Genomic DNA, 144179 nt, shown 5'->3' on the forward strand with positions numbered 1-144179 from the left:
CCATCCATAAATAAATGTACAATAGAACTACCCCTATGTATTCTAAAGAGGCCAAAGTGGATATCTTTCCAGTAGCCAGAGCGGTTGGGGAGGAGACATTTACCTATATCAAATTATTTGGGAGCATTACTTCACTACATGTTCTCCCATATTATGTCCCCAAAAAATTATTGGCTAGAGAAATAGCCTACTGAACACCAGGAGAAGGTGGATTAAGCAAAGGACCAAAAGAGTAGAAGAAGGCCATTTTGCCTACATTTCTATTACATTGTGGTGCATTTGTGTTACATGATTTTAGACATGTAGGAAAAGAAGCAAAGATCATTAATTATTTGAAAGTAGCTACATTTCCAGGAAGGAAGTATGACTCAGACGACACTGTTAATAATTTTAGTACTATGGTGAAAGTAAAACCATTCACCCATGAAGGGGACCTATTTGGCATGCGATCCCCAATGGAACGTTTTGTGGCTTAAAGCCAACATTTTGGTCAAAAAATGTAAATCCAATGTAAATAATTTGCATTTTGTGGGCACGAAGCACAAAGTTGTAAATGAGTCATAGGGTTGTTCGCCCTTAATTTTGTAATGTAATGTCGGCTTTAGAGATCTACCCATGATCCGTGGACTATGGGATTGTATAAATAGAGTGAGGCTCTAATTTGTAAAAACATTAAGGGAAGTAGTGATCTAAGAATGAAGAATTGAGTCTTATCTGAAGAGTAGAGTGGAGTATTTGGGTCGTAGAGTAGGAGAAGGCTCTGCAGTTGTGTGCAAAGAGGCCTAGTAGTCCACAGCTAAGTGCATAGGGTGAGTCGAGTCTGTAACTATTGGAAGCATCAATAAAGAGAAGTTTTACCTCAATTATGTGTATTTATTTCCTATTTTATGCATTGAATGTATTGGGTAAAAATTGTATTTCTATTGTTTATATGATGCACGAACATATGTATATGTGTTGATTAAATGAATACATGATAGAATATTCGATTACATGAAGATATTAACAATTGAAAGAAGATAAGTAAGATATGTGGTGTAACTTGGGGAAACAGCACAAATCATTGCCCTAGCAACGCAAAAGCCTCTCAGCCCCTAGTTAGGGCTACGCGAAAGGCGATCCTAACATATCGTGAACGTATCATAGGTCATAATAGTGTGTGAAGTGACTTGCGTGAAGGTAGGCATAGTTGGACTAAACCGACACCTTAAACATCTCAAGGGTGTGGAAACTTGGTTCCATTATCCCCCCATACTACTTTGGGTAATGCTTTAGTCTGCGCACCACGGGTTGATGCTGAAAGGGCCAATAGTGTAGGGATTTGTTCAACTAATTAACTCTGAACCTAGGTCAGGCCCCAACAAGCCAACAACTGGTTCTATTGATAGGACCAGAATATGCATAGATATTTTTGATGTTGTGTCATTGGAATCGGACTAAGAAGGAAATTGAATGTTGGTTAGATAGGACAATGCATGAGTTCGCGACGCATGAGAATGGGAATCCATGACTAATAGAAGAAGATTGGTTAGACTACTACCTATACACAGAGATCCATGAAATATTCTTCACATATTTCTCTATTGAGTTATATGAGTGGATCACGAATCTAGCAGATAGCAAAGGAAGGTGGAAGTTCAAAGGTCCTATTGTGTGGACCCAAGAGTTGGTGCATAGATTGGAAGCATCGGAAGATAAGATTGTGCATGTTGTTGATCACTGGCTTGATCGGATTATAGGAGGATTCATTACTGAGTTCGTAGTAGACACCTAAGTCAGCTATAGCAAGGCAGAGTGACGCTTTCTCAAAGGACCATGAGGTAAGTGCATAGAGTCTCTCAATACTTGGATTAAAATTCTATTGTGTGAAAATTGGATTATGTAGTTACATTTATGTTCGGGGCTACGTGCAGTGGAAAAGACTACAGAATTGAAGGGAGCAAGCGACCAAAGAATATCCATTGATTTCACCTCTGTGAGGGCACGAGAAAGAGTTCATGAAGCACAATCCATTTGATAAGTCATAGAATTCTGTGCATACCACCCACACTGCCACCATCTTCACCGCCATCACCTCCATCTTCACCCGTACCGCCTCCACCACCACTGTGTTTCAATATGGAAAGAAAAATAAAGTTTCCTATAATCAAGGGATTGGGAAATGAGGATCCGGACCAATTCTGGTTTGTGGTAAGAGCCGTATGGGAAGCATAGGGGGTTACAAATGATAAGATAAAGAAAGTGACACTAGTTAGCGCCCTACAGGATTGTGTGCTAACTTGGCATATTAAGCACTCTAATGATAATCCAAATGCGGGAATCGTCAATATCCAAATTGCATTAAATAAGGAATTTAGAAAGATGAAGCCAGAAGCATAGTCAATTATTGGATTCAAAGAGATCATAATGCTACCAAGCAAGACACCTTGGGAGCTAGATCAGAAGCTAAAGTGTATGATTCTTGAAGCTAATAGGAATCTCACAGATGGAAAATACCGTGAATGGTTTGTAGTGCCGCTAATGCCACTTTTGAGGAGTGCATTGTCGTATCAAAAGTTAACGACTCAGGTAGAGGCCTTAGATATCAAAATGAGGCTTCATGAAACCTGAATGCAAGATTGTAACTTTGGAGTTAAATAGATCCATGCACAGTTGAAAAACTTATGCCTTGAGATGCAAAGTGGGAAACAGGATAGGACAGCTTGAGAGAAGTGAAAGAAGAGTTGTGGTGTGTAAAATGCAAGGGTCAAGGTCATGATAAGGACCACTGCTTGGTGTTCACAAATTACCTCATGGGAGGAGGACTAATGCTGTTAAGATCAAAAGCGCAAGTAGGACTTAGCATGGCACCTACTTTGTGGTGCTCAATTTCTCAAATTGGTGGAAAGCATGCTACAGAAAATTGTCATTTTTTATAGAAGTACACGTAGAATTCCCAACAATTGTTTTGTAATTTCTACAGGTCGGTGGGACACGATGAGAGCACTTGTAGAATATATGAGCTAATGATGGATAGAACTCCCACCTACAAATTTCAGGTTGAAATGCAGCCCCTAGACGATAATGAAAGAATGGTGCGAGAAGGATTTCAAGGGTGCTGACAGCCGATATGCTACAATTGCAGAGGACCAAGACATTATTCCCGTAAATGTATGAACCCAACACATCCATCGTGTCTGTATTGTACCTTTTTTATCATGAGATAGAAGATTTTCCTATGTTGATAGCTCGGATACACGATAAGGGAGCACTACCACCTCCCCCAACTCAAAACTTGCAGATGATGAGGTCTGAGCCACGTGATGAAGATACAAATGTGAAAATTGTGCTCTCAGGTGGAATTGCAATGGGGGATGGCAAACGAAAACAACCGGAAGATAGTACTTGGTTTTGCAAAGCTCCAGCGAAAGAAGCGGAGTTTTATTTGGAGCACGCTCGATAAACCTTTATGGAAGCTAGGAAAAGCTTCGTTGTTTCCTCCACTTCAGGAATCAAAGATAGATGAGAGTCGAAGATGGACCCGTCTATGCTTACAACATTCCTGGAAACATGCATGAAGTTGTTGCATGATAGTAAGGCTATAAAATTATTGAAATAACTCATTAACAGATGCAATGGGACTGCACCAACAGAAGCATGTGTAGTTTGGAAGATTGGAAAGTGTAAGATGAGGACAAGGAGAGAAAATAGGTTAACTGTACAAATTGGAGAATATGATATGGCCCAAGTAATTCTAGATTTAAGATCGGATGCGAACATTTTGTCAAAGTAGACATGGGAGTGCATGGGTAGACCTACGCTGCAATGGCCTCCTCTTCAGTTGCAAATGGCGAACCAACAAAAGATAATACCCATGGGAAGATTGCAGAGAATTATTGTGGATATTAAAGGAGCGAGAGCACTAGAAGACTTTGAAGTGATATAGATTGTCGATGACAACAATCCCTACCCCGCGCTATTAGGAATTGATTGGGCCACTTACATGAACAGGGTGATTAATTTGAAGAAGCGCAAGATGATTTTTGGGAAGAAGTCTTTATGTGTAGTTATACCCTTGGACCATACTGAAGGATCACGCTACGAAGCTAGTGTGTGACTACAAAAGTGATGATGACTTGTACTGCATCTACAAAATAACCACATGAGAGCAAAACTGGGTAAATCCCACTGCAAATGGATTGATCTCATGGGAACGTGAGAGCTCATGTACTTCAGATTTGGATGAGGAGATAAAGTGATGGCAGAATCAGTTACACGAAGCAACCACGCTGAACTACAATATGATGACAAGATCACTGCGCTACGTATCGAAAGAAGAAGAGACCTACCTACTTATGATTGGTTAAGTGAGGTAAATATATTCTTGGATAAGTTTGAAAGGGAGGTGCCAGAGAAGCAATGCTTCCAAGCCTTGAACTGGGTACTGTACAATATGCCCATGAGGTGGTGAGGTGTGCACAAAGGGAGCTTTGATGACTGGTGAGAATGTAGGAGGATGATGCACACATAGTTTGGAAAGCATAGAGTGGGATTGGCAGATGAGTACTGTTGGGCTAATTTATTGACTAAATTAACACAAGTATTTAATTATCAATCCGGGTTTGTAAAACTTGGAGGCAAATCCACTGTATATGGACATCCGATATAATCAAGTTTAGAAGATAAAATTTGAAGATTTAAAGAAGTACATATTACAAATATAAACCTATTTTAACAATTTCTAATTCACTTATGTAATATATGAGGGAAGAGGCTCCTAACTTAGGAAAACCAGGTTGTTCTTCCCTACAATACTACATTCATGAAGATAAATCTAAGAGCACTAATTAATAATGGTTTATGATGCAGAAGATGTAGAAGAAGATGCTCCTAACTAAGGAGTTCCATATTGTCCTTCTTCACAATCCTACTATATAACAATCACCATTGCTTCAAACCAGAAATGCATAAATAAATTCAAATAAGAAAAGGAGAATGAAATTCAGTTTTAGTTCAAGATCAAATAGAAGGAGAATTTAACTTAAATTCTTGTGTGTCCCTTCATATGTAGATTAGAATTAAACCAATATTCATTCAGCAATCATCACACATCTAAATACATTTGAAACAAAAACTAGTCTATGAAAACTATGAAAATTAAACCAGGAAGTGTACTTAGCTTGGTGTGGGGGCCCTCCACCCTTGCCTTGGACACTTGAATAAATATAAGCTAAAACAACTTTAGTAGATCAACCAAGCATGAACAAAAAATTGGGATGAAACAGGTTCTTCAAATTAGCTCCCAACTCAAATTATACAACAGTTACATACAAATTCCATTACAAAAGCCATCAAAGTCTTGGCTTTAAATAGAGGTTTAGTGAAACAAACTGATCTATATTATCTCTAACACTCATATCTACTCATATCCACATATCTAAGTCGAACTCATCCAATCCATCCCAAGAAATATGGTCAATCCCATAAAATCTCAAAACTTCCCTATTTCCTAGGGATTTTCTGGTGACTAGTCATGTTTGACCAGCCTTGACCGGGCCTAATAAAGCTTGTTCTGGCCGAACCAAGTGGAGTTAGCTTAGTCCTAGTTCCCAAGCTGTCCATCCATGCATCAAACTCGAGCCCAAGTGTCTTGCAAATAGGTCATCCACATAGCTATTACGGGAATTTCTGATTCAGTCCAAAATTGCACTTGAAACTCAATTTTCATAAAAACTTCTAGAAATTGCAAAATTAAAATTAAACACCTGAATATGCATAAAATACATCAAAATGAGATGGATGTGATGGAAAATGGATGGAAAATATAAGAATTAAGTAGGTTTCCCTATGCAAAAATAGACCAAAACTGAGGCCCAACAAGTACAATGGGCAGGATGGTATGTGCACAGGATGGTCCATGCGTAGGATGGTGGGATGTCACCACAGAGGCCCTTCAATAGTTCGTGGAGGAAAACTATATGGTTTTGGGGCTGTCCAATCATAGATATAGGAGTTGTAGGTGTGCACTCCTTAGGCAGGTACTCTATCGTCTAGCCTCACAGTGGGCACCATCGCGCCTGAGGAAATGTTGCGTGTCCGCATTACCAACACTATAGTGCTGCCATAGGGGGCATTGGTTACAAAAAATGAGGTTGATAGGTGTATGGTTAGTGTGCTGAAGGGAGTTGTGATAAAAATGGATGTGCTCCCTTAGGAGAAGCATAATGGTTCGTAGGATGGAGTGACTAGAGAATCATGGGCTAGGGAGGGTGGCGTACTCCAGGTGATGAGCAAGAAATGAATTAATATTGAAAAATTAAGCCTACAGCATGACAAGGTCGTGACACAGAACAAACATCTTGTGCAAATAGTCAATGAGGCTTGCCAAATGGTCCCTGAGTTGGCAATCCCAACAGAAGCACCAACGAAGGTGCACATTCAGAGAGTAGCAGTAGGGGTGTGCAAGGCAAAAGACCATATGGACAAGGTTCAGCTAGATCTGAACCTTCAGATATCTGAGTTGCAATTTAAGGCATAGCCTTCAACTCCGCCTAAGGTGAAAGAGTAGTGCACCAGTGCCATTACAGAAGGAATAGCAGAGATCAACAACGTAGTGAAGGACTGCACCAAAATATTTGAAGAGTCATTCGAGGTCCTCATCACTCTGTAGGAGGACCCAAACATATAGTGCTTAGAAACAAAGCCATGTGAGCTACAACAATAGTATGATGAAATAAAAGGGACTGCGCAAATGGTGGCCCTTACAAAGAGGCTCGTGCATATGTAGTAGGAAAAAGCGCTCAAGGAGGTGGTAGATGCTATGTGACATAAGGAAGTTGTCTTGAAGGCATGTGTACAACCATGGATCGATGAGGCATTCATCATTACCACCTCAGTTGAAGGAAAGCTCGAACAGATGCAGGTAACGCAGGAACAAGTGTAGGGCAGCAGTTCAGCTACAGTGGTTTCTAGACAACGTGTACAAGAAGTACAACAGGTAGCTGCTCGATCTTGTAGCAGTCCAGGCAGTGTTGAGTGGTCTCTCCGTGAAAATATCTACACTGACAGAGTGACTCGAGGGTGAGTCATGATGTTTGTGTTGGGGTCCTATTGGACGTGGGATCCCCTGAGGAAGGTTTTGGGGCTTAAAGCCCAGATTTTGGTCAAACAATGTATTTTCGATGTAAAGACTCCACATTTTGTGGGTTTGGAGTGCAAAGTTTTAAATGAGTCATAGGGTTGTCCACCCTTAATTTTGTAATGTAATGTTGGATTTAGATATCTACCCATGGTCCACGACCATGGGATTGTATAAATTGAGCGAGGCTCTAAGTTGTAAAAACATCAAGGGAAGTAGTGAGCTAAGAATGAATAATTGAGTCTTATCTGAAGAGTAGATTCGAGTCTTTGGGTCATAGAGTAGTAGAAGGCTCTATAACTAAGTGCGTAGAGGCCTAGTAGTCCACAGCTAAGTGCGTGGACCCTCGTAGCTGAGTGCGTAGGGTGAGTTGATTCTGTAACTGTTGGAAGCATTAATAAAGAGAATTTTTACCTCAATTTTGTGTATTTATTTCCTATTTTATCCATTCATTGTATTGGGTATAAATTGCATTTCTACTATTTATATGATATGTGAACATATGTATCTATGTTGATTAAGTGAATACATGATAGAATATTTGATTACAAAAAGCTACTGACAATTTTAAGAAGATAAGTAAGATATGCGGTGTAACTTGCGGAAATAGCGCAGATCGCTGCCCTAGTAGCGTGAAAGCCTCTGAGACCCTGGTTAGGGCTGCACGAGAGGCAATCCTAACAGATAATGAAGGTATCACAGGTTAGAATAGTGCGTGAAGTGACCTACATGAAGGTAGGCACAGTTGGAAGAAACTAACACCTTATACATCTCAAGCGTGCGGAAACTTGGTTCAAGCATCACCGCATACTGCTTCAGGTGAGACTTCAGTTTCTACATTGGGAGCTGATGCCGAAAGGGCCAGTAGTGTAGGGATTTGTTTGGCTATTTAACTCTAAACCTAGGTTAGGACCTAATAAGCGAACAATACCCCATTTTACACCAGATGATCTTATAGCTTTCCATGTGTATAGGGAGAAAATATTATTGAAGGTCCCATTGGACCTATTGTAGATAGAACCAATAAGGGAGCCAACTCCCAGCATAATATTGGATTACAGCTCCAAGTAAAACTCCAAGTAAAACTCTGAAGAAGAAACCCAAGGGAGATCTACAAATGATTCATAGCACTCAGAGAAACAATCTCAAAATGGAGGAGGACATACAAATAATGAGTCTAAAAAGAATACAACTGGAACTACAGAGGAAACAGTCAAGAAAAGTTTAGCAAAGAAACAAGTAGAAATTGTCTCTGCATCAATTCAGTTAGGAAAGAGCCCAATTATTGACTTCGAACAAGAGTGGGAATAATTCAACAAGAATATTCACAAGGATCCAAACCATGAGCAGAAATCTTAGATACAGACTCCTAAGGAAACCTGACACAAGTCAAATATGGAAACGATAAAGGAAGGAGTTAAGGACACTCAGAAATTTGAAATCATTCCTCTTACAACTAGTTTAGAAATTGTTTTGAGAGTTAAAGAAATACCTCTGCTAGATGTATTTTATAGTCCCACCCACAAAGTTGTAGTCAAGAGACAAAGGAAAAAAATAAATTTGGACATTGTAACTGTTACAACTTCCAAAAATGAACCAATGGACATCGTTTGGAAGGACTCACACATGGACCCATATGAAAATATCATAAAATTGTCACAATACAGAGGATCATATGCCATAGAAACTATTGAAAAATCAACAGAGGTCCAACTGCCACTTAAGGAAAAAGAATGAAGAATTCTATTGTTAAAACAACAACTAGCTTAGGAAAAATCCAATCAACGAGTAGAATTACAAGTAGCCTAGCTCTAGTAGGAATTTGAACAAATGAGAATACAACATCAGGCCAGCCTAGCAGAAAGATATGTGCAAACACAAGCTATAAAAGATAAGTTTAAGGATAATCCACAAATCAATGAGTTCATAAATGAAGCGTTTAGTCTTAACTCCTGACTAATGCAGTAGAAGGAAGTACTTTACCAAAATATTTCGTAGGTAAGTCGTTACTGTGAAACCAAAGATAAGATAACAAACCAAGTAGTTGACATGAGACTTGAGTATGATGAAATCCTTAAAAGGATTGTTGACTTTATCACCTAGCAAGAATCATAGGATGGGAGAAAGGTTGATTTGCAAAGGCTAGAGGTATCTCACAATGACATCCTTTTCACAGATTAGATTATTGGTTGAAGTAATCCAAAAGGGAAACATCGATAGCAGCAACAACAACAAACAACATAATTGAAGCCATCAACGAAAATCTTCATGGTGCGATGGTTAAGAATGTGTACTAGGATTTCTTCTAAATGTCAAACAGTTATAGCAGCAATGGAGGCAGGCAGCACAGGAAAAGGGGGAGGTGATTAGACAGCTAAGCAAGATGATTTGGGAAGCATACTAGAAGTTTTTGGTGAAACCATACTGTCAATGGATGACTTTGAGATACTTAAAAACCTCAACACAAAATATGGTGACAGCGCTAACAAACGCTATAATTGTTGTGCAGTTAAAATATGTCATTGACCAACCGACTTAGCTCAAACCTATGACAGATTTTTGCGATCTTAGAGATCAAGTGCAGAGGAGTTAGTCATTTAGTTTATTTTTATTTTATTTTTATTTTCACATAATCTTACGAAGGTCATTTAAACCTTCTTATCTATTCTTTGTAATAATCTATTTTAGGACCTATAGTTTAGTATTTAAACGCCTCTCATACATTTAGAGAGGGGTCCATAAATTTTATCAAAAACATTCTCCGAAAAATTTCACTTCTGTAATTTTGAGGAGGTTCGGATGGAATGAATGGAACATGATCTATTTTATTGCAAATATCTAGCATGGTCTACTAAAATGCAGTTTTGTACTCTTAGAATGTGTTGGATTGATTGAGACTAGATTAATGTTACTACAACACATGATCAGGACTCGTCATATATGGTACTTATTTGATGATCTTGTTTTATTTATGTATCAGACAATACTTCTTTAAATTATTTTATGTGTGAAAGTCTGAATTACAGCTTAGCATTATTTCACTTTTGTATGACCTTGGCTTTGATTTTATTTTGAATACATAAACGATTTTACATGCAATATATCTTTCACAAACGTTTTGTCTAACTATTTATCCAAAATTATTACTGTTAAACTATTTCACTTCTTATTGCAGTTGAATGATCTATATTACCAAATGTTGTAGGAAATCATTGTAGATCACCTATTGTATTTAATTCCCGGTTATATTTATAGCTAAATAGTGTTAAACTAGGATATATGCATGTGTTTATTAGTTATATTAGATTACACTTAGCTCATCCATTCTCCCGTTACATCATATATCACCCCACCAACACTATCAAAATTGTTTATGGGAGATTGGTCCCATTTTCCCTAGTCTAAGCCACTACACAAAATAGAAAAGGAGCTGATAACGAAGGTCTGGATCAGGTGGATCCCCCCCATGTTTTCGTACAAATTTTCGAGACTCCAACGTATGGGAATCTTGGGTGAGATATTATCTGAGCTTTGTGGAGAAAAATCAATACTTCCATTAGATGCATCATTTTCTATAAATAGTCTCCCTATATCAAAACGCATGTCATGATTCAGGCCTTCCTTGGAGCCTAGGTGGCCCATTCCATTCGATGGTTCCATTTATAATTATAGGGGTGGGTCCTTGACACCTTCCTGACCCATAATTGTTATGGTTATATATTCTCTTATGTCTATTCCAACTTCCAGACTTTCTTCCTATTTTGGATCTCTTAACACCACTCATGTGTAGCCACCCTCCTCCCACATCTACCCAAGCAAATGTCCATCTCGGCTAAACATCTGACGAGAGGAAACTATGATATGATTCAAAATCCTAAGTCATGTTAAGGAAGTGGAACTGATAGAAACACACCATACCAACATTCAACATTAAGATCAAGACCCTAAGGAACCAATCCAACAATTCACGCAACTTGCCCCTGGGTCCCACCCAAATTTTGGACAACTTGACCTATATATACTCTTAGGCTATGGGCATTCCAACATCCAGGGAACTAGGGACACTCCCATAGGCCTGTGTGCCAGTTTCCATGGACTCCTTTTCTCATTTATGTGCCAGCATCCCCAGAAATTAAGCTATTATTTCAAGTCTAAATTCCAGGTTACTGCCCATAATTGCATGACAATTTCAAAACAGTAAGATGACATGAAAACAAAAAAAATACTAATGCAATTACTTTAATAATACCTTGACTAGAAATCTACTATCCTTGATAGGAATTTCGTAAAACATATCATGAATATGTAATCTACAGGTGTAAATAACAAATTTCAGCATAGGGGTCTCATACTTATCTAAGATTCACCATGAAGCATTGATGACTCGACACATTAAATTTCATTCCATCCATTAGGTCATATATACATTATTAATTCATTTACAAGTAGAAATATGATGAGAGCCATACATAGCTATTGCCATAGACATATACATAACCAACATAATCTGGAAATAAATATCAATGAAATCATAGCCATATAAACCACATATAATCCAATATAATACTCATAGAAAAACAAGGATAAGTAACATCATGTTAATGATACAAAATCAAAATCTAGGATGGGAATTCCACATTCCACCCAGCTGTAGAATGGTTAAGCCAAATCTTTCTTCAACCGTTCACCCCATGCCATATTCCAAGCATGAATGTGGGATCTCATAGAACACATCAATCAAAACTCATCAAGGGCATCCAGAGGCCATCCACCTCAACCCATCAACAATGATTCCACCTTACGGTCAGACATCACAAAACCATTATCATATCGGCCTCTATCCAAGCCTTCCAAGGCTCTAGAACATTTTTCCACCCAATGCTCTAGGGCTAGTAACTCAGCCCACAATGTTCACTAGGCTCTATAGCGTTTTTCCAAGCAAGGATCCAAGACTAGTAACTCAACCCACCAAGGGCTCTAGATCATTTTTCCAACCAGGGCTACAAAAATGGTAACTCAACCCAAGATGTTACGGGGCTTCAAATCATTTGTCCAACGAAGGATCCAGGACTAATAACTCAACCCAACCTAAGGAAACATGAGAACCAACCAAAAAAAAATAATTAAATAAACCCACAATCACGAAGGCTCTCTAGAAAATGGCAAGGCTAGGAAATCCACTATCAATCCCATTGATCCTCCATGCCAATGGAAAATCATAACCAATAAACCACATGCATATGCCATGCATGACAAAACTAGCAAGGAAAATATACATGAAACTTAGTACCAGCAAGAAAATCTCATTGTAGTTGTTGATCCAGATTCCTTCTTATGCTTTCCTACTCTTCCTTTGCCTTCTTTCTCCAATAATCCAAGTATTCGACACTTTGGAAGAGTGCTTGAAGAACACTCAATGTATCCAAGAGTATGAGAGAGATAAAATAGAAGAGAGCTCCACCAAAACCTATCGAAATCTTACCAACTAATCCTCAGAAGCCTTTTTATCATTGAGGCCTCTATTATCTTCGATTTCCATTATTTTCCTTCATTTTCCTCCTCACATGCAACCTATGACCTTTCACCTTCCTTTTCTCTTAATTTCCTTTATTTCATAAATAAAATTCTAATTAATGCCTCATGCCTTTGCAAAACCTTTTTCCATTTCCTTTTCCAATTTTGTTTAGCCATAATAAACCAAATGAACACCTTCTAGGATTTTTTACCTACCATAAATCTTTGAATGCGTGCCCCATCCATTGGGGCTTCACTCAGTGAACCTCCGACATATCACATGTGTTCATGACATACTAAATAATACCCTTAATTGGACAAAAAAATGGAAAATACATCTAAATATCACATTATTTAACCCCTTACCAATACGAACCCAATACACCTTCCCATTCAGAGAAGAACCCTACTTTCACTAGATATTATATGTATCCATTTTCTCATTAACCATTTTTACTCCCGTTTATATTTTGTCATTATGTTTGCACTTCACTTTTTTACCTACCAATATAAAAACCCTTTACCCTGTATTATATACTCAATTTATTATGTCATTTTTTCCTCAATATATATCCCCCAATATGAATTCTTGTGATGTGGTATTGCTCCCCCAGTGAAAACCCTGTGGTCCCATCATCCTGGCCTTATATATATTCTTACAGGAGTTTTTAACTAGGGCTGTTACAAAACCATCCTCCTTGGGTGGACACCATCTTGGGTGTTCAATGACACATATAACCAACAAGACTGTTGAAAATGAAAACATACGTCCCATGGAGATTTATAATAGAGCTTGTTGCAATACTTACAATGACATCCTGCTAAAACATGACAATCATACAGTTTACTAGAGCTTTATAACACAACTCATTACGTTATTTACACTAGAAACCACATATACTTAAGCAAATTTTCCTCAACCAATAAATAACCATATTGTATATGGATCTTTATAAATGAAACGCGATACAATATTTACAATACAACGCATATATACACATATGCACATTTTCTCAACCATAAAATAAAATGATAGGATGCCTACATCTCCAACAACGGAATTAAGAGTCTCACACCTCCATGCTCAAGGTAATACAATGATTCACCTCCTTCCTAGGTGATCCAGTTGGCTTCAGACACACACAAAAGTCCAAGAGGAATCAAAAAGGGTCAAAAATCAAAGTGTTTGGATTGTGCTCGAACTAGGTTCATGTTGAAGATCTTGTCGTCGTGATCGTGATGGTCTGATGGTTCGTCAAATCGATTCTGTATGCGAAATTTAGAGGTAGCCAAAGTTTAGGGTCGACTGGGTGACTTGGCAAGCTTAAGGAAGACACAATTTCGTAGAAACCTAGCCACCAGATTCTGCCCAAGTTCTAGGCAAAATCGTCGCCTCATTAAAACGTCTCCTATGGTTAAATGTTGGAAATTCAAAAATATGGCTATTAAAAATAAAACAAAAAAATAATATGTAAATGAGGTGGTGGGCCACCTCCCTCACCACCCCACACCTCTCCATATAAACATACACTAATTTCCATCACATTTTTTTTAGATTCCAGCGGGGATTGATCTTTCCCTACCGACGTGGGTTGGCCCCATAATACTACCACAACAACCAAACACTAAAATTGTAATGTGCCACTGAATACTAGCAGCCCCATTAAACTAGTTTCTGAAGAGGGTACAGGGTGGGCTACCCAATTGAGACCTGATCCCCCCACAAAAACACATGATGATTTAAAAAAATTGTAATATTTTAAAATGAGAGGGCCAGGGATTAACCACCCGACCCCTCCTCAACTAATGGCTATTATTACCATTACACCAAATGGTTTTTTTGTAAACTTTATCAAGAATTTCATATAAACCCAACATTTTCCTAGTGCGCCCAAGAATGGAGGAGCAAGACCATGCACAAAAATCGAGGTGATAATTTTTAATTAATTTATTGCAAGTGGAACCATGAGTTAGTGAAATTCCTAGAAGGGTGAAATTTTTGTAGTGTCCAAACTGGAAAAGTTTTATGTCAATCTTACACCTCTCAACGACACAAACTTGATGGTGCAATTAGAATTTTGAGCTGAGCAACAAAATTGCAGAGGACCTGGAGGAGAGAATTTTTAAGGAATCTAGGGAGAATCTAAAAGATTCCTTATGCCCCAGATTTCCACTTTCTGAGAATGCATAAATCTTACAATCAATTTTGCACTATTCAATGCCACAAATCTAATGGTGCATTCCTGTTTTCCATTTTCTCATTTCAATTTCCAGACACTTTTTGAAGTGGAGTTCAGGTGTTAGCACTCAACGTGCAAGAAGTCATTCCATTAGATTCAACGCTGCGAGATGGATGGTATGAACAACTTCAATAGTTTGACATTCTCTTCTTCAGATGGCCCCTGGATGTGTTTTCATGTACTTCTATTGCTATGCATTGTGCTACATAGATCCCTGTGTGATGTTTGATGTGGGATATTGTTTCTTACTCATTTTCATGGTTCCTACTTGATGTGATGCGGAAACATTTTTTATGTACTTGTTGTCACAATTAGTCATCTTTTATTTGAGATTTCCTTTTTTGTATGTTGATGGGATACTCATTTGTCACCATGTATATTTGAATTGAGGTCTTGTTTATGCCATGTAGGTGGGATTCTCATTATCATCATGGATGAGTTAAGGTCATATTGAGAGGAGTCCTTTTTGATTGACAGTTCCTATAGTGGAACATCTCAAGGAGCCACTCCCACGTGGGGGAATTTTTATTGTATGATAGTGATGTCACCTCTTATGTACATCATCACTATTGACAACACTTAATGGAGTGGCCTACATCATCTTGACAATGGGGCCTAGAGATGTAGTCCCTCCTGGATGAACTCCGCTATCAACGACTTATGTTTTCATGTGCTGATGATTGTCATGTTCCTCTTATTTACAACATGCATATGTATTCATTGATATTGTTTCAAAAATCATAGTTAACACATCACAGAAGTAAAAGGTCTTCAAAGGGTCCTTCGTCACACTCAAACTTGGATAACCAGGAAGTCCAGAATCCACTCTAAAATCAAACCTACATCCAATGTCCAAAACTACAATTTAGCACCACTTATCCTTTTAGCGAACAGTTATCGACTCACTGTTCCATAGTGCACTCCTAATGTTCATCTAATTTGATCTAGCATTGCTAATGAACAAAAGAAGTCCATCCGTGATCTTCCCTTCTCTACTACATAGTCCCTCAGGAAATATTTTCCAGCCCTTCCATGTAGTCACTCCCTTCCAAGTTCTGCTAGCACCCACATCCCCAGAAGTCCATCCCTTGGAAAGGTTTCCTCATATCAGAAGATACAAAAGCCAAGGTATATCCATTCCTTAAAAATGTCATACAAGTCATAGCATGCTCATGGAAATCAATGGAAACTATTGGGTACTAGTGTCCCACAATGGCGCTACTCCTGAATAGTTTACCTGCATATCATTGTAAGTTCAAATTCCTTTTCCTCTTGCAAATTTTTGCAATCATTTCAACCACCTAACTAGGCATTTCCATGTTTCTTGTAACAAGCACATAACTTCCATTATATTTAAAATAAATTGAAATATATTCACATCATACGTCATTGGTAGCTCATCAATAAGGTACAATTTCAATTTTTTTCAATTCCTTTCACAACAAGTCAAAATAGCATATTTGACCAAATAATCATGTTTAAACATATCACATGAGGTTAGCTCAAAATAAAACCATCATAGCTCAAAACATAAATCATATGTAACCATCATAAACTAGAATCATAGATGACATGTAATCATCATAGGCCATAATCATAAATCACATGGATAATAAAACGGAAACAATATCTCGATACTTATCCTTTAATCGATCATTAGCTTCTACCTTTGTCCTTATTCTATATAGAAACTGGATCATTTTCCACACCAGAAAAACACCCGGTGTCGTTTCCTCAACCATATGCACATAAACATAGTTTTCATAACATACATATAACCACACATGACATACAACACCATGCAATACATGCACCTACACTTGACACACAACAAAAGACATGTGCCCACACCTGGTGTACACCACCACACAATACATACACCTACACCCAGTGTACAACAAAACACAACAAAATAAATGTCATGATAACTCACTACATATTTCATAGACATAGTATCGTATGCCATCAACACAACATGTATGACATACACACAATACAACACGTACACCCATACCATGTGTACAACATGTGCATAATACCACCTGTACACTTCACCACCTACAAAATGTGTGTAAAAACATCACATGTACACGACATCACTTGCACAACGTGTACACAATGCCACATGTAAATTGCACCACCTATATAACACGTTCACATTACCACAAGCACTACATGTACATGACATCAAATGTACACAACATCACATGCACGACATGTACACAAGACCACATGTACAACATGTACATGACACCACATGATCATATCACCACTTGTACAATCATGCAAACAACACCATATGTAGATAACACCATATGTACAACATGCAAACAACAATATATGTACATAGCACTCCATATACATCATATACATAGCACGCTATGTACACAACACTGAATATCCATGATGCACATAGTACAATATGTACACAGTATTGCATATCCAACATGTACATAGAACCGTATACACCCAGCACTACATATGTGACATTCTCACAACACTATCTATACCACACTGTACATAAAATTGTATAAACAACATGTACACACACCATATATACACAACACCATATGCACAAAACATCATAGATGCAACATGTACAACATATGCAACATATGCACAACACCTCCAAAACCACACTCTCTCTACCATGCAAACTTACTTCCAGTATCTTATCCGTGCTTGCCCCAGCATGCTGCAAGAACATTTTTTTCATTCCACTAACGTATCCTTCAATGTCACCTGTCATATCATAGACATAAGCAAGATACAAGCATATATTATCAATTCATATCCTCACAACAATGACCTCATATATTTCTCATGATTACACTTCCCACTCGATTCCCCATAAGACCAGGAACCTCTTCATGTCATTCTCCTGTATAGGCAATCATTCCTTTGCAAGAATGATCCCTGACAACCCTATTGGAATGTGACATAGATACATGGATACATACCTACATATATATACACATTATAATGAATAATCATGATTCGGTCCGACAATGATATGCATACGTACACATACATACATATAGGCATCAACATAATGATCTAGTCAGACAACGATATGCATACACACATATATACATATAAGCATAAGCATTAAACAATCGTGATCCATGATGACCCTATTAAACATGAGATACATACATACATGTATACATATATAAACATCAACATCATCATAAAAATAACATAATTACCAGATAACGTGAAGTTTAGCTTAAGAGAACTCACTTTATCTATGCACACCATGCATAACACTGAGAACAATCATTCCCGAAATAGACAATGCATCTAAAGCCTTAGATCCATTTACTTCACCTTTATTTTTACCTTTATCATGAATATATTGCCACTTTCCATTTACATCAATGGACCAAACCAATCCAATTGATTGTCATATTATTAACTTTCACTATGTGTACCCACACATTGATCTTCTTTTGTGTATTACATTACCTCTTTGGAACCATATAGCTCTCCCCAAGCTCCATCAACTTTCCTCTTTCCCAAACAATTCCTAAGACTCAACACATAAAAGGAAATCATAATAAACAAGCGAGAAGAAGACCATGAAAATCAATATCAATATGACACCACAAACAAAGTGACAAGGCCTTGCACCAGACATAAATATATCTCAAATCAAGCTCAACAAATCGAAAAAGAACAAAATCACAAGAATAAAAAAAAACACCATGACTCACTTCCCAAGGTTCCCAAAGTCTCATAGGAAAAGCTTGTAGAGCTGTAACTAGGGTCTCTCACACCGCTAATTATCCCACATTAATAAGTCAATCCGGGAACGTTTTGTTATTGCAAGGAGTAACTCAATTTGAGGTTGTTTGTTCGAGTAATGCTCGGTAGTATAGTGTCCTAATGGTCTGAAAGGAAACAGATGCTAAGCTGTAACGAAACTAACCCAAAAGATAAAATCACGCAAGGTAGTTGATCAGTCAAGGGTATGGAAACAATAACCTATCCCTTTAGAAACTGATAAAGAAAGGAAATCAGAGCATGGACTTATAGGTCTAGGGCTAAGCAGCGTCTTGCTGAGGCTCTCGACAGCCTTAGGCCTGCTTTCACACTAAAACAACAAAGGCAGGTAAATCAAGCAGCGAAAAGTAAAATGGAACAGCAGTCTGGAAATGGAACAACAGTAAGGAAATGGAACAGCAAGAATAAATGGAATAGCAATAATAAATGGAACAGCAATAATGGAACAACAATAATCAACCATATGTACATGTTCTCTACTACTATAGCAATCTGAGAATAATGGATGATACGACTATGTTCCTGAACGAAGTAATATTGCTTTCAAGTCTTACAAATACTATTTCACATGGATCTGATAGCAATACATTCATACCAACATTCTGCTACAGAAATAGCTGAAAGATGTAATTCGAATAGATCCACTTTATACAATGCAGAGACATGAGATAAAAGAACTCATTCAGATGTCTGTTATAACGAAACATAGCATATCATATAGAAGATGTATCAGATTATTGAAATAATGGAAATAAACAAACCACACAGTATAATAGTACAAAAGCAAGTGTCCTTCGGAGCTGGGCCCTTGGCTACCAATGGAACACTGCCTGAGGTTACTCCAGATGCAGAGACGAAATGAACACCATGTCTTTTATATTAATTGCATCAAAAAAAGTATAACAATCTCAGGTCTCAGAGAGACTCAATAATTACAGTTGGTTCTGGAATTGAAAATTACAAAGACAGTCCTCCCCCGTTCAATGGCGTGGTGCCTTTATATAACAGAAATGACGGAGGTATCTAGATAATCAAAAGATAACTTAAAGCAGCGATCCCTCAGGATCATGGATCCTGAGGGATTCGCTAATCGTTCGATTCTTCTCTTTCCCTTCTTGCATTCTCCGTCTCAATATCCCGCCATCTTTCTTTGGGATATTCGGCTCTAATTTTACTTGATCTTGTCCGCATCTGGTTCCCTGTTGGCGGGATAGTAGTTATTTTCCCTTTGCTTCTTGCTTTCAATCGCCGATCCTTTATTTTCGCGTCTTCCTGCATCGAAAACGTCAATCATTAGCACTTAAGCTTCCTTTATCGATTGTTGCACATTTTATCAAAACCCTTTATCTTCTTTAAACTCATAATGCAGAAAAGGTTACAACTATTATTGAAAAACCACTAGATTGCTAGTCAAAAGCATACCTTCCAGGTGCTCCACACACCCCCCTGCTTACCCTGTTTCATGGCCTCATGAAAACATTGTAGTTGAGATGCAAGGCGGTGAGAGAATAGGCCGGAGAAGGGATCTCGTGAGGAGGCCGGCAACCATGATGAGCAACTAGATGGTCAAAGAACTGGTCTATTTGATCTGCAGGCATCTCATATAAGGCCTGATATCCGGGTGCAGGGTGCCAAATAATTGGACTGCGAAATCGATACCCTAACCAGGATGGCCCTGCTTGTAGAATCTGTTCCCCATAAAGGTTCAACCGGCTGGCAGCCAGCTCAAAATTCTCATATTTGAATGGTTCCCTGAGATGGATGCTTGGACTAGAAGTCTGGTATCGAAATTTTGCAGCATCGAGGGCAAGATCTTTAATAGTCAGGAAATATTCCAGACCGTTTCGGATCAAGTCTTCGTGCATGGGCCCTATTATCTCAATGACTCCTGGGGTCCTTATGAGACTCCTATTCTTTCTCCATAGCGTCACTGGGTCTCTAGGTTCAGCTCGTATCCACAAGTCTAGGCTATTTTCTTGTCTCTGAAAGGTGTTATAAGCTCTGAGCCATTTCACCTGATTAACCCCAAATGAGATGAAGGCTTGGAATTGTACATCACCAACAAAAGGGCCAGGATTTAAATCAGTTTCCTGGTCTAGCACAAGATTGTGTAGGTAAAACTCGCATAACAACCTCTGAACTCTAACTCCATAGTGCTTCCAACAGTCTATAAAATCATTAACAGTGTTGATGTGGATAGGTGCTCCTGCCCTAACGACTTTTATTTTTAATCTCAAATATCGTTCAAGCAAAAATAAAGCATAATTTTTAGCAGGGGCCCTACAAGTCAAAACATCATTATATAAGGAACACATGGTGTCCATATGCTTAACAACACTATCTAATCGATGAGTTACCTTAGCAACCTTTTCCTGCTCCTTCTGCCATCCTTCAAAGGCCTGGGTCTCGGACTGACTGATGTCTCGAAGTTGCTGTTGGAGCTCTTCGTATCTTTCCTTGGGGACTGTCTGTTCTTGCAATTTCTCGGCTTCCTGCTGGGCTTCCTTCATCATTTTATGCAAGGTTCTGGTTTTTGGGTCCTTCTTCCACACAGCCGTAGAGGCTGGGAGTTTAACCTGGACCTTCTTATTACGTTTCTTTGAGTTTCAGACCCGAATTACGCCCGAGGGTGGTGCTTCTTTTTGGACTTCTTTGTTTTATGTTTCCTTCTTAATGCGAACGAAGGGTTGCTGTGGTCTTCCTGCCATCGGAGCCTCTTGCTGTTCCATTGGAACATCCATTCGTTCTTCAAGGCCAGATGGAACAACAGTCTGTCCCTCTGCACTATTTGGAACAACAGGTTGTTCCTCCATATCATTTGGAACAACACCCTGTTCCTAATTATTATTTTGAACAACAGACTGTTCCTCGGCAGTAGGTCTCCTGATGGGGTTTCGTCCATCAAAGCGAATTCTTGTCCTTGGGGTTCTTGCTACCGTGGTCCTCTTCCTTTTCCCTGCAGTCTTTTGTATCCTCAGACTGGCTTTCAGCATTCGAATTTGCTGCCAGAGTCTGGCTATAGTGCCCAGCAACCTCTACTGCGTCTTTCTCAATTTCACAATTTCCCTTGTTTCGGCAGAGGGTTTGGTTTTCAGGCTTGCGTCTTCTATGATATCTTCCGGCATCCTGGGGACAGATTGTCCCCGATTGTTATCTTCCATTTCATTATCATGGCCAGGCAAGTTTTCTCCCCCTGCCTCTTCTGCATGCATTTCCTCGGGTAATTCTCTTTCTGTGGGACCGTCAGGGACACCTCCTGTGCTGGAGTCCTGGCCATATTCTCCCATATTGGCCAGAACTGCTGCCAATTCCTCCTCACTCGGAGGGTCTTGCAATGGGCTACCCCCTAGCTGTGCGATTTCTTCTTCCTGATTGCCCTGTTTGGTGGCCTCTTCTCCCTCAGAGGGTTCATGTCCTTTTTCAATTTCTCCTTCCGGCTGGTTAGTCTCGGCCTCCGATTACTTAGCATTTCCTTCGGAGGGTCTTCCCTCTGATTCTGCAGGTTCATCCGCAATTTCAATTGGCTGGGCCATTGTTCCCTAAATTCTTTCCGACCTTCCTCGTATCCGGGCCAGCCGAGCTGACTTCCTTGGCCTCTCAAGTTGGTCGGGAGTATCAGTAGGTTCTGCGGGTTTCTCTAGTTGCTCTGGCGTATCGGGAGGTTGCTTCCGTTTTGAAGCGGCATGTCTCTCTGCTGCTGACTTCTTGCGTTTCTCTAATCGTTCCGGTGTGCCAGAGGATTGTTCAGGTTTTGGGGGTGGTACATCCGCTCCCCCTTCGACTATTGCGACCAATTCCTCCCAAGAGCTTTGCTGTTGAGTGAGACCGTGGCTCACTATCAACCGAATCAGCCCATGGTGGCTAACGACTATTTCTATGTGCTGGGCCTTTTTCAGGCTTTGTGCCGCGCCATGCAGTAACGAATTTAAAAGTGCAGGGAGATTTACAGAACATTTTCCTTTTAAAACAGCTAAGAGTTTCAGATGACGAGGTCTTACCATGTCTTTTCTCCCTTCGCAGGTGATATAGCTTTGTACTGTCTTCGCTAGCTCGGTCCAGGGTTCCCCTAGTGCTGCCGGCATAACTCCTTTCCCTTTGACTGTCAAGCTTTAGCCTTCGTCCTGGAAAGTTTCCATAAATTTTTGTAATCTCTCCTTCTTCGGACCCCATTTGGGTCCAACAGCTGGTAATCCTGAGACTTCCGCGATGATATCCTCTGTAACCTCTATCCGCTTTCCTCCTACTACGGAGTAGTTTTCCTGCAAATTCTGCAGGAATTCCAATGCTACTGCTTCGTTTGATTCTTGCAAGCAGTTGAAGTAATTCAACCATCCTGCATTTTCCAAGATTTTGCGAGCAGCATCAGAGACTGTGAGCTTGTGAGGTTCGCTCCAGACCGTCCTTCCGCCCATGATTCAACTCAGAAATGGAACAACAACTGTTTGCGGTATTTACGATGCAAAAAGGATGATCGATGCCAATTTAGGAAAGGACTACACAGGGCATGCAACAAAAAGAAGAGATCGTGGACGGCAGTCTCCGTGAGATGGAAGCATCATACCGTTAAATCATGCCATTTCCTTGTACATTATTTTTCCCGAATGGTATGCAGCCACGTAATCCATGGAGTAATGAGGTTACTTCCCCCCCCGCGATCTGATAGGCTGCACATAGCCGTCAAAGAGAGGAGCAGCAGCTAGTCGGGAGTGCAATCATCAAGTACATCATATGAAAGTATGCCATGTTGTAAAAGAACAATGAAATGCCGAAACCGAGGCAAAAAGGTGGATCGCGTTTTATATAAGCCTGCGTGATATAATGAGGAACCGGGGGATTGGACGTCTGTCAACTGTACGAAGTCTCCAGTAGTCATTGTCCATTCCATTGCCATGCTTGGTGGTAATGTTCATGCGATAAATATATCGGGGTGTGACATATGGTACATGCGAAGGATATAAGAGACAGAAAGATTTTAATATCATACCTGTTGGCGTAAATATTACGACTTCGATGCCATTAACAGAGCTCTGCTACCAATAGGTGTTCATAACCTTGGCAGAGTTGTTTATCTCACCCTCCGGAACCATGATCCTTTGTGTATATTTTGAAGAGTGCTTTGTCAAAATGTAGGCCATTATGTTGGCTTGGTGACCAGATAGTCATAATGCCATTCACAAGGTAGGCGCAAAACGTGGTCAGGCCGGCTCGCGATGAGACCTCCTGTTCCAAGATTTGCTTGTTAATTTATTTTTGGACCACATCCCTGGTGTGGTGGCCATTATTGGAATGCCACTTCACTTCCACCCTTATGATCATGGTAGGCCGGCTCGGAATGAGACCTCCTATCCTGCATTTGACAACTTTCATATTTTGTTTTTGTTTTCTTTTGCACAACATCTCTCTTGTTTATTTTCACATCAGGGTGGTTCCGCACTCCTTAAGAGCGGGGAATGGTGGAAGAAGTCTTACGATCCCAACAGATAGATATAAATCATTCGTTCTTACTCCAAAGTAGTGATCAAAAAAGATTTTAGGGAAATAAAGATCACCAATAACAATGGTACCGGTAAATGACAATGACAGTGAAGATTAAAAGTTCACGTCCCTCCTCCTGTTCTTTTATACATACTGGCTTCATAGTGATAGCGATTTATGATGTGCTGATTTCGGTATCTCATGTTTTATGTTCACGTCATAAGTTCATTGCTTTATCTAAAAGATTGAGGAAACCATGATCACAAAGAATCCTCCATAAGGACGAAAACATGACAATGGCATTCATAGGATACCATTTCTTTGAGAGGAGCCACTGAAAATCGCAAATGTTGTTCCTTTTGAGAAAGGAACAGCAAAGTCACTCAAATGTTATTCCTTTTGACAAGGAACAAAAGACATGCTCAAGTTCTGTTCCTTTTCGCAAAGGAACAGCAAAACATCCAAGTGTTGTTCCTTTTCTCAAAGGAACAGCAAAACACACAGGTGCTGTTCCTTTTCGCAAAGGAACAGCAAGACACAAGTGCTGTTCCTTTTCGCAAAGGAACAGCAAAACACGTAAGTGCTGTTGCTTTTCGCAAAGGAACAGTAAAACACACAAGTGTTGTTCCTTTTCGTAAAGGAACAGCAAGACACACAAGTGCTGTTCCTTTTCGCAAAGGAACAACAAGACACATAAGTGTTGTTCCTTTTCACAAAGGAACAGAAAAACACACAAATGTTGTTCCTTTTCGCAAAGGAACAACAAAACACACCAATGCTGTTCCTTTTCGCAAAGGAACAGCAAGAACACGCAAGTGCTGTTCCTTTTCGCAAAGGAACAACAAAAACACACCAGTGCTGTTCCTTTTCGCAAAGGAACAGCAAAAACACACCAGTGTTGTTCCTTTTCGCAAAGGAACAGCAAAAACACACCAATGCTGTTCCTTTTCACAAAGGAACAGCAAGAACACACAAATGTTGTTCCGTTTCGCAAAGGAACAACAAAACACACAAATGTTGTTCCTTTTCGCAAAGGAACATCAAGACACACCAATGTTGTTCCTTTTCACAAAGGAACAGCAAGAACACGCAAGTGCTATTCCTTTTCGCAAAGGAACAACAAAAACACACCAGTGTTGTTCCTTTTCGCAAAGGAACAACAAAAACACACCAATGCTATTCCTTTTCGCAAAGGAACAGCAAGAACACACCAATGCTGTTCCTTTTCGCAAAGGAACAACAAGAACACTTGGAAAAAAAATTAAGGAAACATATATACAAGATGCTATGTACAAGTTATAAAATGAATTTCTTAAGCTATAGGTGAGGAAGATTGTGCTTCCTCTCCTAAAATTTTCATATCAGTATCTTGTCGTAGCTGTTGACAGAAGGATTCCCGAGTGAGTGGCTTTCGATAAAGGCAAACCCGGTGGCCATTTACTTTGAATTCATATCCAGAACCATCAATTGTGACCAAGGTAAGGGTCCCATTCTTGTGTACCTTCTGGATTTCGTATGGTCCTAGCCATCAAGTCTGGAGTTTCCCCGGGAAATCCTGAAACCGAGAGTCGTATAACAGAGCCCAGTCTCCTTCATGAAATACTTTATTCTTGATCACTGCAACGTGCCATTTAGCCCGCTGCTGTTGAATCAATGTTGTATTCTGTAATGCAGAGAGCCTGATTTCGTCTAATTCATTAATCTTCTGTAATCGGTTGATTTGTGCCTCACTCAGATCTAGGCCGACTTCCTGTGCAGTTCGTAGCATTTGGATTTCGAATTCTATGGGGAAAATTGGCTGCTTTCCAAACACTAATTGATAGGGTGAATAGCCTGTAGTGCTTCTCCATGTGGTTCTGTAGGCCCACAGTGCCTCAGGTAGTCGAGCGGCCCAATCTCGCCGATGCGATGCAATGGTTTTTGTTAAAATTGATTCTATTACCTTATTACTACTTTCTACTTTCCCATTTGCCTGCGGATGGTATGGGGTAGTAATCTTATGTTGGACATGGTAATTGTTAAGTGTTGCAGCTGATTTATTTCCAACAAATTGTGGTCCACCATCGGTGATTAATTCTCTCGGAAGTCCTTAACGTACAAACAAATGGAACAAGAATTGTATCACAGAGTCTTCTGTAGCCCTAGGTAATGATTCGGCCTCGACCCATTTAGTAACATAGTCTGTTGCCACCAGAATGTATGTCCTCTGATTTGATGATGGATTGATGGGCCCAACGAAGTCCAGAGCCCATCGTTCGAATGGCTCAATGACCAATTGTGGTCTCAGAGGCATTTCATCGGCTTGGCCAGGTTTTCCTACTCGCTGGCAGCTGTCACAGGCTTGTGCAAACTTTTTCGCATCCTTGAAGATTGTAGGCCAATAGTATCCGGTCTGCAATACTTTATGTGTTGTTCTTTTTTCAGCAAAATGTCCCCCACATGGCCCGTCATGGCAAGCTTTTAGAATGTCGAAGATTTCGTCTTCTCGAATACACCTTCTGATTTGCATGTCTGCCCCTGTATGGAACAAATGTCCTCCAATCCATGAAAAGCGAGTGCTTTTCTAAAAAATCTACTTGCGTTCCTGAGGGGTTAAGTTTTTTGGTAACTTACCGACTGCGAGGTAATTGGCGACATCGGCATACCAGGGTGTTCGAACAGCAACATCAAAAAGGTGCTCGTCAGGGAATTGATCGTCTACTGCTGTTGTTTCGACTGCTTTCGGCATCCGTGAGAGGAAATCAGCTACAGGGTCTCCTTGCCAGGTCGATCCTTAATTGTGATGTCGAACTCCTGCAATAAGATCAACCACCTGGTTATTCTAGCATTCGTAACAGGTTTATTTTCCAAATATTTGATAGCAGAATGATCTGTATATAACACAACAGGATAGCCTGTAATATAATGTCTAAATTTGTTAACAGCATGTATTACAGCCAGGAATTCCTTTTCAGTAACAGTATAATTAAGTTTGGTAGAGGATAAATTTTTGCTGATATAGTAAATAGCATATGGCTTCTTATCCTCTTCTTGTCCCAGGACTGCACCAATTGCTGTGTCCGAGGCATCAGTTGAGATTTGAAATGGCAAATTCCAGTTGGGTCCTCGAAGGACTGGAGCTGTTGATAACAGGTTCTTCAATTCCTTAAAAGCCTGGTCGCATTTTTCTGTCCACAAGAAATCAACATTTCCAGTCAAAGCATATAGAGGTGCAACAATATGTGAGTAATGTTCTATAAATCGTCTGTAATACCCAGAAAATCGAAGGAAACTGCGTACCTCTGTTTGAGTAGTGGGAGTAGGGATGAGGAAAAGAATCTGAATTTTAGCCGGGTCTACCTGGATACCAGCTGCTGAGATGTAGTGCCCTAGAATGAGCCCTTCTGTCATCATCATGTAACACCTTTCGTGACTCAGGCAAAGTCTGGTAGCGATACAACGTTGTAGGACTTTCTCCAGGGTATCCAGAGCTGGGTCAAAATCATCTCCATATGGTGTAAAGTCGTCCATATACACCTCAAGTCCGTCATTTATGAGGTCTGCAAAGATGCTGAGAACAGCTCTTTGAAATGTAGCAGGGGCATTGCATAGGCCGACAGGTAGTACTCGATAGGAAAATGTTCCCCAAGGGCAAGTAAAGGTAGTTTTATCCTGATCTTCAGGGGCGATTTGGATTTGGTTATATCCGCTGAAGCCATCCAGGAAAGAGAAAAATTTCTTCCCTGCTAAAGTGTCCAGTACTTGATCTATAAATGGGAGGGGAAAGTGATCCTTCTGTGTGGCCTTATTTAACTCCCTGTAATCCACGCAGATCCTCCATTTCCCATTTTTCTTGGGTACCACCACTAAGGGAGAGACCCACTTACTGTCGGAGATGGGGTAAATAAAATTAACATCTAAAAGATTTTGAAGTTTGGCTTTTACTATTTCTTTTAGATGGGGGTTGAGTCTTCTTTGCGGCTGGCGAACAGGTCTTGCATCCTTCTCTATATAGATGTGGTGGGTGCATAATTGAGGATCAATCCCCTTCATGTCAGGGTAATCCCACGCAAATTCTCCCTTATATTTTTGTAACAGACTAACAAGCTTCATTTCTTGATCTGGTGTCAAGTTGACGTTAATATTTAGAGTCTTACCAGGTTCGATTTCCACTACTTTACTATTGGCAACAATAGTTACTGGTATTGTTTGGTCATGTGGATCTTTTAAGGGGTCTTCTTCTAGCTCAATATCAAATGCTGCCTCTATCATAAAACACTGTGTGTGAGAGCTAGATTCGGTTTGACTGATGAAGTTATTGATAGCATCATCTTCTATCCGATCTTTAAAATCTAAAGCCTTCTGTACAGTTAATGGGGCTCTGATATTGTTAGTAAGGTATGACACAGGATACTGATTGGTTTTGATCATTGGTAGGCTTGGCTATGCTGGAGGATATAGAACGAGATTTTTAACATCTGGTCCTTTAGTTATAGTCATGTTTCCCTACCGGCAACCAATGTAGGCATCGGCAGTAGCAAGCCAAGGTCTTCCTAATATTAGCGGATGTCCATCTAGTCGGGTTTTTGGATTAATTACCAAGAAATCGGTTGGATACTCCCAGGAATCTACGGAAACCATGACATCATATAGAGTACCTTCGGGTCGAACTACAGATCGATCTGCCAATTCTAACAAGGTAGAAGTAGGTTCTACCGATGAGATGCCAATCTTTTGGCAGGTGGAAGTTGTCAAAATATTGATTGCAGCTCCCAAGTCGACTAAAGCATTAGGCAGGGTTTGACCATAGATTTAGACAGTTACAATTGGGTTCTCGGGATCTTCGTATTTGATAGGTGTCTCTTTTCCTGATAACAGGTCGGATAAAGTTCCAACTACTTGGACTCTAGGGTTAGTAGTTATATTCCTCCTTGATTTTTTTATGCACAGTTCTTTTATAGTCTTTGCGTATATGGGAATATCTTGAATGGCCTGGAGGAATGGAATTTTTATATACAGGTTTTGTAACTCTCCCAGAATGTCGAAGTCTGGATGTTGCACTGGTCGCGGTATGACTAATCGTTCCGGGAAAGGAGGAGAGGATGTATTTGTTTGTTGATGGGTCTGTTCCTTATTTACATCCTTTTGTTGTAGCGGTTGTTCTATTGGTAACTGATCTTCAATGTGACCTATTTTGTCTCCCTCTGTTTCTATGATATGTCCAGATCGTAACTGAAGGTCATTACACTCCCTTAAGTCAAGTCCAGTTTCTGATGTGTCTATGATTTGGATGGAGTGGACTGGTCGATTATTAGGATTAGGGTTGGGTTGGGCTGGGAGTTGTGGCCTTAAATTAGACTGGGGGTTTTGTTGTAAGGCTAGCAGAGTTGGTTGAGGGAGTGGAATAGTTCCTGTTGACTGATATGTCGATCTTGGCCAATTGGTCTGCCAGGGTGAACCTTGTGATGTGGGGGGAATCCATTGCGGAGGGTATGAATTGTTCTGCCAATATGGTGGGGTGTAGGGAAAATTTGGCCATCCGAATTGGTTTGCCTGATTCATCCATGGATTTGGAGAAGGAAATGGCTGTGATGACCAATTCCGGACTGGGGGTGTAGATTGGTTTTGCCACATACCATATTGCTGAGCATTGTATTGTGGAGGTTGAAAAGAAGAAGCTGAATCCGAAAACATACCTGATTGCCTCGGTTGCCATTGGCGACGTTGGTTAACAAAGTATGCTGGTTCTGATTCTTCTTCTGCTTCTTTGTATACAACCTTCAATCCAGGAAGTGAGGGGCAACTTTCAGTAAGGTGGTCTTTCGTACAGATAGCACAAGCTTGAACTGTATCTAGCGAACATTCTTTGTGGCTGTGTTTTTTTCTGCCTCGGGGGCAAAAAATTTCCAGATTTTTCTCTGCCTCCATTTGCTTTTGTTTAGCCTGCACAATATCAAGCTGAGTAGTTAATGTCCCTAGGATATCAGTTTTAAAATTTTCTAGTAAATTCCCAAGTTCTACCCGTGTTACCCCTTCTGTCGATATTTTCTTATCTCTAACAAACCTATCATATTCTTTTGGTTTTATCCTTGTGCTACCCCTTGAACTCCTAATACATAAATTAATGATATCAGCAAAATTCTCTTGGTAAATATCTCCTTTTCCCATGATATTCAACGTTTCGATCCACTGTTCTTTCATACCTCTAATTAATGCAGTTTTCAACACATTGTCAGGCAGAGGTAATGATGCATAAGGGGATCTCCGTAAGTTATACTGGAAGAGTTCTACATATTCCTCTAGAGTTTCATTTGGTCTGGCCGTCATTTGGAAGATTTCATCTTTCAGTTCCCTTGACCTACAGTAATCCTGATATTTCTTGAGAAAGGACTCTTTCATTTGCTCCCAATTGTTTATGACTCCACCGCCTAGACCCATAAACCATCTCAGAGCTAATCCCTTCAAGGTAGAGGGAAACAACTTTAATTTTTGAGGATCAGTGGTGTAATCATACCCTCTACATAACAAATCGAATTCAAATAAGAATGCATCAGGGTCCTCTGATGTGATTCCGTGAAACGTTGGGATGTGTTGAAGAGGAATTGCCTTCATGGGGGCATTCGTAGCATAATCTACTATAGGATATTGCAATGTAGAAGTTTGGGTATTTGGCTGATTCTGCGCCATGGGATCGAAGATGTGCCAGTAACCTTCCGGGATTTCTAGGAGGGTGTTCCTAGGTTGAGAAGCGGCGGCCTTAGCAGGGGCTGTCTTGATGACACTTCCTTTATCAGGGATTTCTATCTGAAGGAATGGGGTGCTTTCAGTATTAATTCTGGCTGCGCTTCCCCTATCTGGGATGTTTAACGGCTGGATTATCCTGGAAGGAGAATTTGGTTCCTCTATTTCCCCTGTTTCCCCCTCTCCTTCACAAAGGTTGCTTAAGTTCCCTTCTTGCAGCCGTTCAGACACAGGATTTTCAATTTCTTGGAAGTCTTGTTCAACATTCTGACTCTGCACCTCAGCGTATGCTCCAGATGGTGATGCTGTAGCCTGAAGGGAATTGGTAGGCTGCTTAGAATAAGTCTTTCTGAGGCCTACTGACGGCTGAGATTCTGTTTTCTTGTAGATTTCGTCTATGAAGGTCGTTCGGCCAAGGGTCATAGGTCCTTTGGCTTTCTCAGGTTTGGCTGGGGTTTTGGTATTCTTTTCTAACTTTTTCTGCTTAGTCATGCACTCTAAGAACTACTAAATCCTATCAACCAACAATTCTACTAAGAGAGCGGACGGTGGAGCAGGGCTTTTACGTGCTCCGTACGTAGGTTCTTACCTTCCATTTTTAAAATCCAACTCCCCCCTAGCAGATTTGTGCACTACTCTATAAAGGGCAAATGGCTATTACTCCTCCCCGGCAACAACGCCAAAATGTAGAGCTGTAACTAGGGTCTCTCACACCGCTAATTATCCCACATTAATAAGTCAATCTGGGAACGTTTTGTTATTGCAAGGAGTAACTCAATCCGAGGCTGTTTGTCCGAGTATTGATCGGTAGTATAGTGTCCTAATGGTCTGAAAGGGAACAGATGCTAATCTGTAACGAAACTAACCCAAAAGATAAAATCACGCAAGGCAGTTGATCAGTCAAGGGTATGGAAACAATAACCTATCCCTTTAGAAATTGATAAAGAAAGGAAATTAGAGCATGGACTTATAGGTCTAGGGCTAAGCAGCGTCTTGCTGAGGCTCTCGACAGCCTTAGGCCTGCTCTCACACTAAAACAACAAAGGCAGGTAAATCAAGCAGCGGAAAGTAAAATGGAATAGCAGTGTGGAAATGGAACAATAGTAAGGAAATGGAACAGCAAGAATAAATGGAACAACAATAATAAATGGAACAACAATAATGGAACAGCAATAATCAACCATATGTACACGTTCTCTACTACTACAACAATATGAGAATAATGGATGATACGACTATGTTCCTGAACGAAGTAATATTGATTTCAAGTCTTACAAATACTATTTCACATGGATCTGATAGCAATACATTCATACCAACATTCCGCTACAGAAATAGCTGAAATATGTAATTCGAATAGATCCACTTTATACAATGCAGAGACATGAGATAAAAGAACTCATTCAGATGTCAGTTATAACGAAACATAGCATATCATATAGAAGATGTATCAGATTACTGAAATAATGGAAATAAACAAACCACACAGTATAATAGTACAAAAGCAAGTGTCCTTCGGAGTTGGGCCCTTGGCTACCAATGGAACACTGCCTGAGGTTACTCCAGATGCAGAGATGAAATGAACACCAAGTCTTTTATATTAATTGCATCAACAAAAGTATAACAATGTCAGGTCTCTGAGAGACTCAATAATTACAGTTGGTTCTGGAATTTACAAAGACAGTCCTCCCCCGTTCAATGGCGTGGTGCCTTTATATAACAGAAATGACGGAGGTATCTAGATAATCAAAAGATAACTTAAAGCAGCGACCCCTCGGGATCAAGGATCCTGAGGGATTCGCTAATCGTTCGATTCTTCTCTTTCCCTTCTTGCGTTCTCCGTCTCAATATCCCGCCTTCTTTCCTTGGGCTATTCGGCTCTAATTTTACTTGATCTTGTCTGCATCCGGTTCCCTGTTGGCGGGATAGTAGTTATTTTCCCTTTGCTTCTTGCTTTCAATCGTCGATCCTTTGTTTTCGCGTCTTCCTGTATAGAAAACGTCAATCATTAGCACTTAAGCTTCCTTTATCAATTGTTGCACATTTTATCAAAACCCTTTATCTTCTTTAAACTCATAATGCAGAAAAGGTTACAACTATTATTGAAAAACCACTAGATTGCTAGTCAAAAGCATACCTTCCAGGTGCTCCACAAATCTCAACCTGAGTCTTCTTCAATATTTCATGGAAGTCTCTTGCCATGTGATCCATTGCATCATACTACCATAAACACATAATTGTCTGTGCATGAATAAACATAACAATACACCAGTTACCTTTCCTTATTGTGCCAATACATTGCTTGCAATTGAACACATCCATGACATCCCTCAAGGGACTCCAATTCCCTTGAGAGATCTACCTATAGCTAGAAATTAGATAATAAACCTGTCAAGTACATGTCCATAAAGATAGCACATATCCACACAATTTTAGACAAATAGGGTTAACAAGACTTCATTTATGTAAAGCACTCATTCATTTGGAATTAGGGTTTCCAACAAAGCCAAAAGAATTCTTTCCCAATTCCTTTATTTTACCTTTTTACCTTGTTGCAATCGAGGCTTACTATGTGTTGTCACATCACCCAACTATTAGTTATATAGACACATCAACTATTACCTTGTCATGCTAATAACAAGCATGTTTCCTACAACTTCTCATGCATGTCAACCACATTTTGTGAATATCAAGACAACCTGTATATTAATTTGAAATAAACCTTTATCAATACTAACAATCGTGTGATAATCCCTATCAACTCATAGTCATTAGACATAATGCTACAACTGTCACCTTCTTGCACTTGAGTACATGTAAGTTGTCTCAACACATATGTGTTAGTACAATCATCTTAAAACATCATTTGAACACATTACTCATATTATGAAATTTATCAAACATTCAACCAACTTTCAAACACGCCATGTTAAATAGATCAACTAGACGACATAATCAAATAGTCAAGCACCATATATACGACATAAGAAAACTCATACCTTAATGTATCTCAGGGGAGCTATCATATTTGCACAATAAATATGGTTAGCATGATATAAATTCACGAGATATCAACTCAAACATAAATAAGTTCATCATATCCATAATTATCACTGGCTAATATGTCCACATCATAAGCTCATAAAAAATTGTCATTCATATATAATAATCACATTTGCATAGTCAATATAGATTAGTATGACATAATATCACAACCTATAAACTCATACGTGAATTTCGTAACCCCAACCATTTTCATAGACCAATCCAAATTAGTATGATACATATAACATCAAGATCTTAATTTAGTAACCCTAATCATAATGTTACTAGCATATAACAACAATAAGCTATATATCATGCTCACCAACAACATATAACCTAATGGTCAAGTTAAATTAACATAGGACAACAATAACAATGCACACAACCACATGTTACTATCATTCATGACTATCTATGTTTTGAAACCAGCTCAAGAAAAGATAGAAAAGATAGATCAACGCCTTAGAATTCAGCCTCTTCGAGGGGGAAACCTCCTTTACATTACATAAATGAACAATTCTTGGATGATACAAATGAAAAGACCTCCTTTCTATATATAAGAGTCTAAGGGGTCATAACATAGTCATAGCCGACATAACAATAATAATGTAAAGGGCACCATAATAACAATAATGGGCTTCTATGGGGCACAATAGTAACAATATGGGTACTACATGGGTACATCAATATAATATGTGGGTTATACTAATACAATAATGGGTTACACTAGTAGTATAGGGGCCTAACATGCTCCTCTCCTTCAAAAAGCGTTATCCTCAACACTTGAGTAGTTCTTGGTGCTTCTATATAAAATTCTTGTCCTCCCATGTGGAATCTTTAGCAGGTAAGTTCTTCCACTTGATGAGATACTCTGAAATTGATCGATTTCATAGCTATCGGGTTCTTGTTTCTGTGACTTCTCTAGGTTATAATATGATTTTTCCTTCCTCTTCAATTTCTGGAAATATTGTTTGAATTGGGATCTTTTGCAACAATAAGTGGCCATACTTCTTCATCCTTCTTCTGTTCATCCCTTGCTTCGTTTATCCAATCTGGTTGGATAATATAAATAGCATGAAACAATGCTTCCACATCCTCATCCTTGAAGAGTCTTCCCATTCGGTAAGGTCGCCATTTTTTAAGTGCATGTAGTATTGCCAACATTTCCTTCTCATAAATAGCTTGCTTGAGATGTAGCAGTAAAAATACCCAATCACCTACATCAAAACAGTTTTCACTACAATGTTTATCTACCTGTTGTTTCGTTTGATTTTGCACCGAAGTGGCGTTATCCTTTAAAAGTTAGAGAACTTGTTGTTGATGCTCGATGTGATCTTTCACTACTTGAACCTTTTTCTTCTTGATATGTCCTTCTATATCTAGAGTTTGAGTGGTAATTTCTTCCAATCCTTTACAAGATATGGTCGGATTCATTTCTTGATGCTCGATGTGATCTTTCACTTCTTGAACATTTTTCTTCTTGATATGTCCTTCTATCTTGATAGTTTGAGGAGTGGTAATTTTGAACAATGAATTACAAGATATGGTTGGATTCATTTCTTCTTTCTCGATGTGATCTTTCACTTCTTGCACATTTTTCTTCTTGATATGTCCTTCTATCTTGAGAGTTTGAGGAGTGGTAATTCTTGCCAATGCTTTACAAGATATGGTCTGATTCATTTCTTCTTTCTCTGGGGTGCGGTCCTGGCGTATATCTTCTTGTTTTGATGTTTCTTGATCCTTTTCTTCCTCCTCTTCATATTCTATGTAAAATAATTTCTTCTCAGCACACTTATGACCTTTAGTGCATTTTCTATCACAATTGTAACAAAGCCCTTTTTTTATTTTTTCTTCCAATTGTTGTGGTCTAACCCTTGTAGGTTGTGGAAGGCTAAGAGAACAACACTTCCATATTTATAGTTGTGAGGGGTACGCTTCCTAGTTTCCATAATTTTTCTTTCCACTATGTCACAAAGCCCTATTAATTTCCAATTGTTGCGGTGTTTCTCTAAATAAGGTGTTGCTCTTTGTATCCTCATAATGTGCTATCATTTCCTCCGTGAAAATTGACCACGTAACAAGTTGTGTACGAGAGCAAAGCCCTTCGTACCATGAAAATTGATCTGCTTATAAATATGAAGATGCAATACATACCTTTTGTAACAGTTGTACACCATGTAGATCAAAATATTTCTCCATCTGAAGTATCCAATTTACCAGATCCTTGCCATCAAACTTTCTCATCTTGCTTTTTCTTGATTTTAGGAGCTCGACCTTGAAATGACTGTAACTCTGTACTTTCAAATCTTTAAGTTCTGAAATAGCGAGCTGTAGTATCCCTCCGTGTCCTCTTTCCAATGCCACAAGTCTGACCCAAATTGGATTCTCCAAGGAAGAGTTATGTGAAATCTCCCACAGTGACTTGCATATAGACTAGTTCAGTAGAGAAAACTTATATGACATGCCACGAGCCACTGTTTCGACCTTTGGATCTGAAACATACATAAAAGGAACTACAATCCGTCCTCTTTCTGTACCTTCTTACGAAATTTCAATCCGATCCCTAGAGAGAAAGTTATGACGATTTTCCCCAGGTCACCTGTTTTGAATGTAATTCAGGAGTCTACAAAAAGCTTTGAAATTCGAACCCAAGGTTCAGCGTGATTTCTTCTCAAATGGATTTTTTTTTTACTTCTGAAATGTCACAGAAAAAACATTATAGCGAAAATGCCACGATGACCTATTTGGAGCAGCGAAACCTAGAATCCAAAGCTCTGATACCAAATGTTATGAAACCAGCTCAAAAAAGATAGAAAAGATAGATCAATGCCTTAGAATTCAACCTCTTCAAGGGGGCAACCTCCTTTACATTACATAAACGAACAATTCTTCGATCATACAAATGAAAAGACCTCCTTTCTATATAGGAGTCTAAGGGGTCATAACATAATCAGAGCCGACATAACAATAATAATGTAAGGGCACAATAATAACAATAATGGGCTTCTATGGGGCACAATAGTAACAATATGGGTACTACATGGGTACGTCAATATAATAAGTGGGTTATACTAATACAATAATGGGTTACACTAATAGTATAGGGGCCTAACAATCTAACACGTGCATACGATTGCACTAACAACTATTATTTATAATGTATATAACATCAATAGATATGTAGATAAACATAACGTATATAACCCTAATGCATATAACAATCCTTAACCTACATACCTACATGCCCAACATACAAACTTGTATGGCAACATTCTCTTACGTTGAGGTCCAATGATGTAACTTCACTTTAATGACCTGCATCTCTTGCTCTATCTCACCCAACACATTAGAATCATAACATACCAATAGCATCATGATGACCTAATTTCATATAATGACCTAATGCACAACAGCCTTAGCCATGAAAATGCATGCATAACAACATGTAGAAACCTACGTGCATAAAAAATGCATATACAACCATATACTCATGACAACACATCCCACAAGACCACCATTAACCTTCACATGGAGACATCACTACAACAATGAAAAACAACATGAAAATGAACAAGCACTATAGGTTTTAACCCAATATAGAAATTACCTGCATACGAATTCTAAAACACAGAAAATAAAAAACGCAAGAGCATAACACATAAAACACATATACACAGAGATTTTACCTTGCATCCCAAGACCAGCACTACCAGCTTGATCTTTCATTATGTTCCTTTCAATGCTACAATACATATTTATACATGCCGAAGCATCCAATACCATGGACTAAAAACCATTTCATCCAAAACCATGGATCGAAAACCACCAGATCCAAAACCATGTGCGAAAAACATGCACAAAACCATAGGTATGTCTGCCCAACCTAACATACCCTAGACCACATAGAGTGGGGTTACCTACACCCCACAAACCCCTTGTAACTCCCCCCACTACATGATCAGTGCAACGAAGGGGGGGCTCTGGCCCCCTTCTAACCCCCGGTTTGTTGTGTGTGGAGCATGATTGTTCATAGGTCTTTGTTTCAGTTGGATGTATACCCCAGGAAGTTTTGTACACCCCTCCACACGGGGGGGTGCGAGGGGGACTTGTAAAATAGATGTAAAATTACCTTGTAAAAGTATAGTAATTTCTAGTCAATCTGGGTCGTTCATTAGGCGGATGATATGAGGGTAGAACTTATGTTTAGTTTAGGGTTTTTTGCCCTAGAAGGAAACCCCTATCTTTGTATGAGGGCATTGTATTTGAGGCTGTGTGATAGATGTGTATTCTATGAGTGAGAAACAGAGAGGTGAGACAGTGATAGAAAACAGAGGATATTACAGCGGATTTGCTGTAGGTTGTGTCTCTTCATTTTGCTGGATAATAGAAAGGAAGGACTGGCTGTTCGGGGTGGACGTAGCCCAAACTGGGTGAACCACATATATCTGTGTCTCTCTCGTTTTGTGTCTTTTCTTTGTTTATATTTCTGTAATATTTTATGTGTTCCATTTCTCCGTAATATATAATTTTCTAACACGGTTAACTATGTGGCCTAGTCGTGGAAAGAATATAACACAAAATTCTTCCACTTGTTGTTTTCTTTCCACAGGGGGCCACAAGAGATCTTAGTCATTTATCTAGCCCTGCAATGCCCATTTTTTCTCTACATCAAGAGAACTTCTCAAAGCTCACAGATTTTTCAATCCATCTGTAGTATTCTTCAAAGTGTCCACCTTTACCAGCAACACCTTTTTTTCTTCTATCATATCCCTCACAAAGTGATACTAAACATCCATGTTCTTTGTCTTTGAATGATATGTAGGATTCTTTGCCAAGAAAATTGCACTTTAGCTATCAAAGTCTATCCTTGTAGCTCCCTGTACTAACCCCATACTTGAACACAATCTCTCCAACCAAATTGCTTCCTTGCTTGCATGAGTGGCTGCCATGTATTCTTCCTTTGTAGTTGATAGTGCCACTATAGATTTTTTCTTACTCATCCAATTGAATGCACCTCCAAATAGGTTAAACACATACCCACTTGTAGATCTTCTTTGATCCAGATCTCGAACACAGTCTGCATCAACAAAGCCACGAATGTCCAACACTTTGTGCAATCCTGGTCTTCCTTGGTAGCAAAACCCACAATCACTAGTGCCACACAAATACCTGAAAACACACTTCACTATTGTCCAGTGCTCCTTCCGTGGTTTTGACATAAACCTTCTCAATACTCTCACTACATGTGTAATGTCTTGTCTAGTACAGACCATCGCATACATCAGGCTACTGACTACACTTACATATGGAACATGAGACATGTCCTCTTCCTCTTCTTGTGCCTTGGGACACTGTTCAACAAATAACTTTACACCTATAGGAATATTAAACCTTGATAGTATTGTCTCGACATACCTCCTCTGGTTTAACCAAAGCTTCCTCCTTTCCCTACCTCTTTTAATTTCCATGCCCAAAATATAGTCTGCAGCACCAAGATCTTTCATGTTGAATTTGGAGGACAATTGGGTCTTCAAATCCTGGATAATTTCTTTATTATTTCCAACCAAAAAGATATCATCCACATACAAGACCAGATAAATAACACAGTCACCAATTAATTTAAAATACACACAGTGATTTGCTTTGCTTCTGGTGAAGCCAAGTCCCCATATAAATGTATCAAATTTCTGATACCACATCCTTGGTGACTGTTTTAACTCATACATAGACTTCTTTAACTTGAATACCAGTTCCTTCTTACCCTTCCCTGCAAAGCCTTCATGTTGCTTCATGTATATCTCCTCTTCCAGATCCCCCCGGAAGAAATGTTGTCTTCACATCCATCTATTCTACCTCAAAATCAAAAGAAGCGGCAACAAATAAAAGTAATCTAATAGAAGTTACCTTGTCAATAGGAGAAAAAATATCAACAAAAGCAATTCCTGACACTTGGGAATAACCTTTCTCTACGAACCGAGCTTTCTATTTCTTCACCTTTCCTTTTGCATTTGTCTTGTTCTTGAACACCCATTTGCTGCCAATGGGTTTCCTTCTAGACGACAACTCCACTAGATCCCAAGCCTTGTTTTTGTGCAAAGATGACTTTTCATCATCCATGGCCTCTTTCCAGAGTTTTCCATCCTTTGAATCTACCACTTCCTTCATAGTTCTGGGATCATCATCAAAAATAGATAAAGAAAAATTTGAACAGAATGTAGATGGACTATACCTTTCTAGTTGCCTTCTTTCTTGAATTGATCTTCTCACACCCAGAGTTTGTGGCTCTTCATCTTTCGATTCCTCCTCTGTTATAGAGTTTGATTCTTACTCATTTAACCCAAACTCTATCTTCTCACGTTCCTTAGGTTAGATGTCATGTTTAATAACAACTTTCACCTCTATAAACACCACATCTCAGTTGTACACAACCTTCCTTGTTACTGGGTTCCAAAGCATATAACCATTTAAACCATCCTTATACCCAATAAAGATGCACTTTTCTGATTTACTATCCAACTTGGTTATTTTCTCCTTTGGAACATGTACATATGCATCACATCCAAATAAATTCAGATGAAAGAGAGGGTTTCTTACCAGTCCATACCTCTTGTGGAGTCTTATCCCCCAACGTTGATGAAGGTGATATGTTGACCAGGTAACATGTTGTCTGCACTGCCTCTACCCAGAATTCCTATCCTACCCCCACACCACTGAGCATGCTTCTTTCCCTTTCCATCAACGTCTTGTTCATTCTATTTGCAACTCCATTTCTCTCAGGTGTGTATGGAGTAGTCTTATGCCATGTTATACCACACTTATTATAGAATTCTTCAAATTCCTTACTGCAAAACTCTCCATCATTATCTGTCCTCAACACCGTTATCTTCTTCTCTGTTTGGTTTTCCCCCAGACCCTTAAATTCTTTAAACCTATCAAACACTTCGGATTTATTCTTAAGGAAATATATCGATATATTCCTTGTGAAGTCATCTATAAATGATACGAAGTACAAAAACTTACACAGTGATGGAACCTTCACAGGTCCAAACACATCATTGTGCAAAATTTCTAACATATGTTTCGCCCTCTTACTGCCAGAGGGGAAACTCACCCAATTCTACTTCTCATATAAAAAAAATTCATAGAAATAAAAATCCAAAGAGCTATTACTCATACCTTCTACCATAGCTTTACCATGAAGTATTCGAAGGTCCTTCTTGATGCCACAACATGGTCTTCTCTCTGGAGACCACTAGATTTTCTACTCCACTTTCAAGAACCACAGAATCGTTGCACCCATCAACAATAGTTCTACCTTGTAGCTTGTAAAATGTTCCAATTCAAACTCCCCACATCAATATGAGTGCTCCCCGAACCATCATGTAGGTATCCTACTTGAACACTATTTTTACACCTGCATCATCTAGCTTGCTTATAGAAATCAGATTTCTGGCCAATGCAGGAATATGTAGAACACGCGGAAGAGTTCTAACCCTTCCACCTTGCAACTTCTACTTTACTTTTCCATTACCAATGATTCTAGCCTTCCTATCTGTTGTGGCCAGCGAGACCCCCCCTAGTTCATTTAAGTGTCAACCAAGATACTTGAATGAACGGGGACCCTGTTATAGACATTTTTGTGCCTTACAGCATTGAGCATGAAATGTCCATAATCCAAGGGATCCAAAGTCCCTAAATGAGTTGTTCCTACCCCTAAAGGAACAAGGTCAACCAATGACAGCTTCTCCAAGAAGTTCTCCACCAAAAACCACTCAGAAATGGTCAAATCAGGATCAATTCAATAGCTCCACTAGCTGTCTGCGCTGAAATGCAAAGTCTACACTGGCTACTTGCATTGCAATGCAGGTAGAAGCACTACCAGGGTGCGCTGAGCGGGAAATGACAAATGGAAAGTTCATTCAATGAGGTGGAAAGACCCTGGAAGCTTCCAGAATCTTCCTCAATGAAACTTGCCTCAAGGAATTCGACTAGTGATGAGTAAGAGGTTCTCAACCTCCAAGTGGAAGCAAGAACTGACAGAGAGAAGCCACAAGTCAAAACATGATCTGACTCATCCTCTCTCCTCACATCTATATATGGATCTCTCACCCAGAGGTTCAGGGGGCTGGAATTTTGTACTTTGCAGAGAATTGCTGTTGGTTTGAGATTGAGATTAGTACATTGGGTGATCTATGCTTTGTTGGAGGAGAGGAAGGGATTCTTTTGCTGGGAGGTAGATGCTGGATCGGGACTCACTTGGTTGTATCTCCTCTTGAACCTTGTTTATCGTATCAATAAAGCTACTTGATTTTCTCCTATATGCTTGTATTTCAATGATGTTTTGTTATATTTGCATATTTAGTTTATATATGATCCTAAACTAGTTATGAATGTGAATCTATATCTTTCGTATAGTCTTCTTGTCTTGTGATCTTGCAGGAACCGTGTGAAGCTGGACCAGTGAAAGAGCAGGCAGCGGGAAGCGAACGAAAGAGAGAGAGTGATTGGATTAACAAACTAGCGGAAGACACCAGTTAGTTACATCCTTCTTTCTCTATTTGCATCTCATAAAGAAGAATACTTAAATAGCTTTCCTTGTTTGTTGCTAAGGCACTATCACCTCTTAGAGTGGGATAGGGGCATTCCGAATTGGATACTTTTCCCAACAACAAATTGGCGACTCCGCTGGGGAGAGTATCTTGTTAGTTTATTTTTGTTTCTATTTCTATTCATTTCATAAACTCAAGAGTGCTGAATCGAACTGCATTTGCTATTTACAAATGCAAAGTAGAGATCAGCTACTCTAGCCCTCTCACTGGGCCTGTTTATGATCTAAGAAGCTAATCCACAAGTGCTCTAACAACCCTTTTGTTGTGGGGAAAAGTATCCGATGCGGATGACACTAACCCTTTCTAAAGGTGACAGTCTTTAGCAACAACTGAATGATAAAGTTTTCATGTTCCACTTTATGAAAGCACAGAGAGAATAGAAAGAGGGTCAACCAACCTGGTGTCTTGCGCTTAGTCGATCCTTGTCCTTCTCTCTTTGTATCCTGCTCCCAGCTCTTTTGCTCTCCAAGCCGATCCAGCTACACACAGAACCTGCACAACAAAAGAGAGCAAACTACAAGATACAAGCAATCATAATTGAAGCATGGATTAGGTTGCATCAAATATACATGTAAACACAAAGCATCTATGTAAAACAAGTATATAGGAGAACATGCAAACTTTATTGATAGAAAGTAACAGGGTTCCAGAGGAAGTTACAACCAATGATGTTGGCTCCAATCCAGCAGCACCTCCTCGGCAGCAAGAACTCTCCTCTTCACCTCTAGTAAAACAATCACCCAATAATCCTGGCGGTATACCAACAGCACCTCCTTGCTTATACAAAATTCCAGCCTCCATAGACCTCATAGAAGAGCTCTATATATAGGAGAGAAGAGGAAAGGATGAGTCAGCTTGAGACTGACATGAAGCTGCCTTGTGTCCTCTCCATCTTCAGTTAATCTTCAGTTCCTGTCTCCACTTGGAGATCCTTGCTTACACATGGTGATCAAGTACCTCTTACTCATCACAGGGCGAATCTCATGACCCAAGTGTCAGTTTGGAAGCTTCCTGGGCAATTGACACCTTGCAGGATGACTGTGCCACTTGGCCAATCTCGCCCAGCGCAGGTAGCCTTCATTGTTTTTGACTTCCAGCACAGGTACAGAGTGGGACAGTTGCAATACAGCGCAGAAGCTCAGTTAAGCAGCTGACATGATCCAAAATAAGCCTGTTCTGAAGTGTTTTCAGGTGGAGAACTGATTGGAAGTGCTGTTGATTGATGACCTTGTTCTTTTAGGGGTAAGAACAACATGTTTAGGGACTGAGGATCCCTGTAATTATCGGCATTCCCTGCTCCTTGACGTGAGGCACAAAAATGTCTATAACAGTTGCCCCCTAAAGTATGAGGCCGTTAATCGGGTGAAATGCTTTAGCTAGAGGGTCCGAAGTTCGTTCCAGTGCTGAGGAGAGTGCCCTGTAATACAATACAATACAATACATTATCTTTCATTCAATTTCATGGTCTGGCTGAGGCGGGCATTCCCATGCTCAGCTTTTATAAATACATTTTGATACATATGACAGACGATCGTCTGATGACAGACTGATAATCTTCTGCTGAAATTACCATCCTTTGATAGGATGATCATCTGCTGCAATGATGTACATGGCAAATGTTTTTATATTTCCTGAATATATATCGTAGCCCGGATGGATGAAACTAGATCCGGGGTCTTCAAACTCGTTCGATCTTCACTCTAAGTACAAGTCGATCCATGTGAGAATTTCGTTGAAGTCGAACACGGAAAGACATCGCTTGATTACCGGTCAATAATGAAAACCGTTAACAAGCGCGAGAGGAATCACCATTAATGACAATGACCCTCAAGGTACTGCAGTACAATTCACGTGGCGTGAATAAAGGACTTGGCGTCGAACGCTACGCAAAATCTTCTGGTCGAAGGTCATTGATGTATACCTGTCGCCGGAAGTGAGAAACTTGCCATTGAGGCATGCAAGCTTCAAAGTACTGATGGGGGTGTTCCTAGATCAACTTCTTGGATAATGAGCTGATGTCGACAAGAAGCAATCCGTCAAAGGAGGGCCTTAATGAATCCCACATCAATGACACGGAACGGAGCTAATGATTTAGTGGAGGTGGAAACAAACTGTGACATATGATTCAGGGTGGCGATCATGAAATGGATGAAGGATAATGTATGGCAGTGGATGGGACACGGTTGACACTTTCTGAATGACCCCTCTTGAACATATAACGACACTGATGCGATGGATCGGTAGCATTACCCCAAATGGATGGTGTGGCGAGGACCATGGTGATGAGACCGGTTAATGAAACAACCCAACCCGATGTGGTACGGAGGAAAAGTGTCATGTTCAAGAGTGACTTGCTACCTCTAAACTTTGATGTTCTCCCAATTTTTCCCCAGTCATTTCTGACCAGTACCTCTTTATTTTTGTCAAGCTTGAGGAGGATAACATATGCTTGTTCTATAACCTGCCCTTCGGGCAAGCCCATCGCTAAGATTTAACGAGCCTAGCGATAGGGAAACTCGTTCTCGTCTAAAGACAAGTTTGTCGCTATTTAATCATTTTAACGAGTCTAACGACAAAGAAAACTCGGTCCTTTTCATTTTTTAGAGAGTCTGAAAAGGTACAGAAAGTTAACTCCATAATTCCTTTTTCGTCAGCATATCCCTTAAGTCCGAAAAAGTATAAAACCATACAGAAGGGATGGCTGTTCGGTACTTTTAACGAGCCGAACCAGACAAGCGCTCGATCCTTTTGTGCAATAATCCCTCAGGTCCAAAAAGATTAAAATTTAGAGGAGGGATAGCGTTCCGGTCCTTTAACGAGCTGGAAGGCCAAAACTCGGCAAACTTTTCATATTTTACGAGTCAGTGAAAAGAGCTGAAAGAAGACTCGTCTTTTGAGGAACGAGTGATAAACAAGGATAGCTACAGATTCCAGGTACAGTTTGGAATTTTCCAATCACGGCAGTGTCACGAGGATGGCTAGGTGAAATCACTCTTCGCAGCTGTTTCTCAAAAGAGGTAAACACACAAATGGAAGTGAATGCTCGGCCAAAATGAACGATGGAGGTGATGGATGACAACACGATCAAGGTTTTTATGGCTGATGAATTTACGATCTCAAAAGGTTATTTACCGGTTCATTTTTTCCATGAGCTTGAACTCTGGGGGAAACTTTTGCTCACACTTTTCTATTTTTTAACGAGCATGGATTCAGGCCTAAAACTGCTCGGATTTGCGTTTATTTTTTAACGAGCATGAACTATATGCTAAAACTGCTCGATATACCAGTCATATGAAGAACGCCTCTCGTAAGGACCAATTTTTATAGAGCTTATGCCTTATCACAGCTATGCTCTTATTTTGGCAAATTTTACTTTTGCCCCACAGGCTTTCTTTATGCAAGTTTGGAAACGGCTAATCCTACGAGTTTAACGGGTTAGACCTACAGGTTTAAAGGGAGGACCTAAAAATTTAAAAAAATAAATAGTCGTCCCTTGCTTGCATTCCAAAAGGTTGCATGCCCCCAGGTATAGGATAGAATTTCGAGGCTGCCCCTCCTCTCTTCTACTTTTGCTTTTCTTTGGGTGTTCACAGTTACTTGTCATCTTGCCAATCTAATGCTAACGATACTAGTCTTCTCGTTATTTTAAGGGGTCTTACGCAGTACTCAGACTTCCTGTCGGCCCACTTTTAACAAACAGCTATTTGTGACAATAGAAGAACACTACTCAAAGACAAAGCATTGGTATTATTGAGGGAGGCTTGCCTCTTTCTTATTATCCGAAGAGTGGTTCTATTCGCTGCCGCAAATCAATCTCTTCCTTCGGCGGTGTCTATCATTGGGTTGTCAAAGATGGTTACCCTCTATCACAACAATACGGTCCTCTTCTTTCTTGACTGCCCCTGCTTATCCTTCAAAAACACATGTTTCGATGGGCGAGGCTTGAATTCAAAGATGTGGACTACTTGTCGTAATAAAGGAATTCCTACTTGGGCCTTGCCCAATTTTTTAGACAAAGGTGACTGCTTCCCAGACACATAACTTTAACAAAAGATTATTATTCCAGAACAACCCCACTTCCTACGGACGGGGTACGGACTAGTCATATTCTTCTGCGGAAATTCTTCCTTATACCCGGAGTTTCTTCTGCCCGAAGCAGACCAGGGTGCATGCCCCCTGGGTCCTAGTCTTGCTTTCTGAATTACTCGCATTCATCGAGAAGTAGGACCGGGGGTGGAGGCGTATCTTGAGTAAATAGACCATTTAGGATTGGTATCTGACTATTTGCTATGCGAGATCCCGGAAATGAAAGTTGGTCTACGAGCTTGACCATCCTTCCTTCGTGTGGAAAACACATTACTCTAAAGAGTGAGGAGACTATCGCTCCCATGCAATAAATATAGTCACGTCCAAGGAGTAGGTTATAATCCAAGGGTCCTTGAACGACCAACAAGTTCATCTCAACAGTCTTCCCCTTCAATGTAACAGGTACATTGGGGAGGATCCCTAATGGTCGACTGGTTCCTTTATCAAAACCTGAGAGATTTCTCAACTCAGGTAAAAGCGCTGGGGAACCCAGTGCTTTCCAAGCAATAGAGGAAAGGATACTCACAGACGCCCCTTCATCAATAATAGTACCAGCCATGATCATTCTATAGATCTGGACAATGATTCTGAATGGTATACTGGCTGGTAACCGGGGTCTGCCTAGTTGATTCCAATCAAAGGATACAACCAGGTTGCTTGGTGGTGGGACCGAATATACGGCCGGATATGACCCTGATGTTGTTCCTTCCTGCGAAAAAGGAATGGGCGCATTGCCCTGACGCTCATCAGAGTCAGCGCTGATATAAAGAACTTGGATGGTGTCATCCTTGTTCTCTTCAGCTAGGGTGTCGCATGAAGATGACTCTTCAGCGACGGTGTCATTTGAAGACGGATCTTCAATGACGGAGTCATTAGACGATAGAACCTCTGAAGGAAGAACCGGGTCAACTGCCGTTTCGACCTTTAGACTTTCGTCTGGTCTGGATTCGGTAGGTTCATTGTCAATGACCGACACTTCAGCTGACCACTTGAGAGGGCCAACTGGATTTACAACTGTCGAGGGATTAGGCGCGAGTTTTTGATATCCAGGCGGAAGTCGCAACGGTGACACCGGGCGATCTTCCAAAACTCTCTTGGCCTCATCTAAGAATGGACATTTGTGGATGGCATGACCACCTTCACACAATAGATAGGGTGATCTTGGTCCCCTTCTTCGTCCTTCACTCTCGCTAGTTGACGGAATGCAATCAACTTGACAACCAGAGGTTGATGCTACCGGATCGTGCAACCTTGGGGACCAGTCCTTCAGTATCCGGGGAATACAAGGACAATCACGATGGAAATGGATCCCTTTGCAAATGACACATGGCGATTTAGGCCCGGTCGGTGCCGTGTGTGGGTTTTTGTCAGTTTTCTTCTGCTTGCCCCCAGTCGCCTTCGCCAGAGGCTCCTTCTGCTTCTTTCCTTTCTTCTTCTTTTCCTTCTTCTCCTTGGGAGGCTGACTTTTGCCGGCTCTACCTTGCGAAGATGAAGGATCAGAGGAAGTATCACAAGAAGTGGAAGGCTGGTGGGTAGTTCTAGATTGTTCTGACTGTTGATTCGATTGCTCAGGATTAGTGGCGATTTGGACTACATTAGTTGAAAAGAGCCAAACAGGAAGGCCAATTGTCAATCCTGGAAGTGACAATGTGGCCATATGAGGCGCACCAACATCTCCCCAAGAGAAGAAGGGATTTGGACTTCCGCCAAGGTTACTTCCTTGGTTGGTGGGCTCCATACTTTTCAACTGAAAGATCAACGTGGGAATAATAGGTGATTATGTTCCGCTTTAAGATAAATTTTATTTACGACGCTTTTAGACACAAACTTGCTTTTTCATGTTTTAAGAGTCGAGAAAAAGCTAAAGATGACTCTAGTCGCCTTCGATGTATTAACGAGCCCGAAGTGACAAATGCTCGGTTGGACTTTTTCAGTTATAGAGTTTGAAAAAGGCCAAAAGAAACTGCTCTGGAGATCTAGGCAGAGGGTGTGCCAAACCTTTTGCGAAACCACAGAATACGTTTTACGGTACGGGTGGTCGATCTTTGTGAATGCTGTGTTCACTGCATCGCGATCAGTAGGGCGGCCGACACGGTTTCCTAAGGATAAAGGATAAAAGCCTATAGGGGTCTCCCAATATACTCGACGGTACGCGGGAGCTCAAGTCCGTGTTAGTGCCACCGACTCTCAGGAGGAATCACCCACCTTCGTAGAGATCGACAGTCACTATGTTTAACGACGCCGGAACACGTCTCTACCTAGACCTCTAGATGTTTGTGTTAAATTCCAAAGCGTTGTTATGTAAATTGAATTTATTTTAATGTTGATCTTTCTTAACAGTTTGCCTTTCAGGTTCGCCACGAGATGTATATACAACTTCCTATATGCAATCTAAGAATGAGAAGCAAAATCTTTTCAGTCTTTCAACTTTGAAAACCTTAATCTACTTGAGGAAAGAGTAAGACACAACTTTTTCCACAGATCAAAGAACACACACTAAAATGCACATTTTCCTAAATCATCAAGCATACAGTCAAATGCAAAATGCACAATGCATGTATTTCTTTTCGTTTTCCTTAATGTTGATGCTAACAAAAGGAAACTGTTGTGCGATTTTTGGATCAACTTTTCAAGTAAAAATAAACAAGCTTGTCCACAATCAAAATGACACCTTATGATAGACTTGTTTAAAATACAAGAAATGTATAGATTCAAACCATAAAGTGAAAAGCAAACAAACTCAAACAGCCATGAACAGTAATAAAACTAACTCATAAGATCATAAAGACACTTTTACAATTCAGGATCTAAGAGGTCATAGCTACTGGTTCGCTTTTCACAATGGGAAACTGGAACTGAAACAAGAAATACTGAAAGAACATTCACAGTTTCATCACACAACTGAGGTGGAATAATGACAAGGAGAAGTGGTCTACAGCAAATATAATGACCAGCAAGCAATCAGCAAGCAAAACAGTGAAAACAGGGCCAAGACACTGAGGAAGAGCTGAGCTAGACTAAGGCTGACTGGACCAGCGCAGGTGCTAGTTCACCAGTCTGACTCTCAGCGCAGTTCCCGAAGGGACTACCTGCGCTGTAATGCAGACTGCCTGTGGACAGCCTGCACTGACTTACGAGAGTTACGTCTGCTAAGAATTCCGGGTCATAAAAAGCTCAAAAATGCACTGTTTTTGCTGAAATAAAAAGCTATAGGTCAAGTACAGGCTAAGGGATGATCAAGAGGATAAAGATCTATCACAAAGAGTAAAGATTCATCTGTAGATTAGCTCTTTAAATCTTGAATTTGCTCAGCAAAGGAGCAAGAGTAGCAGGCCCTCTACTTCGCTTTTGATATAGTCAAAAGCTTTTCGATTTGGTACTCTGTTCTTCAAGAGATGAATAGCAAAATACTACAAACAACAACAAGATACTAGGCTTCCCCAGTGGAGTCGCCAGTTTGTTGTGGGGAAAAGTATCCGATGCGGATGACACTAACCCTTTCTAAAGGTGACAGTCTTTAGCAACAACTGAATGATAAAGTTTTCATGTTCCACTTTATGAAAGCACAGAGAGAATAGAAAGAGGGTCAACCAACCTGGTGTCTTGCGCTTAGTCGATCCTTGTCCTTCTCTCTTTGTATCCTGCTCCCAGCTCTTTTGCTCTCCAAGCCGATCCAGCTACACACAGAACCTGCACAACAAAAGAGAGCAAACTACAAGATACAAGCAATCATAATTGAAGCATGGATTAGGTTGCATCAAATATACATGTAAACACAAAGCATCTATGTAAAACAAGTATATAGGAGAACATGCAAACTTTATTGATAGAAAGTAACAGGGTTCCAGAGGAAGTTACAACCAATGATGTTGGCTCCAATCCAGCAGCACCTCCTCGGCAGCAAGAACTCTCCTCTTCACCTCTAGTAAAACAATCACCCAATAATCCTGGCGGTATACCAACAGCACCTCCTTGCTTATACAAAATTCCAGCCTCCATAGACCTCATAGAAGAGCTCTATATATAGGAGAGAAGAGGAAAGGATGAGTCAGCTTGAGACTGACATGAAGCTGCCTTGTGTCCTCTCCATCTTCAGTTAATCTTCAGTTCCTGTGTCCACTTGGAGATCCTTGCTTACACATGGTGATCAAGTACCTCTTACTCATCACAGGGCGAATCTCATGACCCAAGTGTCAGTTTGGAAGCTTCCTGGGCAATTGACACCTTGCAGGATGACTGTGCCACTTGGCCAATCTCGCCCAGCGCAGGTAGCCTTCATTGTTTTTGACTTCCAGCGCAGGTACAGAGTGGGACAGTTGCAATACAGCGCAGAAGCTTAGTTAAGCAGCTGACATGATCCAAAATAAGCCTGTTCTGAAGTGTTTTCAGGTGGAGAACTGATTGGAAGTGCTGTTGATTGATGACCTTGTTCTTTTAGGGGTAAGAACAACATGTTTAGGGACTGAGGATCCCTGTAATTATCGACATTCCCTGCTCCTTGTTGTGGGGAAAAGTATCCGATGCGGATGACACTAACCCTTTCTAAAGGTGACAGTCTTTAGCAACAACTGAATGATAAAGTTTTCATGTTCCACTTTATGAAAGCACAGAGAGAATGGAAAGAGGATCAACCAACCTGGTGTCTTGCGCTTAGTCGATCCTTGTCCTTCTCGCTTTGTATTCTGTTCCCAGCCCTTTGCTCTCCAAGCCGATCCAGCTACACACAGAATCTGCACAACAAAAGAGAGCAAACTACGAGATACAAGCAATCATAATTGAAGCATGGATTAGGTTGCATCAAATATACATGTAAACACAAAAGCATCTATGTAAAACAAGTATATAGGAGAACATGCAAACTTTATTGATAGAAAGTAACAGGGTTCCAGAGGAAGTTACAACCAATGATGTTGGCTCCAATCCAGCAGCACCTCCTCGGCAGCAAGAACTCTCTTTTTCACCTCTAGTAAAACAATCACCCAATAATCCTGGCAGTATACCAACAGCACCTCCTTGCTTATACAAAATTCCAGCCTCCCTAGACCTCATAGAAGAGCTCTATATATAGGAGGGAAGAGGAAAGGATGAGTCAGCTGGAGGCTGGCATATAGCTGACTAGTGTCCTCTCCATCTTCAGTTAATCTTCAGTTCCTGTGTCCACTTGGAGATCCTTGCTTACACATGGTGATCAAGTACCTCTTACTCATCACAGGGCGAATCTCATGACCCAAGTGTCAGTTTGGAAGCTTCCTGGGCAAATGACACCTTGCAGGATGACTGTGCCACTTGGCCAATCTCGCCCAGCGCAGGTAGCCTTCATTGTTTTTGACTTCCAGCGCAGGTACAGAGTGGGACAGTTGCAATACAGCGCAGAAGCTCAGTTAAGCAGCTGACATGATCCAAAATAAGCCTGTTCTGAAGTGTTTTCAGGTGGAGAACTGATTGGAAGTGCTGTTGATTGATGACCTTGTTCTTTTAGGGGTAAGAACAACATGTTTAGGGACTGAGGATCCCTGTAATTATCGACATTCCCTGCTCCTTGACGCGAGGCACAAAAATGTCTATAACACTCCTTGACGTGAGGCACAAAAATGTCTATAACACCTTTGTGATAGATCTTAGTCCTCCTATAAATCATCCTCCTAATTGTACCTAATTGATAGCTTTTATCCGGCCAAAAATGGTAGAAAAAACTGCAAACCATAACCCAAAACCCAGAAACAACTCTCGTTTCTGCTTCAGCGCAGACTTTGTGAAGAGGTTATGCACTTCAACGCAGGTCCTGTGAAGGCTACCTGCGCTGAATGTCAAAACATTTGTGTTGGGAGTGCGCTGATGAGTCTTTGCCTTGTGCAGTTGTGGTTCCCTGCTTCCTTTTGCTCAGTTTCATATCTGTTTTTTGCAGCCTATTATCAGTCAGTGTACCTATCTGAAACCCCTTTTCTTTGCCTCAATTCCACCTCGGTTATATAAAGAAATTGTATTTGTTCTTTGTGTATTTGTTACATCATTTGCAGTTTCCCATTACAAAAGTAAACTAGTCATACTGTCGCCCCTAGATCTAGACCTGTCGTAAGTGTCTTTTTGATCTTAGGAGTGAGTTTGTTTGCTGTTCACAGTTGATTTAGCTTTTACTTTTGTCTTTTGGTTTGAATTTATGCATTTCAAAGTGTCGAAACAAGTAAATCATAAGGTGTCGTAATCGTCTTTTTGATTTAGAAAAATGGTGACTCCACTGGCGAGCGAATAGATTGTTTGTTTGTCTATATTTGTTTGATTTATAAACTTACAGACAGAGCCTGAAGTCAAGCCAGCTATCCTTCGAACTACATTTGCTATGAAAGTGCAAAGTAGATCAATGTTGCTTCAGTCTATCTCCGTGTTTTGTTTATGAACTGAACAATTGATTTAAAAACTCTCTAATTGCCCTTGTGGTGGCTCTAGTAACCTCCTTAGATCTACCCCTGTGATTTATTTACTGATTATCAATTGCTCGGCCTAAATCCCTGAACTATGCTACAAACTGTGATAAAAAACTGGATCAAAAGTCTCGCACTGTACCATCGTGCCCTCTCTTTAAGGATATTAGTATGCACCGCACTTCCCTTGTGTTGTAGGTGGGATTCAAACTGGAATCCCTGTGTAATAGGTGCGCTGGTCAGAGAAGGCTAATTTTTCCTCCAGACTTTGGTTTTTCTTCACTCTTTTCAGCTCTATTCGGGAGTGTTGCTATTTTTAGTTAGTATACCTCTCTTGGAAACCCCCTTCCTTGCCATTATTTTGCCTCCATTGTGCAAAGAACTGTAAATGTTTTTATGTATTGTAAACCATTTTCAATTCTCTTTTACAAAGAAATAACGTAATTTAACTATTGTTTCTTGATTTGGAAGTGTTGCAAGTGTCATTTTCAGACGTAGAAGACAATCCGATTGTTCTTGATAGTCGGTTACACTATTACTCTTGTATTTGATTTGAATTAGTAGTTTTTCAATTGTTGAAAGCAAGTTTTCCATTCCAAATCACAAAGTTTTGTCATTGTCTTCATTTGTCTTGAAAAGAAGCTTGTTAGTAATGTCACTTTGAAAAATAATTCAGATTTGCGCTTAGCTTTCTTTTTATCATTCACACATTAAGAAGGCTGAAAACAAATACATGCATGTGCATTTGCATTTAGACTGTTTTTTGGTTTGATTTAGGATAGTGCATATAGTGTGTGCTCTCTGCTCTATGTTGAAATAATATCATCTCTATTTCTTTAGTAGCTAGGATTTTCATTGCAAAAAGAAGATTAAACGAATGTTTATCATCTTACATTTCATTTTAAGAATTGTATATCTACATCATGCGGTGAACCTGAAAGGAAAATTTCTTAAACAAGATCAACTGTAAAATAAATTTAATGAATCTAAAAATTCTTTGGAACCTAACGCACAACATTTAGAAGTCTAGGTTAGAGACGTATTCCGGCATCGTAAAGCCTGGTAACTATTGTTTTCATTGCTGGTTGGGTGATTCCTCCACTTTGAGACGACAAGTTCCAGTACAGACTTGTGCTCCCACGTACCGTCGAGTATATATTGGGAGACCACAATAGGCTATATCCTTTATCCATAGGAAGTTGTGTCTGTCGCCCTATCAATAACAATGCACTGAACACAACATTCGGGAAGATTGACTACCATACCGTAAAAAGTATTATACAGTTTTGCAATTGGTTTGATAATCCCTCTATCTAGATTTCCAGAGTAGTCTCTTTCATACCTTTTCAGACTCCTTAAAGGAAAAGGTCCATCTGAGAACTTGTCACTTCAAGCTCATTAAAAATCGAAGGCGACTAGAGTCATCTTTTGTTTTTTCTCAACTCTTAAAAATTGAAAAAAAAAATTGTGTCAAAGCGTCTAAAATTCATTTAATTCGGAAACATATTTCCCCTTGAATTTTAGTTGATCGAGTAATCTGCAATCGTGGAAGAAAGTCAATTGAAACCTCATCGTTTGAAGAGGCTTATGAGTCAACCATCTTTGTCTCTAGAATCAAAACTGTTACAAACAAAGCGAACTCATTTAACCAGTTCAAAATCCCCTGGTAAAGTTGGAACAAGTGTTCCAACACCATTGGAGACTTCGGTTACTCCAAGCATTTCTGGTATCCCTACCTTTATAGAAGAAGATCTGTAGCCACCAAAGGACAGTAGAGTTGATCCTAGTGTGAAGGTAAACACTTGTATTACTAAACCAACTCCATCTACAGCTGATTCAGAAGGTGTTATTCCCCAAACATCTATCACTGCAGAATCTATACCTTCTTTGACATCGGAAATATTTTACGGACTTAACGGTCTACCTCTTCCACCTGGTCTGATTGCTAAATAAGAGATTGTGGAGGATCCTCAATGTAGCACTCCATCGCAATTTGGAGTCGGGATCACCCTATATCCTTCTTCATCAAAAATTAGTCTATCGTTATCAGAAGCTCATGTAGAATCAATAGGAAATCTTTTGGATAGACTAGAAATGTCTGAACTACCATCGACATCTAGGACTGTGTCATCTAACACAGCGACGACAGAACTTCCTTCTGTCACTCCAACAATGTTCGCGGCATACCATCTGTCCCAACTAGCTCTCAATTGCTAGATGGGGCCCACTCAAGGGCTATTTTGATAGTTTGCTCCATTCCCGTTTGTTCATCCGGAGTAATATCCAAGAGCTCTTATGTTGAGTCTCAGCAAATTGATCCTTCACGGTGTCAATTTGGGCAGTTTGGTCCTCAAGGGCAAATCATTCCTTTGAGTACCAGATTACCACTGTATGGGGGGCAATATACCCTTTCATTGTCTCCTCTGGGAGAACAACCATATGAGAGTTCACAACAAAATTCAGGTTATGCTGGAATTACATCTAGCAGTTGGGTGCCAATACTGCCTCAACAACCAAGAGTTGTATACTCGATGCAACAATGTCTACCTATGTCAAATATACCAACTACATCAGCTATTGTGATGGTGTCGCAAGTTCAAGTGTTGCCTATTGTATGCTAATATCATGTTGTAATGCAACAACCTCTTATCCCTGCGATTCAACCACAATCGCCAACTAATGGAATGACACAGGCCCAAACGGGTACAATTACCCCTCATCTTGGTTAAACAGCTAGTATTGGACAAAAACACATGGCTTCACAACCATGGCTGGTGCAATATCAACAAACACAATTCCAACAAGTTTACCAAGGATCTGAGCAACAAATCTTTGCAAATAATGGGCAGCCGTATATTCAAAACGGTCAAAATCAACCATTCTATAATGGTTATGCCCATCAACCTTACCAAAGTTACCAGCATCAAATGCATTATGCTGGTATGCAAGGACCAACTGCTCAGGAAATTCCATCTTATCCTAGGTATGCTTCGCCAAACCTGAATCAACAGTTACCCTTCGTGGTGACTTTAGAGTTACCGGATCTAAATCAGCTAACGAACAATCCAATTGCTTACACCCCTTGGTGGCCAGCGATTCTGCATAAAATTCCATCAGATATTCTTAAATTTAATTGAAATCCGAGTGAAGACCTGTTGAATCATGTGATGACCTTTCATCTGTGGTGTTCATCAAACACCCTAAACGATGATTTGATTAGGCTTCACCTTTTTCAGAGAACGTTAACTCGTCCGACAACAAAATGGTATATTGAATTACCTAGAGCTTCGTTTGATAACTTCAGTACCCTAGCCACAACCTTTTTAACCCATTTTCAGTTACCTATAAGGTACGAAACGGGAACATAAATTCTTACCAATTTCAAGAAAATGACGGCCACTCACATATCCGATCATATTCATGAGTGGTGACATCGTCGTAGAATGGTAAAAACGTACATTCCTTATCAGCTTTTAGTTGAATGGTTTATTAAGTCATTATTACCTTCCATTACAGACGATGTGGCAAAAGGAGGATTCGTCCCTGAAGAGCAAGTTATTGCTCGTGCACAATATTTGGACTTGATTTATACTCAGTCTGGCACACTCTACGATAAAATCCCTGACGCTCCCAGAACGTAATTTTTAGTTCCTCCTCCTCCTAAATCGAACAATGACTCTCATGTCGGCGATGGCGTGATTGGTACGAAAGACACGAAATCAAAAAAGGCTACATCTAAAAAGGACCGTAAGATTTCTAGTCAAAATGCAAAAGAAGAACTTTTCGCCTCAGAAGTAAATGTCGTCTCAACAGACAAAGGCAAAGAAACAAAGAAACCACGAAGCAAGAAGAAAAACAAAGGGAAGAAGAAGAAATAGGAGGAATCATCACCTGAAAAATCTTCTGCAAACCCTTCTGGAGATAAGAAACCAAATCGTCCATGCCTTATATGTGATGTGGATCATTGGGTAAGATATTGTCCATATAAAGCTGAGCTTAAAAAATTCTTCAAGAATTTGAAAACCTCGGCAGTATTAACTGATCCATTTCCAAATGCAGGAACAAATCTAGTTTCCATTGAAAATGCTTCCTCATCCCAAGTGTTGATGTTGTCGGTTTTGAAACAATAAAATGATTCTTTGATAACGACAAGGAATAAATATTACAGGAATCCATAGCTGTCGAACAACAAGGATAAAGATCAACCTAGTAGTTCAACAACAACTTCGACAGAAGTTGCGCCGCCCATCATTCTAGAGCTAACAATAAAACCGCCAAAAGGAGTAGTACACAAGTCGACATTTAATCCTCATTCCAAAGTAGCACAACATTATAATATAGTGTAAGATCTGACCCAATCACCATCTGCTATGTCGACACTTGGGGTACTGCAAAATTGCCCCTCCAAAAAGCAGGCTTTATTATCAGAAATAGGTGGGATTGACCCAAAGGACTCTAATCTTGTGTCCTGTAATAAAAAAGGATATGATCCTCAGTTACCAACTCAACTAGCTTTCCTCATTAAAGTGAAATCCCTCAACAAAACTGTTCATCGAACAATTATTGATGAGGGGGCATCCACATGTATTATGTCGAAGAGTTGCTGGAAAACTTTAGGATCTCCAACCTTGTTGCGATCTTCGACGACATTAAAATCATTTGATGGATGAACATATACACCATATGGGATTTTAAGTAACTTGCAAGTTGAACTGGGGGGAAAAACAGTAGAAATAGATGTTGAAGTAATCGACGGAAACCTCGATTACAACATCCTATTGGGAAGGCCCTGGATATATGCTATGGTTGTGGTTGTGTCAACCTACTTCAGGAAGATTGCATTTCCCTTTCAAGGGGGAATTACAATCGTCGACCAACAAACATTTCTCCCCAATAGTTCCCAAGTTACGGGAAGGATTCTGATGATCCATGGAAGCCCCCATTCGCTTCAAAATATCGGAGTAGGCCTAATAAAAGACCCTATATTAATGGGGACTTTTTCCCTCCCACCTCCAATCAATCTGGCGGAAGTGGAGACGGTAGGAACCTACAATATGATATCTTCTATTCAAAAGATCTCAGAAAATGATATTAGCATGGATCCTCTACAGGTGTTGCCTCCAAGCCAAATAGAAATATTGTAGCAATCAATGTTTTTGGCATGGGAGGAAAACCCAAATAAACACTCATCAAGCGTTTGGATAGATAAGTCTAAGGAATATGGCACCCCTTAAGATCCTTGGTCCCAAGTACATTACACAGACGAAGGAATTGTTCAGTCAATGATAATTGACGGGGCACCATGGGAAGATTACCACCATCATTCCCATCTTCTGGATTGTCAAGAAGATACTCCTGATGACCTTCATCATCCTTCAATTTTTGATTTCCTATCAAATACTGTAAACAAGATGGATTCTAAGTGAAACTTGTCCAATTTCGAAGAGACTATCGCCATAAATATCTCGACCAAAATAGATGTTGTAGAGAATATTTATGTTGGCAAATGTTGTTCTCCTTTAGAACTAGAAATATACAAAGTTCTTTTTCGTGAATTCAGAGATGTCTTTGCTTAGTCATATGATGAAATTCCAGGCATTGACTCGAGTATAGTTGAACATGAAATAAAGATGTATCCAGATGTCAAACCAGTACGAAAAGGGCTATGTCGGGTGCACCCCAAGAAAGTTGCTGCCATCAAGGCAGAAGTTGAAAAAATTCTCCATGTTGGTTTTATTTACCCGGTTCCTCTAACCGATTGGGTATCGAACATTGTTCCTGTAATGAAAAAACAAGGAATGATTAGAGTGTGCATCGATTATAGGGATGTAAATCAAACTTGTCCAAAAGACAACTACCCTACACCCTTTATTGACCAGATAATTGATGAATGTGCCGGATATGAAATCTTTTCATTTATGGATGGATTCTTCGGGTATAATCAAATAAATATCCGCCCACAGGACCAGTCAAAGACTGCATTTATTTGTATGTGAGGCACATTTGCATATCGCAAGTTACCCTTTGGTTTAAAGAACATAGGGGTAACATTTCAGAGGGCAATGAATTATGCCTTCCATGACATCAAAAACATTGTTCAACCATATCTCGACGATCTTCTGGCTCATTCGCGAAAGCGGACCGATCATCTGTAGCATTTGAGAGCAATATTTCTACGTTGTCGACACTACAAGATACAACTCAATCCACAGAAATGTGTGTTCTATGTCAGTGCGGGTCGTTTTCTTGGCTTTGTAGTCTCAAAGGATGGGATTCGTCTCAACCCATGTAAAGTTCAAGCAATCATAAATTTGCCTCCACCTTCAAATTTGCTTCAGATTTAGAAACTCCAAGGGAAAGCAAACTTTCTGAGGAGGTTCATTCCAAATTATGCCGAACTTGCTAAAGGTTATACACATCTATTGAAAAAAGAAGTACCCTTCATCTGGAATCAGGTCGCGCAAGCTTCCTTTGATGCTTTAAAGGAATTCCTAGTAAAAGCATCATTAATGTACGCTCCTGATTATCAAAAAGACTTTAACCCATATTTGGCTACAGTAGATACAACCATCGCAATGGTTTTAGTTCAAGAAGACAATGGAATTAAGCATCCTATATATTATTTGAGTAGAAACTTAAATGATACAAAAAGCAAGTATTCCTATGTTGAAAAGCTATCTCTCGCAGATGTTCAAGTGATACAGAGATTTCGACACAATGTCCTCTTTTGAAATACTACCATTTTGTCATATTGCAACCCCATGACTTATATATTGTCATGACAATTGCTGGGGGGAAAATATTCAAAATGGATAGAAATTCTTCAAGAGTTTGATCTGGAATTTGTAAAATCCAAATCGAAGAAATCCTGGTTTTCGTGGAATTACTGTGCGATCTCCCATCATCATCCAACGATGAAGCATCCGAAGAAACCATCGTGGATGAATCTTTCTTTCTAATATCTTCAAGAAATCAGTGGTATGGAGATATAATCATCTATCTCCAAACCCAAAAATATAGGTCTAATACCTCTCGCTTGGAACAAAGACGTATTCGATACCAATCAAAATACTACACGATCGTCGGTGATAGGCTTTACCATCATGGTGTCGATACAGTTTTGAGGAGGTGCCTCACACATGAGGAGGCCGAAAAAGTCCTGAATGATTGCCATTTAGGCACGTGTGGGGGGCATCAATCTGATTACACTACGGTACAAAAAAATTTACGAGCAGGATACTTCTGGCCAACAATGTTCAAAGATTGCATAACCGCGGTCAGAAGTTGCCATGCGTGTCAAATTTTCGATAGCAAAACCAGAAGACCACCTACACCCCTACAATCAATAGTTTGTGTTGGGCCATTCGCCAAATGGGGCATAGCTTTCATGACATGTAAACCCACTTCGACCGGGGGGCATGGGTATATCATAGTCGCGGTAGACTATTTTACCAAATGGGTCGAGGCGATGCCTACATTAAACAACACCGGTGAAACAACTACCATTTTTGTTATAGACATTTTTGTGCCTTACAGCATGAAGCATGAAATGTACATAATCTAAGGGATCCAAAGTCCCTAAACATGTTGTTCCTACCCCTAGAGGAACAAGGTCAGCAAACCACAGCACTGAATAGCAGTTCTCCACCTGAAAACACTCAAAAACAAGCTAATTCTGGATCATGTCAACTGCTCCACTGAGCATCTGCGCTGAATGTCAACTGCTCCACTGTCTACCTACGCTGAATGTAAACTGCAAAGAAGGCTACCTGTGCTGGGCGAGTTGGGACATGTGGCACAGTCATTCCTCAAGGTGTCAATGCCCAGGAAGCTTCCAAAATGACACTTGGATCAGAGAATTCGACTGGTGATGAGTAAGAGGGTCTAGATCTCCAAGTGGAAGCAAGAACCTCCAAGTGGACTCAAGAACTGAAGAATAATTGAAGTGGGAGAGGACACTAGTCAGCTCTCAAGCTGACTCAACCTTTCTCCAAAACCCTATATATAGATCTCTCTCATGAGGTCTAGGGAGGCTGTAATTTTGGGAATGCAAGGAAGTGTTGTTGGTTTGAGTTTAGAACTATTGGGTGATTTTCTTTGAAGGAGGTGAAGAGGATATTTCTTTCTGCTGGGAGGTGAATCTGGATTGGGCCTTTTATGGTTGTATCACTTCCTGAACTTTACTTCTTCCATTAATAAAGCATTTGAGGTTCTTCTATATGCATGTGTCTCAATGGTGTATTGTTATACTTGTGTATTTGATTTATTCTTGTTATCACTGAAAATGCAGTTGTCAAAAATTTTTAACATATCTAAAAGGCAGGGTGTTTTCGCAACGCATAAACTTGTTAACAGTTTCGCAGCGCCATATATTTTAGTGATTTCGTAGCGAAAACACTGACATTACAGTGGCTGCGCTGCGAAATTGGGAAATGACAGATATTTAAGGGAAGGACTTTGCACCCTTGAATGCAGTGCGAGCCTCGGCTTGTTGCATCTGATGTATCCTAGCTTGAGAACACCATCTTACTGTTATTGAAGTTGGAGCCCGAGTTAAATCCAGTTTGGCATTATTTTAATATTCAGAACCATAAATTTGGTGACAAGTGGGAAAGTCCCTCATTATACATTTCTGCAATCGTGCTCTAATTTGGTTCTTAATGTAATGGGGGCGATATTGCTTTTATTGCCATGATAAAGCGATTTATTGAAAGTTCGAAATGGTGAGGTATATATGGTGCCTTTCGCCGACTTGGTGAGATACGAATATTGGGGATGCTGAGGTCAAGATTTCGATCTTTGCCTCAAGCTTTCTATGCACATTTAAATGCCTCCTACAGAAAAGCAAGAGGATGGAAAGTCGAAGTTTCTACACTGATGATTGAATGACAGCGGTGTGCACACATGGCAAGCATCAGAGCATGGTTTTGAACACGTTTTTCTAAGGTGTTGGCGTGGCTTCGTGATTGAAGTCTGTTATATTGGGGATGGAGGGCGCAGGAGACAGTGACGAGAAGAGGCAGGACGTCCTTCCCCTCATTCTCTGTTAATTTAATAGTTTTGTTGAAAATCTTTTCAGATTGTGTCAGATCTAGTTTCCATGCACCGAATTGTGAGCTATGCTATCCTTTAACACATATAACGTTGGCCCTGGAAAGTCGCGGGATTAGAACAAAAGAAAAGATGCAGGGTTTTATTAGACTTTCGCGCCAATACAGGCTTTCTAGTCATTGGATTCCTCTGATTATTTTGGCAATTTTGATCAGTGGTTTGTCTGATGCCAAGCATCCGCAACTGAAGAACGTGCAGGTTTCTCTGCGGGCTAAATGGTCGGGCGCTTCCCTTCATCAGGCTTCCACATCTCCAGAAGATTGTTTTCAAGAGATTCTGAAACATGAAAGTTACGTTTTAAGTGGATCATTGGAGTTTTTCTTCCAATTATCACTTGTTTTTCGTTCAGCTTCTCCAAAACTTGTACTTTACAGGCAGCCGGCCTAGGACTTCTTATCATCTTTTTCCCTGTCGCACGAAGAAAGCATGAACAGTGGAAATGCTTCTGACATTTACAAGAAAGATTTGGATCGTTGGTCAGTGAGCAGGAACTCAAATGCTCCCAAGGGAAAATGTTGTTGGGTTGATGTAGGTTCTATCATTTTATTTGATATTTCAGAGTTATCTGATTGGTTTAGCACTGCGACAACATTGTCACAAGATTCAACAGAAGAACCTGACATTTCTGAAACTGATCACATTTATCCAGAATCAAATAGAAAGAGTCCTGGAGCTGTTTTGTATGGAGTTCTTGGGGTAAATTACTTCTCGAATTTTCACTTGGCATTAGTTGAGGCATCTAGAAAAGGAAAAGTTCAATATGTTGATCGGCCCATCCTACCCTCTGGCTGTGAATCAGAGGCCGAGTACTGCACTACAGTAGGCACAGGGAGCCTGTTGAATTTGGCTGGCTATGGTGTATAACTTGCTTTGAAGAACATGGAGTACAAAGCCATTGATGATAGCGAAAGTGAAGAAAGGTTGTATAATCAATACTGAGCGCAATCATAGAGAACAACTTTGGAAAAAGGGTGTTGTGAGAGCCTCTCGAATGACTTCTTGGAAAGTATCCTGGACATGTGGCGGTACTGAAAGAGGATCCAGAATGTATTATATGTTCATATTTTTTACATCTTTCTGCTGTTGTGTGCAGTTATCATCAGGTGTTTTGGTCTGTCTACAACATACAAGAATGACTTTGTGAATGCAACCCCGGTCAGCAGTATCCTCTGTATCGTTATACCATGGCAGAGATAGAAAACTTGTTTTGTGTGGAAGATGAAAATTTGCTGAACGAGACAGCATTTTGAAGGATAGAAAGGTTCGAAGCTCAATTGGTTTTAGGTTCAACAGAATCCCAATTGTCAGCCAGAGAGGGAATAGTTTGCTAGATAAAGAGTGTAAAGTTGGGTGGCTAAACTTCATACATGTTTTCATATCTGTGAAGCAAACTGAGATCTCACAGAACCAATTTTCCAGTTTCAACACTTTAGTTTCTAACTAGATGCAACTTAGATGTTTGATGTGCGGTTGTGAGCAGTATTCAATATCATTTTGTGCACTCGGACTCCAAAGATTTATGCTAAGATAGTTTGATTAGATATTGGATGGTTCTCATAAAGATCACCATGGTTGGTAGCTTAGAACAGAGTGCTTCATAATTTTCTTATGATTGCTTAATTTATTTGTGATCATTCCAACAGCATTAGCTGGGGTATTTGACATTTCGAAGATGGCCCCCGGTTGCAATAATGTTAATACAGTGTTATTGGTTCAGTCAACTTCTCAGGTTGCAGAAATCCGATTTGAGGTTACACCACAGCATCAAAACAATAAAAGAGCTCATAGTGACTCAAATCATAGTCAAAGTGACAAGAGGAAACACATGTAAATTTGTTTTCTTTCTATTGAAAGTTGCAGCTTTAGAGGTGGTATGAAGGATTTCTGAAGCAAAATTTCCAGTAGTATGGAGGGATAGTCCAAGGACTGTGACTTGTCTACAGATTCTCAAGCAAATCATTTATCAGCTCAAGATTCATTTGCTATGAAACAAATAGAGGTTATCTACAGCATTTTCGTAGCGCGCTACGAAACTGCTGTAGGTGATGATTTAAAGCGCAGGGCAGCTAGTGTGATACTGTGAGCAGCTAGTTTGACACGGTGAGCGGGAGTTGAAGAAGAGGAACAGCTGTCTATCAAATACCACCTACAGCACATCAGAAACCTATCAGAAACCTAGCATCATTCCATACCTGGAGTTATTAAAAGATTCGGGAACATGCTGCTATACTTTAGGAAAATGTTGGGAGACAGAGACCGTGGATGTAGGGTGATTATCTTAACTAATGAATAGGCGGTCTATATAGCTAGCATTCGAGACCAGCTTGCTCGGTGAATGTTCCCTCAACCATCTCAGCCTAACAGAAAGAGGACAGCTGTCACAGCATTCAAGAAAGCATCAAGTCTACGAGGAGAAAAGAATTATTGTTTTAGTTTGATTAGGATTGTGTTTAATTATAGTGCAGCATGTTTGTAATTAATGCAGCAGTTAAAGACATGTAGGAGTAGTTAATAGAGCTTCGAGCTCATTCTAGGAAAGGGGGAATGTTTTCCTATATAAGGTAAAAGCTAGGATGTAATAGGGGTTGGACTGTATATACAAAAACAGAGTTTTTTTTGAGCATATGTAAAGACTGTTACAGTAATGGTAAAACAGGTTGTTTCTTCTCAAGATTCTCAATGGATCACTGTGTTCAAGTGTGATGATGGTTTAGTTTCTTAATGTTCTTTTTACAGCCTTGTTATAGCACAATCCCTCAGAATTCATATTATATGCTCTGAATTCCTGTGTGTTTGGCAAGCTGTGGGTTTTGGTGAAGCATGTTTGAACATCACTCAGAATTCATTTTTAATGCTCTGACTTCCTGTATGTTTAGCAAGCTTTGATTTAGGTAAATTATGTTTGAACATCTGATGATGCAAAGAGCCTTGACTTCCATGAGATGACTGTGATTTTGTTTATTAACTGTGAGAGACTCCATAGCCCAATGAAGACTAATTTGATGTATGTCCAGCCAGCTATATTTTTATAAATGTGTGAAGAGTTAGCCCTCTGTTGTTGTGATTAATTTTCTATCAAAAGCCTGTGAGAGAGCCCTCTCTGATTAGGAAGGCTAATTCCTAGTCTAAAGTCTGGTCTGAAACAGTTACATGAAGCCTTGCTTGGTTGCAGCCCCTAGTACTGGTTTTGTGATAACAATTCTAATCCTTGAATCAATTATGAATGTATGCTTCTTGTAGTTTCCCTCTCTTGCTATTTTGCAGGATCTTGGTGTAGCTGGGCCAGTGAAAGAGAAAGGAACTGGGATCAAGCAGGAAGGAGAGAAGATTGGATCAACCATTAGCAAAAGACATCGGTTAGTGGATCTCTTTCTCCCCTATTTTACTTTCATAAAGAAGAAATCTTAGATAGCTTTACTTCGATTGTTGCTGAGGTACTATCACCCTTAGAGTGGGATAGGGTCATTCTGTATTGGATACTTTTCCCAACAACAAATTGGCAACTCCACTGGGGATCGTATCTTGTTGGTTGTTTGTGTTTTTGCTATTCATTTCCTAAACACAGGGAGTACCGAATCGAACTGCATTTGGATCTTTCAAATGCAAAGTAGAGGGCAGCTACTCTAGCTCAGTTTCTGGGCATGTTTATGATTTGAAGAACTGATCCACAAGGACTCTGAACAGCTCTTAGTGATAGCTTTTCATCCTCCTAAACATCCTTTTTCATCCTTTAGTGTGTACTTGGTTGATAGCTTCTAATTTGGCCAAAAACTGTGAATTTTTGAGCAATATGTAACCTGGAAACTGAGAAAAACGAAAGTTTATCTCTTCATTGCAGGCACTGTGAAGCCAGTCTGCATTTCATCGCAGGTCCCGAAGGGGATACCTGCGCTGAATGTCAAACTGACAGTGTACTACCTGCGCTGAACCAGTTTTGCCTTGTGCAACTTGGGTTCCCTGCTGTTTATTGCCCTGTTTTCACCCTTTTTTTTGCAGCCTGTTATCAGTCAATGTGCCTATCTGAAACCAACATTCCTTGCCACTATTCCGCCTCAGTTGTATAAATAAACTGTATTTGTTCTTTGTGTATTTCTTATATCATTTGCAGTTTCCCATAACGAACAGTGAACTAGTCTTACTGTGACCTCTTAGATCTAGACCTGTGATAAGTGTCGTTTTGATCTTAAGAGTTAGTTTGTTTGCTGTTCATAGCTGATTGAGCTTTTGCTTTCGTCATATGGTTTGAATTTATGTATTTCTAGTGTTGAAACAAGTAAAACTTAAGGTGTCTTTTGATTTTGGACAAAGCTTTTCTGCTTTCACTTGAAATTGAATTCAAAATTATACAACAGCTTTCTTTTTGTAATACATCAACATTAAGAAAGAGAAAAGAAATACCTGCATTGTGCATTTTGCATTTGATAAGTTTGCATGATTTAGGGAAAAAGTGCATTAGTGTGTGCTCTTTGATTTGTGTGAAAAGATGATGTCTTTCTTTTCCCTCAGTAGTTAGGATTTTCAAAGTTAAAAGATTTGAAAAGCTTGCTTCTCATCTTAGACTGCATTTAGGAATTTGTATCATACATCTCGTGGTGAACCTTGAAAGGCAAACTTTAAAAAGATCAACTTAAAATATATTTAATGAACATAACAACGCTTTAAAACATAACACAAACACATAAAGGTCTAAGCTAGAGACGTTTTCCGGCGTCGTTAAACGTAGTGACTGTCGATCTCAAGGAAGGTGGGTGATTCCTCCTAAGAGTCGGTAGCACTAATACGGACTTGTGCTCCCACGTACCGTCGCGTATATATTGGGAGACCCCTATAGGCATATATATTTTATCCTTAGGAATCCGTGTCGGCCACCCTACTGATCGCAATGCAGTGAACACAGCATTCACGAAGATCGACCACCCGTACCGTAAAACGTATTCTGTGGTTTTGCGAAAGGTTTGGCACACCCTCTGCCTAGATCTCCAGAGCAGTTTCTTTTGGCCTTTTTCAAACTCTATAACTGAAAAAGCCCATCCGAGAATTTGTTACTTCGGGCTCGTTAAAACATCGAAGGAGACTAGAGTCATCTTTAGCTTTTTCTCGACTCTTAAAAAGTGAAAAAGCAAGTTGTGTCTAAAAGCGTCTAATAAAATTCATTCAATTCGGAAACACAAATTTCCCCTTTTAATATTTTGGTTGATCGAGTAATCCGCAATCGTGGAAGAAAGTCAATTGAAACCCCGTCATTCGCGGAGGCTTACGAGTCAACCGTCTTTGTCTCCAGAATCGAAAACAGTACGGACAAAGCGGACTCGTTTAACCGGTTCAAAATCTCCTATAAAAGTTAGAACAAGTGTTCCAACTAAATCTGAGGTTCCGGTTACTCCAAACATTTCTGGAAACCCTGCCTCTATAGAAGAAGTTCAACAGCCACAGAAGGATAGTAATATTGATCCTAGTCTGGGGGAAAATACTTGTGTAAATGAACCAGTTCCATCTGTAACCGGTCCAGAGAGTTTTTTTCCTCAAACAACTGTCACTGTCGAAACAACCACTTCTTCGGCACCAGAAATATTTTACAGACCTGACGGTCTTCCTCTTCCACCGGGTTTGATTGCGATAGAGTAAATTGCAGACGATCCGCAAGCAAGTACTCCAACTCATTTTGGAGCGGGGTCACTCTATTTCCTTCATCAGAGGTTAATCCACCACAAGTGGAAGTTCCTGTAGAATCACTAGGCAATCTATTGGATAGACTTAAAATGTCTGAACAACCGTCATCATCTAGGACTTTGTCAAATGAAACAGCGACAGCAAAAGCCCCTGCCGTCACTCCGACAATGTTTGCCGGCATACCAGTTGTCCCAACTATCTCACAACAGCTAGAAGGAGTCCACCAAGGGACTATTTTGACAGTATGGTCTGTTCCAGTTTGTTCATCCAGAGTAATACCTGCCAACTCTTATGTTGAGACTCACCAAATTGATCCATTTGGAGGTCAATTTGGGCAATCCAGTCCCTAAGGACAATCAATCCCCTTGAGTTCCGAATGGCTACCGTATGGGGGGCAGTATGCCCTTTCATTACCCCCTCCGGGAAGGTACCCATACGTGAGTTCACAACAGTATTCAGGTTATACTGGAATTGCATCAAGTAGTTGGGTACCTATGCTACCTCAACAACCAAGGGTTGTATATTCTATGCAACAATGTGTACCTATGACAAAGATCCCAACCACACCGGCTATTGTAACAGTGTCACAAGTTCAAGCGATGCCTATTGCATGTCAACCTCAGATTTCTCAGGTTGTAATGCAACAGCCCCTTGACCGTGGGTCACAACCACAATCGCCAACTAGTGGGGCGACACAAGTCCAAGCGGGTACAATTACACCACACCTAGGTCCAACGGTTAGCATAGCACAACAAAACATGGCTTCACAACCACGGTTAGTGAAATACCAACAACCACAATTCCAGCAGGTGTACCAAGGTTCTGAGCAGCATATCTTTGCGAACAGTGGACAACCGTATATCAAAAACAGTCAAAACCAACCACTTTACAGTGGTCAAGTCCATCAACCGTATCAGTCATACCAACATCAATTACATTATCCTGGTATGCAAAGACCCACTACTCAAGCGATTCCATCGTACCCTGGTTATGCTTCGCCTAACTTGAATCAACAGTTACCATTCGTGGCGACTTTAGAGTTACTCGATTTACACCGGTTAACCAACGATCCGATTGCTTATGCCCCTTGGTGGCCAGCGATTCCTCATAAACTTCCATCTGACATTCCTAAATTCAATGGAAATCCAGGTGAAGATCCATCGAATCACGTGATGAATTTTCATCTGTGGTGTTTGTCAAACACCCTAAACAAAGATTCTATAAGGCTTCACCTTTTTCATAGGACATTGACAGGTCTAGCGGCTAAATGGTATATTGAATTGCCAAGAGCCTCGTTCGACAATTTTAGTTCCCTAGCCATGACTTTCTTAACCCATTTTCAATTACCGATAAGGTATGAAACGGGAACAGAAATATTAACCAACTTCAAGTAGACAACTGCCACCCATATATCTGATCATATACATGAGAAGGGTCGTCGTCGTAGGATGGTGAAAACATACGTTCCCGATTAGTTGTTAGCTGAATGGTTTATAAAGTCGTTACTTCCTGCTATAACGGAAGATGTGGCAAAGGGGGGAGTCATAACAGAGGAGCAAGTTATCGCTCGTGCACAGTATTTGGACTTGGTTTATACTCAGTCCGGCACGCTCTACGACAAAATACCTGACGCTCCTAGACCAGAATTTTCAATTCCTCCTCCTCCTAAATCCAATAGTGACTCTCATGCAAAATGAAAAAGGAGAGATTCTTGCTTCGGAAGTAAATGTCGTATCAATAGATAAGGGCAAAGAAACCAATCAACCAGGAAGCAAGAAGAATCAAAACAGAGGGAAGAAGAAAGAACAAAGAGAATCATCTCCTAAAATATCTTCTTCAAACTCTCCTAGGAAAGGAAAACCAAAAAGTCCATGTTTTATATGTGACGAGGATCATTGGACAGCAGACTGTCCATACAAAGCTGAGCTAAAAATATTCTTAAAGAATTCACAAACCCCAGCTGTGTTAACTGATCCGTTTCCGAATCCAGGACAAAATCTGGTTGATAATGGAAGTACTTCCCCGTGCCAGGTGCTAATGTTGTCGACCTCCAAGCAACAGAATGATGCTTTGATTTCGACAAGGAACAAAGATTACGGAAATCCGAAGTTGTCGAACAGCGAAGGAAAAGATCAACCAAGCAGTTCGACGAGAACTTCGACAGAAGTTGTGCAACCATTTATTACGGGAAGCATTCCAATGATCCACGGAAGGAATCATTCTCTCCAAAATATTGGAGTAATTTTCCTAAAAGACCCCACTTTGATGGGTACTTTGGCCCTACCGCCTCCGAGTAATCTAACGGAAATGGCCATAGTGGAATACGAAACCTTCTATTTCTAATGGATATAAAACTTCGAGGATAGTTCCTATCTCATGTCAACCTCGTTAAAAAATGAAAAAAAGAGTCGAGGATAGTTCCTATCTCTTGTCAACCTCGTTAAAAAATGAAATAAAGAGTCAAGAGGATAGTTCTTTACTGTTTCAACCTCATTAAAAAATGAAACGACCCCCTGGAGTCCAGGGGGCATATGCCTCGTTTGCATTATTATGCTGGGGGCACGCAAAATTATCCGAGGAATTTTAGCACATAGTTCATGCTCGTTAAAAAATAAACATAAGATCGAGCAGTTTTAGCATAAAGTTCATGCTCGTTAAAAAATAAATGCAAGATTCGAGCAGTTTTAGCATAAAGTTCATGCTCGTTAAAAAATAAACGCAAGATCCGAGCAGTTTTAACGCGGTCTTCATGCTCGTTAAAAAATAAATAAAAGCAGTGAGCAATGCTTCCCCCAGAGTTTAAGCTCATTTTTAAATAAAAAATGAACCTACCCCGGTAAACAACCTCTGTGATCGTAAATTTATCAGCCATAAAAGCCTTGGTCGTGTTTGCACCTGCCACCTCCACCGTCATTTGGCCGATCGTTCACCCCCATATGATTGTTTACCCATTTTGAGGAACAGCTGCGAAGGGTGATTTCACCTAGCCATCCTTGTGACACTCCCGTGATTGGAAAATTCCAACCTATACCTGGAATCTGCTGCTATCCCTGTTTATCACTCGTTCCTCAAAAGACGAGTCTTCTTTGAGCTCTTTTCAACTGACTCGTAAAATATGAAAAGTTTGCCGAGTTTTGGCCTTCCAGCTCGTTAAAGTGACCGGAAGAGCTATCCCTCCTCTAGATTTTAATCTTTTTGGACCTGAGGGATTATTGCACAAAAAGGTCGAGCGCTTGTTTTATTCGGCTCGTTAAAGTTATCGAAAACTCATCCCTTCTGTATTGTTTTATACTTTTTTGGACTTAAGGGATTAGATGACGAAAAAGGAATTTTGGAGTTAACTTTCTGTACCTTTTCAGACTCTCTAAAAATGAAAAGGACCGAGTTTTCCTTGTCGTTAGACTTGTTAAAATGATTAAATAGCGACAAACTTGTCTTTAGACGACAACGAGTTTCCCTATCGCTAGGCTCGTTAAAACATAGCGATAGGCTTGCCCAAAGGGCAGGTTATAGAACAAGCATATGTTATCCTCCTCAAGCTTAACAAAAATAAATAGGTACTGGTCAGAAATGACTGGGGAAAAATTGGGAGAACCTCAAAGCTTTAATGGTAGCAAGTCGCTCTTGAACATGACACTTTTCCTCCGTATCACATCGGGTTGGGTTGTTTCATTCACCAGTCTCATCACCATGGTCTCGCCAAACCATCCATATTTGGGGTAATGCTACCAATCCATCGCATCAGTGTCATTATATGTTCAAGAGATGTTGTTCAGAAAGAGTCAACCGTGTCCCATCCACTGCCATACATTATCTTTCATCCATCCATGACCGCGCCCCTCAATCATATGTCACAGATTGTTTTCACCTCCATTAAAATCATTAGCTCCGTTCCGTGTCACTGATGTGGGATTCATTAAGGCCCTCCTTTGACGGATCACTTCTTGTCGACTTCAGCTCATTATCCAAGAAGTTGGTTTAGGAACACCCCCCTCAGTACTTTGAAGCTTGCATGCCTCAATGGCAAGTTTCTCACTTCCGGCGACAGGTATACATCAATGACCTTCGACCGAAAGATTTTGCGTGGTGTTTGACGCCAAGTCCTATATTCACAACACGTGAATTGTACTGCAGTACCTTGAGGGTCATTATCATTATCGGTGATTCCTCTCGCGCTTGTTAACGGTTTACATCATTGACCGGTAATCAAGCGATGTCTTTCCATGTTCGACTTCAGCGCAATTCTCACATGGATCGACTTGTACTTAGAGTGAAGATCGAACGAGTTTGAAGACCCCAGATCTAGTTTCATCCATCTGGGCTGCGATATATATTCAGGAAATATAAAGACATTTGACATGTACATCATTACAACAGATGATCATCCTACTCAAAGGATGATAATTTCAGCAGAGAATTATCAGTCTACCATCAGACGATCGTCTGTTCTATGTACCAAAATGAATTTATAAAGTTGAGCATGGGAATGCCCACCTCAGCTAGATCATGAAAGCAGAATGAAAAATAATGTATTGTATTGTATTTTATTACAGGTCACCTCTCAGCGATTGAATGAACTTCGGATCCTCCTGATAAAGCATTTCACTCGATAAACGACCTCATACTTTAGGGGGAAACTGTTATAGACATTTTTGTGCCTTACAGCATGAAGCATGAAATGTCCATAATATAAGGGATCCAAAGTCCCTAAACATGTTGTTCCTACCCCTAGAGGAACAAGGACAGCAAACCACAGCACTGAATAGCATTTCTCCACCTGAAAACACTAAAAAACAAGCCAATTCTGGATCATGTCAACTGCTCCACTGAGCATCTGCGCTGAATGTCAACTGCTCCACTGTCTACCTGCGCTGAATGTCAACTGCAAAGAAGGCTACCTGCGCTGGGCGAGTTGGGACATGTGGCACAGTCATTCCTCAAGGTGTCAATGCCCAGGAAGCTTCCAAAATGACACTTGGATCAGGGAATTCGACTGGTGATGAGTAAGAGGGTCTAGATCTCCAAGTGGAAGCAAGAACCTCTAAGTGGACTCAATAACTGAAGAATAACTGAAGTGGGAGAGGACACTAGTCAGCTCTCAAGCTGACTCATCCTTTCTCCAAAACCCTATATATAGATCTCTCTCATGAGGTCTAGGGAGGCTGGAATTTTGGGAATGCAAGGAAGTGTTGTTGGTTTGAGTTTAGAACTATTGGGTGATTTGCTTTGAAGGAGGTGAAGAGGAAATTTTTTTCTGTTGGGAGGTGATGCTGGATTGGGCCTTTTATGGTTGTATCACTTCTTGAACTTTACTTCTTCCATTAATAAAGCATTTGAGGTTCTTCTATATGCATGTGTCTCAATGGTGTATTGTTATACTTGTGTATTTGATTTATTCTATTCCTTGAATCAATTATGAATGTATGCTTCTTGTAGTTTCCCTCTCTTGCTATTTTGCAGGATCTTGGTGTAGCTGGGCCAGTGAAAGAGCAAGGAACTGGGAGCAAGCAGCAAGGAGAGAGGATTGGATCAACCATTAGCGAAAGACATCGGTTAGTGGATCTCTTTCTCCCGTATTTTACTTTCATAAAGAAGAAATCTTAGATAGCTTTACTTCGATTGTTGCTGAGGTACTATCACCCTTAGAGTGGGATAGGGTCATTCCGTATTGGATACTTTTCCCAACAACAATTTTCTTTTTCAATCATGTAGTCACCAGATTCGGCGTTCCACAGGCCATAATCACAGATCATGGTTCGCATTTTCGCAATCACATGATGGTTGAATTGGTTACCAAATTGGGGTTGTCCCACGAAATCTCTACTCCATATTACCCGCAGGCCAATGGACAAGTTGAAGCAATCAACAAGATCCTGAAGTGGATGCTGCAAAGGATGATTAGAGTCCACAAAAGGAGTTGGCACATGATCTTGTACTCAGCCTTGTGGGCATACCAAACATCGATAAGGAATGTAACAGGGTTTACACCCTTTCAACTGGTGTATGGCCTAGAAGTAATCTTACCAGTTCAGTGTGAAATCTTGTCCCTCAAACTCGCAGTCGATCTTCTCCCCGGAACTTCAGAAGAGGAGGCTCATTTCTTGGAACTAATCCAATTGGATGAAACCCATCGTGATGCCGATTTGGCTAAGGAAGCCCATAAGAAATGAGTCAAGGCGTAGTTCGACAAGAATGTGAAACCCAGTGTCTTCTTAGAAGGTGACTTGGTCTTACTTTACGACCAGGAATCCGATAAATTGGGAGCAGGCAAATTCAAATCCTTATGGATGGGCCCCTATATGGTTAAACTTGTATTAGCAAAAGGAGCCTATGATTTAGTGGACTATGATGGAATTCCACTGGCGCAACCCCATAATGGGTTGTATCTTAAGTGTTACTACGCATGATGTAGTGTAGTAACCCTTGTTCTTTTGTTAAATTTTTGTTTTTTCTAAGGGTAATTGTTTTTGTCAGGTAATCCATATTTTACATTTGTTGCAAATGTCAAACATATTGGAATCATTTTTTGGATATGCCGACAGAGCGAGTTGTAGTTCGCGGAACCTATCTTCTGTGGCTTGGGCCATTTTTGATCCAAGCGGCGAGTTAGTATGTTTCAGAGGGGTATTTATTGGTTGGTCAAAAAATAACATCATTGAATATAGTGCGTTGATAGAACTCCTCTCTGATTCCATCACACATGGCATACGCCGACTTGTCGTAAGGCTAGACTCACAACTCATCATCCTACAACTCACTGGTATCTATTCCGTCTGAAATCCAGCTATCTATCGCATGTTCCTAATGGTCAAGATTTTGGAAAGTAAGTTTTATTTTATTCAATTTCAGCATATTTCTAGAAACTTAAACACATTAATAGACTCATTGGCAAATTATGTGTTAGATAGACATTTGCAACATTTATAAAAGAAGCATTTCATCAATATTTGCATCAGGATCATATAACTTAACCAAAATAAAACTCCGGAAATCATATATCTATATCTATATATATATATATATATATATATATATATATATATATATAATTGTTTGTGGTTTACACATAATGTTCTGTAACCAAGAAAAAATTGGTCAGGTGACCCAAAACTCAAAATGTTGGGGGGCACCTGTTGTGGCTAGCAACAACCCCCCCCCCCCCTTTTTCATTTAAGTGCTGTCCAAAATACTAAATGAATGGGGACCCTTAGTTACAATTCTGGAAAAGCAAGAGTTTTCTTTCTTCAAAATAAGGTTACCATCGTAAGCTTAGGAAGGTCTTTTGAATATTTTAAAACCTAAGTCTATGATAAGAAAAAATCTTTAAAGTCGCGTTGCAAAAAAGATAGGAAGTGCTTCCATTTGAGTATAATCCCGGTATGTACAAGACCCTCGTGCAAAGAAATATATCGCATCACAATAAAGTAATACTCATAATGGAAAAACTTCAAGATTTACCGATCTGCGATAACACTTATCGCAAGATCGCATATCGCAGAAAATAAGCTGACAAGATTTGGCAAGCATAAAACTTCTGCGATCTGCGATGTTGAGATCGTTGCGATGTTATATTCGTGTGTTTGCGTGATCTTCAATGGTGCGATTTTCGATGGCACGATATGCGATGTTACGTAAGCAAATCATAAAATCACTTCATCACAAATCCTTTGGGCACGCTATTTAAGAAAAGCCACTTACCAGAATCTGACTCAAGATCATGCGCTTTTAATGATAGTAAAGGGATTAGTTGTTAGCTATTAAATGAAATGTAGACGCGTGCTTTTGTAAAGAATTACTTCATGTAAGGTGGCATATTTGATATATCTACTGCATTTAAAAATCTCCCATCACCTTTCTTGATCAGTCCTTTCCATTTCACTTGTGAGCTGCAGGAACGGAGAGCGAAAGATGATACACAGCCATACGCAGGAAGAAATGGGAAAGAAAAATAGAGATCAGGGCTCTGAGGCTAAGGAAAAGATGAAGGAAATGGCGCCTTTGTATGCAGACACAGCCTGTAACAAAGATGCAGGGATATCGACGTGGGAAAGCATGTACAGATTACCTGAAGAAGAGAATCCCAAAATAATGAAGGTTACTGCTGTCGTGGGCTCACAACGCTCTTCCGAAGCATCCTTAGAAGAGCTAGCATGCTCATTTCTTCATCGGATAGCAGCAAGGCCAAAAATTCTACCATATACGGATATGATCAAGTGGATACTTGACAATGCAAACATGGACAACAGACAATTCATGATTCAAGGGCAAGGACTCATCGGATCATTCGCTGCACAAGATTTAAAGCTCATGTATCATCTTCCTGAACCGTAGGCGACTTACAATGCACAATTCATTAAAAAATTTGTGGCGAAGAACCCAGACCTATCAGAGACCACCAAAGATTGGTCCAGAAAAGAGGAACCGCTCAAGAAAGACAAAAATGGTATGTACAGCACTGGTTCCCTCACCTCTCTGTCTTGTTTTGCTGCGTCCATGCTTTGTAGATTATTTGGGATGCCAGATATCAATAATTTTTCGTCTGAATGGTTTCCATTAATTTATGCTGCCACACATGCCGATATTATGGATTGGGCCAAGATCTTTTCTGATAATCTATACACGGCTATTATCAATTACCGGTCTAACAGATCCTTGTCCCAAAGGATCTATCCTCCTTTTTATCTATCCACATATGTTATGGATTCTATTTTTTTTGTGTCTAAATTTCCCATTATGGGTTGGAAATGGACTACCCAGGACCCATTACCTATTCATGTTTATCAAAAGGTACTGTGGGATTCTCAGTTCATCCCACATTTCTACAAGATTTGTCATGGGCTTATCCTACCCTTGTATAGGATGATGTATGATGAAGACCCCCCGAGGTGCTCACCCGAGGCACAGATAGATATCATCCCCATCGCAAGATGGTTCGAGGAAGAATGGTTCACCTATATTAGAGTATTTGGAAGCACTGTCTCTCCTCATGCCCTACCCTTGTATATTCCTGACAAATTGTTGGCTCAAGAAATTGCTTATCAAACCTGTTCAGAAGGCGGCCTGACAAAAGACCTAAAAGACAAAAAGAAGGCCATATGGCCTCAGTTTCCTGTAGCTTGTGGGGCCTTTTCATTTTTCAATGTAGGTCACGCATTCACCGAAGTGGAGAATATGACGTGTCTACAATTATTTAAATTCCCGGCAAGGCCATTTGACCCTAATGAAGTTGCTCAATATTTCGCAACGAATGTCAAAATAAAAGTATTCATTGGAAAGAAAGATTTATTTGATGATTTATTTCAGAATAAACGCTCACTCCAAGAAATTTTGCAGGAAACTCAGTCAAAATTGTCCCCAGATGACCTCCAAAAATTCATGGTATACAGAGAAAGAAGACTGGCTAGTATTACTTTAGAAAAGCTGCGACTGCCTGCCAGAGAACCGACTCCAAGCGTTAGCCTCAATGGGAACTCAAGCACTTCCAGATCTAAATCTAACACTCCGCAAGGAGTAACTGAACATTCTAAAGGGTCTGGAAGTGACCAAGGAAAGAACAAAGAGGCGGCTAAAGACACGGCTTAGTCAAGTGAAATGTCGCAACAGCAGGTTATCGCCTCTCCATCAAGAGATGTCCCCCATCTCGTCATTAAAACGCCACCCGTCACAACAAAATTAGACAAAGAATGGGAAACCTTCAATGAGTTGATCAATCTTGAAGGGCAAGCCCCAAGAACGCCTGTGAACAATACACAGGTAGCACAATAATTTTTTTTGACCATAGTCAGCAGTGTCACAGAAACGGAGCACATTCCTATCGCTCCACCTTCTAAGCTTCTACTTAATGTAGAAGAAATTCCTCCACTCGATGTATTCTATATTCCCCAACATAAAGCAATTGTAAGAAGGCAGAGAAAGAAAAGAAAACTAGAAAATACATTGTCACAAGATGCTGAACAATTGGACGTCTTATGGAAAGACCCCAACAATAACCCAACTGAAAATCTCACTAAGTTGTCTCAGATCGCAGGAGCATATGCTTCTGCAATTATTGACAAGGCATTGGAAGTTCAACAACTGTTGAAAGAACATGAAGATCAAATACAGCTACTACAATGACAATTGCAACAAGCCAATGCTAATATTGAAGCTAACAAACAGCTTGAGAAGTTGCAGGAAGACTTTCAACAGATGCAGATAGGCTATCAAAGAAGTCTAGATGAGAAAGGAAAACAATTACAAATTTTCCAAGAAATGCATAAAGATGATCCTAAGCTTACATAATTTATTTCCGAGTCTATTGGCTTAAATGAACAACTACAGTAGCAACAGGAAGAGTTTGGACGTAAGATATCATAGTGGAGTCATTATTGTGAACTGAGCGATAAAATCACCAATCAAGTGGTAGATTTGCGGAGTGACTATGATCAGAGTGACAAACGGGTGACGGAGTTTTTGTCTTGGCAGGATGAAGATGAAGGGAAAAGAGTAAGTGCACCCAGAATAAATGAGAATCATAAAGAATTGCTCTTTAATAAATGGGACGATCATATTAGAGAGATGGAACAAGCAGCGGAGACAGCGGTCACACAAGCAAGCATTCTTATCGACTGCGTAAATGAAAATTTGCACAGAGAAAATTTAATCGAAGAGACCACCCCGGGGTATCTGCCAAATAAACTACGATTGGAAGTAGAATGGAAGAAGAAGGCAGAGGTGAAGGGAAAAGCGATCCAATCATTAAACAGGTTAAATTGGGAGTGTTACTGGGCATACTTGGTCAAGCCACATAGTCAATGGATGACTGTGAAATGCATCATAAACGCGGCCGAAAAATTAGTGCCAGCTCTCATAGATTCGATTTTCGCAGCCCAGCTCAAAGTAGAAGTCAGTCAGCCGACTCTCCTCAAGCCCATGATGAACACTTGCAGCTTTAAGGATCAGATTGAGAAATAGTCTTATTTAGAATGTTGTTTTTTCTTTAAAATTAGATTAGAAAAAGGACGCTCATTTGAAAACCGCATCCTAAATTTTGTAAACAAACTATTATTAGAATTAGGAAGTAGTATTTTAACCCTTCTCATGCATTTAGAGAAGGGTCTAGAAATTTGTCAAAAACTTGTCCTCAGAACATGCTCTTCTGCACCCTCAAAGGAGGTTTTGATGAATGAATGGATCGAGATTTATTAATGTTTGCATTCGATGTCTGCTATTGATGTTGCACTTTTGTACTCTTAGTAGATGTTAGAATAAGTAGAGATAAATCATTGTTGCTTGAAGCTTATGAGTAGAATCAGTCATAAATGGTACTTTTATCTCTTGACCATTTCTTCTTATATTCTGAAAGTGATATACAGTTTTAGTTTTTTATATGTTATTGCATGAATGTGTGAGTTACGATTTGGAACTTTTGTACGGTGGAGCCATTTATTTATGTCTGATATATGAATAACTTATTATGTGATATGTTGTTCACAACTATTTTGCCTAACTTTTTATGCAAAGTAGTTCATCTTAATTGATTTCTTTTCTTATGATAGCTGAATGATCTTTATTACCAGTTACTGTCTGAAATATTTTTAGATCGCATAATAGAAGAAATACACCCCGGGTTAGCATATATTAGATGTGTTGTTTTTCATTAGATTACAATAGCATAGATTTAGTTTAAAAGTTTGAATTAGATTAGCCTCAAAGAATTCTTAGATCAGAAACATCCAACTCTGCACACACACACACACACCCTTAGATTGGGAAACTGGTCCAATTATCCCCAATCAGACCCGCTATACCAAACGAATAAGGAGCTGCCAACCAAGGTCTGGACCGGGTGGGTATCCCCCTTGTTATCGACCTGATTTTCGGGGCTTCAACATATTTGGCGCTAGAAGGAGGGCCTGAACATAGTGTCTGTTGGAATGGTTTTCAGTTGTAACATTTGAATCAGGATGGCTGCTCACAAACTTCCCATTTGGAGTTGCATCCATGTTCGTGCCTCTTCCAACACTCCACCTGAAGTGGTAAGGCTCTTGGCTCAGGCAAAATTCAATGGTAAGAATAACTCTTCTGCTTTTCATCATGCCCTTCAATTTATTCAAAATATCTCAAGTTCAAACATTCAAAGAATTGATGAAGGCGTTTTATGCAGAATTTTTACTCTTACATTCACAGCGGAAGCTAGAAAATGGTGTAGAACCCTCCTAGTTGCCTCAATTCATAGCTGGGACCAATTCGTCAAGACTTTCATTTGTAAATTTGATCGTTATGACTATGACCAGGTATATGATGAAATTGATTATCCACGGAAACAAGATGAATCTGTTAGGGATTTTAATATGCGATTTCATCTTAGTTGTCTAAAGTATGATCTTGAAAGTGAACTCATAGATGAAGAATCTTCAGATTATGTTGAGCATTCCCTGCCTCCTATGTTTGATCCAGCAGAAATTAGTCCAAGATTTGTCTCATTTTCTTCTAACATGAATGAGAATTCTGATTTGAGTATACAAATTAGTCATGATGAAGAAGGTTCCCAAAGCCTAGGAGACATGCATGCTCTAATGCAAGAAGACAAAAGCTAGGATGTTGGAGGAAAGTCTTCCTTGGAACCAAGAGATGACTTTGATGCAAGGTCAGATAATATCATTGCAAGTCAACAAATGCAGATGCAAAGGTTAGAAAAGCAAACTAATTCTCTTTCGAAAAGTATCAGTACACAAAGGTATAATCTAAAGCCCGATGTCTATGATGAATCTGATGAACAAATATTTTTTCACGATGATATTTTCAAATGCATTGTTCCAGAATCACATTTTTCTCTTTATCCTGATGTTTTTAGTGATGATAATTTTCCCCCTCTCAGTATTAAAGATATCTCAAAAAGTACAGAGGATTACTCAAATGAGTCGTCATTAGGTTTTCAAGATAAGAAGACAGCTTTAGAACATCCTTTGATCATTTTCAAACAAGAACCACTTGACCTTCCTTGTCTGAAAATATTGGATAAAAAAGAGAAATCTAGAGAAATATGTAAAGTCATTTACGATAGCTACTTTGATGATGATGATGTTGATTTATCCCAAGTAACTCAACAAAGCTCAGATAATGAGAGATATTTTAATTCAAGAATCATATTAGTCAATCCTCATTTCAAAGTAAAGGATCATTTGCATGATTTTACTATCCAAGACAATACCCCGATCTATGATTCATATCATGAGGAAACCCCCATGCCTGTTCACAATCATAACTTGTCTTCTGATTCACAAGACGGAATTCGAAATCGCTCGGATCCCATAATTCTGGCCAGTTCTTGTGAGAAAGAAGACATTTCAATTCAATCCCAGTTGTGCTATAACATTAGCTGTAAAGATAATCATTACATTCTTTCTCACTTGCACTCATCTTGTACAAAATCGGATTGTGTTTTAAATTTTCAGACTTTTGGTAGATTACCATGGTATATTGAGCACCTTATCGAAGAACATTCAAAAGATGTGATACCATTTTGGAAAACTAGATTGTGTCAAGGAAGTATAGAACTTTTTCAATTCCAAGATCAATCAATATCAGACTTCCTTAAAAAACTTCTATGTCCTCCAAGACATCATCACCAAAAAAAATTATTTTAGGAAACTTGCCAGCAATTCGCGTTAATTGATAAATCTCTTTCCAAAAATTTCCATCTATTCTTCATTAATTTATTTAGTGATTTATATGTGGAAACTTTCCTGTTACAACAAATTGCTAAAATCTTGACTTTAACGCATAATGGATTACATGCCATTAAAACTGAAAAATCATATTTGCAACCTGGCTTATCATCTTTCCTATTACACGATCAACAATCCATAACAGAAATTCATCCCGATTTTTATGATCCAATAGGTATCCAATTGGACAGAAGATTTCATAAGAGAGAAATTTCAATCAGAATTCCCACTGAAGTTGCACTTTCTTACCCCACATCCAATGTTAAGAGTCCAAGAAAAGCTTTGTTCTCAACGCCAATGTTTAAAAGGTACATACGTGTAGGAATAAAAATGAAAAGATGGTTTCACTGGAAATATCATTTCACCTAGTTAATTGTTCTGTGTATAGTTAGAATAGGAGTAGGAGTAATTTAGCTAGGTTATTAGGTTGATAATTTACTTTTAATAGTTGGTAGGCAAAATAAGAGAAGAGATTATCCCTATTATGTACATAATCTTAGGGAATGTCAACCTCTCATTTCTTTAATCTTTTTCTTCCCTAATAAAATTTTTTGTGGTCAGCAGCATTTGACATTTACTAAAGACACCATTTCTCTATCAGATTTTGAACTTTTGCTTGTATAAATAGCAAAAAAAGAAAAAATTTAGAAACTTGACCTTTATTATTATTTTTTTTTTCTCGGCAAAACTAAATCTATTAAGAGAAATCAATATACAAACAGGAAAGGCACAAGACCGTCAGACCGGAAATGATAGATACATCAACCTCGGTCCCGGAAGAGAGATACAATCACAGAGCTACAAGAAAGACAAGAGACCGATAGACCGGAAATGATAAATTCATCAACCTTGGTCTCGGAAGGAAGAATAACTCTGCTACACCTGAAGATTCGATAGCAAATACAAACTGTCAGGCTGTTACCCCAGCGGGACAGTGATTACACCACAATGTTTTTTCCCTTTCTTTTTGTTAACTTTTGTCCAGCCCTCAGGAGGAGTATGGGCAAGTACAACTTGGAGACTGGAGTTCTCTAGCATTGGGGACTCCTTCTCTGAATCCGAGGAGGAAGTCTCATGGGGACGCTTCTGCAAGTTTGCTGAGACATGGGTGTGCTCCATAATGTTCGAGGGCTGAACCATCGTCTGCGGCATCTGATCTGGTTCTGACTGGTTTTCCTCCTTTTCCATACTTGGAACCTTCTCCATACTAGGGGGGCTGGAGCTTCTGGTTGGCGGCGGTGGGCAGGGGGCCCAACGCTTAGGCTTAGTTTGAGCAAAGAGGCCCTTTTTTGCTCTTGCTGACAGTGAAGGGCAAGAGATATGTAGGTGCCCTGTTTGGTTACAATGACGGCATCTGAAGGCAGTGTTCTCGTACTCTATATACTGGGTCCAGATAGCGTCCTTGATCTTGAGATTGATGTACTCTGGCAATCCCTTACTTAAATCAATCTCCACACAAACTCTGGCATATGTATAGAGACCCTGCCTCTCTCTCTCGTAGTCTCCCTTCCAAAAGCTACCCAGGGCATTGCCTATTTGCCTGTATACTTCTGTACGCCACAGGTGAACTGGGAGATTTGGAAGCCTGATCCATACCGGAGCCTTGGTGATGACTGCTGAAGCTGGGTCAAAGTCGGGAAACCAAGGAGTTAGGAAGAGACCAGCTGAACCCATGAACCAAGGGCCTTCGTCTAGGGCATTGTAGCAATGCTCTAGGTCATCGAACAACACTATGAAATACCCTTTAGCACAGAAATAAACCTTACAACGATCCGTCCAGTTATCTTTGATCCAGTCATAAAGATCCTGTGAGCGCGGCCAGAGCCCATTGAATCTACAGATGATGGCTTTTTCAGCAAATTTCTGGGTTTCGTCTTCAAGCTCAGGGTAGGAGACTTCAACTGATGGGATCTCCTCCATTTTGTCAACCAAAAAGGGCTTGGGTGAAGTCTGTATTGGTGGCTCTGACTTTTCAGCCTGCTTGCCATGGACTGCATCTTTGTACGAGAAAGCCTTAGCTGAGGAAGGCTCCCCCCCAGCTCCTCCTCTAAGACGGAGGGAAAGGATAATAGTTGCGTCTTTCTCAATGCCGTAAAAAGAAATAGGAAAGGGATCCTCAAGATGTTTACCTTGGTAAAGAAGCCGTTGGTCTGCCAAAGGGATTCCCACTTTGAAGTCCAAAGCATGCTTGAGATGCCGCACTGGATCCGCCGGGCAAACCCATAGAAGCATAGTTTTCCCTGAAAGGAGCCTGATTTGGATCTGGAAAGCTGCGGATGATTCTGCAGGCCTTTTTCCCCAACTGATCTGAGGAGCGGGAAGGCCGATGCCTTGATAGAGTTTCAGATCTGCTGTAGAGGGATCTGTGGATTCTCTGTACAAACACTGCGTCAGCGTGTAAGAGGACCCGATCTGCACCGCCGAGGGTTGAGGAATCCTTGAAAATCGTGGATCCAGATCCATGTTCCCTCCCCAAACCTGATCTTCGACCCTGTCATTTGAGATCAATCCTTGCTCGCGTGATCGGATCGTTTTCTTGCTAGGATGGGGCGTGGACATCAAGCACCTCTGTTCTCCATAGATGCAGACGGATCTGCCAGGCCTCTGCAATGCGTTTGCAGAGGGGAGCGCATTAGAACGAGTCTGGGCGATAATCGGTTGTTTTAGAATGTGATCCCCTGGATGAGAGGCTGGTACTGCCGTGCGGTGTACGATCTGCGTCCAGAAGAATGGGTAGCCCGGCGAAATCTTGCTGTGTGCTGAATCCTGTTTGATCGTCTCCTCAGCGAATCCGTCCCAAAGCGAGAGGGAAGATTCAGTCCTGGCGTGACCAGCATGCAAGCCTCTGGCCGTTCGGGAGCATGGCAGACCTACGGGAGCTGCGGCTGCGCTGTCTGCTGAAACCCTAGTGCTGAAAATCGCCATCCGTTCTCCTTTTCGGAACTTAGTAATCGAGCCCTCAAACGTTAAAAAAATAATAACTTGACCTTTATTATTAATAGATATAGTTAAAAACTTTAAACCAGATATGATAGTTTCAACTTCCAAAAATTTGACGAAAGCAATCTTAGTAAATAAATTGTTTTATATCAGTTCAATGAAAGGTATCAATAACAAAATAAGGATTCCCTGTAGAAACAGTCATTTCCAAAAAACTCTATTATTGTCATGCAAAGCTTTCTTAAGGAAAGCAATGATATCCTCCCTGTTATAGAAAATTGCAGCATTCAGAGAGACAATCCAAGAAACACTATATCTCAAAGAATAAGAGGTCTCATCACGAGCCGGCTTATCATAATCACAGATATTATAAACTTTGCTGACTTTGCCATTACTGTCCACCAAAACAGGGCAACGACTTAAGATTATTGAAATCCCAAGACAAGGGGTCTCATCACGAGCCAACTTGTTCAGCAAAAGTGTAAATCAAGTGAATGATTGTGTCATAATTTGGCTACCAAACCAAGAAATTTTTCTTTAAGAATAAAAAAGGAAAAAGTGTCAATCTGGGTCTTTCTTTGGAAGTTGTAGATCACCTTAAACAGGATAAAGGATCATTACTGGCTAATAGCTAACCCTATCGAGGCTATGGACGCCTGCCGGCAACAGAGGCTCTACCTGTGACAAAGGAGCATATTTAAAAAGCTTCTACACAGGGAAGACTTTATTTTACCTTTACAAGACCAAGTAATGGCTGATGTAAATGCAAGGACAAGCTGGGGAAACAAACAATTAAAATAGAAAGAAGTTGAAACAAAATATAATTTACAGCTTGGAGTATAATATGCTTTATCCTTTTATAATCAAGTTTAATTTTTTGAATTTTTTTTTTTTTTGTTATTTCGAAAGTTTAGAAAATTCAATAGAAAATGCAGAGATAACTGGTTCTCCCAAGTGAATCGCCAATTTTTGTGGCTAGCAACAACCCCCCCCCCCCCCCCCCTTTTTCATTTAAGTGTTGTCCAAAATACTAAATGAATGGGGACCCTTAGTTAAAATTTTGGAAAAGCAAGAGTTTCCTTTCTTCAAAATAAGGTTACCATCGTAAGCTTAGGAAGGTCTTTTGAATATTTTAAAACCTAAGTCTATGATAAGAAAAAATCTTTAAAGCCGCGTTGCAAAAAAGATAGGAAGTGCTTCCATTTGAGTATAATCCCGGTATGTACAAGACCCTCATGCTAAGCAATATATCGCATCGCAATAAAGTAATACTCATAACGGAAAAACTTCAAGATTTACCGATCTGCGATAACACCGATCGCATATCGCAAAAAATAAGCTGATAAGATTTGGCAAGCATAAAACTTTTGCGATCTGCGATGTTGCGATCGCTGCGATGTTATATTTGTGTGTTTGCGCGATCTGCGATGGTGCGATTTGCGATGGCGTGATCTGTGATGTTACGTAAGCAAATCATAAAATCACTTCATCACGAATCCTTTGGGCACGCTATTTAAGAAAAGCCACTTACCAGAATCTGACTCAAGATCATGCGCTTTTAATGATAGTAAAGGGATTAGTTGTCAGCTATTAAATGAAATGTAGACGTGTGCTTTTGTGAAGAATTACTTCATGTAAGGTGGCATATTTGATATATCTGCTGCATTTAAAACTCTCCCATCACCTTTCTTGATCAGTCCTTTCCATTTCACTTGTGAGCTGCAGGAACGGAGAGTGAAAGACGATACACAGCCATACGCAGGAAGAAATGGGAAAGAAAAATAGAGTTCAGGGCTCTGAGGCTAAGGAAAAGATGAAGGAAATGGCGCCTTTGTATACAGACACATCCTGTAACAAAGATGCAGGGATATCGACGTGGGAAAGCATGTACAAATTACTTGAAGAAGAGAATCCCAAAATTATGAAGGTTACTATTGTTGCGAGCTCACAACGCTCTTCTGAAGCATCCTTAGAAGAGCTAGCATGCTCATTTCTTCATCGCATAGCAGCAAGACCCAAAATTCTACCATATACGGATATGATCAAGTGGATACTTGACAATGCAAACATGGACAACGAACAATTCAAGATTCAAGGGCAAGGGCTCATCGGATCATTCGCTGCACAAGATTTAAAGCTCATGTATCATCTCCTGGACCGCAGGCGACTTACAATGCACAATTCGTTAAGAAATTTGTGGCAGAGAACCCAGACCTATCAGAGACCACCAAAGATTGGTCCAGAAAAGAGGAACCGCTCAAGAAAGACAAAAACGGTATGTACAGCACTTGTTCCCTCACCTCTCCGTATTATTTTGGTGTGGCCATGCTTTGTAGATTATTCGGGATGCCAGATATCAATAAGTTTTCGTCTGAATGGTTACCATTAATTGATGCTACCACAAATGCCGATATTATGGATTGGGCCAAGATCTTTTCTGATAATCTATACATGGCTATTATCAATTACCGGTCTAAGAGATCCTTGTCTCAAAGGATCTATCCTCCTTTTTATCTATCCGCATATGTCATGGATTCTATTTTTTATGTGTCTAAATTTCCCATTATGGGTTGGAAATGGACTACCCAGGACCCATTACCTATTCATGTTTATCATAAGGTACTGTGGGATTCTCAGTTCATCCCACATTTCTACCATATTTGTCACGGGCTTATCCTACCCTTGTATAGGATGATGTATGATGAAGACCCCCCAATGTGCTCACATGAGACACAGATAGATATCATCCCCATCACAAGATGGTTCGAGGAAGAATGGTTCACCTATATTAGAGTATTTGGAAGCACCGTCCCTCCTCATGTCCTACCTTTGTATATTCCTGACAAATTGTTGGCTCGAGAAATTGCTTATCAAACCTGTTCAGAAGGCGGCCTAACAAAAGACCTAAAAGACAAAAAGAAGGCCATATGGCCTCAGTTTACTGTAGCTTGTGGGGCCTTTTAATTTTTCGATGTAGGTCACGCATTCACCGAAGTGGAGAATATGATGTGTTTACAATTATTTAAATTCCCGACAAGGCCATTCGACCCTAATAAAGTTGCTCAAGGTTTCACAACGAATGTCAAAATAAAAGTATTTGTTGGAAAGAAAGATTTATTTGATGATTTATTTCAGAATAAACGCTCACTCCAAGAAATTTTGTGGGAAGCTCAGTCAAAATTGTCCCCAGATGACCTCCAAAAATTCATGGTATACAGAGAAAGAAGACTGGCCGGTGTTCCTTTAGAAAAGCTGCGACTGCCTGCCAGAGAACTGTTATAGACATATAGCGAGGAGGCAAGTAGCTATGGACACACAAAGAGAAGAGGATCTAGTTCGAAGGACAACCGGAAGACAACGGTAAGTCTACTGATCTCCTCTCTTTCATATTTCATAAAGGAAGAAATCATGATAGCTGTATTCATTTGTTGCTAAGGCGCTGTCACACCTTAGGTGGATAGGATCGTCCTAAATAGGCATTTTTCCCCACAACAAATTGGCAACTCCACTGGGGAAGAACTTGTTTATTCATTTCATTTGTGTTTCCGTCATTTGTTTACTTCATATACTTGACAGCTACTATTGAACTGCATCTTTCCCGGATGCAAAGTAAAAGTTGCTGCTTTGATCCAGTTGTTGGACTTGTCTATGATCTAAACTAGATCCACAAATGATTTCATGATCCTTGTGATAGTTTTTAGTACCCTATCAAAGCATCCCTCTGTTTATACCTTGCTTATGTTTCTGATTTGGCCTGAAACAGTTGATTTTTGAGCATTTTATGACCCGGAAACCAAGAGAAACGAGAGTTTCTCCTTCAGCGCGACTGTTGTGAAGGCATTCTGCATTTCAGCGCAGGTCCCGTGAAGGCTACCTGCACTGAATGTCAAAACCACAGTGTTGAGGTTGCACTGAACCAGTTTTGCCTTGTGCAGCTGGGATTCTCTGTTGTCTTTTGCCCTGTTTTGATCTCTGTTTTTGCAGCCTTTAACCAGCATAGGTACCAGTCTGATAACCCCTTTTCTTTGCTTGAATTCTGCCTCATTTTTGTACAAAAAGACTGTAAGTGTTTTTATGTGTTTGTGGCGTCATTTACAGTTTTCCTTTGCATGAGTAAAGTAATCATCCCATAGCCCTTGATTCAGATCTGATTGATTGATTGATTGTGATCTTAGGAGAGAGTTCATCGGCTGTTTGCAGTTTGATTATACAGTTGCTTTTGCTTATTGGCTTGAGTTTGTCACTTTTGAATGTCAAAACAAGTATTAATTTCGAAAATCACAAAGTGATTGTAATATCTTCTACCCTTGTTGATTTTGGAAAAAGTAAACATGTTTGTTTCAGTCATTTAAAAGCAAATTCAAAATTGTACAAAAAGCTTTCTTTGTAGGCATTTATACTAAGAAAGTGGAAAACAAACACCTGCATTGTGCATTTGCATTTTGATAAGTTTGCATGCTTGGTTTAGGAAGAGTGCATTAGAGTGTGTTGATTTCTCTTTCAGAAAAGATAGTCGCTCTCTTTTCCCTTAGTAGCTAGGATTTTCAAAGTTGAAAGATTATAAAGCTTGCTTATCATCTTAGACTGCATTTAGGAATTTGTACAATACATCTCGTGGTGATCCTGAAAGACAAACTTTAAAAAGATCAACTTAAAATAAACTGAATGAACCTAACAACGATTTGCAACATAACGCACAACATAGAGGTCTAGGCTAGAGACATGTTCCGGCGTCGTTAAGCCTAGTGACTGTCGATCTCGTGGAAGGTGGGTGATTCCTCCTAAGGGACGATAGCACTAGTACGGATTTGTACTCCCACGTACCGTCGCGTATATATTGGGAGACCCCTATAGGCATATATCCTTTATCCTTAGGAAGCCATGTCGACCTCCCTACTGATCACAATGCAGTGAACACAGCATTCACGAAGATCGACCACCCATACCGTAAAAAGTATTCTGTGGTTTTGCGAAAAGTTTGGCACACCGTCTGCCTAGATCTCCAGAGCAGTTTCTTTTGGCCTTTTTCAGACTCTATAACAGAAAAAGTCCATCCGAGCATTTGTCACTTCGGGCTCGTTAAAACATCGAAGGAGACTAGAGTCATATTTAGCTTTTTCTCGACTCTTTAAAACTAAAAAAGCAAGTTGTGTCTAAAGCATCGTTAACAATTTATTTTAAACGGAACAATCACCCTTTATTCCTGCGTTGATCTTCTAAGTTAGTCTACCTTCATCACAATGTTCTTGTAGAATCACTAGGAAATCTTTTGGATAGACTAAATATGTCTGAACAACCGTCGACATCCAGGACTGTGTCATCTGACACAGCAGCGGCAGAGCCTCCTGCTGCTACTCCAATGATGTTCGCTGGTATACCATCTGTCCCGGAAAATTGTCAACAACAAGCTGGAGTCCAATCAGAGACTGTTTCGACGACATGGTTAGTTCCTATTTCTTCATCCGGATTATCATCTGGTATTTCTTATGTTGAAACTCAACAACTTGATCCAATGTGTCTTCAAAGGCCAGTCTACCCTTTAAGCACTGGATTGCCACCATATGGAGGGCAGTATGCCTTTTCATTGTTCCCCCCCGAGAACAACCATATGGGAGTTTACAACAAAGTTCAGGTCAAACTGGAATTACATCCAGCGGATGCGTACCAATACTGCCTCAACAACCAAGGGTTGCATATTCAATGCAACCAGTCCACCCTGTGTAGAATGTTGCCACTATACCTAGTATGTTGATTGCGTCGCAAGTACAAGCGCTACCTGTTGTATGTCAACCCCAAGTTTCTCAGGTTGCCATACAACGGCCTCTTGTCTCGACAAATCAATCACAACCTCCGGTTAGTGCCTCCTTATCTGGAGCGACTCAGGCTCAAACAAGTACTATGACTCCTCATCTTGGTCAATCATCCAGTATTGGACAACAGCAAATGGTCCAACAACCAAAGCTAGTTCAAACTCAACAACCGCAATTTCAACAATCATATCAAGGACCCGAGCAACAAGTCTTTGCAAGTAATGGGCAACCATATAATAACAGTTATGCCCATCAAACTTGTCAAAGTTACCAGCATCAAATACATTATGCTCGTATGCAAAGACCCACTGCTCAGGCGATTCCATCTTATCCTGGGTATGCTCCACCTAACCTGAATCAACAGTTGCCCTTTGTAGCAACTCTATAATTACCAGATCTAAACCGGCTGACGAATGATCCAATTGCTTATTCCCCTTGGTGGCCAGTGATTCTGCATAAACTTCCATCGGACATTCCTAAATTCAATGGAAATCCAGGTGAAGACCCATCGAATCACGTCATGACTTTTCATCTGTGGTGTTCTTCGAACACCCTGAACGATGATTCGATAAGGCTTCGCCTTTTTCAGAGGAAATTAACGGGTCCAGCGGCTAAATGGTATATTAAATTACCTAGAGCATCTTTCGACAATTTCAGTTCCCTAGCCACGACTTTCTTAACCCATTTTCAATTACCGATAAGGTATGAAACTGGATCGGAAATCTTAACCAACTTCAAGCAGACGACGGCCACACATATATCCGATCATATACATGAGTGGCGTCGTCGTCGCAGGATGGTAAAGACTTACGTTCCAGATCAGCTATTAGTTGAATGGTTTATAAAGTCGTTACTTCCTGCCATAACGGAAGATGTGGCCAAGGGGGGAGTCGTAACGGAGGAGCAAGTTATTTCTCGTGCACAATATCTAGACTTAGTATATACTCAGTCCAGCACGCTCTATGATAAAATACCTGATGCCCCTAGACCGGAATTTTCAATTCCTCCTCCTCCTAAATCAAATAGTGACTCTCATGCCGGCAATGGCGTGATTGGCGCAACAAACATGAAATCGATAAAGGCTGTATCTAAAAAGGCCTGTAAAATTTCCGGTCAAAATACGAATGAGGAACTTCTTGCCTCGGAAGTAAGTGCCGTGTCGGACGACAAGGGCAAACAACTGAAGCAACCAGGGGGCAAGAAGAAAAAGAAAGGGAGAAAAAGGAAACCCCCTACGGGGTGTCATATATGCGATGAGGATCATTAGACAGTAGATTGTCCATACAAAGCTGAGCTTAAAAGATTCTTTAAGAGTTCGAAAACCTCAGCTGTGTTGATTAATCCGTTTCCAAGCCCTAGAACCGAGCTGGTTGCTAATCAAAATGCTTCCCGATCCCAAGTTCTTATGTTGTCTGTATCAAAGCAGCAAAATGATGCTGTGACGAGGAATAAAGATTACAGGAATCCAAAGTTGTCGAACAACAAGGCTAATCAACAACCTAGTAGTTCGACAACAACTTTGACCGAAGTTGTGCCACCCATCGTTCCTGAGCCAATGATAAAGTCACAAAAGGGAGCAGTACACAAATGGACATTTAATCCTTGTGCGAAAATAGCACAGATAGAGGACCTGACCCAATCGCCGTCCGCTATGTCGACACTTGAGGTGCTGCAAAATTTCTTCTCCCAAGAGCAAGCTTTATTATCAGCAATAGGTGGGATTGACCTAATGGATTCCAATCTTGTGGCCTTTGATCATAAAGGATATGACCCTCAGTTACCAGCTCAACTAGATTTCCTTGTTCAAGTGAAAGCCCTCAACAAAACTGTTCATCGAACAATTATTGATGGGGGGGCATCTACATGCATTATGTCGATGAATTGCTAGAAAACTTTACGATCTCCAACCTTGTCGCGACCTTCAACGACATTAAAAGCATTCAACGGAAGGACATATACCCCATATGGTATCCTAAGTAACTTGAAAGTTGAACTGGGGGGCAAAACAATAGAAATTGATGTTGAAGTAATCGACGGAAACCTTGATTACAACATCCTACTGGGAAGATCATGGATCTATGCCATGGCCGCGGTTGTGTCGACCTACTTCAGGAAGATTGCATTTCCCTTCCAAGGAATAATTACAATCGTCGACCAACAAACTTTTCTCCCCAATAGTTCACAAGTTACGGGAAGCATTCCAATGATCCATGGAAGCAATCAGTCGCTCCAAAATATCGGAGTAGGTCTCCTAAAAGACCCTGCTTTAATGGGTACTTTTGCCCTACCGCCTCCAAGTAATCTGGTGGAAGTGGCCATAGTGGAATATGAAACCTTCTATATCTAATGGATCTCGACGCCGAGGACGGTTCTTATCTCGTGTCAACCTCGTTAAAAAATGAAATGAGGAGTCACAAGGATAGTTCTTTTACTGTGTCAACCTCATTAAAAAATGAAACAAAACCCCTTTTCAAATCTCAAAGGTAAACCTTCATTCCAACCACCAAGTTGAATGCAATGAATCTTGGGGGGCATGCACCTCGATTTGTGTTGTTATGCTGGGGGCATGCAAACTTATCATCAAGCAGTTTTAGCATAAAGTTCATGCTCGTTAAAAAATAAACGCAAGATCCGAGCAGTTTTAACGCGGTCTTCATGCTCGTTAAAAAATAAATATAAGCAGTGAGCAATGTTTCCTCCAGAGTTTAAGCTCACTTTTAACTAAAAAATGAACCTATCCCGGTAAATAACCACTGTGATGGTAAATTTATCAACCATAAAAGCCTTGGTCGTGTTTGCACCTGCCACCTCCACTTTCATTTGGCCGATCGTTCACCTCCATATGATTATTTACCCATTTTGAGGAACAGCTGCGAAGAGTGATTTCATCTAGCCATCCTTGTGACACTGCCGTGATTGGAAAATTCCAACCTGTACCTGGAATCAGTTGTAATCCCTGTTTATCACTCGTTCTTCAAAAGACGAGTCTTCTTTAAGCTCTTTTCAACTGACTCGTAAAATATGAAAAGATTGCCGAGTTTTGGCCTTCCAGCTCGTTAAAGGACAGGAAGAGCTATCCCTCCTCTAGATTTTAATCTTTTTGGACCTGAGGGATTATTGCACAAAAAGATCAAGCGCTTGTTTTATTCGGCTCGTTAAAATTATCGAAAACTCATCCCTTCTGTATTCTTTTATACTTTTTCGGATTTAAGGGATTTGATGTCGAAAAAGGAATTTTAGAGTTAACTTTATGTACCTTTTCAGACTCTCTAAAAATGAAAAGGACCGAGTTATCCTTGTCGTTAGACTCATTAAAATTATTAAATAGCGACAAACTTGTCTTTAGACGAGAACGAGTTTCCCTATCGCTAGGCTCATTAAAACATAGCGATGGGCTTGCCCGAAGGGCAGGTTATAGAACAAGCATATGTTATCCTCCTCAAGCTTGACAAAAATAAAGAGGTACTGGTCAGCAATGACTGGGGAAAAATTGGGAAAAATCAAGAAAACTTTGATGGTAGCAGGTCGCTCTTGAAGATGACACTTTTCCTCCGTATCACATTCGGGTTGGGTTGTTTCATTCACCGGCCACATCACCATGGTCTTGCCATACCATCCATATTTGGGGTAATGCTACCGATCCATCACATCAGTGTCGCCATATGTTCAAGAGAAGTCGTTCAGAAAGAGTCAACCGGGTCCCATCCACTGCCATACATTATCCTTCATCCATTCATGACCACCACCCTGAATCATATGTCACAGATTGTTTTCACCTCCAGTAAATTGTTAGCTCCATTCCGTGTCACTAATGTGGGATTCATTAAGGCCCTCCTTTGACGAATCGCTCCTTGTCGACATCAGCTCATTATCCAAGGAGTTGATCTAGGAACACCCCCTTCAGTACTTTGAATCTTGCATGCCTCAATGGCAAGTTTCTCACTTCCGGCGACAGGTATACATCAATGACCTTCGACCAGACGATTTTGCGTGGTGTTCGACGCCAAGTCCTTTATTCACACCACGTGAATTGTACTGCAGTACCTTGAGGGTCATTATCATTATCAGTGATTCCTCTCGCGCTTGTTAACGATTTACATCATTGACCGGTAATCAAGCGATGTCTTTCCATGTTCGACTTCAGCGCAATTCTCACATGGATCGACTTGTACTTAGAGTGAAGATCGAACGAGTTTGAAGACCCCGGATCTAGTTTCATCCATCCGGGTTGCGATATATATTCCGGAAAGATAAAGACATTTGACATGTACATCATTGCAGCAGATGATCATCCTACTCAAAGGATGAAAATTTTCACCAAAATTATCAGTCTACCATCAGACGATCGTCTGTTCTATGTACAAAAATGAATTTATAAAGCTGAGCATGGGAATGCTCGCCTCAGCTAGATCATGAAAGTAGAATGAATCATAATGTATTGTATTGTATTTTATTACAGGTCTCTTCCTAGCAGATGGATGAACTTCGGACCCTCCTGGATAAAGCATTTCACCCGATAAACGACCTCATACTTTAGGGGGCAACTGTTATAGACATTTTTGTGCCTTGCATCAGTGAGCATGAAATGTCAATAATCAAGGGATCCAAAGTCCCTAAACATGTTGTTCCTACCCCTAGAGGAACAAGGCCAGCAAACCACAACACTTAACAAAAGTTCTCCACCTGAAAACACTCAAAAACAAGGCAATTCTGGATCATGTCAACTGCTCCACTGAGCATCTGCGCTGAATGTCAATTGCTCCACTGTCTACCTGCGTTGAATGTAAACTTCAAAAAAGGCTACCTGCGCTGGGCGAGTTTGGACATGTGGCAGAGTCATTCCTCAAGGTGTCAATGCCCAGGAAGCTTCCAAAATGACACTTGGATCAGGGAATTCGACTGGTGATGAGTAAGAGGTTCCAAATCTCCAAGTGGAAGCAAGAACCTCGAAGTGGACTCAAGAACTGAAGTGGGAAATGACACTAGTCAGTCTCAGACCAGTCTCAAGCTGACTCATCCTCTCTCCAATATCCTTATATATAGATCTTTCTCCATGAGGTCAAGGGAGGCTGGAATTTGGTATTTGCAAAGAATTGTTGTTGGTTTGTGGCTAGAAACATTGGGTGTGTTAAGCTTTGAAGGGAGATGAAGAAGGAATTCCATTCTGCTGGGAAGGAGATGCTGGATTGGAGCCCTATGGGTTGTATCTCTTCCTGAACCCTGTTACTTTCAATAAAGCTATCTTGATTCTTTCCTATATGCTGGTTTATTTTGTATGATTTCATTGGTATATTTGATTTACTTCTAATCCTGAATCATTTATGAATATGTGTATTTGCCTTTGTATTGTGTTCTTCTCTTGTTGCAAGTAGTTGTTCTCTTGTCACAGGTAGCTGGGATTCAAGTAGCTATTCTCTTGATCAAGCGAGGAGGCAAGTAGCTGTGGACACACAAAGAGAAGAGGATCTAGTTCGAGGGACAACCAGAAGACAACGGTAAGTCTGCCGATCTCCTCTCTTTCATATTTCATAAAGGAAGAAATCATTATAGCTGTATTCGTTTGTTGCTAAGGCGCTATCACACCTTAGGTGGATAGGATCATCCTAAATAGGCATTTTTCCCCACAACAAGAACCGAATCCAAGCGTTAGCCTCAGTGGGAACTCAAGCACTTCCAGATCTAAATCTAACACTGTGCAAGGAGTACCTGAACATTCTAAAGGGCCTGGAAGTGACCAAGGAAAGAATGAAGAGGCAGCTAAAGACACGGCTCAGTCAAGTGAAATGTCTCAACAGCAGGTTATCGCCTCTTCACCAAGAGATGTCCCCCCTCTCGTCATTAAAATTCCACCCTTCATGACAGAATTAGACAAAGAATGGGAAACCTTCAATGAGCTGATCAATCTTGAAGGGTAAGCCCCAAGAATGCCTATGAACAATACACAGGTAGCACAAGAAGTTTTTTCGACCATAGTCAGTAGTGTCACAGAAACGGAGCACATTCCTATCGCTCCACCTTCTGAGCTTCTACTTAATGTAGAAGAAATTCCTCCACTGGATGTATTCTATAGTCCCCAACATAAAGCAGTTGTAAGAAGGCAGAGAAAGAAAAGAAAACTAGAAAATAGACTGTCACAAGATGCTGAACAATTGGACGTCTTATGGAAAGACCCCAACAATAACCAAACTGAAAATCTCACTAAGTTGTCTCAGATAGCAGAAGCATATGCTTCTGCAACTATTGATAAGGCATCGGAAGTTCAACAACTGTTGAAAGAACATGAAGATCAAATACAGCTACTACAACGACAATTGCAACAAGCCAATGCTAATATTGAAGCTAACAAACAACTTGAGAAGTTGCAGGAAGACTTTCAGCAGATGCAGATAGGCTATCAAAGAAGTCTAGACGAGAAAGGAAAACAATTACAAATTTTCCAAGAAATGCATAAAGATGAACCTAAGCTTACATAATTTATTTCCGAGTCTATTGGCTTAAATGAACAACTACTGCAGCAACAGGAAGAGTTGGGACGTAAGATATCACAGTGGAGTCATTATTGCGAACTGAGTGATAAAATCACCAATCAAGTGGTAGATTTGCGGAGTGACTATGATCAGAGTGACAAACAGATGACAGAGTATTTGGCTTGGCAGGATGAAGATGAAGGGAAAAGAGCAAGTGCACCCAGAATAAACGAGAATCATAAAGAATTTCTCTTTAATAAATGGGAGGATCAGATCAGAGAGGCGGAAGAAGAAGCAGAGACAGCAGCCACGCAAGCAAGCATTCTTATCGACTGTGTAAATGAAAATTTGCACAGAGCAAATTTAATCAAAGAGACCACCCCGGGGTATCTGCCAAATAAACTACGACTGGAAGCAGAATGGAAGTAGAAGGCACAGGAGAAGGGAAAAGCGATCCAAGCATTAAACATGTTAAATTGGGAGTGTTATTGGGCATACTTGGTCAAGCCGCATAGTCAATGGATGACTGTGAAATGCATCATAAACGCAGCAGAAAAAGTAGTGCCAGCTCTCATATATTCTGTTTTCGCAGCTCAACTCAAAGCAGAAGTCAGCCAACCGACTCTCCTCAAGCCCATGATGAACACTTGCAGCTTTAAGGATCAGATTCAGAAATAGTCTTATTTAGAATGTTGTTTTTTCTTTAAAATTAGATTAGAAAAAGGACGGTCATTTGAAAACTTCATCCTAAATTTTGTAAACAAAATATTATTAGAATTAGGAAGCAGTATTTTAACCCTTCTCATGCATTTAGAGAAGGGTCCAGAAATTTGTCAAAAACTTGTCCTCAGAACATGCACTTATGCACCCTCAGAGGAGGTTTTGATGAATGAATGGATCAAGATTTCTTAATGTTTGCATTTGATGTCTGCTACTGATGTTGCACTTTTGTACTCTTAGTAGATGTTAGAACAAGTAGAGATAAATCATTGTTGCTTGAAGCTTATGAGTAGAATGAGTCATAAATGCTACTTTTATCTCTTGACCATTTCTTCTTATATTCTGAAAGCGATATACAGTTTTAGTTGTTTATATGTTATTGCATGAATGTGTGAGTCACCATTTGGCACTTTTGTATGGTAGAGCCATTTATTTATGTCTGATATATGAATAACTTATTATGCGATATGTTGTTCACAACTGTTTTGCCTAACGTTTTATGCAAAGTAGTTCATATTAATTGATTTCTATTCTTCTGATAGCTGAATGATCTTTATTACCAGTTATTGTCTGAAATCTTTTTAGATCGCATAATAGAAGAAATACACCCCAGGTTAGCATAGATTAGATGTGTTGTTTTTCATTAGATTACAATAGCATAGATTTAGTTTAAAAGTTTGAATTAGATTAGCCTCAAAGTATTCTTAGATCAACAACATCCAACTCTGCACACACACACACACCCTTAGATTGGGAAACTGGTCCCATTATCCCCAGTCGGACCCGCTATACCAAACGGATAAGGAGCTGCCAACAAAGGTCTGGACCTAGTGGGTATCCCCCTTGTTGTCGACCCGCTTTTCGGGGCTTCAACAGCACCCTAGTCCAATGGTGTTGATGATAACAAGTCACTACCTGTGTAATCATGCGTAAAAGCCGATTTCATTGACTTGGTACGCTAGTAGTATGTCGCTGCAGCCTAAGAGGCAGCTCATCGGTACTCACATCTGGAATACCAAGAGTGAGACCCTCGACCTGATCCTGTAATGCTGAAAGAGTATCGGCCACATCAAGGTCGTGAAGGATAGCCCTCCCCATAGCCTCTCCTACCGGAGTGGCAGTTGGCGCTCTCGGACGTACTACTGGTCAGACTGGTCCAATGTCTGCGTGAGCGCATGAGTTTTGATTAGTCTTGAGTAAACAAAATATAAGAACATTATGAAAAGCAATAAACAAGAATACGGTCAGAGACTTTGCCTATGACACCCCACTGCTCACCAGTCGGCAGTACCAAATCCGGATCACCCCAGAAATCCATACCAGCATATGGACACTCGGCAAAAACCATCTGCTGACAGTTGAACCACTCAAAGAAGGTATCAGAGAAAGAAATATGGGACTAACCGCATGTCGGGCCATGAAGTCAACCCATCTCTGCATCTGTGGATCAGTCGGTGGAGGTAAACCAAGTGGAATATATTGTGGCTGCATCAGTGGGATCTTTTCCAAGGAAAATGCAGTCAAAATAGACCCATAACCAAATTTCTTCAATCTTCCATTTTTTACCTTGTTCAGTTTTTCTTTCATCACACAGAGTACTGCACCACACCAGTTGAACACCTTTGGTTCAAGGCATTCCAAGGCATACTGCATATAAGACTTGTTGGCCACCTGAAGAGCCGCACTACCAGCCAGTCTAGAAAAATTGAATAGAATGGTCCTCAAGGGCCTGTTAGTGACATCTTGGATATTGACCTTGCCTTCCTTACTCAGCTAAGATCCCTCTCTAAAATACCGGTGAATGTAATCTCTCACGGATTCACCCCGACGGGCTGAACCTAATAATGAGATAGGGGCACCATGCCTCGATAAACCGGTCAAAAATTAGATGTCCACGACAGTCAAGGGGATGGATTTGCCCCTAAACTAGAACACCTAGTCGGTAGGATCCCATGCATCGAGAAAATATTGCAACAAGTTGATTTGTTGCCTCATGCTAGAGATGCGAAAAAACTTCAGTAGGCCACAATTCCGCAGTGCAGTTACTGTACCCGGATCATGTAAAGCAAGAGTTTCCTCTTCTTCATGCTCACGTTCTCACCATGTAACAGGAACTATGCTCCGATGAATCTCTGAAAACAAACAAGAGAAGAGTCAGGGTCCTGATTTGGTGAAAAATAGGAAACAATTTCCATGAAAAACTGTGCACAAGTTTCCCTCCTTGTGCCCATCGCACCCCCAACAGTGTACTAGGTGGGATGCATGCTGAATGGCCAATGGCCAAGCCATCATGCATCACACTTTTCAATATAAGAAAGGTGTGATGGAGCCAGGGTGAATTCTTCAAACCCTAGGGGCCCAGAAAAACTAGGAAACATGCTTAGAATTCAAAAAGGAAAGAATGAAATTGAACAGCTCAGGTTTAGCTCTTACCTGGTCCAGACAATGCCAAGAATCGTCCACAGAATCTCCTGGAATCAACTAGTGAAAATCAAGGGGGAGAGAACCTTCAAAGCTCCAAAAAACCAAATTTGAAATGAAATGGTAAAATGAGAAGTAAAAACCACTTTTAAATTACTTTTCACATAATTCAAGTAAAATATTAGTGTTTTGACTCACTTTTCAAGCATATATTATTCATTTCTAACTAGCTTGATGAAGCAATTGAGTAGGCAGTACAACCTTTGAAAGAGAAAAGTTATCAATGATAAAATCAAGGTAATCAATGACCATTATATTGAGTAGTTTTTATGTGGATTTCAAGCTTGTTAAAAGATAAACATAAGCAATGAGCAAATGTTTCCCATAGAGTTTAAGCTCATTCATTAAAAAATGAACCAATTTCTGGTAAATAACCATCGTGAATGCATTATCATCATGTTATAGACATTTTTGTGCCTTGCATCACTGAGCATGAAATGTCAATAATCAAGGGATCCAAAGTCCCTAAACATGTTGTTCTTACCCCTAGAAGAACAAGGCCAGCAAACCACAGCACTGAACAAAAGTTCTCCACCTGAAAACACTCAAAAACAAGGCAATTCTGGATCATTTCAACTCCTACACTGAGCATCTGTGCTGAATGTCAAGTGCTCCACTGTCTACCTGCGTTGAATGTCAACTTCAAAGAAGGCTACCTGCGCTGGGCGAGTTTGGACATGTGGTAGAGTCATTCCTCAAGGTGTCAATGCCCAGGAAGCTTCCAAAATGACACTTGGATCAGGGAATTCGACTGGTGATAAGTAAGAGGTTCCAAATCTCCAAGTGGAAGCAAGAACCTCCAAGTGGACTCAAGAACTGAAGTGGGAGAGGACACTAGTCAGCTTCATACCAACATCAAGCTGACTCATCCTTTCTCCAATATCCCTATATATAGATCTCTCTCATGAGGTCTAGAGAGGCTGGAATTTAGTATTTGCAAAGAATTGTTGTTGGTTTGTGGCTAGAAACATTGGGTGTGTTATGCTTTGAAAGGAGCTGAAGAAGGAAGTCCATTCTGTTGGGAAGGAGATGTTGGGTTGGAGCCCTATGGGTTGTATCTCTTCCTGAACACTGTTACTTTCAATAAAGCTATCTTGGTTCTTTCCTATATGCTGGTGTATTTTGTGTAAATGAATTAGTATATTTGATTTACTTCTAATCTTGAATCATTTATGAATATGTATATTTGCCTTTGTATTGTGTTCTTCTCTTGCTGCAAGTAGCTTCTCTCTTGTCACAGGTAGCTGTTCTCTTGTGATCTCGTGGGATTCAAGTAGCTGTTCTCTTGATCGAGTGAGGAAGCAAGTAGCCGTGGACACACAAAGAGAAGAGGATCTAGTTCGAGGGACAACCGAAATACAACCGTAAGTCTGTCGATCTCCTCTCTTTCATATTTCATAAAGGGAAAAATCATCATTCGTTTGTTGCTAAGGCGCTATCACACCTTAGGTGGATAGGATCATCCTAAATAGGCATTTTTCCCCACAACAAATTGGCGACTCCACTAGGGAAGAACTTGTTTATTCATTTCGTTTGTGTTTCCGTCATTTGTTTACTTCATAGACTTGACAGCAACTTTGAACTGCAAAGTAAAAAGTTGCTGCTTTGATCCAGTAAGTTGGACTTGTCTATGATCTAAACTAGATCCACAAACGATTTGATTGATCCTTGTGATAGTCTTTAGTACCTTATCAAAGCATCCCTCTGTTTATACCTTGCTTGTGTTTCTGATTTGGACTGAAACAGTGTATTTTTGAGCATTTTGGGACCCAGAAACCCAGAGAAATGAGAGTTTCTCTCTTCATCGCAGGCACTGTGAAGGCAGTCTTCATTTCAACGCAGGTCCCGAAGGGGCTACCTGCGCTGAATGTCAAACTGACAGTGTTCTACCTGCGCTGAACCAGTGTGGCCTTGTGTAGCTGGGGTTCTTTGTCCTTTTTTTGCCCTGTTTTGATCTCTGTTTTTTGCAGCCTTTAACCAAGTATAGGTGCTGGTCTGATAACCCTTTTCTTTGCCTGAATTCTGCCTCAATTTTTGTACAAAAAGATTGTGAATGTTTTTATGTGTTTGTGGCATCATTTACAGTCTTCCTTTGCATGAGTAAAGTAGTCTTTCTGTAGCCTTTGATTCAGCTCTGATTGAGAGTGATCTTAGAAGAGAGTTCTTTGGTTGTTTGTTCAGATTGATTATACTGTTACTTTTGCTTATTGGTTTGAATTTGTTCTTTTCAAAGTATCAAAACGAGTCTTTATTTCGAAAATCGCAAAGTGATTGTAATCTCTTCTACCCTTTTTGATTTCGAAGAAAAGAGAACTTGTTTATTTTGATCGTTGTAAAAGAGAATTCAAAATTGTGCAAAAAGATTTCTTTGTAGGCATTTATACTAAGAAAGTGAAAACAAACACCTGCATTGTGCATTTTTCATTTGATAAGTTTGCATGTTGGATTTAGGGAAAGTGCATTAGAGTGTGCTGATTTCCCTTTGAGAAAAGATAGTCGCTCTCTTTTCCTTAGTAGCTAGGATTTTCAAAGTTGAAAGATTGTAAAGCTTATTTATCATCTTAGACTGCATTTAGGAATTTTTATCATACATCTCGTGGTGAACCTTGAAAGGCAAACTTTAAAAAGATCAACTAAAATATATTGAATGAACCTAACAACGCTTTGCAACATAACGCTCATCGTAGAGGTCTAGGTAGTGACGTGTTCTGGCGTCGTTAAACGTAGTGACTGTCGATCTCTAAGAAGGTGGGTGATTCCTCCTGAGGGACGATTGCACTAATACGGACTTGTGCTCCCACGTACCGTCGCGTATATATTGGGATACCCCTATAGGCATATATATTTTATCCCTAGGAAACTGTGTCGGCCGCCCTACTGATCGCAATGCAGTGAACACAACATTCACGAAGATCGACCACTCGTACCGTAAAACATATTCTGTGGTTTTGCGAAAGGTTTGGCACACCCTCTCCCTAGATCTCCAGAGCAATTTCTTTTGGCCTTTTTCAAACTCTATAACAGAAAAAGTCCATCCGAGCATTTTTCACTACGGGCTCGTTAAAACATCGAAGGAGACTAGAGTCATCTTTAGCTTTTTGTCGACTCTTTAAAACTGAAAAAGCAAGTTGTGTCTAAAAGCGTCGTTAACAATTTATTTTAAACAGAACAATCACCCATTAATCTTGTGTTGATCTTTAGGTTGAAAAGATGGAGCACACCAACCAAGGAGTTCCCTTGGGTGGAAATCTTAGTCCCTTCTCCTCTTGGGGAGATGTTGGTGCGCCCCACATGGCCACATTGTCGATTCCAGGATTGACAATTGGCCTACCAGTTTGGCTCTTTTCGACCAATGTCGTTCAAAATACCACCACTCCTGAACAGTCGAGTCAACAGTTAGATCAGACAAGAGTTGCCTCCCAGCCTTCCACTTCATCTTCTTCCCCTCCTTCCTCTTCACTTGATGGAACTGGTCGATCAAAAAATCGGGTTCCTAAGGAGAAGAAGGAGAAGAAGAAGAAAGAAAAGAAGAAGAAGGAGCCTAAGGCGACTGGGGGCAAACAAATGTCATCTAACAAAAGTCCACACACCGCACTTGTAAGGCCTAAATCGCCATGCATCATATGCAGGGGAGACCACTTCCATAGAGATTGTCCCTGTATCCCACGGATACTACGAGACTGGTCCCCCCATTTGCACAATTCGGGAGCATCGACCTCTGATAGCCATGTCGACTGCTCACCGTCAACTAGTGGGAGTGAAGCTCCAGGACAGAATGGGAAAGTTAAATTTCCCTGCAGACTGTGTGAAGGCGATCACACCATCCACCGTTGTCCCTTCTTAGATGAGGCAAAAAGATTTATGGAAGATCGCCCGATTTTACGAGTGAATCTTCCTGCTGGATTTCAAAGACTCCTGCCAAGTCCCTCACTAGTTGAGAATCCGACCGAGCCACTTAGATGGTCAGCCGAAGCACCTGTCATTGAAGAAGAACCGTCTGGATCCATGCCTGACGAAAGTCAATGGGTTGATACGGCAGTTGACCCAGTTTTTCCTTCAGAGGCTCCATCTTCGAATGACACCATCACAAAGGAGAATACAGATGACACCGTCCAAGTTCTCTTCATCAGCATTGACTCTGATGATCAAGGGGGAAATGCCACCATTCCTTTGTCACAGGAAGGAAGTTCATCAGAGCGCTATCCGGCCGTATATTCGGTCCCACCACCAAGCAACCTGGTTGTGTCCTTTGATTGGAACCAACTAGGCAGACCCCGGTTGCCAGCCAGTGTGCCATTCAGAATTATTTGTCAAATATACAGAATGGTAATGGCTGGCACTATCATTGATGAGGGGGCATCTATGAGTATCCTTTCCTCTATTGCTTGGAAAGAGCTTGGTTTTCCGGTGCTTTTACCTGAGATGAGAAATCTATCAGGTTTTGATAAAGGAACCAGTCGACCTTTAGGGATCCTTCCCAATGTGCCTATAACATTGAAATGGAAGACCGTTCAAATGAACGTGATGGTCGTTCAAGGACCCTCGGATTATAACCTACTCCTTGGACGAGACTATATATATTGCATGGGAGTTGTAGTCTCCTCACTCTTTAGAGTAATGTGTTTTCCGCATGAAGGAAGAATGGTCAAGCTCGTGGACCAACTTTCGTTTCCCGGATCACACATCGCAAATAGTCATGTGCCATCCCTAAATGGTCTATTCATGCAAGAAGTGTCTCAACCCACGGTCCGTCCTCCTGATGAGCGTGAGTAATCCGGGAGAATATGACTGGAACCCAGGGGGCATGCATCCTGGCCTACTTCGGCAGGGAAACTTTGGGTATAGGGTAGGTTTCCGCGGGAGAATATGACTAGTCCGTACCCCGTCTGTGGTTGGAAGAGGGGTTGTTCTAGAATAGGATTCTTTTGTCAAAGTTACGTGTTTGACAACAGTCATTCACCCTTGTCTATTTCGGTAGACATTGCCGAGGAAGTGTTTTGTTGAAAGAATAATGAGACAATCTTTGGGTAACCTGAAAGAGGTAGGTCTCTCCCGGTAAAACGAGTGTTTTATCTGCAAATTGAGGGGTAACCTTGAAACTCTATTTTATACCTAGGGGCATGCAAACCTTTTGGAGTGCAAGCAAAGAGCGGTTATTTATCTGTTTTTTGGGTTAGTCATTTCCTAACTTGCATAAAGAAAGGAGAGTGAGCATAGCTTTGGTAAGGCGCAAGCTCTATAAAAAATGGGATCTTTCATGAGACACTCTTAATCAAAAGATTGGGTAATCGAGCAGTTTTAGCATAAATTTCATGCTCGTTAAAAAATAAACACAAGATCCGAGTAGTTTTAACGTGGTCTTCATGCTCGTTAAAAAATAAATATAAGCAGTGAGCAATGTTTCCTCCATAGTTTAAGCTCATTTTTAACTAAAAAATGAACCTATTTCGGTAAATAACCGCCGTGATTGTAAATTTATCAGCCATAAAAAGCCTTGGTCGTGTTTGCACCTGCCACCTCCACTTTCATTTGGCCGATCGTTCACCTCCATATGATTGTTTACCTATTTTGAGGAACAGATGCGAAGAGTGATTTCACCTAGCCATCCTTGTGACACTGCCGTGATTGGAAAATTCCAACCTGTACCTGGAATCAGTTGCTATCCCTGTTTATCACTCGTTCCTCAAAAGACGAGTCTTCTTTAAGCTCTTTTCAACTGACTCGTAAAATATGAAAATATTGCCGAGTTTTGGCCTTCCAGCTCGTTAAAGGGACTGGAAGAGCTATCCCTCCTCTAGATTTTAATCTTTTTGGACCTGAGGGATTATTGCACAAAAAGGTCGAGCGCTTGTTTTATTCGGCTTGTTAAAGTTATCGAAAACTCATCCCTTCTGTATTGTTTCATACTTTTTCGGACTTAAGGGATTAGATGACGAAAAAGGAATTTTGGAGTTAACTTTATGTACCTTTTCAGACTCTCTAAAAATGAAAAGGACCGAGTTATCCTTGTCGTTAGACTCGTTAAAATGATTAAATAGCGACAAACTTGTCTTTAGATGAGAACAAGTTTCCCTATCGCTAAGCTCGTTAAAACATAGCGATGGGCTTGCCCGAAGGGCAGGTTATAGAACAAGCATATGTTATCCTCCTCAAGCTTGACAAAAATAAAGAGGTACTGGTCAGCAATGACTGGGGAAAAATTGGGAAAGATCAAGAAAACTTTGATGGTAGCAGGTCGCTCTTGAACATGACACTTTTCCTCCGTATCACATTCGGGTTGGGTTGTTTCATTCACCGGTCACATCACCATGGTCTTGCCATACCATCTATATTTGGGGTAATGCTACCAATCCATCGCATCAGTGTCGCCATATTTTCAAGAGAAGTTGTTCAGAAAGAGTCAACCGGGTCCCATCCACTGCCATACATTATCCTTCATCCATTCATGACCGCCACCCTGAATCATATGTCACAGATTGTTTTCACCTCCACTAAAATCATTAGCTTCGTTCTGTGTCACTGATGTGGGATTCATTAAGGCCCTCCTTTGACGGATCGCTCCTTGTCGACATCATCTCATTATCCAAGGAGTTGATCTAGGAACAACCCCTTCAGTACTTTGAAGCTTGCATGCCTCAATGGCAAGTTTCTCACTTCTGGCGACAGGTATACATCAATGACCTTCGACCAGAAGATTTTGCGTGGTGTTCGACGCCAAGTCCTTTATTCACACCACATGAATTGTACTGCAGTACCTTGAGGGTCATTATCATTATCGGTGATTCCTCTCGTGCTTGTTAACGGTTTACATCATTGACCGGTAATCAAGCGATGTCTTTCCATGTTCGACTTCAGCGCAATTCTCACATGGATCAACTTGTAATTAGAGTGAAGATCGAACGAGTTTGAAGACCCCGGATCTAGTTTCATCCATCCGGGCTGCGATATATATTTAGGAAAAATAAATACATTTGACATGTACATCATTGCAGCAGATGATCATCCTACTCAAAGGATGATAATTTTCACCAAAATTATCAGTCTACCATCAGACGATCGTCTGTTCTATGTACAAAAAATGAATTTATAAAGCTGAGCATGGGAATGCCCGCCTTAGCTAGATCATGAAAGTAGAATGAATCATAATGTATTGTATTGTATTTTATTACAGGTCTCCTCCCAGGAGATGGATGAACTTCGGACCCTCCTGGATAAAGCATTTCACCCGATAAACGGCCTCATACTTTAGGGGACAACTGTTATAGAAATTTTTGTGCCTTGCATCACTGAGCATGAAATGTCAATAATCAAGGGATCCAAAGTCCCTAAACATGTTTTTCTTACCCCTAGAAGAACAAGGCCAGCAAACCACAGCGCTGAACAAAAGTTCTCCACCTGAAAACACTCAAAAACAAGGCAATTCTGGATCATGTCAACTGCTCCACTGAGCATCTGCGCTGAATGTCAAGTACTCCACTGTCTACCTGCATTGAATGTCAACTGCAAAGAAGGCTACCTGTGCTGGGCGAGTTTGGACATGTGGCAGAGTCATTCCTCAAGGTGTCAATGCCCAGGAAGCTTCCAAAATGACACTTGGATCAGGGAATTCGATTGGTGATGAGTAAGAGGTTCCAAATCTCCAAGTGGAAGCAAGAACCTCCAAGTGGACTCAAGAACTGAAGTGGGAGAGGACACTAGTCAGCTTCATACCAACATCAAGCTGACTCATCCTTTCTCCAATATCCCTATATATAGATCTCTCTCATGAGGTCTAGAGAGGCTGGAATTTAGTATTTGCAAAGAATTACTGTTGGTTTGTGGCTAGAAACATTGGGTGTGTTATGCTTTGAAAGGAGCTGAAGAAGGAAGTCCATTCTGCTGGGAAGGAGATGCTGGGTTGGAGCCCTATGGGTTGTATCTCTTCCTGAACATTGTTACTTTCAATAAAGCTATCTTGATTCTTTCCTATATGCTGGTGTATTTTGTGTAATTGCATTAGTATATTTGATTTACTTCTAATCCTGAATCATTTATGAATATGTATATTTGCCTTTGTATTGCGTTCTTCTCTCGCTGCAAGTAGCTACTCTCTTGTCACATTTAGCTGTTCTCTTGTGATCTCGTGGGATTCAAGTAGCTGTTCTCTTGATCGAGCGAGGAAGCAAGTAGCTGTGGACACACAAAGAGAAAAGGATCTAGTTCGAGGGACAACCGAAAGACAACGGTAAGTCTGCCGATCTCCTCTCTTTCATATTTCATAAAGGGAAAAATCATGATAGTTGCATTCGTTTGTTGCTAAGGCGCTATCACACCTTAGGTGGATAGGATCGTCCTAAATAGGCATTTTTCCCCACAACACATCAGCCTTTGAAGCCTTGGTTGTGTTCTCATCATCAGCTCCACTCTATTTTGGTCGATCATTCACCTCCATTTGATTGTTTACCCTTTTTGAGGAACAGCTATGAAGAGTGATCCTGTTAGCCATCCTTGTGACACTACCGTGATTGGAAAATTCCAAACCTTACCTGGAAGCAACTGCTACCCAAATTTATCACTCGTTCCTCAAAAAACGAGTCTCCTTTAAGCTCTTTTCATTTGACTCATAAAATATGAAAATATTGTCGAGTAATTAGCCTCTCCAGCTCATTAAAGTGACCGGAAGTGTTATCCCTCCTTTAGATTTTAATCTTTTTGGACCTGATGGATTATTACACAAAAAGATCAAGTGCTTGTTTTGTTCGACTTGTTAAAATTACCGAAAATTCATCCCTTTTGTATTATTTTATATTTTTTCGGACTTAAGGGATTATATGATGAAAAAGGATTGTTGGAGTTTTCTTTACGTCCATTTCATACTCTCTAAAATTGAAAAGGACCGAGTTATATTTGTTGTTAAACTCATTAAAACTGAATAGCGACAAACTTGTCCATACTGACAAGAACGAGTTTCACTATCACTAGGCTCGTTAAAACATAGCGATGGGTTTGCCCGAAGGGAAAATTATAGAACAAGAATATGTTATCCTCCTCAAGATTGACAAAAATAAAGAGGTACTGGTCAGCAATGATTGGGAAAAATTGGTAAGAAAACTTGAAGAAACTTTATTGGTAGCAAGTCGTTGTTGAACATGACACTTTCACTCTACATCTGAGTCGAGTTGGGTTGTTTCATTCACTGGTCATATCACCATTGTTCCATCACAAAATCCACATTTGGGGTTAACGCTACCAATATATCATGTCAGTGTTGCCGATATGTTCAAGAGAAGTCACTCAGAGAATTCACCTGTGTCTCATACACTGCAATACATTTACGATTCCTTCTCTCATGACCGCCACCCTGAACCTTATATCATCAGATCATTTTCACCTCCATTAAAATCATTTTCTCCATTCTGTGTCGTAAATGTGAGATTCATTAAGGCCCTCCTATGACAGATCGCTTCTTTTCGACATCAGCTCATTATCCAGGAAGTCAATCTAGGAACAACCCTTTCAGTACTTTGAATCTTGCATGCCTCAATGGCATGTTTCTCACTTCCGACGATAGGTTTACATCAATGGCCTTCAACTGAAAGATTTTTCATGGTGTTCGACACCAAGTCCCTTTTTCACACCATGTGAATTGTACTGTCATACCTTGAGGGTCATCATCATTATATGTGATTCCTCTCACGCCTGTTAACAGCTCACATCACTAGCTTGTAATCAGGCGATGTCTTTCCATGTTCGACTCCAGAACATCTCTCACATGGATCGACTTGTACTTTGAGTGCAGATCGAACGAGATTGAAGACCCCGGATCTAGTTTCATCCATTCGGGCTGCGATATATATTCAGGAAAATAAAGACATCAAATGTACATCACTATTGCACAGATAATCATCCAATCTAAGGGATGATGGCTCTACCAGAATCATCAGTCTGCACTTAGACAATTGTCTATCTTATGTACATGAAAATGAATTTATAAAGCTGAGCATGGGAATTCTTGCGTCAGCTAGATCATGAAAATATTAGGAAGATAATGTATTGTATTGTATCTTATTACAGGTCACCTTCCAGCTCGAAAAAACTTCGGATCCTCATGATAAATCATTTCACCCGACATCAAAATATTAACGACCTCATGCTTTAGGGGGAAATTGTTATAGACATTTTTGGGCACTACAACCCCAATCAAACATGTCCATAAACCAAGGATTCCTAAGTCCCTAAAAGTGTTATTCCATCCCCTAAAAGAATAAGGTCAACTGATTACATCATCTCCCAGAAGTTCTCCATGAAAAACTACTTAGAACTGGTCAAAGCTGGACCATCTCACCTGGTCCATGCTCAAAGTGCATTGAATCCCACCTAAATGTACACGGGAGGTGTGATGCATACTGAAAAGCCCTTCTATGGGGTACGATGGGCGAGAGTAGACAAATGGCAGAGTCAATTTGTGAGGTGGAGGATCATGGAATCTTCCGGAAACATCTCTTGTGACACTTGCCTCTCTGCATTCACCCACGGATGAGTAAGAGATCATCAATCTCCAAGTGGAATCAAGAACTATCAGAGAGAGGACACTAATCAAATCTCAGAAGCTGACTCACCTCCCTGCAATCATCTATATATGGATCCCTCATCTCAGAGATCTCGAGGCTGGAATTTTGTATCTTGTAAGGAAGTGCTACTGGTTTCTTGGTGTAACTTCATAGTGTTGGGTGATCTAAGCTTTTCATGAGGTGAAGAAGGGCTTCTTGCTGAGAGGATGACGCTGGGTCAGAACAATTGGTTGTAATCCTCTTTTCTATTCTTGATATTAATAAAGCTATTCAAGTTTTCCTCCACATTCTTGTATGATTGATGATATATGCATTTGTGTGGTCAATATATATCTGGTCCTATATTGTTTATGGTAGTAGATCTCTGTTCTTGGATAGTGTTATGCTGCTTTGATTCCATAGGTGCTCTTTGAAGCTAGGTAGACGAGGAAGCGAGTGGCAAAGATCTATCAGAAGGGAGAGGAATCAAGCAAGGAACCAAGCGCAAGACAGAGGTTGGTCTCCTTTGTTCCCCTCTTATCTACTTCTCATAAAGGAAAACAAAAGTAGTTTTAGTTTGTTTGTTTCTAAGATAGCTACCATTCTTAGTGGGACTAGGAGCTCCGCATGGACAATAGATTTCCCGATAAAATATAAAAACCAGCTCGACATGATATGATATATTTTCATCTTCATTTGATCAAAACTCCTTTCTTGTCACATTTTCAGGTTATCTGTATCATTCATTCTTATTGTCATTCTTACTTGTGTTTATCCAATAGCTTCTACTTTGCTCCATTTCAGTAAAAATCTATAGGAAGCATTATTGGAAACAATGGGAAAGAAGGGAAAGGCTATTATGTCTGAGAAATAAAAAATGATTCCTCTTTACTCTGATACTACGTGTAGGAGAGATGAAGCAACTATAACTTGGGAGGTTATGTACAACTCGTTAGAAGAAGAGAACCCAAGGCCACTCAAAACAAAGGCCATGGAAGATTCCCAAGAGTCATCTGATGCCTCCTATTTTGAGATTACATGCTCTTTCCTGCACCACATAGCTGCACGACCAAAGATAATCCCATATATTGACATGGTCAAGTGGTTAATTGACGAGGCAAACATTGTAGACCGAACATTCAGGAATCACATGCAAGAGGTCATGGGTCCTTTTCAATAAACAACCTACAACTCATGTACTGGTTAACAGAGCCACAAAAGCTCTACAATAAATAATTCCTTGAGCAATTTAACAAGGAGAATGAAGACCCAATAGACGTCACTCAAACCTGGACAAAAAAAGAAGGCAAGCTCAAACGCGATAAAATGGTTATATACTTTATAGCATCCATTTCTCTCCCTTCTAGTTTCACAACAACAATGTTATGTAGATTGTTCGGTAAACTTGATAGCACCAAGTTTTCCCTAGAATGGCTCCCATTAATAGATGCAATGTTGAACACAAATATAATGCACTGGGCTAAAATTTTGTTAGATAATTTAGGAAAAGCCATTATGGAATATAAGAGAAAAAGAAGTCCCTCTTTAAGGGTTTATCCTTCATTTTTTATGAGTGCTTTTGTAATGGATTCAATCTATTTTAGTTCTAAATTTTCCATAATGGCATGGAAGTTGACTATTCAAGACCCACTTCCTATCCATGTGTACCATACGACTTTGTGGGAATCTCAGTTTCACTCCTATTTTTACAAAATTTGTCAAGGATTCATGGTACCCATCCATAAAGAAATGTACAATAGAACTACCCCTATGTATTCTAAAGAGGCCAAAGTGGATATCTTTCCAGTAGCCAGAGCGGTTGGGGAGGAGACATTTAACTATATCAAATTATTTGGGAGCATTACTTCACTACATGTTCTCCCATATTATGTCCCCAAAAAATTATTGGCTAGAGAAATAATCTACTGAACACCAGGAGAAGGTGGATTAAGCAAAGGACCAAAAGAGTAGAAGAAGGCCATTTTGCCTACATTTCTATTACATTGTGGTGAATTTGTGTTACATGATTTTAGACATGTAGGAAAAGAAGCAGAGATCATTAATTATTTGAAAGTAGCTACATTTCCAGGAAGGAAGTATGACTCAGACAACACTGTTAATAATTTTAGTACTATGGTGAGAGTAAAACCATTCACCCATGAAGGGGACCTATTTGGCATGCGATCCCCAATGGAAATTTTTGTGGCTTAAAGCCAACATTTTGGTCAAAAAATGTAAATCCAATGTAAATAATTTGCATTTTGTGGGCACGGAGCACAAATTTGTAAATGAGTCATAGGGTTGTTTGCCCTTAATTTTGTAATGTAATGTCGGCTTTAGAGATCTACCCATGGTCCGTGGACCATGGGATTGTATAAATAGAGTGAGGCTCTAATTTGTAAAAACATTAAGGGAAGTAGTGATCTAAGAATGAAGAATTGAGTCTTATCTGAAGAGTAGAGTCGAGTACTTGGGTCGTAGAGTAGGAGAAGGCTCTGCAGTTGTGTGCAAAGAGGCCTAGTAGTCCACAGCTAAGTGCATAGGGTGAGTCGAGTCTGTAACTATTGGAAGCATCAATAAAGAGAAGTTTTACCTCAATTATGTGTATTTATTTCCTATTTTATGCATTGAATGTATTAGGTAAAAATTGCATTTCTATTGTTTATATGATGCACGAACATATGTATATGTGTTGATTAAATGAATACATGATAGAATATTCGATTACATGAAGATATTAACAATTGCAAGAAGATAAGTAAGATATGTGGTGTAACTTGGGGAAACAGCACAAATCATTGCCCTAGCAGTGCAAAAGCCTCTCATCCCCTAGTTAGGGCTACGCGAAAGGCGATCCTAAGATATTGTGAACGTATCATAGGTCATAATAGTGTGTGAAGTGACTTGCGTGAAGGTAGGCATAGATGGACTAAACCAACACCTTAGACATCTCAAGGGTGTGGAAACTTGGTTCCATTATCCCCCCATACTACTTTGGGTAATGCTTTAGTCTGCGCACCACGGGTTGATGTTGAAAGGGCAAATAGTGTAGGGATTTGTTTAGCTAATTAACTTTGAACCTAGGTCAGGCCCCAACAAGCCAACAACTTGTTCTATTGATAGGACCAAAATATGCATAGAGATTTTTGATGTTGTGTCATTGGAATCGGACTAAGAAGGAAATTGAATGTTGGTTAGATAGGATAATGCATGAGTTCGCGACGCATGAGAATGAGAATCCATGACTAACAGAAGAAGATTGGTTAGACTACTACCTATACACAGAGATCCATGAAATATTCTTCGCATATTTCTCTATTGAGTTATACGAGTGGATCACGAATCTAGCAGATAGCAAAGGAAGGTGGAAGTTCAAAGGTCCTATTGTGTGGACCCAAGAGTTGGTGCATAGATTGAAAGCATCGGAAGATAAGATTGTGCATGTTGTTGATCACTGGCTTGATCGGATTATAGGACGATTCATTACTGAGTTCGTAGTAGACACCTAAGTCAGCTATAGCAAGGCAGCGTGATGCTTTCTCAAAGGACCACGAGGTAAGTGCATAGAGTCTCTCAATACTTGGATTAAAATTCTATTGTGTGAAAAGTGGATTATGTAGTTAGATTGATGTTTGGGGCTACGTGCAGTGGAAAAGACTACAGAATTGAAGGGAGCAAGCGACCAAAGAATATCCATTGATTTCACCTCTGCGAGGGCACGAGAAAGAGTTCATGAAGCGCAATCCATTTGATAAGTCATAGAATTCTGTGCATACCACCCACACTGCCACCATCTTCACCGCCATCACCTCCATCTTCACCCGTACCGCCTCCACCACCACTGTGTTTCAATATGGAAAGAAAAATAAAGTTTCCTATGTTCAAGGGATTGGGAAATGAGGATCCAGACCAATTCTGGTTTGCGGTAAGAGCCGTATGGGAAGCACAGGGGGTTACAAATGATAAGATAAAGAAAGTGACACTAGTTAGCGCCCTACAGGATTGTGTGCTAACTTGGCATATTAAGAACTCTAATGATAATCCAAATGCGGGAATCGTCAATATCCAAATTGCATTAAATAAGGAATTTAGCAAGATGAAGTCAGAAGCATAGTCAATTATTGGATTCAAAGAGATCATAATGCTACCAAGCAAGACTCCTTGGGAGCTAGATCAGAAGCTAAAGTGTATGATTCTTGAAGCTAATATGAATCTCACAGATGGACAGTACCGCGAACGATTTGTAGTGCCGCTAATGCCACTTTTGAGGAGTGCATTGTCGTAGAAAAAGTTAACGACTCATGTAGAGGCCTTAGATATCACAATGAGGCTTCATGAAACCCAAATGCAAGATCGTAACTTTGGAGTTCAATAGATCCATGCACAGTTGAAAAACTTATGCCTTGAGATGCAAATTGGGAAACAAGATAGGACAGCTTGAGAGAAGTGAAAGAAGAGTTGTGGTGCGTAAAATGCAAGGGTCAGGGTCATGATAAGGACCACTGCTTGCTGTTCACAAATTACCTCATGGGAGGAGGACTAATGCTGTTAAGATCAAAAGCGCAAGTAGGACTTAGCATGGCACCTACTTTGTGGTTCTCAATTTCGCAAATTGGTGGAAAGCATGCTACAGAAAATTGTCATTTGTTATAGAAGTACATGTAGAATTCCCAACAATTGTTTTGTAATTTCTACAGGTCGGTGGGACACGATGAGAGCACTTGTAGAAGATATGAGCTAATGATGGATAGAACTCCCACCTACAAATTTCAGGCTGAAATGCAGCCCCTAGACTATAATGCAAGAATGGTGCGAGAAGGATTTCAAGGGTGCTGACAGCCAATATGCTACAATTGCAGAGGACCAAGACATTATTCCCGTAAATGTATGAACCCAACACGTCCATCGTGTCTGTATTGTACCTTTTTTATCATGAGATAGAAGATTTTCCTATGTTGATAGCTCGGATACACGATAAGGGAGCACTACCACCTCCCCCAACTCAAAACTTGCAGACGATGAGGTCTGAGCCGCGTGATGAAGATACAAATGTGAAAATTGTGCTTTGAGGTGGAATTGCAATGGGGGATGGAAAACGAAAACAACCGAAAGATAGTACCTGGTTTTGCAAAGCTCCAGCGAAAGAAGCGGAGTTTTATTTGGAGCATGCTCGATAAACCTTTATGGAAGCTAGGAAAAGCTTCGCTGTTTCCTCCACTTCAGGAATCAAAGATAGATGAGAGTCGAAGATGGACCCGTCTATGCTTACAACATTCCTAGAAACATGCATGAAGTTGCTGCATGATAGTAAGGCTATAAAATTATTGAAATAACTCATTAACAGATGCAATGGGACTGCACCAGCAGAAGCATGTGTAGTTTGGAAGATTGGAAAGCATAATATGAGGACAAGGAGAGAAAATAGGTTAAACGTGCAAATTGGAGAATATGAGATGGCCCAAGCAATTCTAGATTTAAGAACGGATGCAAACATTTTGTCAAAGTAGACATGGGAGTGCATGGGTAGACCTACGCTGCAATGGCCTCCTCTTCAGTTGCAAATGGCGAACCAACAAAAGATAATACCCATGGGAAGATTGCAGAGAATTATTGTGGATATTAAAGGAGCGAGAGCACTAGAAGACTTTGAAGTGATATAGATTGTTGATGACAACAATCCCTACCCTGTGCTATTATGAATTGATTGGGCCACTTACATGAACAGGGTGATTAATTTGAAGAAGCGCAAGAGGATTTTTGAGAAGAAGTCTTTATGTGTAGTTATACCCTTGGACCATACTGAAGGATCACGCTACGGAGCTAGTGTGTGACTACGAAAGTGATGATGACTTGTACTGTATCTACAAAATAACCACATGAGAGCAAAACTGGGTAAATCCCACTGCAAATGGACGGATCTCATGGGAGCGTGAGAGCTCATGTACTTCAGATTTGGATGAGGAGATAAAGTGATGGCAGAATCAGTTACACGAAGTAACCACGCTGAACTACAATATGATAACAAGATCACTGCGCTACGTATCGAAAGAAGCAGAGACCTACCTACTTATGATTGGTTAAGTGAGGTAAATATATTCTTGGATAAGTTTGAAAGGGAGGTGCCAAAGAAGCAATGCTTCCAAGCCTTGAACTGGGTACTGTACAATATGCCCATGAGGTGGTGAGGTGTGCACAAAGGGAGCTTTGATGACTGGTGAGAATGTAGGAGGATGATGCACACATAGTTTGGAAAGCGTAGAGTGCGATTGGCAGATGAGTACTGTTGGGTTAATTTATTGACTAAATTAACACAAATATTTAATTATCAATCCGGGTTTGTAAAACTTTGAGGCAAATCCACTGTATATGGACATCAGATATAATCAAGTTTAGAAGATAAAATTTGAATATTTAAAGAAGTATATATTACAAATATAAACCTATTTTAACAATTTCTAATTCACTTATGTAATATATGAGGGAAGAGGCTCCTAACTTAGGAAAACCAGGTTGTTCTTCCCTACAATACTACATTCATGAAGATAAATCTAAGAGCACTAGTTAACAATGGTTTATGATGCAGAAGATGTAGAAGAAGATGCTCCTAACTAAGGAGGTCCATATTGTCCTTCTTCACAATCCTACTATATCACAATCACCATTGCTTCAAACCAGAAATGCATAAATAACTTCAAATAAGAAAAGGAGAATGAAATTCAGTTTTAGTTCAAGATCAAATAGAAAGAGAATTTAACTTAAATTCTTGTGTGTCCCTTCATATGTAGATTATAATTAAACCAATATTCATTCAGCAATCATCACACATCTAAATACATTTGAAACAAAAACTAGTCTATGAAAACTATGAAAATTAAACCAAGAAGTGTACTTAGCTTGGTGTGGGGGCCCTCCACCCTTGCCTTGCACACTTGAAGAAATATCAGCTAAAACAACTTTATTAGATCAACCAAGCATGAACAACAAATTGGGATGAAACAAGTTCTTCAAATTAGCTCCCAACTCAAATTATACAACAGTTACATACAAATTCCATTACAAAAGCCATCAAAGTCTTGGCTTTAAATAGAGGTTTAATGAAACAAACTGATCTATATTATCTCTAACACTCATATCTACTCATATCCACCTATCTAAGTCGAACTCATCCAACCCATCCCAAGAAATATGGTCAATCCCATAAAATCTCAAAACTGCCCTATTTCCTAGGGATTTTCTGGTGACTAGTCATGTTTGACCAGCCTTGACCGGGCCTAATAAAGCTTGCTCTGGCCGAACCAAGTGGAGTTAGCTTAGTCCTAGCTCCCAATCTGTCCATCCATGCATCAAAATTGAGCCCAAGTGTCCTGCAAATAGGTCATCCACATAGCTATTACGGGAATTTCTGATTCAGTCCAAAATTTCACTTGAAACTCAATTTTCATAAAAACTTCTAGAAATTGCAAAATTAAAATTAAACACCTAAATATGCATAAAATACATCAAAATGAGATGGATGTGATGGAAAATGGATGGAAAATATAATAATTAAGTAGGTTTCCCTAAGCAAAAATAGACCAAAACTGAGGCCCAACAAGTACAATGGGCAGGATGGTCTGTGCACAGGATGGTCCATGCGTAGGATGATGGGATGTCACCACAGAGGCTCTTCAATAGTTCGTGGAGGAAAATTATATGGTGTTGGGGTTGTCCAAGCATAGATATAGGAGTTGTGGGTGTGCACTCCTCAGGCAGGTACTCTATCGTCTAGCCTCACAGTGGGCACCATCGCGCCTGAGGAAATGTTGCGTGTCCGCATTACCAACACTATAGTGCTGCCATAGGGGGCATTGGTTACAAAAAATTAGGTTGATAGGTGTATGGTTAGTGTGCTGAAGGGAGTTGTGATAAACATGGATGTGCTCCCTTAGGAGAAGCATAATGGTTCGTAGGATGGAGTGACTAGAGAATCATGGGCTAGGGAGGGTGGCGCATTCTAGGTGATGAGCAAGAAATGAATTAATATTGAAAAATTAAGCCTACAACATGACAAGGTCGTGAAACAGAACAAAAATCTTGTGCAAATAGTCAATGAGGCTTGCCAAATGGTCCCTGAGTTGGAAATCCCAGCAGAAGCACCAAAGGAGGTGCACATTCAGAGAGTAGCAGTAGGGGTGTGCAAGGCAAAAGACGATATGGACAACGTTCAGCTAGATCTGAACCTTCAGATAGCTGAGTTGCAATTTAAGGCATAGCCTTCAACTCCGCCTAAGGTGAAAGAGTAGTGCACCAGTGCCATTACAACAGGAATAGCAGAGATCAACAACGTAGTGAAGGACTGCACCAAAATATTTGAAGAGTCATTTGAGGTCCTCATCACTCTGTAGGAGGACCCAAACATATAGTGCTTAGAAACAAAGCCATGTGAGCTACAACAATAGTATGATGAAATAACAGGGACTGCGCAAATGGTGGCCCTTACAAAGAGGCTCGTGCATATGTAGTAGGAAAAAGCTCTCAAGGAGGTGGTAGATGCTATGTGACATAGGGAAGTTGTCTTGAAGGCATTGTTACACTAAAAAATGTCACCATGACTACTTACAGTTAGTATGGCTCAAATCAACAGTCATGCTACCCTCTTAGGCAAGTCTTATGCCTCTTCTATCCATCTCAAACTCAAAGAAGAGAGAAAGTCTTGTAAAAAATGTGTTTATCTCTGGGGTCGCAGGTTCTCTCTAGCCTTACCTGCGGGGACGCTCACCATGTTCACAAAAGTTGCGTCCATGGACGCTCTGTATGTTAAGGGACAGGTGCGTCCTTCTGTAAAAGGCAAAATGCGCAAGTTTCATCTTAAAAAAGTTACTTGTGGTTACTTCTAGAACTTTCTAGAGGTCGGTTTGATGAAATGGATGCGCCTCCAGTTGGTTCATGTATCTCTATTAAGGGGGAACTTATCCCATCAATAAGGGAGCTATCCCACCCAAAGAGGGGGATTATCCCATTGATGGTGGACCTGAATAACCTCTTTACAGCACTATAAATAAAGACATTGAGCCAGAGGGAGGGGAGGTTGGAGCTATACATTTTCTTTGGGTAAATGCTGCAGGATTTAGGTCTCCCATTTAGAACCTTGTGAGGAGAGATTGTCTTTGCTTGATTCTACTTGGAAGTGGGTGAGCTTTGTCAAAGTAGAGGAAAACCCTTGATGGACCCTGGGAGGAACTTGCACAACACCAAGGCCAGGTTGTAAGAGTTTCTTTGTTTCGTTATTAATACAAACTGGTTTATTTTTCTCAATAGCTTGTGTTAATGAGTTATTTCATGTGTTCCTTGGTCTACATGTTGAATATATGTTTTATTATATGAAATGCAAGTGCTCGGTAATTGTTTGATTGTTTGTGGTTGCAGGAATTGATGTGAAGGAGGAGCTCATCCGGATCGGCAAGGACGGACTACAACAACAGTGTTTTGGAATAAGGTAAGCCTAAACACTTGTAGTTTTCATGTTGTAAAAGGTATATTTAGAGAAAGATCACTCCATTTTGTCTTGTTTGTCGCTAGAGAGTTTAGACTCCTAGGGAGGTCAGTTGTGTCCACACAAACGACTTTTTCTGCCACGACAGGCATGTGTACAACCATGGATCGATGAGGCATTCATCATTACCACCTCAGTTGAAGGAAAGCTCGAACAGATGCAGGTAACACAGGAACAGGTGTAGGGCAGCAGTTCAGCTACAGTGGTTTCTGAACAACGTGTACAAGAAGTACAACAGGTAGCTGCTCGATCTTGTAGTAGTCCAGGCAGTGTTGAGTGGTCTCTCCGTGAAAATATCTACACTGACAGAGTGACTCAAGGGTGAGTCATGATGTTTGTGTTGGGGTCCTATTGGACGTGGGATCCCCTGAGGAAGGTTTTGGGGCTTAAAGCCCAGATTTTGGTCAAACAATGTATTTCCGATGTAAAGACTCCACATTTTGTGGGTTTGGAGTGCAAAGTTTTAAATGAGTCATAGGGTTGTCCACCCTTAATTTTGTAATGTAATGTTTTATTTAGATATCTACCCATGGTCCATGACCATGGGATTGTATAAATTGAGCGAGGCTCTAAGTTGTAAAAACATCAAGGGAAGTAGTGAGCTAAGAATGAATAATTGTGTCTTATCTGAAGAGTAGATTCGAGTCTTTGGGTCATAGAGTAGTAGAAGGCTCTATAACTAAGTGCGTAGAGGCCTAGTAGTCCACAGCTAAGTGCATGGACCCTCGTAGCTGAGTGCGTAGGGTGAGTTGATTCTGTAACCGTTGGAAGCATTAATAAAGAGAATTTTTACCTCAATTTTGTGTATTTATTTCCTATTTTATCCATTCATTGTATTGGGTATAAATTTCATTTCTACTATTTATATGATGTGTGAACATATGTATCTATGTTGATTAAGTGAATACAAGATAGAATATTCGATTACGAAAAGATACTGACAATTTTAAGAAGATAAGTAAGATATGCGGTGTAACTTGCAGAAATAGCGCAGATCGCTGCCCTAGTAGCGTGAAAGCCTCTCAGACCCTGGTTAGGGCTGCACGAGAGGCAATCCTAATAGATAATGAAGGTATCACAGGTTAGAATAGTGCGTGAAGTGACCTACATGAAGGTAGGCACAGTTGGAAGAAACTAACACCTTAGACATCTCAAGCGTGCGGAAACTTGGTTCAAGCATCACCCCATACTGCTTCAGGTGAGACTTCAGTTTCTGCATTGGGAGTTGATGCCGAAGGGGCCAATAGTGTAGGGATTTGTTTGGCTATTTAACTCTAAACCTAGGTTAGGACCTAATAAGCGAACAATACCCCATTTTACACCAGATGATCTTATAGATTTCCATGTGTATAGGGAGAAAAAATTATTGAAGGTCCCATTGGACCTATTGTAGATAGAACCAATAAGGGAGCCAACTCCCAGCATAATATTGGATTACAACTCCAACTAAAACTCTGAAGAAGAAACTCAAGGGAGATCTACAAATGATTCATATCACTCAGAGAAACAATCTCAAAATGGAGGAGGACATACAAATAATGAGTCTAAAAAGAATACAACTGGAACTACAGAGGAAACAGTCAAGAAAAACTTTAGCAAATAAACAAGTAGAAATTGTCTCTGCATCAATTCAGTTAGGAAAGAGCCCAATTATTGACTTGGAACAAGAGTGGGAATAATTCAACAAGAATATTAACAAGGATCCAAACCATGAGCATACATCTAAGATACAGACTCCTAAGGAAACCTGGCACAAGTCAAATATGGAAATGATAAAGGAAGGAGTTAAGGACACTCAGAAATTTGAAATCATTCCTCTTACAACCAGTTCAGAAATTGTTTTCAGAGTTAAAGAAATACCTCTGCTAGATGTATTTTATAGTCCCACCCACAAAGTTGTAGTTAACAGACAAAGGAAAAAAATAAATTTGGACATTGTAACTGTTACAACTTCCAAAAATGAACCAATGGACATCGTTTGGAAGGACTCACACATGGACCCATATGAAAATATCATAAAATTGTCACAATACGGAGGGTCATATGCCATAGAAACTATTGAAAAATCAACAGAGGTCCAACTGCCACTTAAGGAAAAAGAATGAAGAATTCTATTGTTAAAACAACAATTAGCTTAGGAAAAATCCAATCAACGAGTAGAATTACAAGTAGCCTAGCTCTAGTAGGAATTTGAACAAATGAGAATACAACATCAGGCCAGCCTAGCAGAAAGAGATGTGCAGACACAAGCTATAAAAGATAAGTTTAAGGATAATCCACAAATCAATTAGTTCATAACTGAAGCGTTTAGTCTTAAGTCCCGACTAATGTAGTAGAAGGAAGTACTTTACCAAAATATTTCGTAGATAAGTCGTTACTGTGAAACCAAAGATAAGATAACAAACCAAGTAGTTGACATGAGACTTGAGTATGATGAAATCCTTACAAGGATTGTTGACTTTATCACCTAGCGAGAATCATAGGATGGGAGAAAGGTTGATTTGCAAAGTCTAGAGGTATCTCACAATGACATCCTTTTCATAGATCAGATTATTGGTTGAAGTAATCCAAAAGGGAAACATCGATAGCAGTAGCAACAACAAACAACATAATTGAAGCCATTAACGAAAATCTGCATGGCGCGATGGTTAAGAATGTGTACTAGGATTTCTTCTAAATGTCAAATAGTTATAGCAGCAATGGAGGCAGGTAGCACAGGAAAAGGGGGAGGTGATTAGACAGCTAAGCAAGATGATTTGGGAAGCATACTAGAATTTTTTGGTGAAACCATACTGTCAATGGATGACTTTGAGCTACTTAAAAACCTCAACACAAAACATGGTGACAGCGCTAACAAACACTATAATTGTTGTGCAGTTAAAATATGTCATTGACCAACCGACTTAGCTCAAACCTATGACAGATTTTTGCGATCTTAAAGATTAAGTGCAGAGGAGTTAGTCATTTAGTTTATTTTTATTTTATTTTTCTTTTCACATAATCGTAGGAAGGTCATTTAAACCTTCTTATCTATTCTTTGTAATAATCTATTTTAGGACCTATAGTTTAGTATTTAAACGCCTCTCATACATTTAGAGAGGGGTCCATAAATTTTATCAAAAACATTCTCCGAAAAATTTCACTTCTGTAATTTTGAGGAGGTTCGGATGGAATGAATGGAACATGATCTATTTTATTGCAAATATCTAGCATGGTCTACTAAAATGCACTTTTGTACTCTTAGAATGTGTTGGATTGATTGAGACTAGATTAATGTTACTACAACACATGATCAGGACTCGTCATATATGGTACTTATTTGATGATCTTGTTTTATTTATGTATCAGACAATACTTATTTAAATTATTTTATGTGTGAAAGTCTGAATTACACCTTAGCATTATTTCACTTTTGTATGACCTTGGCTTTGATTTTATTTTGAATACATAAACGATTTTACATGCAATATATCTTTCACAAACGTTTTGTCTAACTATTTATCCAAAATGATTACTGTTAAACTATTTCACTTCTTAGTGCAGTTGAATGATATATATTACCAAATGTTGTAGGACATCATTGTATATCACCTATTGTATTTAATTCCCAGTTATATTTATAGCTAAATAGTGTTAAACTAGGATATATGCATGTGTTTATTAGTTATATTAGATTACACTTAGCTCATCCATTCTCCCATTACATCATATATCACCCCACCAACACTATCAAAATTGTTTATGGGAGATTGGTCCCATTTTCCCTAGTCTAAGCCACTACACCAAATAGAAAAGGAGCTGATAACGAAGGTCTGGATCAGGTGGATCCCCCCCATGTTTTCGTAGAAATTTTCGAGACTCCAACGTAGGGGAATCTTGGGTGAGATACTATCTGAGCTTTGTGGAGAAAAATCATTACTTCCATTAGATGCATCATTTTCTGTAAATAGTCTCCCTATATCAAAACGCATGTCATGATTCAGGCCTTCCTTGGAGCCTAGGTGGCCCATTCCATTCGACGGTTCCATTTCTAATTATAGGGGTGGGTCCTTGACACCTTCCTGACCCACAATTGTTATGGTTATATATTCTCTTATGTCTATTCCAACTTCCACACTTTCTTCCTATTTTGGATCTCTTAACACCACCCATGTGTAGCCACCCTCCTCCCACATCTACCCAAGCAAATGTCCATCTTGGCTAAACATCTGACGAGAGGACACTATGATATGATTCAAAATCCTAAGTCATGTTAAGGAAGTGGAACTGATAGAAACACACCATACAAACATTCAACATTAAGATCAAGACCCTAAGGAACCAATCCAACACTTCACGCAACTTGCCCCTCGGTCCCACCCAAATTTTGGACAAATTGACCTATATATGCTCTTAGGCTATGGGCATTCCAGCATCCAGGGAACTAGGGACACTCCCATAGGCCTGTGTGCCAGTTTCCATGGACTCCTTTTCTCATTTATGTGCCAGCATCCCCAGAAATTAAGCTATTATTTCAAGTCTAAATTCCAGGTTACTGCCCATAATTGCATGAAAATTTCAAAACAGTAAGATGACATGAAAACAAAAACAATACTAATGCAATTACTTTAATAATACCTTGACTAGAAATCTACTATCCTTGAGAGGAATTTCGTAAAACATATCATGAATATGTAATCTACAGGTGTAAATAACAAATTTCAACATAGGGGTCTCATACTTATCTGAGATTCACCATGAAGCATTGATGACTCGATACATTAAATTGCATTCCATCCATTAGGTCATAGATACATTATTAATTCATTTACAAGTAGAAATATGATGAGAGCCATACATAGCTATTGTCATAAACATATACATAACCAACATAATCTGGAAATAAATATCAATGAAATCATAGCCATATAAACCACATATAATCCAATATAATACTCATAGAAAAACAAGGATAAGTAACATCATGTTAATGATACAAAATCAAAATCTAGGATGGGAATTCCACATTCCACCCAGCTGTAGAATGGTTAAGCCAAATCTTTCTTCAACCGTCCACCCCATGCCATATTCCAAGCATGAATGTGGGATCTCATAGAACACATCAATCAAAACTCATCAAGGGCTTCCAGAGGCCATCCACCTCAACCCATCAGCAATGATTCCACCTTACGGTCAGACATCACAAAACCATTATCATACCAGCCTCTATCCAAGCCTTCCAAGGCTCTAGAGCATTTTTCCACCCAATGCTCTAGGGCTAGTAACTCAGCCCACAATGTTCACTAGGCTCTATAGCGATTTTCCAAGCAAGGATCCAAGACTAGTAACTCAACCCACCAAGGGCTCTAGATCATTTTTCCAACCAGGGCTACAAAAATGGTAACTCAACCCAAGATGTTACGGGGCTTCAAATCATTTGTCCAACGAAGGCTCCAGGACTAATAACTCAACCCAACCTAAGGAAACATGAGAACCAACCAAAACAAAATAATTAAATAAACCCACAATCACGAAGGCTCTCTAGAAAATGGCAAGGCTAGGAAATCCACTATCAATCCCATTGATCCTCCATTCCAATGGCAAATCATAACCAATAAACCACATGCATATGCCATGCATGACAAAACTAGCGAGGAAAATATACATGAAACTTAGTACCAACAAGAAAATCTCATTGTAGTTGTTGATCCAGATTCCTTCTTATGCTTTCCTACTCTTCCTTTGCCTTCTTTCTCGAATAATCCAAGTATTAGACACTCTGGAAGAGTGCTTGAAGAACACTCAATGTATCCAAGAGTATGAGAGAGATAAAATAGAAGAGAGCTCCACCAAAACCTATCAAAATCTTACCAACTAATCCTCAAAAGCCTTTTTATCATTGAGGCCTATATTATCTTCGATTTCCATTATTTTCCTTCATTTTCCTCCTCACATGCAACCTATGACCTTTCACCTTCCTTTTCTCTTAATTTCCTTTATTTCATAAATAAAATTCTAATTAATGCCTCATGCCTTTCCAAAACCTTTTTCCATTTCCTTTTCCAATTTTGTTTAGCCATAATAAACCAAATGAACACCTTCTAGGATTTTTTACCTACCATAAATCTTTGAATGTGTGCCCCATCCATTGGGGCTTCACTCAGTGAACCTCCAACATATCACGTGTTCATGACATACTAAATAATACCCTTAATTGGACAAAAAATTCGAAAATACATCTAAATATTACATTATTTAACCCCCTACCAATATGAACCCAATACACCTTCCCATTCAGAGAAGAACCCTACTTTCACTAGATATTATATGTATCCATTTTCTCATTAACCATTTTTACTCCCCTTTATATTTTGTCATTATGTTTGCACTTCATTTTTTTACCTACCAATATAAAAACCATTTACCCTGTATTATATACTCAATTTATTATGTCATTTTTTCCTCAATATATATCCCCCAATATGAATTCTTGTGATGTGGTATTGCTCCCCCAGTGAAAACCCTGTGGTCCCATCATCCTGGCCTTATATATATTCTTACAGGAGTTTTTAACTAGGGCTGTTACAAAACCATCCTCCTTGGGCTGACACCATCTTGGGTGTTCAATGACACATATAACCAACAAGACTGTTGAAAATGAAAACATACGTCCCATGGAGATTTATAATAGAGCTTGTTGCAATACTTACAATGACATCCTGCTAAAACATGACAATCATATAGTTTACTAGAGCTTTATAACACAACTCATTAGGGTATTTACACTAGAAACCACATACACTTAAGCAAATTTGCTTGAACCAATAAATAACCATATTGTATATGGATCTTTATAAATGAAACGCGATACAGTATTTACAATAGAACGCATATATACACATATGCACATTTTCTCAACCATAAAATAAAATAATAGGATGCCTACATCTCCAACAACGGAATTAAGAGTCTCACACCTCCATGCTCAAGGTAATACAATGATTCACCTCCTTCCTAGGTGATCCAGTTGGCTCCAGACACACAAAAGTCCAAGAGGACTCAAAAAGGGTCAAAAATCAAAGTGTTTGGATTGTTCTCGAACTAGGTTCATGTTGAAGATATTGTCGTCGTGATCGTGATGGTCTGATGGTTCGTCAAATCGATTCTGTATGCAAAATTTATAGGTAGCCAAAGTTCAGGGTCGACTGGGTGACTTGGCAAGCTTAAGGAAGACACAATTTCGTAGAAACCTAGCCACCAGATTCTGGCCAAGTTCTAGGCAAAACTGTCGCCTCATTAAAACGTCTCATACGGTTAAATTTTGGAAATTCAAAAATATGGCTATTAAAAATAAAACAAAAAAATAATATGTAAATGAGGTGGTGGGCCACCTCCCTCACCACCCCACACCTCTCCATATAAACATAAATTAATTTCCATCACATTTTTTTTGGATTCCAGCGGGGATTGATCTTACCCTACCGACGTGGGCTGGCCCCATAATACTACCACAACAACCAAACTCTAAAATTGTAATATGCCACTAAATACTAGCAGCCCCATTAAACTAATTTGTGAAGAGGGTACAGGGTGGGCTACCCAATTGATACCTGATCCCCCCACAAAAAAACATGATGATTTAAAAAAATTGTAATATTTTAAAATGAGAGGGCCATGGATTAATCACCCGACCCCTCCTCAACTAATGGCTATTATTACCATTACACCAAATGGTTTTTTTGTAAACTTTATCAGGAATTTCATATAAACCCAACATTTTCCTAGTGCGCCCAAGCATGGAGGAGCAAGACCATGCACAAAAATCGAGGTGATAATTTTTAATTAATTTATTGCAAGTGGAACCATGAGTTAGTGAAATTCCCAGAAGGGTGAAATTTTTGTAGTGTCCAAACTGGAAAATGTTTATGTCAATCTTACACCTCTCAGCGACACAAACTTGATGGTGCAATTAGAATTTTGAGCTGAGCAGCAAATTTGCAGAGGACCTGGAGGAGAGAATCTTTAAGGAATCTAGGGAGAATCTAAAAGATTCCTTATGCCCCATATTTCCACTTTCTGAGAATGCATAAATCTTACAATCAATTTTGCACTATTCAATGCCACAAATCTGATGGTGCATTCCTGTTTTCCATTTTCTCATTTCAATTTCCAGACACTTTTTGAAGTGGAGTTCAGGTGTTAGCACTCAACGTGCAAGAAGTCATTCCATGAGATTCAACGCTGCAAGATGGATGGTATGAACAACTTCAATAGTTTGACATTCTCTTCTTCAGATGGCCCCGGGATGTGTTTTCATGTACTTCTATTGCTATGCATTGTGCTACATAGATCCCTGTGTGATGTTTGATGTGGGATATTGTTTCTTACTCATTTTCATGGTTCCTACTTGATGTGATGCGGAAACATTTTTTATGTACTTGTTGTCACAATTAGTCATCTTTTATTTGAGATTTCCTTTTTTGTATGTTGATGGGATACTCATTTGTCACCATGTATGTTTGAATTGAGGTCTTGTTTATGCCGTGTAGGTGGGATTCTCATTATCATCATGGATGAGTTAAGGTCATATTGAGAGGAGTCCTTTTTTATTGACAGTTCCTATAGTGGAACATCTCAAGGAGCCACTCCCACGTGGGGGCATTTTTCTTGTATGATAGTGATGTCACCTCTTATGTACATCATCACTATTGACAACACTTAATGGAGTGGCCTACATCATCTTGACAATGGGGCCTAGAGATGTAGTCCCTCCTGGATGAACTCCGCTATCAACGACTTATGTTTTCATGTGCTGATGATTGTCATGTTCCTCTTATTTACAACATGCATATGTATTCATTGATATTGTTTCAAAAATAATATTTAACACATCACAGAAGTAAAAGGTCTTCAAAGGGTCCTTCGTCACACCCAAACTTGGATAACCAGGAAGTCCATAATCCACTCCAAAATCAAACCTACATCCAATGTCCAAAACTACAATCTAGCACCACTTATCCTTTTAGTGAACAATTATCGACTCATTGTTCCACAGTGCACTCCTAATGTTCATCTAATTTGATCTAGCATTGCTAATGAACAAAAGAAGTCCATCCGTGATCTTCCCTTCTCTACTACATAGTCCCTCAACAAATATTTTCCAGCCCTTCCATGTAGTCACTCCCTTCCAAGTTCTGCTGGCACCCCCATCCCAAGCAGTCCATCCCTTGGAAAGGTTTCCTCATATCATAAGATACAAAAGCCGAGGTATATCCATTCCTTAAAAATGTCATACAAGTCATAGCATGCTCATGGAAATCAATGGAAACTATTGGGTACTAGTGTCCCACAATGGCGCTACTCCTGAATAGTTTACCTGGATATCATCGTAAGTTCAAATTCCTTTTCCTCTTGCAAATTTTTGCAATCATTTTCAACCACCTAACTGGGCATTTCCATGTTTCTTGTAACAAGCACATAACTTCCATTATATTTAAAATAAATTGAAATATATTCACATCATACGTCATTGGTAGCTCATCAATAAGGTACAATTGCAGTTTTTTTCAATTCCTTTCACAACAAGTCAAAATAGCATATTTGACCAAATAATCATGTTTAAACATATCACATGAGGTTAGCTCAAAATAAAACTGTCATAGCTCAAAACATAAATCATATGTAACCATCATAAACTAGAATCATAGATGACATGTAATCATCATAGGCCATAATCATAAATCACATGGATAATAAAACTGAAAAAATATATTGATACTTATCCTTTAATCGATCATTAGCTTCTACCTTTGTCCTTATTATATATAGACACTGGATCATTTTCCACACCAGAAAAACACACAGTGTCTTTTCCTCAACCATGTGCACATAAACATAGTTTTCATAACATACATATAACCACACATGACATACAACACCATGCAATACATGCACCTACACTTGACACACAACAAAGGACATGTGCCCACACCTGGTGTACACCACCACACAATACATACACCTACACCCAGTGTACAACAAAACACAACAAAATAAATGTCATGATAACTCACTACATATTTCACAGGCATAGTATCGTATGCCATCAACACAACATGTATGACATACACACAATACAACACGTACACCCATACCATGTGTAGAACATGTGCATAATACCACCTGTACACTTCACCACCTACAAAATGTGTGTAAAAACATCACATGTACACGACATCACCTGCACAACGTGTACACAATGCCACATGTAAATTGCACCACCTATATAACACGTTCACATTACCACAAGCACTACATGTACATGACATCAAATGTACACAACATCACATGCACGACATGTACACAAGACCACATGCACACAAGACCACATGTACATGACACCACATGATCATATCACCACTTGTACAATCATGCAAACAACACCATATGTAGATAACACCATATGTACAACATGCAAACAACAATATATGTACATAGCACTCCATATACATCATATACATAGCACGCTATGTACACAACATTGAATATCCATGATGCACATAGTACAATATGTACACAGTATTGCATATCCAACATGTACATAGAACCGTATACACCCAGCACTACATACGTGACATTCTCACAACACTATCTATACCACACTATACATAAAATTGTATAAACAACATGTACACACACCATATATACACAACACCATATGCACAAAACATCATAGATGCAACATGTACAACATATGCAACATATGCACAACAACAATACCACACCTCCAAAACCACACTCTCTCTACCATGCAAACTTACTTGCAGTATCTTATCCGTGCCTTCCCCAGCATGCTGCAAGAATAGGCAATCATTCCTTTGCAAGAATGATCCCTGACAACCCTATTGGAATGTGACATAGATACATGGATACATACCTACATATATATACACATTATAATGAATAATCATGATCCGGTCCGACAATGATATGCATACATACACATACATACATATAGGCATCAACATAATGATCTAGTCAGACAACGATATGCATACACACATATATACATATAAGCATAAGCATTAAACAATCGTGATCCATGATGACCCTGTTAAACATGAGATACATACATACATGTATACATATATAAACATCAACATCATCATAAAAATAACATAATTACCAGATAACGTGAAGTTTAGCTTAAGAGAACTCACTTTATCTATGCACACCATGCATAACACTGAGAACAATCATTCTCGAAATAGACAATGCATCTAAACCATTAGATCCATTTACTTCACCTTTATTTTTACCTTTATCATGAATATATTGCCACTTTCGATTTACATCAATGGACCAAACCAATCCAATTGATTGTCATATTATTAACTTTCACTATGTGTACGCACGCATTGATCTTCTTTTGTGTATTACATTACCTCTTTGGAACCATATAGCTCTCCCTAAGCTCCATCAACTTTCCTCTTTCCCAAACAATTCCTAAGACTCAACACATAAAAGGAAATCATAATAAACAAGCGAGAAGAAGACCGTGAAAATCAATATCAATATGACACCACAAACAAAGTGACAAGGCCTTGCACCAGAAATAAATATATCTCAAATCAAGCTCAACAAATCACAAAAGAACAAAATCACAAGAATAAAAAAAAACACCATGAATCACTTCCCAAGGTTCCCAAAGTCTCATAGGAAAAGATCAACCTGAGTCTTCTTCAATATTTCATGGAAGTCTCTTGCCATGCGATCAATTGCATCATACTACCATAAACACATAATTGTCAATGCATAAATAAACATAACAATACACCAGTTACCTTTCCTTATTGTGCCAATACATTGCTTGCAATTGAACACATCCATGACATCCCTCAAGGGACTCCAATTCCCTTGAGAGATCTACCTATAGCTAGAAATTAGATAATAAACCTGTCAAGTACATGTCCATAAAGATAGCACATATCCACACAAGTTTAGACAAATAGGGTTAGCAAGACTTCATTTATGTAAAGCACTCATTAATTTGGAATTAGGGTTTCCAACAAAGCCAAAATACTTCTTTCCCAATTCCTTTATTTTACCTTTTTACCTTGTTGCAATCGAGGCTTACTATGTGTTGTCACATCACCCAACTATTAGTTATATAGACACATCAACTATTACCTTGTCATTCTAATAACAAGCATGTTTCGTACAACTTCTCATGCATGTCAACCACATTTTGTGAATATCAAGACAACCTGTATATTAATTTGAAATCAACCTTTATCAATACTAACAATCGTGTGATAATCCCTATCAACTCATAGTCATTAGAAATAATGCTACAACTGTCACCTTCTTGCACTTGAGTACATGTAAATTGTCTCAACACATATGTGTTAGTACAATCATCTTAAAACAAGATCATTTGAACACATTACTCATATTATGAAATTTATCAAACATTCAACCAACTTTCAAACACGCCATGTTAAATAGATCAACTAGACGACATAATCAAATAGTCAAGCACCATATATATGACATAAGAAAACTCATACCTTAATGTATCTCAGGGGAGATATCATCTTTGCACAATAAATATGGTTAGCATGATATAAATTCACGAGATATCAACTCAAACATAAATAATTTCATCATATCCATAATTATCACTGGCTAATATGTCCACATCATAAGCTCATAAAAAATTGTCATTCATATATAATAATCACATTTGCATAGTCAATATAGATTAGTATGACATAATATCACAACATATTAACTCATACGTGAATTTCGTAACCCCAACCATTTTCATAGACCAATCCAAATTAGTATGATACATATAACATCAAGATCTTAATTTAGTAACCCTAATCATCAAGTTACTATCATATAACAACAATAAGCTATATATCATGCTCACCAACAACATATAACCTAATGGTCAAGTTAAATTAACATAGGACAACAATAACAATGCACACAACCACATGTTACTATCATTCATGACTATCTATGTTATGAAACCAGCTCAAGAAAAGATAGAAAAGATAGATCAACGCCTTATAATTCAGCCTCTTCGAGGGGGCAACCTCCTTTACATTACATAAATGAACAATTCTTGGATGATACAAATGAAAAGACCTCCTTTCTATATATATGAGTCTAAGGGGTCATAACATAGTCAAAGCCGACATAACAATAATAATGTAAGGGCACAACAATAACAATAATGGGCTTCTATGGGGCACAATAGTAGCAATATGGGTACTACATGGGTACATCAATATAATATGTGGGTTATACTAATACAATAATGGGTTACACTAGTAGTATAGGGGCCTAACATGCCCCTCTCCTTCAAAAAGTGTTATCCTTAACACTTGAGTAGTTCTTGGTGCTTCTATATAAAATTCTTGTCCTCCCATGTGGAATCTTTAGCAGGTAAGTTCTTCCACTTGATGAGATACTCTGAAATTGATCGATTTCATGGCTATCGGGTTCTTGTTTCTATGACTGCTCCAGGTTATAATATGATTTTTCCTTCCTCTTCAATTTCTAGAAATATTGTTTGAATTGGGATCTTTTGCAACAATAAGTGGCCATACTTCTTGATCCTTCTTCCATTCATCCCTTGCTTCGTTTATCCAATCTGGTTGGATAATATAAATAGCACGAAACAATGCTTCCACATCCTCATCCTTGAAGAGTCTTCCGATTCGGTAAGGTCGCCATTTTTTAAGTGCATGTAGTATTGCCAACATTTCCTTCTCATAAATAGCTTGCTTGAGATGTAGCAGTAAAAATACCCAATCACCTACATCAAAACATTTTTCACTACGATGTTTATCTACCTGTTGTTTCGTTTGATTTTGCACCGAAGTGGCGTTATCCTTTAAAAGTTGGAGAACTTGTTGTTGATGCTCGATGTGATCTTTCACTACTTGAACCTTTTTCTTCTTGATATGTCCTTCTATATCTAGAGTTTGAGGAGTGGTAATTTCTTCCAATCCTTTACAAGATATGGTCAGATTCATTTCTTGATGCTCGATGTGATCTTTCACTTCTTGAACATTTTTCTTCTTGATATGTCCTTCTATATTGATAGTTTGAGGAGCGGTAATTTTGAACAATGAATTACAAGATATGGTTGGATTCATTTCTTCTTTCTCGATGTGATCTTTCACTTCTTGCACATTTTTCTTCTTGATATGTCCTTCATATTAAGAGTTTAAGGAGTGGTAATTCTTGCCAATGCTTTACAAGATATGGTCTGATTCATTTCTTCTTTCTCTCGGGTGCAGTCCTGGCGTATATCTTCTTGTTTTGATGTTTCTTGATCCTTTTCTTCCTCCTCTTCATATTCTATGTAAAATAATTTCTTCTCAGCACACTTATGACCTTTAGTGCATTTTCTATCACAATTGTAACAAAGCCCTATTTTTCTTTTTTCTTCCAATTGTTGTGGTGTAACCCTTGTAGGTTGTGGAAGGCTAAGAGAAACAACACTTCCATATTTATAGTTGTGAGGAGTACGCTTCCTGGTTTCCATAATTTTTCTTTCCACTATGTCACAAAGCCCTTTTACTCTTTCCAATTGTTGTGGTGTTGCTCTTTGTATCCTCATAATGTGCTATCATTTCCTCCGTGAAAATTGACCACGTAACAAGTTGTTTACGAGAACAAAGCCCTTCGTACCATGAAAATTGATATTCTTCTAAATATGAAGATGCAATACATACCTTTTGTAACAGTTGTACACCATGTAGATCAAAATATTGCTCCATCTTAAGTATCCAATATGCCAGATCCTTGCCATCAAACTTCCTCATCTTGATTTTTCTTGATTTTAGGAGCTCGACCTTAAAATGACTGTAACTCTGTACTTTCAAATATTTAAGTTCTGAAATAGTGAGCTGTAGTATCCCTATGTGTCCTCTTTCCAATGCCACAAGTCTGACCCAAATTGGATTCTCCAAGGAAGAGTTATGTGAAATCTCCCACAGTGACTTGCATATAGACTAGTTCAGTAGAGAAAACTTATACGATGTGCCACGAGCCACTGTTTCGACCTTTGGATCTGAAACATGCATACAAGAAACTAAAATCCGTCCTCTTTCTGTACCTTCTTACGAAATTTCAATCCGATCCCTAGAGAGAAAGTTATGACGATTTCCCCCAGGTCACCTGTTTTGAATGTAATTCAGGAGTCTGCAAAAAGACCAACTTCCTCAGATCATATCTCCGCAAATATAGCGCGAAAAGCTTTGAAATTCGAACCCAAGGTTCAGCGTGATTTCTTCTCAAATGGATTTTTTTTCGACTTCTGAAATGTCATAGAAAAAACATTATAGCGAAAATGCCACGATGACCTATTTGGAGCAGCGAAACCTAGAATCCAAAGCTCTGATACCAAATGTTATGAAACCAGCTCAGCAAAGATAGAAAAGATAGATCAACGCCTTAGAATTCAACCTATTCAAGGGGGAAACCTCCTTTACATTACATAAATGAACAATTCTTCGATGATACAAATGAAAAGACCTCCTTTCTATATAGGAGTCTAAGGGGTCATAACATAATCAAAGCCGACATAACAATAATAATGTAAGGGCACAATAATAACAATATGGGTGCTACATGGGTACGTCAATATAATAAGTGGGTTATAATAATACAATAATGGGTTACACTAATAGTATAGGGGCCTAACAATCTAACACGTGCATACGATTGCACTAACAACTAGTATTTATAATGTATATAACATCAATAGATATGTAGATAAACATAACGTATATAACCCTAATGCATATAACAATCCTTAACCTACATACCTACATGCCCAACATACAAACTTGTATGGCAACATTCTCTTACATTGAGGTCCAATGTTGTAACTTCGCTTTAATGATCTGCATCCCTTGCTCTATCTCACCCAACACATTAGAATCATAACATACCAATAGCATCATGATGACCCAATTTCATATAATGACCTAATTCACAACAGCCTTAGCCATGAAAATGCATGCATAACAACATGTAGAAACCTACATGCATAAAAAATGCATATACAACCATACACTCATGACAACACATCCCACAAGATCACCATTAACCTTCACATGGAGACATCACTACAACCATGAAAAACAACATGAAAATGAAACAAGCACTATAGGTTTTAAACCAATATAGAAATTACCTGCATACGAATTCTAAAACACAGAAAATAAAAAATGCAAGAGCATAACACATAAAACACATATACACAGAGATTTTACCTTGCATCCCAAGACTAGGACTACCATCTTGATCTTTCATTATGTTCCTTTCAATGCTACAATACATATTTATACATGCCGAAGCATCCAATACCATGGACTAAAAACCATTGCATCCAAAACCATGGATCAAAAACCACCACATCCAAAACCATGTGCGAAAAACATGCACAAAACCATAGGTATGTCTGCCCAACCTAACATACCCTAGACCACATAGAGTGGGGTTACCTACACCCCTCAAACCCCTTGTAACTCCCCCCACTACATGATCAGTGCAACGAAGGGGGGGCTGTAGCCCCCTTCTAACCCCCGGTTTGTTGTGTGTGGAGCATGATTGTTCAGAGGTATTTGTTTCAGTTGGATGTATACCCCAGGATGTTTTGTACACCCCTCCACACGGGGGGGTGCGAGGGGGACTTGTAAAATAAATGTAAAATTACCTTGTAAAAGTATAATAATTTCTAGTCAATCTGGGTCGTCCATTAGGCGGATGATCTGATGGTAGAACTTATGTTTAGTTTAGGGTTTTTTGCCCTAGAAGGCAACCCCTCTCTTTGTATGAGGGCATTGTATTTGAGGCTATGTGATAGATGTGTATTCTATGAGTGAGAAATAGAGAGGTGAGACTGTGATAGAAAACAGAGGATATTACAGCGGATTTGCCATAGGTTGTGTCTCTTCATTTTGCTGGATAATAGAAAGGAAGGACTACCTGTTCGGGGTGGACGTAGCCCAAACTGGGTGAACCACGTATATCTGTGTCTCTCTTGTTTTGTGTGTTTTCTTTGTTTATATTTCTGTAATATTTTATGTGTTCCATTTCTCTGTAATATATAATTTTCTAACACGGTTAACTATGTGGCCTAGTCGTGGAAAGATGTTGTTGGGAAAAGTATCCAATACGGAATGAACCTATCCCACTCTAAGGGTGATAGTACCTCAGCAACAATCGAAGCAAAGCTATCTAAGATTTCTTCTTTATGAAAGTAAAATAGGGGAGAAAGATATCCACTAACCGATGTCTTTCGCTAATGGTTGATCCAATCTTCTCTCCTTGCTACTTGCTCCCAGCTCCTTGCTCTTTCACTGGCCCAGCTACACCAAGATCCTGCAAAATGGCAAGAGAGGGAAACTAAAGAAGCATACATTCATAATTGATTCAAGGATTAGAATAAATCAAATACACAAGTATAACAATACATCATTGAGACACATGCATATAGAAGAACCTCAAATGCTTTATTAATGGAAGAAGTAAAGTTCAGGAAGTGATACAACCATAAGAGGCCCAATCCAGCATCACCTTCCCAGCAGAAAGAAATCTCCTCTTCACCTCCTTCAAAGCAAATCACCCAATAGTTCTAAACTCAAACCAATAGTACTTCCTTACATTCACAAGATTCCAGCCTCCTTAGACCTCATGAGAGAGATCTATATATAGGATTTTTGGAGAAAGGATGAGTCAGCTTGAGAGCTGACTAGTGTCCTCTCTCACTTCAGTTATTCTTCAGTTCTTGAGTCCACTTGGAGGTTCTTTCTTCCACTTGGAGGTCTAGAACCTCTTACTGATCACCAGTCGAATTCCCTGATCCAAGTGTCATTTTGGAAGCTTCCTCGGCATTGACACCTTGAGGAATGACTGTGCCACATGTCCCAACTCGCCCAGCGTAGGTAGCCTTCTTTGCAGTTGACATTCAGTGCAGGTAGACAGTGGAGCAGTTGACATTCAGCGCAGATGCTCAGTGGAGCAGTTGACATGATCCAGAATTGCCTTTTTTTTTAGTGTTTTCAGGTGGAGAACTTTTATTCAGTGCTGTGGTTTGTTGACCTTGTTCCTCTAGGGGTAGGAACAACATGTTTAGGGACTTTGGATCCCTTAGATTATGGACATTTCATGCTTCATGCTGTAAGGCACAAAAATGTATATAACAGTTGCCCCCTAAAGTATGAGGTCATTTATCGGGTGAAATGGTTTATCAGGAGGATCCGGAGTTCATTCAATCGCTGAGAGGTGACCTGTAATAAAATACAATACAATACATTATTTTTCATTCTGTTTTCATGATCTAGCTGAGGCGGGCATTCCCATGCTCAACTTTATAAATTCATTTTGGTACATAGAACAGACGATCGTCTGATGGTAGACTGATAATTCTCTGCTGAAATTATCATCCTTTAAGTAGGATGATCATCTGCTGCAATGATGCACATGTCAAATGTATTTATATTTCCTGAATATATATCGCAGCCCTGATGGATGAAACTAGATCCGGGGTCTTCAAACTCGTTCGATCTTCACTCTAAGTACAAGTCGATCCTATGTGAGAATTGCGCTGAAGTCGAACATGGAAAGACATTGCTTGATTACCGGTCAATGTTGTAAACCGTTAACAAGCACGAGAGGAATCACCGATAATGATAATGACCCTCAAGGTACAACAGTACAATCCACGTGGTGTGAATACAGGACTTGGCGTCGAACACCACGTAAAATCTTTCGGTCGAAGGTCATTGATGTATACCTGTCGCCGGAAGTGAGAAACTTGCCATTGAGGCATGCAAGCTTCAAAGTACTGAGGGGGTTGTTCCTAGATCAACTTCTTGGATAATGAGCTGAAGTCGACAAGGAGTGATCCGTCAAAGGAGGGCCTTAATGAATCCCACATCAGTGACACGGAACGGAGCTAATGATTTTAGTGGAGGTGAAAACAATCTGTGACATATGATTCAGGGTGGCGGTCATGGATGGATGAAGGATAATGCATGGCAGTGGATGGGACACGGTTGACTCTTTCTGAACAACATCTCTTGAACATATAACGACACTGATGCGATGGATCGGTAGCATTACCCTAAATGTGGATGGTTTGGTGAGACCATGGTGATGAGACCGGTGAATGAAACAACCCAACCCAATGTGGTACGGAGGAAAAGTGTCATGTTCAAGAGCGAATTGCTACCATTAAAGCTTTGAGGTTCTCCCAATTTTTCCCCAGTCATTTCTGACCAGTACCTCTTTATTTTTGTCAAGCTTGAGGAGGATAACATATGCTTGTTCTATAACCTGCCCTTTGGGCAAGCCCATCGCTATGTTTTAACGAGCCTAGCGATAGGGAAACTCGTTCTCGTCTAAAGACAAGTTTGTCGCTATTTATTCATTTTAACGAGTATAACGACAAGGAAAACTCGGTCCTTTTCATTTTTAGAGAGTCTGAAAAGGTACAGAAAGTTAACTCCAAAATAACTTTTTCGTCATCTAATCCCTTAAGTCCGAAAAAGTATAAAACAATACAGAAGGGATGAGTTTTCGATAACTTTAACGAGCCGAATAAAACAAGCGCTCGACCTTTTTGTGCAATAATCCCTCAGGTCCAAAAAGATTAAAATCTAGAGGAGGGATAGCTCTTCCGGTCACTTTAACGAGCTGGAAGGCCAAAACTCGGAAAACTTTTCATATTTTACGATTCAGATGAAAAGAGCTTAAAGAAGACTCGTCTTTTGAGGAACGAGTGATATACAGGTATAGCAGTAGATTCCATGTATAGGTTGGAATTTTCCAATCACTGCAGTGTCACAAGGATGGCTAGGTGAAATCACTCTTCACAGTTGTTCCTCAAAATGGGTAAACAATCATATGGAGGTGAACGATCGGCCAAATGACGGTGGAGGTGGCAGGTGCAAACACGACCAAGGCTTTTTATGGCTGATAAATTTACGATCACAGAGGTTATTTACCGGAATAGGTTCATTTTTTATTTAAAAATGAGCTTAAACTCTGGTGGAAACATTGCTCACTGCTTTTATTTATTTTTTAACGAGCATGAAGACCGCGTTAAAACTGCTCGGATCTTGCGTTTGTTTTTTAACGAGCATGAACTTTATGCTAAAACTACTCGATGTACCAGTCATAAGATAAGAAATGTCCCCTATGAGATCTCTATTTTTTAAGGAGTTTCATCTTCACTAAGCTTTACTCCATATCCTTTCTTTATGCAAGTTCGGAAACGACTAATCCAAAAAACAGATAAATAACCGCTCTTTGCTTGCACTCCAAAAGGTTTTCATGCCCCCAGGTATAAAATACAATTTCAAGGCTGCCCCTCCTCCTTCCCACCTCTGTTTTTCTTTGGGTGTTCATAGCTACTTGTCGTCTTGCCAGTCTAATGTTAACAATACTTGTCTTCTCGTTATTTTTAATGGGTCTTATGTGATACTTGTCTTCTAATCAACCCAACTTTTAACAGATCTTTCGCAAGATCACAAGAGAACAGCTACTTGCGACAAGAGAAGAACACTACTCAAAGACAAAACATTTGTGTTATTGAGGGAGGCTTACCTCTTTCTGGTTACCCAAAGATTGTCTCGTTAATCTTTCAAACAAAACATTTCCTCGGCACTGTCTACCGAAATAGACAACGGTGAATGACTCTTGTCAAACATGTAACCTTGACAAAAGAATCTTATTCTAGAACAACCCCTCTTCCATCCACGGACGGGGTACGGACTAGTCATATCCTCTCGCGGAAATTCTACCTTATACCGAAGGTTTTCTCTGCCCGAAGCAGACCAGGATGCATGCCCCCTGGGTTCCAGTCCCATCTTTCCGAATCACTCGCACTCATCGGGAAGAAGGACTGGGGGTGGAGACATTTCTTGATTGAATAGACCATTCAGGGTTGGTATGTGACTATTTGCGATGCGTGATCCCGGAAATTAAAGTTGGTCTACGAGCTTGACCATTCTTCCTTCGTGTGGAAAACACATTACTCTAAAGAGTGAGGAGACTATTGCTCCCATGCAATATATATAGTCTCGTCGAAGGAGTAGGTTATAATCCAAGGGTCCTTGAACGACCATCACGTTCATTTGAATGGCCTTCCCTTTCAATGTAATAGGCACATTGGGGAGGATCCCTAATGGTCAACTGGTTCCTTTATCAAAACCCGAGAGATTTCTTATCTCAGGCAAAAGCGTCGGGGAACCCAGTGCTTTCCAAGAAACAGAGGAAAGGATACTCACAGATGCCCCTTCATCAATGATAGTGCCAGCCATTACCATTCTGTATATTTGGACCATGATTCTGAATGGTATACTGGCTGGCAACCGGGGTCTGCCTAGTTGGTTCCAATCAAAGGACACAACCAGGTTGCTTGGTGGTGGGACCGAATACACGGCCGGATATGACCCTGACGATGTTCCTTCCTGCGATAAAGGAATGGGCGCATTGCCCTGATGCTCATCAGAGTCGGTGTTGATGAAAAGAATCTGGATGGTGTCATCCTTATTCTCTTCGGTGAGGGTGTCATTTGAAGATGAATCTTCATTGACGGTGTCATTTGAAGATGAAACCTCCGAAGGCAGAACCGGGTCAACTGCCGTTTTGACCTTTGGACTTTCGTTCGGTCTGGATTCAGTAGGTTCATTTTCAATGACTGACGCTTCAGCTGACCACTTGAGTGGGCCAGCTGTATTCTCAACCAACGAAGGACTTGGCACGAGTTTTTTGTATCCAGGAGGAAGTCTTAACGGTGAAACTGGACGATCTTCCAAAACTCTCTTCGCTTCGTCTAAGAAGGGACAACGGTGGATGGCGTGATCGCCTTCGCACAGTCTACAGGGGGATCTTGCTCCCCCTCTTTGTCTTGAACCTTCACTTTCACTGGTTGACGGTAAGCATTCAACATGGCTATCAGAGGTTGATGCTCCCGAATTGTGTAAACGAGGGGACCAGTCCCTTGGTATCCGAGGAATACAGGGACAATCTCTATGGAAGTAGTCTCCTCTACATATGACACATGGCGATTTAGGCCCGGTCTGTGCTGTGTGTGGATTTTTGTCAGATGTCTTTTGCTTGCCCCCAGTCGCCTTAGGCTCCTTCTTCTTCTTCTCTCTCTTCTTCTTCTCCTTCTTCTCCATGGGAGCTTGGCTTTTGCCGGCTCTACCTTGCGAAGATGAAGGATTGGAGGAAGAGTTATAGGAAGTAGAAGGCTGGTGGGTAGCTCTAGACTGATCTAACTGTTGACTCGACTGTTCAGGAACCATGGTGTTATGAACTACATTGGTTGAGAATAACCAAATTGGCAGGCCAATTGTCAGTCCTGGAAGCGACAATGTGGCCATGTGGGGCGCACCAACTTCTCCCCAAGAGGAAAAAGGACTAGGATTTCCATCATGGGGAATTCCTTGGTTAGGGCGTTCCATGTTCTCAACCTACAGATCAACGTAGGAATAGGAGGTGATTATGTTCTGTTTAAAATAAATTTTATAATGACGCTTTAGACACAACTTGCTTTTTCACTTTTTAAGAGTCGAGAAAACGCTAAAGATGACTCTAGTCTCCTTCGATGTTTTAACGAGCCCGAAGTGACAAATGCTCAGATGGACTTTTTCAGTTATAGAGTTTGAAAAAGGCCGAAAGAAACTGCTCTGGAGTTCTAGGCAGAGGGTGTGCCAAACCTTTTGCAAAACCACAGAATACGTTTTACGGTACGGGTGGTCGATCTTCGTGAATGTTGTGTTCACTGCATTGCGATCAGTAGGGCGGTCGACACGGCTTCCTATGGATAAAGGCTTTGTTCCTATAGGGGTCTCCCAATATATACGCGACGGTACGTGGGAGCACAAGTCCGTATTAGTGCCACCGACTCTCAGGAGGAATCACCCACCTTCTTCGAGATCGACAGTCACTATGTTTAACGACGCCGGAACACATCTCTACCTTAGACCTCTATGTGTTTGCGTTATGTTTCAATGCGTTGTTATGTAAATTAAATTTATTTTAAGTTGATCTTGTTTAGCAGTTTGCCTTTATGGATCACCACGAGATGTATGGTACAACTCCTAAATGCAGTCTAAGATGATAAGCAAGCTTTTCAATCTTTCAACTTTGAAAATCTTAACTACTGAGGGAAAAGAAAGACATCATCTTTTCACACAGATCATAGAGCACACACTAATGCACTTTTCCCTAAATCAACATACAAGCTTTCAAAATGCACATGCACAATGCAGGTATTTCTTTTCTCTTTCTTAATGTTGATGTACTACAAAAAGAAAGTTGTTGTATAACTTTGAATTCAATTTCAAGTGAAAGCAAACAAGCTTTTGTCCAAAACCAAAAGACACCTTAAGATTTACTTGTTTCAACACTAGAAATACATAAATTCAAACCATATGACGAAAGAAAAAGCTCAATCAGCTATGAACAGCAAAAAAACTAACTCTTAAGATCAAAACGACACTTATCACAGGTCTAGATCTAAGAGGCCACAACAAGACTAGTTCACTTTCGTTATGGGAAACTGCAAATGATATAAGAAATACACAAAGAACAAACGCAGTTTCTTTATACAACCGAGGCAGAATAGTGGCAAAGAAAGGTGGTTTCAGATAGGTACATTGACTGATAACAGGCTGCAAAAACAAGGATGAAAAGAGGGCAACAGAAAGCAGAGAACCCCAGTTGCACAAGGCCACACTGGTTCAGCGCAGGTAGAACACTGTCAGTTTGACATTCAGTGCAGGTAGCCCCTTCGGGACCTGCGATGAAATGTAGACTGCCTTCACAGTTCTTGCAATGAAGAGAAAAACTCTTGTTTTTCCCAGGTTCTGGGTCACAGATTGCTCAAAAATCAACAGTTTTTGGCCAAATCAAAGCTATCAATCAAGTACAAACTAAAGGATGAAAAGGAGGATGAAAAGCTATCACTAAGAGCTGTTCAGAGTCCTTGTAGATCAACTCTTCAAATCATAAACATGCCCAGAAACTGAGCTAGAGTAGTTTCCTTCTACTTTGCATTTGAAAGATCCAAATGCAGTTCGATTCGGTACTCTCTGTGTTTAGGAAATGAATAGCAAAAACACAAACAACCAACAAGATACGATCCCCAGCGGACTCGCCAATTTGTTGTTGGGAA

Source organism: Pinus tabuliformis, chromosome 9, assembly GCF_031772625.1.
Source record: "Pinus tabuliformis cultivar Carrire ecotype Pingquan chromosome 9, CPIR1, whole genome shotgun sequence".
In the NCBI taxonomy this organism is placed as follows: Eukaryota; Viridiplantae; Streptophyta; class Pinopsida; order Pinales; family Pinaceae; genus Pinus; species Pinus tabuliformis.